Source organism: Ictalurus punctatus, chromosome 7, assembly GCF_001660625.3.
Source record: "Ictalurus punctatus breed USDA103 chromosome 7, Coco_2.0, whole genome shotgun sequence".
In the NCBI taxonomy this organism is placed as follows: Eukaryota; Metazoa; Chordata; class Actinopteri; order Siluriformes; family Ictaluridae; genus Ictalurus; species Ictalurus punctatus.
This window is the reverse complement of record NC_030422.2, coordinates 16963225-17107403: the sequence shown is the minus strand read 5'-3', so window position 1 is coordinate 17107403 and position 144179 is coordinate 16963225. Positions and strand designations below refer to the sequence as shown.

Here is a 144179-nt window from a genome sequence, read left to right as displayed (position 1 = left end):
GAACGTCACAAGTGAAGGGTGTTTGAAGCTGCTGGTTTTGCCATCAGTACATAGTGACTCTTTGGAAGTGCTCTCAGCTCTAATTAAAGCGTGGGTAAACACAAACCAGTTAATAAACACATCTCTTCTCTTAACAAACTATGTACTTTTTCATAAGAATGAAATGAAATCAATTGTTTTACTAAATGGTTGTGCTTAACACTTCAGTCTTGTGTGTTTCAGTGTGGGTGCTGGCCTGGTGCAGTATTGTAACGTGTTGTCCAGGCTTTTCTCTCAGGCACTCTGTGCATGGACGTCCTTGCCAGAGGCTAGCCTTGGTCAACAAAGAGCATACAGGTAACAGATACAGTGAAGTGCCTGAAACTGTAACATGAAAAAATACATTTTGTTTGTCTTTCCTGCTTGTCTGTTTCACACATATGCATAAATCATGTCAAAGTTTGGGAGTATTATAAATTCTTGTCTTTGTCCTTACTATAGTCTCTTATCCTATCCATAGTGCTGTACGAGTGGCCCTATATCGCACACTGGAATTGTGGGTGCGTGTAGGCAGGGCCTCTTCCTCAGTACTGCAGGGAAGCTCCTCCCACTCAGAGCTGCTCTTTGCTCATCTCATTGGGGACATTACACCAGGAACCGAGGCTGTAAAGGTGAGTCAAATGCGCATTGTTGTTACTTCTCCATATAATGCCAAGATCACACACAGACAGCTCCAGAATTATTGCCATTCCTGATAAACATAGGTTAAAAAAAAGGTTTCTTTTGTTAGAAGAAAGCCTTTTCTTTTAAATCTATCCTCATATGTAATCACCTGGACTTTGCTAGATGTCACTATAGTCATAAATATCTGGGCATTGTCAAAGTTATTGGTTTCTTTTAACCGTCTTCCACAGTATATGTTGGTTGAAATTAAATAATGAATATTGAGCATACTATAACTTAAGGGTTTTTACATACAAATTTGGCTAAAGGTGTGTGAAAGATAGTAATTTATATATGTAGTCCCCCTACCCTTTTTAAGGGTCCAAAATCATAACTTGTCATTTTTAACTGGTTGCAAATCATTTGCAGTGATGCCTGATGTCTGGAACCCATAGACATCCCCAGACTCTCTGGGTTTCTTTGCCTGGTGATCCTCTGCCAGGCTTTTACTACAGCTGTCTTCAGTTCTTGCTTGTTCTTGGGGCGTATTGCCAAAAATAGCAAAACACAGATTTTGTGTTTCTTTAACACAACCCACAATCCCAAATTGTGAAATGGTATTAGGAAGGTCTTTCATGCAACTTCCAAACAGCTTGTTCTGAATCAGACACAAAACCTGACAACAACCTGAATTAACCAAAATACAATTTTAAAATTCATCTTTGGAGTCTTTGTCCCCCTCCTTCAGCATCTTCCTCACTGTGTATTCTTCGGTCCAATTCCTGGCAAATTTGTTTCGGACATGTGAAATTTGTTGTTATGGCTCCAATTGTGTTTAATGTCATTTTTAACTTCTTATGTATTTTTGTGACCATTACCTGATTTGTGCAGGTTTACCCCATGGTAATGGATAACGACATAGATTTTCTGTAGACTGAGAACAAAATAAAAATATAGTTTTTTGGTTTTTCTTAAAAGAATGACAATTAGTTTTTATTTAAAATAATCCTTATGGGTGTAAGGGTGTTTTTAGCAGTTATATTTTTGAAATAAAATACTATTATAAAAAAACTATTATTTAATGAAAATGTTTTTTTTTATTAGAACAAAGATAAGTATATTCTCCTGTTTAATATATTGTAATATTTTAATAATTTTTTTGTAAAGTTTATTTTAAACAATACTTTTTACTTATGTTTATAACCATTCTGGAGGGCAGCTTAAGATCCAGATCTAAAATGAAGGCGACATAGACTATGGCATTGCCTTAAGTCTGCTTGCTCCTGCTTAACTTGGTCTGCGTTGCTCCTCTCGTGTAGCTTCGTGCGGGACAGACAGCAATGTCTGATCTGGTTGCTGCAGCTGGTAAGACAGGACCTCGGCGGACAAAAGGAATGGGTATAGGAGATCCAGGTGGAGTCTCACTGCAAAGAAAGGGTGATGCATTAGCCAATCAGGATACATGTTTTGCAGCTCTACGAGGTGAGGTGTGAGAAACCTGGGGAATTTTTAATTACTTTAGATTGAAAGTGTTAATGCTTGTTCTTGTTTAATTGCAGTCCTTAAACAGATCGTTTTGACAAGCGGCACACTCTTGAAAGAGGATCTACATAAGGTAAATTAGTTCTTGTGTAATTGTGATCTAGCCACAGTCATTAGATTTCCATTTCCAGAGGTTTGGCTTGTTTTACTGATATGGCCTATCCACCTGTTTTCATGCAAATTTTGACAAATCCTGATTGAAAACACCAATGATTTGAAATACTGTGTATCAGTGAGATATAAAAGTATAAAACCTGTGTCTAGATGTAAACCATTTTTTTCATTCTATTAGTACTGTAGTGTGCAGGTTTGCATGTAGCCACAGCTAGTGGTCAGGCATCAGCATATTTAGGAAAGCTGTTTTTCACTGATAAATGCTTAGGAAGCTAACAAGCACTACTTAAATTAAGTCGCCCATGGTGGTACTGGTAAAATACTTGGATGAAAACTTATAATTAAAACAGTGACATTATTGGCCATGTGTGTGCTCATGTCCCTGTAAGGCCATGTCTCTCCCTGTCTCTCTCAGAAACTGCAGGAGCTGGTGGTGCCGCTGTGTGTGAAGCTCCAGCAGCAGGCTCAGTACAGTAACTGGGATGTGGGCAGTATTGGTGGTCAGTATGGCAGTGCTTCCCCACGCTGTGAGCTCTATGCCCTGCTGCTGGCTTTGGTGCTGGTCCCGTCTCCACGCTGGCCTGCTCCACTCTCCTGCGCTGTGTGTGTGTTCAGCCAAGGACGCAGAGACCGTAACATCACTGTGAGCACTTCAAATCTGCCATTTATTGTGTTATTTGTTGTTATATATAGTATTCAATGCAGTAGAGTTGCATTTCTCAGGCTTAGATTTTCAGCATTATTCATGAATAATCACACTGATATTCCTCAGTGTTTGTGAGAGTTCTTTTGAATACAACACCCATGAGTATAAACTAGAAAATTAGCCAAATTATTATTATTATTATTATTATTATTATTATTATTATTATTATTATTGCTATATTGTGCTGGAACTCTGTTATTCTTCTTGGTTTTTCTTAGCACAGGCCTTCATGCAGGAACTGTGTCTTGTTATGAAATAGTATAAAATGACCATTTGTAAGTTATGCGTGATTATGAGTTTATCAGTTTCTCCATGTCAGTGTGGACCACATAGTGGGCATTTATATGACTTTTTTTAGGTGCCGATGGATTTGCTTTTTTCCCTCCCTCATTACTTTACATTTTAGCTCTGTCATTATTGTTGCGTCTTGCCCTCATTAGGTTTCTTCATTCTGTGCTGAGGCATTGACTATATGCAATGCTCTGCTTCACCCACGTACACCGTCCATCTCCCTCCCTCTACCTCCACTGACTCTGAAGCCGACCCCAGCTGCTTCTGTCCTCGCCCCTACTCAAAATCCCTCTCTCTCCCTCCCTACACTCATGGGGGCACCTGCCCCAGGGCCTTCCTTTGCTCCCAGACATCCTCTGAGCTTAGGCCCTGCTTCACTCCTGGGCTCCTTGGAGAACCATCTTCCCCTGGGTCCTCCTGTTCTTCCCACATCAGTGGGTGCCACTGGAGCCCAAGGTGATTTGCTACTCTCATCCCCTGCCCAGGCAGCTGAGCTGGCAGGATTGGCAGCACCCCCTGAAACCCAGAGGCAGGTGTTTTTGCGCTATGACAAAGAGGAACCTGAAGACGTGGAAATCTCCTTGGAAAGCGATTCGGATGACAGCGTGGTTATCATGCCCCAGGGCATGATGCTGGAGATGCAGGAAGGAGCTGCTAACACGCAGAGTCTCCCTCCACCATCAGGCAGTGCCATAACTGTGCCAAATGCTGGGCTGGGAAGTGAAGCAGGCCCTGTTGAAAGCTCGCTCTCTAGCGATCTCCCCACATCCATCGGGCATCAGATGCTGCCAGCTGATGCCAACAACATTAACTCCTTCCCAGGATCTAGTCAAACAGAGCAGCTGGTCTCTCTGGTGCCACCTCTGAATTCAAATTCTGTGCCACTTGCAGTGTCCTCTGCTGCACTGGGTAATTCATTGCCTGCTGGTGCGCAGCTTCAGCAGATGTTGATGCAGCCTTCACCAGGTGGCCAGCCAAGTCAGCTTGGACTGTCCTTACACATGCAACTCCAGAACCAACTAGTACAGTCCAGCCGTCAGCCTGCCGCCAGTGAGCAGGACCAGAACGTCATCAACATCAACAGCACGGATGATGAAGAGGAGGAAGAGGACGAGGAGATGGAAGATGAAGATGAATTGGGTGAGGAGGAGGAAGAGGAAGAAGGCCTGGATGAGGACGAAGAGGAAGAGGAAGGCAGCGATTTTCATGATGTGTACTACCAAGGAGCGGATTTTGAGGCCTATGATGATGATGATGAAGGGGAGGAGATGGAGGAAGAAGAAGATGAGGAGGATGACGAGGAAGATATCCAGCAGTTGGATGCAGACAACCGGAGGGATGTGATTGGTGCAGAGGAGCGGGAAGTAATGATTGAAGGGCAAGAAGAGAGGGGGGTAGGCACGTTCCCCATGGAGGGTGAAAGACCGGTAGAAGGAGGAATTGAGGAAATGAAGGCAGTGCAGAGCATCTATGAGGAGGAGGATATAAAGGACAAAGGGAGCATAGAAGAGATCGAGAACATTGGTGCTGTAGAGAGGAACGAAAGTGTGGTAGGAGAGCAGCAAATAGAGACTCTCGTGATTGGTGCAGAGGGAGAGCAAAGCGAAGAAAATGCCTCTGTCGATGCAGCCGATCAGGAAGTGCAGCCACAAGAACAGGAAGGATCTCGATCAGAGTCCGTGGTGACCCCAGAGGATTCTGGGATATCTCCAGGGGGACAGGAGCAGGAGGTGGCTGTAGAGGTCCGAGATAATGAGCCAAGTGCAAAGGCAGAACAAGAGGAGATACCCAATCCAAGCACAGCAACCACGTCAGAGGACACTGCACCACAAGTAGTAGTGGAGACAGCAGAGAAAGAGGTGGTTGAAGGCACAAAGGTGGAGGAGGAAGAGGCACGAGGGACAAAGAGGAAACTGGAGGACCAAGAAGAAGGAGAGGTGTCTGAACAGAACAGTGAGAAGAAAAAGGTAAATCTCTTTAATTTCAGCAAAGCATCATTACTGAACAGAAGGCACGATCATCTGGAGTCATTAAGACTTATAGTATGTTTAAGAAAAAACAACAACATTAAGTTCAAGTAAAGCAAAAAAGCAGAAGTTCTGTGGGCGTAAAATAAGATGAATAAATGTTTATCCATGGATTGAGTGTTGATGCTCTGTGCAAAATATGTAAACACTGGCTACAGGCTCAGGCAGTTCGGGCACTATTAGTTTTGTAACATGCTGTTGCTTTAAGGCTAATTCATCTTGCTGTTTTGTTTAGTAAAACTCTCTCGCTCTATCTCCTGCTCTGTCTCCCAGCTGGATGATGAGGCCATGGCTTCCATGTTGGCTGACTTTGTGGACTGCCCCCCAGATGATGAGGACCGCAGTGCCTCTCACTCGCATTCTTAAAGTAAAACCATCTCCTAGAGCCATAATTCATTTGTTGATGTCATGGACGCCAGACCTTTCCCTCCTAAGGTTCATGAATCATTAATTACGTACAGATATAATTCAATTAAACTTGAAATCTTTTATCAACTGTAATTATCAAGTTAACGGTTTCTATCTGTGATACAGCCATGATCCCCCTGTGATATAATTTAAGATACACTCGTTAATGGTATTATAAGTGTTTTTCTGACTTAAATGTTAGAGCTGTTTGTTTTACCATCCAAACAGCTGGTCAGTGTTTTGCTTAAATTACTTCTCACAGAGCAACCAGCAATGTGCCCTGTTTGAGGGAAGATGTACAGACAGATCTTTGTGTTCTGAACATGGGTTGCATGCCTTCAGCCTTCTTACTTAACCTTACGATTGGAGTACTTTCCTTCTCTGTAATATTTACACTAAAGAACTTGGGATCTCCATGTGGAAGATGATATGGTTATTGTAGTTTGTATGGGTTTTTTTCCTCATATTTCAATTTTTTTTGTACCATCATCTGTTACACGTGCTTATTTTCTGTTAATTGGTCGCAAAAGACAATTAAAAGCAAAAAAAATTCCAAATGCCTTGTCGCCCTTTATACAAGTAAATAGTGTTATGGTCAGTTGTGAAGCTTGTAGGACACATAACCTGGGAGGGTATTGGCTTGTTCATGCATGCATATAAAGGAGGCATAGAGAAACCCTCTTTCTGTCCAAAGATATTTATTGAATAATAAATAGAGTCTATGTGTAGTCATTATGGACATTTAAAATCACAAAAGAGAGTCAAAAGGCTTTCATGATGTATTCAACATGGTTTCCCTATTGTTTTCCACTCCTCTTATTTGTTCAAACACTATATTACCAAAAGTACATGGACACCTGACCATCACCCCCATATGTGCTTGGTGAACATCTCATTCCAAAACCATGGAGAGTAATATAAGGTTGGTCCCCTTTTTAAGTTTTCTAATATTAAACTTGAAGTAGTTCATTGTCTTGATTTGTAAAACATAACTTTTTGAGTTGAAACAAAGATCATCATGTTGAGTTTACTCAGGTTTTAAGGCATCAGGTGAACTTTTGTTTCTAAATTTAACCACCGGAAATGTTTTACAGTGTGGATTTTGTACGCTGATATTTTTGAAATGTTACTTGGAGTCACATTGGACAAGATTGGCAGCTGTCTTGAAGGCTCTCCATTTGTAAACAGTCCTCACTATAGAATGGTGAATTTCAAATTGTTTGGAGATGACCTTATACCTCTCCCCATATTGATGAGCAGCAATAGTTGCTTCTATGTTGTTTTCTTTTTGGCATGATGTAGACACACCAAACTGCCACTTACCAAACTGCCAAAAGTTCTGCTTTTATGGATGTGGTCACACTTCTTGATGATAGATTAATCTTGTGCATTTCATTAGTAACACTTGGCTGCTAATTACTCTGTTAATGACTGGGGAAGTAGGAAGGGTGTACCTGGTTTCTGAATGTAGGTTTCATTTTGGGGGGAAATATTGCAACATACTGAAATATTTTTTTGTTGTTGTCACCTGAGGTTATTTGTTTGTAGACATTGGTGAGACCACAGACTTATTTAAGCTCTGATAAATAAAAACATAGAATTGAAGGAGTATGTGCTTTCTTTTCCCCCATGACTGTACAATGCAAGTGATTTTTGTGTGAAAGAGTTGTGCTGTGAAGTGAAAATTTCTTTTTATTTTTTAAACTTAGTAGTTTTTAAATAAAACTATTGGATGGGTATCCGCTGAGGCTCACTATATAGGTTTCACTATTTGGTTCAGAAAAAGGAAAAAGTGGTATTGTGCCATCTATAGTAGAAATGACACATAGGCATGTTCCATAAATTCTGTTGGATAGTTCCTCAATCTTCGCTACATCACTCGATTTCACAATCGGGTGTTTCACCATGCGGTTTACCAGTCCCAGTGCATACCTCTAACAAGCTTAAAAACACTATAAGCATTATCTGTTCATTAAGAATAATGTATTCCTATTCAGTTACACACTTAATTTATACAGGTTGTATAACTTTATACATCCTTAATTTCACACTTTAATGGGCATTGTGCAGCAAAATACATTAAAAAGGCAATTTATGACTGCATTATCACAAGTTTTACGCAAGAACAGAGTATCACAAATGATCAGAACAGATATACAGCACATGAGATTACCAGTCTATGTTCATGACCTTTATAAGAAACTAATTATTAATTACAAGAACAACATTCTTTCCTACTTTCTTGCATTAACAGTACAAGTCAGGAATGCAACATCAATATAAAACCAAAAAGCAGTCACAATGCAAATCAAGAGTATGATAACATTACAGGGTTATTCCCCTACCAATTCCCTCAATCCCACCCAAAACCATATGTCTCCCCAGTGTAACTGCACTCTGTCCTTAATAAGTTTGGCTCCTGATGACCAGGGCCATAGGGTTTTCACTGGCACTGTGGAGTCTTGCAACAGACTACTCTGTATGAATAATACTAAGAAATTAATTGGGCCAGTGTGATCAAGCCAATGAGTGAGGAGGTTGGCACTGCACAGCCGAAATCCTTTTAGTCACATTATGAACAGCCCACAGGTCTAAAACAGCGTCATTATTTAGAAGTAATACAACTGGAGAAAGTGAGATACTAGTGCCTCACTTTCTCCAATTCCAACATTTCTAAATACGGTTGAAATGAATTCATTGATGATTGAGATTTTTGGGTGAACACCCCACAATCTCACTCACTGTGTTTCAACATATTCCCAACATCAGAGGTGTCTTTATGCCAGACCTCCTCCACTCACAGTCGTTTGTGAGAATGTTTCTAAGATCAATATGTAAAATTTTGATACCATCCCTCTGTTTGTCCCTCTGAGGATAATGTGACATGTAAAGGATAGCTATGGAGCTCTGAACCCCATGGGACTCCAAATGCCCATATAGCACATCTACCGTGAGGGAAAAAAGTATTTGATCCCCTGCTGATTTTGTATGTTTGCCCACTGACAAAGAAATGATCAGTCTATAATTTTAATGGTAGGTTTATTTGAACAGTGAGAGACAGAATAACAACAAGAAAATCCAGAAAAACGCATGTCAAAAATGCTATAAATTGATTTGCATTTTAATGAAAATAAGTATTTGACCCCCTCTCAATCAGAAAGATTTCTGGCTCCCAGGTGTCTTTTATACAGGTAACGAGCTGAGATTAGGAGCACACTCTTAAAGGGAGTGCTTCTAATCTCAGCTTGTTACATGTATAAAAGACACCTGTTCACAGAAGCAATCAATCAATCAGATTCCAAACTCTCCACCATGGCCAAGACCAAAGAGCTCTCCAAGGATGTCAGGGACAAGATTGTAGACCTACACAAGTCTGGAATGGGCTACAAGACCATTGCCAAGCAGCTTGGTGAGAAGGGGACAACAGTTGGTACGATTATTCGCAAATGGAAGAAACACAAAAGAACTGTCAATCTCCCTCGGCCTGGGGCTCATGCAAGATCTCACCTCGTGGAGTTGCAATGATCATGAGAACAGTGAGGAATCAGCCCAGAACTACACGGGAGGATCTTGTCAATGATCTCAAGGCAGCTGGGACCATAGTCACCAAGAAAACAATTGGTAACACACTACGCCGTGAAGGACTGAAATCCTGCAGCGCCCGCAAGGTCCCCCTGTTCAAGAAAGCACATATACATGCCCGTCTGAAGTTTGCCAATGAACATCTGAATGATTCAGAGGACAACTGGGTGAAAGTGTTGTGGTCAGATGAGACCAAAATGGAGCTCTTTGCCATCAACTCAACTCGCCGTGTTTGGAGGAGTTGAGTTGAATGCTGCCTATGACCCCAAGAACACCATCCCCACCGTCAAACACGGAGGTGGAAACATTATGCTTTGGGGGTGTTTTTCTGCTAAGGGGACAGGACAACTTCACCGCATCAAAGGGACGATGGACGGGGCCATGTACCTTCAAATCTTGGGTGAGAACCTCCTTCCCTCAGCCAGGGCATTGAAAATGGGTCGTGGATGGGTATTCCAGCATGACAATGACCCAAAACACACGGCCAAGGCAACAAAGGAGTGGCTCAAGAAGAAGCACATTAAGGTCCTGGAGTGGCCTAGCCAGTCTCTAGACCTTAATCCCATAGAAAATCTGTGGAGTGAGCTGAAGGTTCGAGTTGCCAAACGTCAGCCTCGAAACCTTAATGACTTGGAGAAGATCTGCAAAGAGGAGTGGGACAAAATCCCTCCTGAGATGTGTGCAAACCTGGTGGCCAACTACAAGAAACGTCTGACCTCTGTGATTGCCAACAAGGGTTTTGCCACCAAGTACTAAGTCATGTTTTGCAAATACTTATTTCCCTCAATAAAATGCAAATCAGTTTATAACATTTTTGACATGCGTTTTTGTGGATTTTCTTGTTGTTATTCTGTCTCTCACTGTTCAAATAAATCTACCATTAAAATTATAGACTGATCATTTCTTTGTCAGTGGGCAAACGTACAAAATCAGCAGGGGATCAAATACTTTTTTCCCTCACTGTAAGTTAAATACAAGAACAGCTTATCCAGCAAGTAGGTCAGTGCTAGCAAATAATTTATTCTGTAGATCATATCAGTGGGATACATCCTGGCAGCCTCCAGACTAAAATCAAATCAAGCAGTGACCACGGGATTTGAACTCAGAACTGTTTGATCAGGGCCTTAACGGCTAAGCCAGGGAGATAAGTTCATGTGCTGCTTGATTTACGCTCAGGGACTTCCCTTTGGTGTTTTCTAGTGACAGTGAGATACTCTGTAACCTAAACTCTCATTGATGCTAATCTGACAAGATACATTTGTGGTCTTCTGTGCCATTTTTTTCAATAACAGACATCAAACACATAAAAGTCTTTTCAGCAGTGTAACAAGTGATGTATGAAATCTTTAACCAAAGTTATTTGTTTAAATAAATAAACAAACACTGTTAAATCCAACCTGATGGCAATATTTTAACAAACATTGGATTGCTTACAAAATGACAAATGTGACATTTGGAATTTTGAGGTTTCTTTAAAGTAATTGGCCATCTTCATTGTCTCCTTGTATTCCTCTTAATCTCAGTTTGCCCAAAGTTCTACAAAAACACTAATGTGTAAAGGAGAAAGGGTTTGGCCTTGCTCATCTTACAACCATTGTGAGATTTCAGTATGAAGTGTTTCTACCTATTGTGTGTACCTATTCAATAACAGAATTTTTGTTCACATCCAGTCTCTGTTTTGTCTAGTCTTAAGCATTGATATCAGTAACTTTATATGAGGTGAAATGCAAAGCAAATGGTTTCGCCTTGTATTTCAGATCTGGTACTTTCTCTTTATAAATAGATGATATTTTGTTTAATTATTTAATCCCATTAATGGATTACAAAAACATGTGGTGTATGATTCACAGCAGTGAGACTTATTGTATTTATGTATGTTTGACCACATGGTAATAAATCTAATTTGGTTGTTCTACTCATCTACTCATTTGGTTGTGTTTCAGTTTTGGCAGCTCTTTTTTTGCAAGCATGCCTAAGTGTGTATTTTGGGTTACACTAAACAGACAGTTTTGTTTTATTGTGACGTGAAATGGTTTTGATCTGCACTGAAAGGTTTGCTTCAGCGTCACAGTAGTGAAAGAACACCGCGTGGATCTTACTATAAACCAGAAGGACTCCACTGTGTGACAACAAAGGCTATGTTTGTACAGTGAAAGATCTTGAACCTGTAGCTCATCTTACCCATCATTCATGTATTCATTCATTCATTCAACGTCAGTAACAAGCAAACAGTGATATGACCGAGCTGGGCGTTTGTAACAATATGTTGCTTTTCAGAACACTCCCTGTGAACAGGCATATTAACTATTAACAATGATCTCATGGTTCAGTCAGCTCAAACAGGAAGCTCAAACAAATGCATAAAGTATGACACACTGCAAAAATAAACTTTCCTTTCAAGGACAAAAACATTATGCAAGAACAAGAACAAAAGTTTGTTCATATGCCAAAAAATATCACATGATATGTATGACAATATTTTGCTTTGTTAATTTTATATTTTTGTTTATATTTTATTATGTACCCATCGCAGGGTACATAATCACATACACATTCACACACCCATTCATACACTATGGACACACCAATCAGCCTACCATGCATGTCTTCAGACTGGGGGAGGAAACCCCCGCAGCACGGGGAGAACGTGCAAACTCCACACACACACAGAGCCACGGGAATCGAACCCCGGGAATCGAACCCCAACCCTGGTGATGTGAGGCGAACATGCTAACCGCTATGTCACCATGTGCCCCGGCTTCAATTATATTTCTTTTTAAAACTATAAATTGTTTAAAAGTACTGGTGATAGTACTCTCAGACAAGTGTATTGTTGCACAAATCTACAAAAATATGGATATAATTTGCTGCAATGTTCAGACCACATGATCTGTGCCATATTTTACTGAATTGTTGATACAATATTATGAGAGAAATACAGAAATAATTATTGCAATAAAATATAATCAGCTCGTATCTCAGCATGTCTGCTGCTCTTGTCATCACACTATTAGATAATGCGCAAAAGCTTGGTGTGGTTCTGGACAAACTTTTGGACAGTCATTGTCTGCTCATGTTGCTGGCCTTACTTGGTCATGTAAGTACCACTCTGGTGTGCTTGTTCAGTCCCCTGTCATCGCAAGACTGGACTACTACAACTTTGTCCTGGCAGGTCTTCACTTGCACACCATTAGATCCCAGCAACGGATCCAGAATTCCTCCAACATCACTTAAATTGTTAACTGACAACAAAGCCAAAAACTGGTCAGCCCCCACCTACCTGAAGGCACTTGTCACACTGAAGATGAAAAACCTAATGGCCCACTACTTACGCAACTTAAATTAAACAAGCACTAAACTACTACTAGAATAAGGATATTGTTTTGATGGAGATCACAAAGCACTTTGGTAATCTGCACTGGATAAGGGTGTCTTCTAAATGTAAATACTGAATTGATAACATGCTTTCATTGTCTAAAATGTCTTTGTATGCTGTAGCATTAATATTTCCTTTCACTGCTACTAAGGGGCCCAAACCTGTTCCAGCATGACAGGCCTCGTCTGACATCAGTACCTGACCTCACTAATGATCTTGTGTCTGAATGAGCACAAATCCCTACTGCCACACTCCAAAAGCTAGTAGAAAGCCTTCACAGAAGAGTGGAGGTTATTACAGCAGCAAAGTGGGGCCTAAATCTAGAATATTCAAAAACACACAAGAATATGATGGTTAGGTGTCCACATAATTTTCCCCATATACCTTATTTATTTATTTATTTATTTATAATTGCACTATTCGTTGTCACCCAGATGAGGATGGGTTCCCTTTGAGTCTGGTTCCTCTCAAGGTTTCTTCCTCATATCGTCTCAGGGAGTTTTTTTCTTGCCACAGTCGCCTCTGGCTTGTTCATTAGGGACAAATTCATTCATTTAAAATCTATATTCTGAATTTAAATATTTCTATAAAGCTGCTTTGGCCCAATGTCCACTGTTAAAAGCGCCATACAAATAACACTGAATTGAACTGAATATTTAAGTCTGTAAGATACTGGAAGCTATGTCTCTGCATTTAAAAAAAATAATAATAATAATACTGCTTTGCATAGGCCTGGTCAAATTTGCACAGTTGAACTTGTTACAGTTTTCTTCCTTCAACTAGAAAGCAAAGCTAAAAAAAGAATGTCATTTACATAAAGGAGTACGTGTGGGGGGGTTGGGGGGTGGGGGAGGCCAGTAGATTTTATGATAACATACATGTGAATGTGTTGACCTAGTGTTGGGCGTAGCCATGCAGTGAGAACAGGGAGGGTTGAGAAGAGCAACAACTTGAGAGAAGAGAGTGAGAGAGTGGGGAAAAACTCAGTTTGTAGAAGTCAGCTATTAAATAGCAGTGCACTGAGACAGACACCAGAACGGAAGAGGAAGGAAGAGAAAGAAACAGAGGCGAAGACAGGCTAAAAGTAAACCACAAGGCTTACTAGGTAAATATTGATTACAACCTTTTCCAATGCTTTGATTTATTAATCTGCTATTGCAATATAAGTTGCAAATAACCGTTCATTCAGACTCTCTTTGTATAATGCAGTGGCTATAACTTAATCCACTTAAGCTATAGTTTGACTTAAGGCACATAACCAATTATAAGGATGTTACAAAACTGTACAGAGCACAGAGATATTTTGCATGTGTAGATCATTGTAGATAATATAAGTTAAATGGAAATGTAGTAGTAAGGTAACAGCACATGACAGAACAGAACAATATTCACACCTCATCAGCTGAATTCTTTCCTATTCTCCTTTCCCTTGTTAATTGTGTGTGATTACTAGCAATAGTCAGTATCTGTGTGTGCGTGTGTGTGCGTGCATGTGTGTGTGACTATTTGTGTTCTTCCTTCAGCTTGGCTTAACTGTGAGCTGATTTCTTTTTGAACTATTTCAAGTGGGAACCAATAAACATACAAATAAATAATAATAATAAATACAAAATCACATATGTATTTAACACCCATTTGTTCCTGACTTTTTGTACAACCCTCTATATAATTATTTCCAAAATGTAAAAATGACCACAGCTACAAATGCAAATTTAGCACTGAGTATTTATTAAAGTATTTATTAAATATTTTTGTATCTGATGCTGATGTGGTGATGTTTCCAAATGCCTCAAAGAGGAAATGATGGTTTAAAGAGGAAAGGTGTTTAAGAGTGTTTTTTTCTTTTTTAAATACAAAATAATAAATTTTCAGTTGCAAAATTTTAGTTTATTAGTTTATTTTAATTATCTATCAAAAATATTTGGTGTATTTCTGCCCATTCATGAGTCTAACATTCATAAACATTCTCCAATAATATGCTCTCGAGCATTTTATCATTTCTCCCTAAAACTGTGTAAGGATGTAGCCAAGCATGTATGTGCCAGATGTGCAAATGGCTCCTTTAAGGTTTCTGAGGGAGACGAAACATACATGTGAAATTCTGACATTGATCATTTAAAATTGAAATAAATTTAAAATCAGCAGCTGTGAGAAATTGTAATATATCGGTCATTTTCATGAGCAAGAGTTGATGTGAATTGTGTGTGCAGATGGAATACAAAGTGATCGTGGCCACAGGGGCTTTAGAGTACTCAGGTACTAATAACTATGTGTATGTAACCCTGGTGGGGGAAAACGGAGAGAGTGAGAGGACGCTGCTGGACAATCCAGGCCTGGATCTGTGTAGAGGCGCAGTAAGTAAGAGTGTAGAGGGCTGAATGTACTGAATATGTAGCAAAATTATTCTTTTTTTTTGTCCATATGCTTTTATTAAAAGTAACTTGCAAATGATGAAACAACCCAAGCATCTAAATGAGCAATCAACACTTTCTCAAAGGCCCAACAGTGGCAGAGTCCTAAGATTTGAACTTGTATCTTTTCGGACACTATATGCAATAGGTATTGCTATTCATTAGTACACACAAATTGTATTTCCACTTAAATCTCATTCTTCTACAGGTTGATGAATACATAGTCCGGAGCTCAGCTCCTCTGGGTCGTGTGCTCCTGGTACGCTTGGAGAAGCAGAAGTACATTGTGGAAGATAACTGGTTTTGCAATTATGTAAAAGTCACAGCACCAGGAGAGGAAAACACCCAAACCTTCCCCTGCTACTGCTGGTTAGTGGGGGATATTAAAGTAGAAGTCCGTGATGGTACAGGTCAGTGCTAGAAACTGCCCCAGGGAGGGGACTTTATCTGATCCTAATTCAAGCTCAGGATTTCTAAGGGTGGCTTTTTTTCACTCTTCTTGTTTCACAGCTAAAAAACTATGTGATGAGATCCTGCCTCAGGAGCTGGCTCACAGAAAGGCACAGCTGCAGGAGAGACAGAAAACTTTCCGGTGTGTATATTCTAGGAGTCTGGTGGAATTACACATAGTTTTACCACTTGTCACATATATGTCCAACTGGGCACAAATGAACATTGAAACAGTTAAATCAACCCTCTGGGTTGTGATGTGATGATTACAAGTCTAGATAATTTGAAATATTACAAACTGCATCTTTCAAATGACTTTTGACCCCCGCCACTGCCAAGCTGCCACTGTTGGGCCCTTGAGCAAGGCCCTTAACCCTGTCTGCTCTAGGGGTGCCATATTATGGCTGACCCTGTGCTCTGACCCCAACTTCCTGACATCCAGGGGTATGTGAAGAAAACAACTTCACATATGTGACCAGTAAAGACTCATCATGGTGGTTAGGGAGTGGAACTGCCTGTCAGGACAGCTCAAAACTTGCATTCTTGCAGTGCATGGATGTTGAGTTTGCTTGGGGTTAGAGAGAGGTGGAGGGATATTGATTGCCTGTAGAGTAGATAGCTAATGCTGTTCTTGGGCTTGGATTTCTACACTGTTGGAAACCAGTCGGGGCAGGTTGGGGGCAGGGTATCAGCCAGAGCGCAGTGCAGTATAAAATTGCTTCCTTTTTTTTGCACCTCCATTTTTCTTTGCAGAAAAATCATTATTGCCCATATTTCCCTAACCAATATTTCCTCCACATTTTCCCTTATTTGTCTTTTTCTGTTTCCATACAAAAAAGTCACAAGGTCAGCTGTTTTGTTTATTTATTTATTTATTTTTTTTATCAGAAAGTAGGAATTGTGGATCAGGCACACCTTGGTTGGTATCTCTCCAAGTGAAAGAACATGACATTCTAAGAGTGTATAACTTTTTAAGGGTGTGTAACACTCACACCCCTACAACATCACCCAAGTGATTGCTGTGATTAAGTTGATTAAACAGCACAATAACAGGAGCGCTGATGCAAAACACAAGGTGCCTTGAGTGGACCTGTCAAGTCACTGTTCCAGACAATTTGTATGATGTATATGCCAGTGGACTCTATGGTTTAAATGAAGAGAATCACAAACAAGCCAGTTTTTCTAGTGCACATTCTTTGGTTTGACATTTCCACCTGCTCCAGCAGCTTTTGAAAGTTAATACTTCCTTGTCTGCTCTGGTTGCATGTAGGATGTGCTTGCTCTTTTCATTTTCTTTCTGAGTTTATGCTGAAAGTCTGTCTAGTAGCCCTTTTGGTGTGGATTTCAGTGGAGCATTACCCAGGGGTATGACTGAGCACTCAAGGCTCCTATGTGGAGGGCCAAGGCAAAAAGAAAGTTGGCAAGACTGAAACTGTATTTGCATAGGGCTCAGAATGTTGTGTAATGTCTCTGATATAACCAGAGTCTTGCCCAGAGACAAGACTTACTGTGTACATAAAATGAAAGCCAGTTGTCTGAAGACCTTCAGCAATATTCTTATACAGGGGGATGTGCAACTGAGAACATCTGTTACTACATTATGTTCTCTGTATTTGAACTGCTGTAGAAAAGTGGGTACTTGAAAGTATTGCTTGCCATTATGACTCAGAAATCTGTGAAAAAATGTCGATATTCAGTTGACTTCTCTGGAATTAACTTTAGACAGAATTGTGAGTTGGAATCTTTAGTAGAAATGTTGTTAAATTCTTGGGTCTTAATGACGTACATGAAATCGTATACTTACTTAACTGTAACTTACATATTGTCCCCCTTGAGGCCAACTTGTATTCAAATACAAAGACAAACAAATACACAAACTCAAATGTGTATATATGTGTATATATACAAACTTCCATGAAAACTTAGTTATTCATATTTTGATCTACTATACCTGATTAATTCTAATTTATTCTATACTTCAAATTGTGCTCGTTCATTCGGATTCCGTGTCGAGTCTTGCGCCAGTCGTGTGCACGGATCTCATGGCCACAAACTCGCCAGTCTTGGTCAGAATATAACTTCGGAATATACCGATTCTCAAATTGACTGCGACACTTGTCTTTGTAAAGGAAGTAGAGGAGAGGAGAAAGAACACACCCCTGTGGAGAGCCAGTTGATGCAATTATCGAACCTGACAGACTGTTGTTAACCCTAACTCTTTGAGACCTATTAGTAAGAAAGTCTAATATCCAATCAGTCATACTTACACCCACAACAAAACCCTCTCTGAGCTTGTGCAACAGACTTGGTACAGCTTTTGTTCGTTGTTTATATAACTGGTGTTTATTTGTGTTATGTTATGTTAGATGGCAAGCCTGGGCTCCAGGAATTCCCAAATGTGTAGACGCCAAATCAGAGGCAGATCTGCCCCAGGATGTTCGCTTTGCCAATGAAAAACGCTGTGACTTTGAAAGATCACTTCAATACGCGTAAGCAGCACATTACTTTATATAAAGTTTATCTATGAAAACAATATGAACAAATTATAATTTAAAAGTAATATACAGTGCTGTGAAAAATTATTTGTGAAACTGATTTCTTCTGGTTTTGTGTTTATTTCATAAGAAATTGTTTCAGAAGCTAAAATCTAAGATTAAACAAAGGCAACCCGAGTAAACACATAATACAGTTTTGAAATGATAATGCTATTTATGGAAGCAAAACCGTTATCCAATATCAACTGGGCCTGTGTGAAAATGTATTTGCCCCCGTAGTTACTAATTCCCCAAATCTATGAAACTGCATTCATAATGGGGTTCAGCTGGACTAGACACAACCAGGCCTGACTACTGAAAACCTTGTTCAAACAAATCAACACTTAAATAGAACTTTTTCAACAGCATGAAGTTGGTTAAAAGGTCGTGCACAGTAACACATTATGTCAAAATTGAAAGAAATTCCAGAAATGATGAGGAAGAAGGTGATTGAAATACATCAGTCTGAACACTGGAAGTTCAACATGGCACCTCATGGCAAATAACTCTCTGAGGATCTGAAAAAAAGAATTGTTGCTCTACATAAAGTTGGTCTAGGCTATAAGAAAATTGCCAAGTCCCTGACACTGAGCTGTAGCACGGTGGACCATAAAAGACCATACAGTGGTTTAACAGGACAGGTTCCACTCAGAACAAGCCTCGCCATGGTCGACCAAAGAAGTTGAGGATACTCCCCTCCCTTCGGAGACTGGGTCGCAGGGCAGTATTCAGGATGATAAAGACCACTGCCTTGCTAGAGAAGCTGAGGGTGAAGGTGATGGACTGGCCAAGCATGTCTCCAGACCTAAACCCTATTGAGCATCTGTGGGGCATCCTCAAACAGAAGGTGGAGGAGCACAAGGTCTCTAACATCCACCAGCTCTGTGATGTCGTCATGGAGGAGTGGAAGAGGACTCCAGTGGCAACCTGTGAAGCTCTGGTGAACTCCACGCCCAAGAGGGTTAAGTGCTGGGAAATAATGTTGGCCACACAAAATATTGACACTTTGGGCCCAATTTGGACCTTTTCACTTAGGGGTGTACTCACTTTTGTTGTCAGCGGTTTAGACATTAATGTCTGTGTGTTGAGTTATTTTGAGGGGACGGCAAATTTACACTGTTATACAAGCTGTACACTCACTACTTTACATTGTAGCAAAGTGTCATTTCTTCAGTGTTGTCACATTAAAAGATATAATCAAATATTTACAAAAATGTGAGGGTGTACTCACTTTTGTGAGATACTGTACCTACGGTCACGTATGGTGGTGGAAATGTGATGGTGTGGGGATACTTTGCTGCTTCAGGGCCTGGGCAACTTGCAATAATTGAGGGAAACATGAATTCTGCTCTCTACCAGAAAATCCTAAAGGAGAATGTCTGGTCTTCAGTCCATAAGTTGAAACTCAAGCATAACTGGATTATGCAGCAAGACAATGATCCAAAGCATTGGAGTAAATCCTAGTCCTAGAAGTAAGTGAAAGACTGATCTCCAGCTATCAGAAGTGTTTGGTTGTAGTTATTGCTGCTAAAGCTGGCACAACCAGATTTTAAATGCAAGGGGGCAATTAGTTTTTCACATTGGTGATAGGTGTTTGATAACTTTTTATGCTTCAATAAAAAAATTAATAAAAACTGTATTGTGTGTTTACTCAGGTTGCCTTTGTTTTATGTTGTATTTTGTTTGAAGCTCTAAAACTATTATTAGAAGAAATCAGGATGTGAGCAAATACTTTTTCACAGCACTGTATCTACAGTGAAGCAGAGAAAAAAGAATGTGGGACATAAACATCTGTACATATAATGTTTAATTAAATCCCCCTCAGGCTTTTGGAGCTGTCTCTAAAAAAGCTGGTCATCTGGTTTGGGAGGTCATGGAAGGATCTGGATGATTTTAAACAAATATTTTGGAAATTACGGAGTCCCATTGCTGGTTAAGTAGCTGTGGCCCTTTTTACCCTGTTACAAACAAATGATTTCTAATCAACTTTACTCTAGCAAAAAATAAAAAATTAAAATACAAAGCATTTGTATAATCAAACGATGAGTATTATTAGTGTAACTTTTCAATTGTGGCCAAATACCATTTTTATGCCAAATAGCAGCATTCTTTTTAACTTGCAGTATAAATAATATATATCGACTTTGAATAGAAACATTTATTTAAAATCTCCTGCTTGAACTGTCTACAGCACATAATAATACTAACTAATTGAATGTAAATGTGTTATGAATGTTATTAGAATACACTATGGAACACTGGAAAGAGGACTGGTTTTTCGGCCATCAGTTCCTGAATGGGTCAAATCCACGGATGATCCAGAGGTGCAGGAAACTGCCCTCCAACTTCCCTGTCGTTGGAGACATGGTGCAGGCCTTCTTAAGCCCCAACACCACCCTGGATAAAGAGCTCAAGGTGAGGTGTAGTGTATAATGTCTGCAATGGTGCCATGCACCCTTCATATTCATCTTCATTAACCACTTTATCCTGGTAGTCCTGAATCCGCCAGTTCATCACAGGGCACTATACACTCACATATTCACACCTAGGGGTGTTTAGCAATCTGATAATATGGATTAATTCATTGATTTCAAAGGCAATGATTGAAGTGAATCAAAGCAACAGTCGTTTTGCTGTTGGTACCCTAAGCTCAGGGAACCCTGGAGCTGTGAGGAATCAACTACCTGTAGTGCGAGCAGGTCAGGATTGGCCATCAGGAGATTTGGCAGAAATACAATCCTGATTTTGGTCTGCCTTTTTTTTTTTCCTGCGATGATGCCAAGTGGCTGGAAAATCCTGCACTTCTGAGAGATCTTGCTCCATACAGACTGGTTAACAAATCATAAACCTGCTAGCTTTGCAATGCTATTAGTCACCACTTGTTCACCACTTGCCTTATCTTTGTCATAATAAAAGAATGTAAATAAAAACCAATGTAAAGAACGATATATAGATGTCCTGAAGAACGGACAAGAAGAGGCCAAGTGTAGCAGCGAGGGAAAGGGTGAGAAAAATAAATTCCCTCCATGAAGATAATACAAAATGTAACAAAACAGCAGACATTTTAAAAATAACTTTAATTACAGGTCAGTCTGATCTGCAAACATGTAGTTAACATTGTCTAATTAGGCCCTATTAACCACAATATCAAACAAATATCTAAGTCAGTGGATATTTAATTTATATATCTATATATATATATATATATATATTTTATTATGTAATTTTTAAAAATGTTATTAAAAAAAAAAAACAGTATAAAATGAAGCCCACTCATAAGCAGTAAGCTCACTCATACATTTGGAGTGAAATTACAGGTAGAGTGGGAAAAATGTATTTGTCACAAGGGGCAATCTCAATATTTCAACACTAAAATGTACTGAATAAATGCCATTATTTGATTTAGCATTATAACTACGTGTGCCATTTAGAAAAACTATTAATATGCCTACCAATTTGTGAGACTGAAGGCATCACTTTTACATTTGTTTTATTGTTGTTCAAATTAATGCAACTAATGTTTTTAATTACACACCAACCAAATTATTAGGAGCCACATTCTAAAACTGGGTAAAACTGTGCATGCTAAGATTGTTCTGAGATGCTTTTCTGCTCATAATTGTTGTAAAGAGTGGTTATTTTAGTTGCCATAGTCGTCCCTTTAGCTCAAACTAGTATGGCAATTCTCCTCTGACCTCTCTAAGCAACAAGAGGTTTCCACTCACAGGACTGCCGCTCACTGGGTGTTTTCCCCCCACAATGTTCTGTGTAAACTCTAGAGTCTGTTGTGTGTGAAAATCCCAGGAGATTTCTAAACAACTCATGTCTGAAACCAACAATCATGCCACGGTCAAAGTCATTGAGATCCCTTTTATCCCCATTTTCATGTATGGTGTGAACATTAACGGAAGATCTTGACAAGGATTTTACATGATTTTATTCATTGTGCTGCTGCCACATGATTGGCTGATTAGATACTTGCATGAATGTGCAGATGTACAGGGGTTCCTCATAAATTGATTGGTGAGTGTGCATTACAGTAGGTGGTAGCTGGTGTCTGAATTTGTTTTGGGTGTATGCGGTGGCCTGGGTGATTGTGAGTTTGAATTCTTTTCGCCCAGAAAACCACCACCATGCTGCCCTGAGCAGGACAAAATTGTTACTGATTAAGAATGAATAATGATTGGAACCTATATATAAAAAAAAAGGTTTCTTAAGGGTTGGATCATTCTACCCCGGAAACTTTTCTTAAAGGGAAACTTTTGTAAAGTTTTATATAAAATCTCTGAAGAACTGTTTCATGGAAGTTTAAGCCTGTGCAATATTTTAATTGGGTTTGTTGGGTTGGGTTTAATGCATAACAGGGGAATTATTATTATATGGTGTTCAGACCTGAAATTTTCACATTTCCTATTTTACATTTTTCCCCCCAAAGCTGCCTGGGTGCTGAAACGTTGGTATATAGTTCTTATCTGAATTATTTTTGTCTACAGACAAAATAAAAAAGAAAACAATTTCTGACACCATTATCGGAAAAACGTTTGTATCCAATGAGAGCTTATATCTCACTAATGTGAACCTGTATAGGCTTCAAGTCGTACAATTGGCATGAGTTACTATATATTGATTATAGTGTTTGTATAGCTTATTTAATTCAATTATACACACGCCAGTTGAGTGACAATTTTGTTAAATAAATTGTGCCCTATACAGTGAGGGAAAAAAGTATTTGATCCCCTGCTGATTTTGTACGTTTGCCCACTGACAAAGAAATGATCAGTCTATAATTTTAATGGTAGTTGTATTTGAACAGTGAGAGACAGAATAACAACAAAAAAATCCAGAAAAACGCGTGTCAAAAATTTTATAAATTAATTTGCATTTTAATGATGGAAAAAAGTATTTGACCCCCTCTCAATCAGAAAGATTTCTGGCTCCCAGGTGTCTTTTATACAGGTAACGAGCTGAGATTAGGAGCACACTCTTAAAGGGAGTGCTCCTAATCTCAGCTTGTTACATGTATAAAAGACACCTGTTCACAGAAGCAATCAATCAATCAGATTCCAAACTCTCCACCATGGCCAAGACCAAAGAGCTCTCCAAGGATGTCAGGGACAAGATTGTAGACCTACACAAGTCTGGAATGGGCTACAAGACCATTGTCAAGCAGCTTGGTGAGAAGGTGACAACAGTTGGTGCAATTATTCGCAAGTGGAAGAAACACAAAAGAACTGTCAATCTCCCTCGGCCTGGGGCTCCATGCAAGATCTCACCTCGTGGAGTTGGATTGATCATGAGAACAGTGAGGAATCAGCCCAGAACTACACGGGAGGATCTTGTCAATGATCTCAAGGCAGCTGGGACCATAGTCACCAAGAAAACAATTGGTAACACACTACGCCGTGAAGGACTGAAATCCTGCAGCGCGCGCAAGGTCCGCTGCTCAAGAAAGCACATATACATGCCCGTCTGAAGTTTGCCAGTGAACATCTGAATGATTCAGAGGACAACTGGGTGAAAGTGTTGAGGTCAGATGAGACCAAAATGGAGCTCTTTGGCATCAACTCAACTCGCCGTGTTTGGAGGAGGAGGAATGCTGCCTATGACCCCTGGAACACCATCCTCACCGTCAAACATGGAGGTGGAAACATTATGCTTTGGGGGTGTTTCTCTGCTAAGGGGACAGGACAACTTCACCGCATCAAAGGGACGATGGACGGGGCCATGTACCCTCAAATCTTGGGTGAAAACCTCCTTCCCTCAGACAGGGCATTGAAAATGGGTCGTGGATGGATATTCCAGCATGACAATGACCCGAAACACACGGCCAAGGCAACAAAGGAGTGGCTCAAGAAGAAGCACATTAAGGTCCTGGAGTGGCCTAGCCAGTCTCCAGACCTTAATCCCATAGAAAATCTGTGGAGTGAGCTGAAGGTTCGAGTTGCCAAACGTCAGCCTCGAAACCTTAATGATTTGGAGAAGATCTGCAAAGAGGAGTGGGACAAAATCCCTCCTGAGATGTGTGCAAACCTGGTGGCCAACTACAAGAAACGTCTGACCTCTGTGATTGCCAACAAGGGTTTTGCCACCAAGTACTAAGTCATGTTTTGCAGAGGGGTCAAATACTTATTTCCCTCATTAAAATGCAAATTAATTTATAAAATTTTTGACATGCGTTTTTCTGGATTTTTTTGTTGTTATTCTGTCTCTCACTGTTCAAATACAACTACCATTAAAATTATAGACTGATCATTTCTTTGTCAGTGGGCAAACGTACAAAATCAGCAGGGGATCAAATACTTTTTTCCCTCACTGTACAAAGGAAGAGTTAGTTGGTATTTACACTGACCAATGTGCTGTAATGGCTGAGCTGCATTAACCAAATTAACCGAGTTTTCTTCTGCTTTTTAGTCTGTTCGCTGGGTGTTTTATGGTTGTCAGTGTTTGCATTGCAAATTTAGCAAAACAAGGATCAGTGATGGAAAAGGCTAGTCTGTGTGTGTGTGTGTGTGTGTGTGTGTCAGGAGACACAATATAATAGGAGATAGACAAGGCACTAATTAACATATGGTATCTCGCAACTACACATTATTTGTTAATGTGCTTTGTTAATAAGAATTCATCTAGGTTAATTTAGGTAATCACAAATCATCTTAAAAATGCTTGAAATGGTACATGGGAGGAATATCATTAAAAGCCCCAGATGTGTCATATCTTGGACACACCCCTGCTTGCATATCATTATGTAATGATTTCATCACTGGGTTGAGTTTAGCGCAAAGCCCGCTGTTATGTGATGACTATGTAATGACCATAATCCATCTATGTCCTAGTACAGAGATTCTCAACCTTTTGTAACTAAAGTCCCCACAAGCCTCCCCTATTATGTGGCATGCCCCCCTCCCTCCCGCCCTTATTGGAGGAGACCAGGTATAATGATATATATATATATATATATATATATATATATATATATATATATATATATATATATATATATATATATATATACACCTAATCTATAATATACCTAATCTATAAGTTTTTGATAGATAGATAGACACTTTTTTTTTGCTTTTGTGTTTTTGTACTTTTTTTTTTATTACTTTTCATAACTATGATTCTTTAAATAGCTTTTATGACTTTTATAAAATATAACAGACAGGTATGTATATATAATGGACAGGTATGGAGCATGAATGATAAGAAATGTTTCTGAACACTATAACTACTTTGAACAAGAGAACTAGGCTGTAATAATGTGTACTATTTTACATGTAAAACATATTGCATTACATTTGTCTTGCATTCTAAAATCATTCACATATGAATTATGTAAATTGTTCTGCACTGAACAGAGCAGACGCAGAGAGGTGAGAGTGCAGCGGGAAAGCAAGACCTCACGCTTGCAGGACAGTACTGGCGACATTTGGAAAGTCGCTAAGGTTTGTCCAAGAAGTCGCTAGATTTGTCGCTAAAGTCGCTAAATTGGCACCACTGGTCTGCACTGACAACTAGATAAAAGGCAGTCAAAGCTCCGCCTCTCCCCAGAAAAAAGAAAATACAGAGGGAAAGGGAACGCAGGGTTTTTCATTTATGCACATTCTATTTGAAAAGCAATAAAATACACTGAGCACCCAAATGATGCCCTGTCTGTGTTTTTTTTTTCTTGAAAACAATTGGCGCCCCCATCCGATCTGTCTGCGCTCCCCTGGTTGAGAACCACTGTCCTAGTACAACAGTCAGTACACCTGTCCTGGTATCTTAAAGACTCTAATAATCTCTCTTTCTCACTGAAGGCTGGGAATGTATACCTTGTTGACTATGCTATAATAGATGGCATCCCTGAGAATGTGATCAGAGGGAAGAAGCAGCATATAGCAGCTCCTTTGTGTTTACTATATGAACATCCAGACAACGGCCTCATTCCCATCGCCATACAGGTAATGTTTTCACCAAGTCTGTTCACCAGAGGCAACATATGGCTAATGAAAAGGTTCATTACTTAATTTTTTCCTTTTTCTCAGCTTGAACAGAATCCTAGTAAGGACACACCCATCTTCCGCCCTAATGATCCGCCTCTGGCCTGGTTATTGGCTAAAATGTGGGTCCGTCACGCTGAATTTCAGGTCTTCCAGGTCTTGTCACACCTTCTGCGAACTCACCTTATAGTGGAGGTGTTCTGTGTGGCCACACTGCGTCACCTCCCTGCAGTCCACCCTATAAACAAGGTTAGTGAGGAAGTATAGATGAGCTTTCTTTAAAGCTGAAAAATATCAGGTATAGCAATAAGTCTCTCTCTCTCCCCCTCTCTGTGATAGCTGCTCACTCCTCATCTGAAGTACACTCTGGAGATAAACTGCCGTGCACGCACACAGCTTATCTCTCATGATGGCATCTTCAAGAGGGTGAGCTTCAGCTACAGAAAATATATTGCTTGTATTATATACATATATGGAAAATATTTGACAATTTTGATGTATTTAAATGCCAGATTTTACCTAATACTGAATACACAGTCAAGGAATGAGCTATGAAAGTACAGTATGTCCAAAAAGTCAGGGCAGACAAACCACAGGTTTATAAAAAAATATCTTTGTTAAATATAGGTGTGCACCAATTATTGGCACCCTTTAAGTTGATACTTTGTGCTACCTCCTTTGACAAGATAACAGACAAGCGTCTTCTCCTATAATGCCTAATGAGGTTGGAGAATACATGGCAAGGGATCTGAGACCGTTCCTCAATGAGAGTAAAACTATATATAATTAACTGTGTATAGTAACAACTATATACAGTATGCTCTACATGTTCACCCTTATTCAATTCAATTCAATTCAATTCAATTTTATTTGTATAGCGCTTTTTACAATAGACATTGTCTCAAAGCAGCTTTACAGAAATATCAACACGGTATACAGATATTAAAGGTGCGAATTTATCCCAACTGAGCAAGCCACTGAGTGGCGACGGTGGCAAGGAAAAACTCCCTAAGATGTTTTAAGAGGAAGAAACCATGAGAGGAACCCGACTCAGAAGGGAACCCATCCTCATCTGGGTAACAACAGATATTGTGAAAAAGTTCATTATGGATTTATATGAAGTCTGTATGGTGTTAAGAGCAGCCGTAGTCCCAGCAGTCTGGAATTAAAGAAGATTTGAGCTCCATCCAGAGGCAGAAAGGATCTGGATCTCTATGTTCTACACATTTTCTCTGTATCATGTTTTTGTGGATTGTGCTCAACATATTTGGATCGACATATTTGTTCAACATAATCCCACTGGTTCCTGACTTTTTCGGACACCCTGCAGATCAGCAGTATATAAGCAAACATGCTTCCCTGCAGGTGGTGTCCACGGGTGGTGAAGGGATGCTGGTGCTGTCTCAAAGGGAGTATAAGGTCCTGACATTCCGCTCTCTCCAACCCCATTACGACTTCCTTGACCGTGGTGTTACTAAACTCAATAAATACTTCTACAGAGAGCACAGCCTGATGCTCTGGGACGCCACTGAGAAGTAAGAGTCCAGACATGATGCAGTGCTCTAGAGCTACTATTTACTGTCATTATTAGGCACTGAAATTGATCAAAATTGATATTTATCAATTTATTCATTTTTTTATTTGCTTTATCTTGGAGACACAACAAGTATTTACAGCTTCTCTTTTCTTCTCATTTACAGGTTTGTCTCCAGCATTGTGTCTCTGTATTATGGAAGTGACAGTGAAGTAGTGCAGGATTCAGAACTGCAGGCATGGATTAAGGATGTTGTTGAGGAAGGCTTTGCAAACATCCCTCACTTTGGTTAGTTGCCTGAACAAAAAAACAGTATAATACTGATGTCATGGCAATAACTGTGGTGCAGCAGTGGCTCAGTGCTTAAGGGCCTGGGCTAATTATGAAAAACAATGATCACAGTGATCAATTATTGCATAATCAATCTAAATGATCTCAAATGTAACATTGTACTACGTGCAACAGTTGTGATTACATTAACATAGATGTTATTCTTATAATTCATGTGTGACAGGGCTGCCTAATGAACTAAAGAATAAACAGGAGCTGATCACACTTTTGAGTGTGATCATCTTCACCAGCACAACACAACATGCAGCAACCAACAATGGACAGGTAAGTGATGTGCCTTTTTTTCTTTTATGAAATTAGATTTAAGCCAAGTATCCCTGTGTAATAAACCATTAAGGGAAGTTCCAACATAAATATTTTTTGTTTGTGTTTTAACACCTTGCCAGGTTCTATGACTATTTTCATGCAGAGAAATGTCTAAGGGACTCTATATAAGATTTTTAAAATCTATTTTTCTTAAAAACTCTAAAATTGCATTAGGTTGGACTAGGGTGGTGGTGTGGCTATTTATGTGAACTGCAAATTTCTTGTTAGTGTTGTTATATCTGAATACATCTGTTACCCGTTATAATTTCTAGCTTTGAATCTTGAAGTTTCTAAAGGATTCTCTATAATGGTGATCGGCTGTTAGAGACTCCCCTCAGTCCTCAGTGATGCACTTTCTTCTTTCATGCACTTGATGTCTAAACTTATCTACACTGAAATTATTTTGATTGGGGATCTTAACCGGTATTGGTTAAAACCAGCCTCTGAGAATTTAAATGTATTGTGATTCTATGAATCTTATCCAGCTCATTAATTCACCCACCCATCCAAATATTATATGCCCAGAGAAATCTACTCTAATTGATTTGATATTGACTAATGTGCCGTACAGGTTCTCTGCTCTTGGTGTATTCTGTAATGATTTAAGTGACCATTGTGCTGTTGTTGCTGTTAGAAATGCTCTTGATAAAAAAACTGCAGTGTTTCACTTTTTATTGATCTGTCAAAGGCCTTTGATACATTTGACCATGCGATCCTGAAGCAGAGACTGTTGAGTATAGGTCTTTCTGAACATGTAGGTGCTTGGTTTGTAAACTATCCATCTGATAGAACACAGTACACTCAATTTGAGGGGCTTTTATCTGAGAAAATGTTGTCTGTAATGGCTCTGTACTCAGTCTCCTCTTATTTACATAACTTATATAAACAATCTTGATAAAAATTTGCAAAATGCAAACATTCATTTTATGCTGATGCTCTCTGGTAAAAGCTTTTGAGGAATTGCAAACTGCTTTTAATTTTGGTCAAACTTCCCTGTCTCAGCTGAAGCTTGTACTTAACACTGACAAAACCAAACTAATGGTATTTTCTAAAGTAAAAAAAAGTCCCCTGGTGCTAGCCACCTTTGTGCCTATGCTGGACTATGGTGATATTTTATATATGAATGCTTCTGCCCAGTGTTTTAAATCAACTGACACCCTTTAGCATGGAGCATTGAGATTTATTCTAAACTGCAAAACTGTTACTCATCATTGCACTTTATATGAAAGGGTTGGCTGGCCTTCTCTAGGCATCCGTAAGCTCAATCATTGGCATATGTTTTTTATCTTTAAAGCCATTCTAGTGATTCTCTCATCTTATTTATGCATTTTTATTATTTTTAAATGTAGCAGGTATTCACTTAAGTCACAGGACCTTATTTTACTAACTGTTCCTAATGCTAGAACTAATCTTGGCAAAGGGGCTTCTATGTACTCTGCTGCATCGGCTTGCGATGCCTTACATGGTAGCCTAAAAATGGAAAAACTTGTCCCACTAAGTGTTTTTAAGTCATTGATAAAAGCTTTTGAGGCTGATTCCTTGTCCTGTCAATGTTTTTAACTAGTGTTGTTAGGTTTTTGAGTTTTTATTTGATTTATGTTGTCTGTTTGCAAATGTGAAATGACTTGCTGCTGCCTATCTTGACACTCTTGAAAAAGAGATTTGTAATCTCAAGAGCCTTTCCTGGTTAAATAAGTTTAAATAAATAAAAGCCAGTCATTGTACAGGAGGCAGTTAGGGGAAAAATAAAATCAAACCAGCCTGCAAACAAGTCACCATCCTAAGCAGTAGAAGTGTCTCAGAAAGAGGGTTTTCTAGTGTTTAAAGTTAGAAAGCTCTAGTTCTTATAGTATACCGCTATAAGGGGCAAGTATTATTGTACCGATCATTACATTTTACTTTTTGTCCAGTGGGTCACTTTTAACAACATGCTCTTCCGTGTTTTAATCTTGTTCAGATTGACCCTGTGCTTTTTCCCCTCTGTACTCTAGTTTGACTTCTGTGCGTGGGTGCCCAACACGCCTTGCACCATGCGCCAGCCTCCACCCACAGACAAGGACAGTGTCACTATGGAGTTGATCATGGACACACTCCCAGATATCAGCCAGTCATGTGTGGAGATGGCAATCACATGGCATTTGGGAAGAGCCCAGCCAGACGCAGTGAGTCAACACTTCCATGAAACACTTCAAGTGGCCTGTTACATCTATTTAAACATGTCACTGCAAAGCAGGCTCAAAATAAAATGCAGACTTAAAGCACAGGATGTTGGCTGTAGGTTTAAAGTAAACTGGATGGAATGATGGAATCCAGTACTAAATATTTCATTAGTTACTTACTTAATCTGTTTCAATTCCATAAGTTATCTGTACAGCTAAGTATTTTAGAATGTCTAGGTTTTTATTTTATCTGCTTTCTGCTCTCTTTATCATGCGCAGATACCTCTGGCTCAGTACGAGGAACAGTACTTCACTGAACTGGCAGCCAAAAAGATGATAGACAACTTCAGGCAGGATCTGAAGGCCATCGAGGAGAACATTCTGAAGCAGAATAAGGGTCTCGAGCCACCATATCTCTATCTGTGTCCTAGCCGAATAGAGAACAGCATTACCATATAGATCAGTGGTCAACAACCCTGTTCCTGGAGATGTACCTTCCTGAATACTTTATCTCCAACCACAATGCCCACATGACCATCTAATCATTGCCTTAAGAAGTTCCTGATCAAATAAAACAGGTGTGTTAGATTTTGGTTGGAGATGAAACCTGCAGGAAAGTAGATCTCAAGGAAGAGTATTGGTGACCGCTGATATATAGAGAGACTTGAGGGAAAATTCTGCAATTTTTGATTAAGACAAGTATAGAAAGCTGCCTTAAATATATAGACATTTTGTTTGAAACGAGAATATACATTGTTGTAAATCTGTGTGCTTCAGACATGTTGTTCTTATCTTGCACTGATTTTACAATTAGAATCAATAAACTGGAAACTGTAATGCATGTAACGACCAAGAAAAGATAGAGATTAGAAACTACAGAAACTACATATTTATTTCTGTAATTAACAAAGTGTTACAAATAAGATAACAGACTGTTGAGTTTATACAAAATGAAATTCACATGGACAATGGTAATTTCTACTTTGTATTTATGTATAAATAAATATTATTCAAATGTGATAGTATCGTATGCAATTTTAAATTCAATTCACCATCAACCAAACAGTGGCACATTTTTTATTCCTAAAAATTTTAAAGCATTTGGACTAAAGTAAACATGGCGAGAAAATGTGTAGAGGGCAGTAAGGCACAATATTAAGTAAATACAACAATCCTCCTTCCATAAATATCAATCCCACACTGAGACATTTTTTTGTTAAAGATCTAAACCTGAGAATGCTTTACAAGAAAAAAGGCACAGTGAAAGCGCAACATTTCGGGTCTGATTACAACGTAAATACCAAAAGCAATTTCCTTTTGTAATACCAAAACATCTGTAGATGAAACCAAGATAGGAAATACAGTAAGATCACTTTCAAGGAGTCAGATTTTTCCACCCACCAGATGGTGCTAACGCACAAGATAATCGTTGCGTTTATTCAGTCGGACCTGAACGAAAGACACTAATCCAATCACCACATAGATTCCTGCAGCGATGAAGCAGTTGTAGCCAACTTGGTTGTAGACAGCATAAACGTTCTGAAGTGGGTTCTGACTGTAAAGAAAAGACCAAAGCACTTGTTTAGTACTATTCAGGACTGATTCAAGTCATTTATAAATTAAAGAAATATTACTTTTACAAATAACATCCAGCCAATAAATCATTGTTACATGATATTCTCTTGAAGCAGTGAAATGAAAAGATACGTCATAGAATCATATGCGGATGCAAGGACACAAAAGGACAGCAACACACAAAGTGGGGCCCAGGGAACGTGAGAGGTACGTTTCTGTAGAAATCTACATGTTAATGCTGTGTATTGGCTTCTGTGGGTGGAATATTAAGGAATAATAATTAAAATAAATAAATAAATAAAACCTCTTATGGCTCTAATAAATAAATATGATGGTACATCTAATATACTTAATATTTGAATACTTGGATGACATTACATTAGAAGAATTCATAAAATGTAACCCTTTTAAAATGAAACTATAGCAAATATTATTATCTAATAATTTAAGACATATTTTTAATCAAGATTACATAAGACAAAAAGATAAAGCGTGCCATGTAGAAATGACAAAGCCCAGTAAATGTCCTCACTGAGTTGTATAGGTGAGATTATTCATTTGGCACCAAAGTGAGGAGCAAAACAATCTCTACAGACTGAGCACTGCTCTTATCCAATGCCAATGTTCTGTACTGCAAATTTCACATTTACTATCGAATAACTAACAGCACCTCCTCTCTATAAGCAAAAGGATGCCTCTGAAGAATGCCTTTTCTGTATCTGATGAGTGACACATTTATTATAACTTCTTTCCGAACACGTGAGATGAACTCACGAGTCTTGATGGTCTTCCTCCTTTAAAGGCACATCCTCGATCAGCACAGCCGAATGAACACTGAAGAAAATCCCCAGCATTGCCTAAAAGAGGAACCCAGAGGGAAGAGTAACTCAGGAAACACTGCTGGCTACATTTCACATTGACATTCCTCCAAACTATTTTGACGAACACATTTGGTTATGGGTTTGGGGGGCAATTCTTATCTAATATCTTCATCCTATAGCGTATTTACACTGTGTATTTAAGTGTTGCTTTACAGTTTAGAGCCCAATTAAACCACAATACATCACGTTAACTTTAATAATGGCTATAACCAGAAGTAGTAAATTGTAATGCTTTAAAATGTCAAAATGAATACTTAACCTACTCATAAGCTGAGGATGTTTTTAAGAGGTCTTTTATCATTTTACACAGAAACATGTCAAAACAGTCTGAAAAGTTATATTTCATTAAAAAGAAGATCACTTTCTTACCAGCATTATGACTCCCCACATGCTCAGCACCAGCATACATACTGCCATTTTCGGCCCACAGAGGATAAAAGAAGGCATTTTCGAACTTATTCTCAGTACAGTACGACCAAAAGCAACTGTATGTTATTTACAGAGTTAAAACTTAATTTCCCCAAACTTCTTCCTACGTTTGAGACTGTCAGTAGTCTGCACGGGTCAGCTGACTTACAAAGACTTCCGGTCGGAGTAAACGAAATATTTCACAATAAAAGTTCGCATCTTGTTGTAGTAAGTAAATTAAAGTAAATAAATATATATATAAATGAATTAACGAGAAATAAAGAAATAAAGAAAGAAAAAAAAGAAAAATGAAAGATAACTAATATCTATAAAGATATGGCAAAAATAGCATAAAGACTGTTCCTATGGCTACTGAAAAAAAAGAAAAAAAAAAAAAAAGAGTCGAACCACCCTAACACAGAAGTAAAATATACAAAAGGAAACGAGTAGCAAGAAGAACAACAACCTGGCCTACCTCACAAGGGGAGTTGTGAAATGAAGATGTAAAATAAATTTAAGGAGATTGTTTTTAATTTTTTTCATTTCATGTTTATAACTTATGCTTGCATTATAAAGTCTGAGCAACAAAGCTAAAGAAAAGGTCAGTGGCATGCTTGCAGGACATGGTACTTTAGAATGTAATCAAAGAAAAGTTTAATTATATGGAAGTAGATGCAAAAAATGAGGGTACTTGTTGTCCCGCTAATTACTAGGGCATCTGTAGAATAAATACACTGAGCTCAGGTTTCTGTATGGGGGAAGTTTTGCATGTTCTCTGATTTCCTTCCACTGTCCAAATTGGTAGGCCTACACTATCTTGCCCATAGATGTGAATGTGTGTGTGCAGTGTGTCATTTCCATTGACTCTTTTGAACTGGTCACTTGCTCTCGGCATAATACGACTTCTACCAACTGGGGAGAATGAAGGCTGACACATGCTTGTGAAGCATGTGAAACAGGGACTACCCTTCGTAAACATTCTGACCCAATAAGTATGCTGTATAATTATATTTTAACACAATAATTTTCAATCATTAAAATGTTTTTCTAAACAACAGATTTTTTCCCCCCGCAAAAGTTTTTTTTTTAAATTATTATTATTAAAATTAATTAATTAATTAATTTTTATTGTGTGAAGGCTTCTCTGGATAGTGTAACAGCATTGAGTCTCTTCCAGTAATGTCTTACAATGTTGGAGTCATTTGTAGTGGATCTTGGACACTCAACCTTGTGGAACACTTCAAACTCCTTTATATTTTTAGGTTCGTACATGCAGATGTTCTCTTCAATTCAGACCACATGTTTTACAGTAGACTGTGATAACCACTGGAACAATGATTTTGTGTTTCCAGATCCATGTATGTGTTTGAATTTGGATGCATGGTTAAGGTTATGACCAAGTCTTCACCTACTGCCAAAGGCAACCTGGTTTTGGATTAACATACTTCTACAGAGACTATAATGTTAGCGATTTTCACAAGTCATTAAAAATCCCATTAAAAATTGGACACTAAAATCCAAAGATCTAAAAACATTAAAATTATTATTTAATAAGTGAATTATTATTCAATTATATTGTAAATGGTGAACACTCCTTCAGTGTATAGGCCTACTCTGTCACTTCTCACTCTGTCCTCTCGGTGCCTTTCCTGACTCCTTTGGATTCGGTACCATTTGTCTATGAAAAGTCATAAACTTATTTTATTTTTTATTTTTTAAATTAGGCTAAATCTATCTGCCACAAGATTCCACACAATACCTGAATAATGTTAAACCAGAATACATAAAACATAATATGAATTTATAACTATTTTATGACATGGTTCATGACATGCCAGCTCAGAATAGTTTAATAATCAATAATCATAATCCATAATATTAGCTTTAAAAAGTGTCTCACTTTACCTTGAAGCTACTGTCCCACTTTATCTGGTTTTTAAAACATACATTCACAAAGAATTAAATACAACAAATATTTTGTTTCTTCTTCAGGATAATGTGAGAATGTCTGTGTGTCAGCTGAAACTGTGTAGAAGTTGGGTGATGCAACAGGACAATGATCCAAAACCAGTTATTAATTCTAAGGGTTCATTTACTTTTTCCACTGCCATTTTGAATGTTGAACGAGTGTGTTCAATAAAGACATAAGGGATCAGAATTTATTTTGTATTATTTTAGGCACATTATATTTGTCAATACCCTTGACCCAGATGAAGATCAAATCACATTTTATGACAAATTTATGCAGAAAACCATGAAATTCCAAAAGGTTCACATACTTTTTCTTGCCATTGTATGAAACGCACAGCATGATGCACTTCTGTGTACTGATAAGAAGCAGTTTGAGGCAGTTTAAACAGGCTTTGTTTCAGGGTCTTAGAAGATGTACAGACGAACCTTGAACAGAAAAAAAACATGTTTGTGTCTCTGCATGCAGATAAACATTCTGTACTCATCTAAGTGACATGACATGGCCTTCTTAGGCATTATCCTCTGATGAGAATGAACAGAACAAGAACAAAACTATTACAAAGTAAAAATTTATAATTTCTCTCACAAGTTGCATACCATTAGATCTCAGCAACTGATCCAGAATTCCTCCAACATCACTCAATTGTTAAGTTCTCTCCACTGACAACAAAGCCAAAAACTGGTCAGCCCCCACCTACCTGAAGGCACTTGTCACACTGAAGATGAAAAACCTAATGGCCCACTACTTACGCAACTTAAATTAAACAAGCACTAAACTACTACTAGAATAAGGATATTGTTTTGATGGAGATCACAAAGCACTTTGGTAATCTGCACTGGATAAGGATACTGAATTGATAACATGCTTTCATTGTCTAAAATGTCTTTGTATGCTGTAGCATTAATATTTCCTTTCACTGCTACTAAGGGGCCCAAACCTGTTCCAGCATGACAGGCCTCGTCTGACATCAGTACCTGACCTCACTAATGATCTTGTGGCTGAATGAGCACAAATCCCTACCGCCACACTCCAAAAGCTAGTAGAAAGCCTTCACAGAAGAGTGGGGCCTAAATCTGGAATATTCAACAAACACACATGATTATGATAGTCAGGTGTCCACATAATTTTGTCCATATAGCTTATTTATTTATTTATTTATTTTATAATTGTACTATTTGTTATCACCCTGATGACGATGGGTTCTCTTTTAAGTCTGGTTCCTCTCAAGGTTTCTTCCTCATATTGTGTCAGGGAGTTTTTTTTCTTGCCACAGTCGCCTCTGGCTTGCTCATTAGGGACAAATTCATTCATTTAAAATCTATATTCTGATTTTAAATATTTCTATAAAGCTGCTTTGGGCCAATGTCCACTGTTAAAAGCACCATACAAATAACACTGAATTGAATTGAATATTTAAGTTTGTAAGATAATGGAAGCTATGTCTCTGCATTTTTTAAAAATATTGCTTTGCATAGCCCTGGTCAAATTTGCACAGCATTGAACTTGTTACAGTCTTGTTCCTTCAACTAGAAAGCAAAGCTAAAAAAAGAATTCCATTTACATAAAGGAGTACGTGTGTGTGTGTGTGTGTGTGTGGGGGGGGGGGGTGGGTCATTATATTTTATGATAACACACATGTGTATGTGTTGACCCATGTCATGTCACAGCAAACCAGTGAATACATTTCCCATCCTGCACTGCGGCCTACAAACATGGCCGCCATGGGCTACACTTCCCACACACACACACATGTTCACCTTTTCCGGAACACTAGTCAGACACACCTATTCCCAATCACACTCACAATCACACCGCATTATAAAAGAGACTGCTCATTCACTATGTCTTTGCGAAGTAATATGCACAGTTTCCATTGTCTCTGTAATTTACCAAGCGGTTACCTTGTTCCTCGTGTTTATTCATGGTTTTTGATCTTGTTTCTGATTACTCATTTTTTATTCTTGCCTTGCATCGTTTATGCTTGTATGTTGATCGCCTGACCCCTGCCTGTTATTTCGACCACGCTTTTGTCTTACGATTTGGATTTATCTGCATGCCTCTCTTCAATAAAGCTCTTAACTGCGATTGCATCCATCCTAAACCTCATTTCGTGACAGTTTACTTCACCTAACATGGATACAGCAGGAAGACTGAGGAGACGTCACCCAAAGAAAACCAAGCAAACCATCACAGCTGTGAATTCGATCCAGTTTACGCACTGTACTAGAACTGCTCTCCGGAGCTGTTTGATGGGTGTCAGGTGATCCTGAATTTTTTCTTGTGGACTGCCAGATATACTTTTCGAGCCTAACGGACCCCAAGCCCAGCAAGAAGCAATGGCTAGGGTTCTTGTTGTCCCGGTTTTGTGGCCCAGCAGGCCAGTGGGCACAGCGTTTAGCAGCCATGGGATCCTGGGGACTGGAGAGTGTCAAGCTGTTTGTAGGACTTCTCATGAGGGTGTACGGTGGCTCAGAATCCTGGGTAATCTTTGAGGATCTTGTGGGGGAGCCATGCCTCAGAGATGACGTGCCGTTTACAACATATTATCAGCAGATCAACGTGGCAACCTCTGAGCTCCAGCTTGAGACCCACGAGGAGGTCTCACCTGCTGAGCTCCAACCAGAGGTCAACATGGTGACCTCGGCACCAGAGATCGAATCTGAGACCCATGAGGTGGTCTCACCTGCCGAGCTCTAGCCGGAGGTCAATGTGGCGACCTCAGCACCAGAGTTTCAGCCTGAGACCCAAGAGGCGGTCTCTGCTCCAGAGCTCCAGCATAAAGTCAAGGTCCTGCAAGAGGTCAACGAGGTGACCTCCCAAGCCATGTTCATGTCTGAGGTCGAAGAGGCGACCTCTGAAGCTAAGCTCATGTCTGAGGTCGAAGGGACGACCTTTCAAGCCAAGTTCCTGTTCCAGGTCGAAGAGACGGCCAATCCAAGCTCTGCTCACACCAAGTTCCTGTCCCAGGTCGAAACCGATGTCACGACCAACCACGTTCTGCTCCTGCCGAAGCCGACATCATGACCAACCAGGTTCTGCTCATGTCTAAAGTCGATGTCACAGCCAACCAAGTTATGCTCACGCCAGAGTTTGTTGATACGACCAACCAAGATCTCTTCATGCCTGAAACCGATGTCACTACCAACCAAGTTATGCTCACACCAGAGTCTGTTGACATGACCAACCAGGTTCTGCTCATGCCTGAAGCCGACATCACGACCAACCAGGTTCTGCTCATGCCTGAAGCCAATGTCATGACCAACCAGGTTCTGCTCATACCTGAAGCCGATGTCACGACCAGCCAGGTTCTGCTCATGCCTGAAACCGATGTCATGAACAACCGAGTTATGCTCCCGCCACAGTCTGTTGATACGAACAACCAAGATCTCCTGAGGCCTGAAAACAACATCATGACCAACCAGGCTCTGCTCACGCTTGAAACCGACGTCACGACCAACCAAGTTCTGATCACATCCAAGTCTGCTGATCCAGACAACCAATCTCTGCTTTCGTCTGAAACCAACGTCATGACCAACCAGGCTCTGCTCACGCCTGAAACCGGTGCCACTACCAAACAAGTTATGCTTACACCAGAGTCTGTTGACATGAACAACCAAGTTCTCCTTATGCCTGAAACCAACATCATAACCAACCAAGTTATGCGCATGCCCGAGTCTGCTGACAAGGACGACCAAGTTCTGCTCACGCCCGAATCTGCCTATACGGACGACCAAGTTCTGATCAAGCTTGAATCTGCTGACAAGGACAACCAAGTTCTGATCATGCCTGAGTCTACTGACATGGACAACCAAGTTCTGATCAAGCTCGGGTCTGCTCACATGGACAACCAAGTTTTGCTCATGCCAGAGTCTGCTGACACGGGTGACCAAGTTCTGATCACCCCCGAGTCTGCTGACAAGTACAACCAAGTTCTACTCATGCCTGAAGTAGACTTCATGACTAATCAAGTTCTCCTCATGTCTGAGACTGATGACGCAGCCAACCAAGTCCAGGCTGCAAAGTAGTTGGAGAACGATGCTCAGACTCTCTGCATGACTGAGGATGCCACTCAGCCACCCTGTTCTACTGAGGAGGTTTCTCCACCTCCCACTGCAGAAAAAAGCTCCGTTTTGCTTCCCTATGCTGCCATGGAAGCCACTACGGCAAGATTCGCTGAGGATGTCGCTCTGCTTTCCTTCTCCACTGAGGACGTCGCTCTGCCTTCCTGCTCTGCTGAGGACGTCGCTCTGCCTTCCTGCTCCGCTGAGGACGTCGCTCAGCCTTCCTGATCCACTGAGGATGTCGCTCTGCCCTCCTGCTCCACTGAAGATTCCACTCCGTCTCCTGGTTCATGTGAAGACATTTTGCCAAGCGGGCCAGGACCGCCGGGGGAGGGAGTGTAATGCTACCCTTGGGGGGGGGCTTCTGCCATGTCACAGCAAACGAGTCACTACATTTCCCATCCTGCACTGCGGCCTACAAACATGGCCGCCATGGACTACACTTCCCACATACACACATGTTCACCTTCTCCGGAACGCTAGTCAGACACACCTGTTCCCAATCACACTCACAATCACACCGCACTATAAAAGAGACTGCTCATTCACTATATCTTTGCAAAGTAATATGCACAGTTGCCATTGTCTCTGTCATTTACCAAGCAGTTATCTCGTTCCTCATGTTTATTCATAGGTTTTCATCTTGGTTTTGATTCTTGCCTTTCCTCGTTTATGCCTGTATGTTGATCACCTGACCCCTGTCTATTATTTTGTTTTTGTCTTATGATTTGGATTTATCTGCATGCCTCTCTTCAATAAAGCTCTTAACTGCGATTGTGTGTGTCCTAAAGCTCATTTTGGGACAACCCAGTGTTGAGCGTAGACATGCTGTGAGAACGGGGAGGGCTGAAAAGAGCAACAACTTGAGAGAAGAGAGTGAGAGAGTGGGGAAAATCTCAGTTTGTAGAAGTCAGCTGTTAAATAGCAGTGCACTGAGACAGACGCCAGAACGGAAGAGGAAGGAAGAGAAAGAAATAGAGGCGTAGACAGGGAAATGTTGATTACAACCTTTTCCTATGCTTTGATTTATTAAAGTATCTGCTATTGCAATATAAGTTGCAGTGGCTATAACTTAATCCACTTAAGCTATAGTTTGACTTAAGGCATATAACCAATTATAAGGATGTTACAAAACTGTACAGAGCACAGAGATATTTTGCATGTGTAGATCATTGTAGATAATATAAGTTAAATGGAAATGTAGTAGTAAGGTAACAGCACATGACAGAACAGAACAATATTCACACCTCATCAGCTGAATTCTTTCCTATTCTCCTTTCCCTTGTTAATTGTGTGTGATTACTAGCAATAGTCAGTATCTGTGTGTGCGTGTGTGTGTGTGTGCGTGCATGCGTGTGTCCGTGCATGTGTGTGTGACTATTTGTGTTCTTCCTTCAGCTTGGCTTAACTGTGAGCTGATTTCTTTTTAAACTATTTCAAGTGGGAACCAATAAACAAACAAACATACAAATAAATAATAATAATAAATACAAAATCACATATGTATTTAACACCCATTTGTTCCTGACTTTTTGTACAACCCTCTATATAATTATTTCCAAAATGTAAAAATGACCACAGCTACAAATGCAAATTTAGCACTGAGTATTTATTAAAGTATTTATTAAATATTTTTGTATCTGATGCTGATGTGGTGATGTTTCCAAATGCCTCAAAGAGGAAATGATGGTTTAAAGAGGAAAGGTGTTTAAAAGTCCATCCTCCATCCATCTTCTACCGCTTACTCCTTCTTCAGGGTCCTGAACCTGGAGCCTATCCCAGGGAACACCATGTGTGGGGTACACCCTGGACAGGGTGCCAGTCCATCACAGGACACAATCACATACACACTCACACCCCTATTCATACACTACAGACACGCCAATCAGCCTACCATGCATGTCTTTGGACTGGGCGAGGAAACCGGAGTACCCAGAGGAAACCCTCGCAGCACGGGGAGAACATGCAAACTCCACACACACGGCCCCAGCAGGAATCAAACCCCAGACCCTGGAGGTGTGAGGCAAACATGCTAACCACTAAGCCACCGTGCACCCTGTGTTTAATAAATTTTCAGTTGCAAAATTTTAGTTTATTAGTTTATTTTAATTATCTATCAAAAATATTTGGTGTATTTTTGCCCATTCATGAGTCTAACATTGTCTAATAGTCTAAATATTTCCCAGTAATATGCTCTTGAGCATTTTAACATTTCTCCTTAAACCTGTGTAAGGATGTAACCAAGCATGTATGTGCCAGATGTGCATACATACATACATCTGAAATTCTGAAATCAATCATTTAAAATTGAAATCAGCAGCTGTGAGAAATTGTAATATATTGGTCATTTTCATGAGCAAGAGTTGATGTGAATTGTGTGTGCAGATGGAATACAAAGTGATCGTGGCCACAGGCACTTTAGAGTACTCAGGTACTAATAACTATGTGTATGTAACCCTGGTGGGGGAAAACGGAGAGAGTGAGAGGACGCTGCTGGACAATCCAGGCCTGGATCTGTGTAGAGGCGCAGTAAGTAAGAGTGTAGAAGACTGAATGTACTGAATATGTAGCAAACTTCCTTTTTTTGTTCATATGCTTTTATTAAAAGTAACTTGCAAATGATGAAACAACCCAAGCATCTAAATGAGCAATCAAAACTTTCTCAAAGGCCCAACAGTGGCAGAGTCCTAAGATTTGAACTTGTATCTTTTCGGACACTATATGCAATAGGTATTGCTATTCATTAGTACACACAAATTGTATTTGCACTTTAATCTCATTCTTCTACAGGTTGATGAATACATAGTCCGGAGCTCAGCTCCTCTGGGTCGTGTGCTCCTGGTAAGCTGGGAGAAGCAAAAGTACTTTTTGGAAGATAACTGGTTTTGCAATTATGTAAAAGTCACAGCACCAGGAGAGGAAAACACCCAAACCTTCCCCTGCTACCGCTGGTTAGTGGGGGATATTAAAGTAGAAGTCCGTGATGGCACAGGTCAGTGCTAGAAACTGCCCCAGGGAGGGGACTTTATCTGATCCTAATTCAAGCTCAGGATTTCTAAGGGTGGCTTTTTTTCACTCTTCTTCTTTCACAGCTAAAAAACTATGTGATGAGATCCTGCCTCAGGAGCTGGCTCACAGAAAGGCACAGCTGCAGGAGAGACAGAAAACTTTCCGGTGTGTATATTCTAGGAGTCTGGTGGAATTACACATAGTTTTACCACTTGTATACATATATATACACATATATATTAAAATATTCCATAGAAAAAAAACACAAATATATATATATATATATATATATATATATATATATATATATATATATATATACACACTACATTATTATATTGTGTTTATATTGTTTTTTTTCTATGGAATATTTTTGGTACATTGCATGGTGGGTAGTTGTAGTGGACTGAGAGCCAGTGCTGTATCGGTTGATGTCTGTAAGGATTTGATGAGGCATCAGAGGTAGCAGCTCTGGAACAGTATGAAGGTAACTATGAGGGCACTGCTAATTGCACATCCCCGAAATATCCAGTCCCACCATGTATAGACATATAATGCTGATCATGTAGATGAACTGGAGAGGATTTGTGTAGGCTTTTTTGGCCAGATTTGTCTCTATCTGTGCATGGGAAAGGTGATATTCCACTTGCAAAACCATTCTTTGTGCCAAGTCCATTGTGTCCACTACAGCTTATGCGCTCTGCTCGTAAAAAAAGTGTCATCCCACCTAGGGGAAATTTCAGTGTCCAATGCTATCCTTCCTAGAATGCTGATCTGACCTATAGAAAAATCCTCTGTTACCTCCAAGCAAAAGGAGTGATTGGCAGGACAGGCCAGTCCTCCATAGGTGAAGGAATTCATTTCACTGACGACACACCACTGGGTATGTGACACCTGGATTGCATCAGAATGGGCATGCAATGACTGAAAATTTATGAGTTTAGTGTCATTGGGAGAAAAGGGTTGTAATGTGTTACACACTGAAACAGTTAAATCAACACTCTGGGTTGTGATGTGATTATTACAAGTCTAAAAGGAATTTAACTATTACAAACTGTACCTTTCAAACGATTTTTGGCCTATTTTCTGGTGGTTAGGGAGTGGAACTGCCTGTCAGGACTGCTCAAGACTTTCATTCTTGCAGTGGATGGATGTCGAGTTTGCTTGGGGTTAGAGAGAGGTGGAGGGATATTGATTGCCTGTAGATAGCTAATGCTGTTTTTGGGCTTGGATTTCTACACTGTTGGAAACCAGTTGGGGCAGGGTATCAGCCAGCGCAGTGCAGTATAAAACCTACCTTTTTTTTTTTCCACCACCAGTTTTCTTTGCAGAACAATCTTTATTGCCCATATTTCCCTAACCAATATTTCCTCCACATTTTCCCTTATTTGTCTTTTTTTCTTGTTTCCATACAAAAAAAGTCACAAGGACAGCTGTTTTGTTTATTTTTTATCAGAAAGTAGGACTTGTCGATCAGGCACATCTTGGTTGGCATCTCTCCAAGTGAAAGAACATAACGTTCTAAGAGTGTGTAACCTTTTAAGGGTGTGTAACACTCTTCTGTGTGGACACCCCTACAACACCACACAACTGATTGCTGTGATTACGTTGATTAAGCTGAAGTTGTGTAGTGACAAAAGGTCGGCTTAAGCAGGAGAACTAGTGCACAAACAAACACAATATCCGATCTAGTATATCAATCAGAACTATCAGATCACTATATCAGAACTAGTGCAGAATATCAGGAGCGCTGATGCAAAACACATTGTGCCAAGAGCGGACCTGTCAAGACAATTTGTATGATGTATATGCCAGTGGACAGGTTTAAATGAAGAGTATCACAAACAAGTCAGTTTATCATCTGCACATTCTTTGTTTTGACATTTCTACCTGCTCCAGCAGCTTTTGAAAGTTAATTCTTATATTATTTCATTTGGTTGCATGTAGGATGTGTTCTGGAAAATCTGGAATGTCATGAAAGGGATGAGATTTGTCATATATAATGTAGTGTGCTTTCCTAAGTGCCTGCTTAGTAAATGCACCTGCCAACATATGCAGTTTCTCAGGGGCTTTAGAGTACTCAGGTACTAATAACTATGTGTATGTAACCCTGGTGGGGGAAAACGGAGAGAGTGAGAGGACGCTGCTGGACAATCCAGGCCTGGATCTGTGTAGAGGCGCAGTAAGTAAGAGTGTAGAAGACTGAATGTACTGAATATGTAGCAAACTTCCTTTTTTTGTTCATATGCTTTTATTAAAAGTAACTTGCAAATGATGAAACAACCCAAGCATCTAAATGAGCAATCAAAACTTTCTCAAAGGCCCAACAGTGGCAGAGTCCTAAGATTTGAACTTGTATCTTTTCGGACACTATATGCAATAGGTATTGCTATTCATTAGTACACACAAATTGTATTTGCACTTTAATCTCATTCTTCTACAGGTTGATGAATACATAGTCCGGAGCTCGGCTCCTCTGGGTCGTGTGCTCCTGGTAAGCTGGGAGAAGCAAAAGTACTTTTTGGAAGATAACTGGTTTTGCAATTATGTAAAAGTCACAGCACCAGGAGAGGAAAACACCCAAACCTTCCCCTGCTACCGCTGGTTAGTGGGGGATATTAAAGTAGAAGTCCGTGATGGCACAGGTCAGTGCTAGCAACTGCCCCAGGGAGGGGACTTTATCTGATCCTAATTCAAGCTCAGGATTTCTAAGGGTGGCTTTTTTTCACTCTACTTCTTTCACAGCTAAAAAACTATGTGATGAGATCCTGCCTCAGGAGCTGGCTCACAGAAAGGCACAGCTGCAGGAGAGACAGAAAACTTTCCGGTGTGTATATTCTAGGAGTCTGGTGGAATTGTGCATAGTTTTACCACTTGTCATATATATATATATATATATTAAAATATTCCATAGAAAAAAAACCAAATATATATATATATATATATATATATATATATATATATATATATATATATATATATATATATATACATATATATATATATATATATATATATATATATATATATATATATATATATATATATATATATATATATATATATATATATATATATACTACATTATTATATTGTGTTTATATTGTTTTTTTTCTATGGAATATTTTTGGTACATTGCATGGTGGGTAGTTGTAGTGGACTGAGAGCCAGTGCTGTATCGGTTGATGTCTGTAAGGATTTGATGAGGCATCAGAGGTAGCAGCTCTGGAACAGTATGAAGGTAACTATGAGGGCACTGCTAATTGCACATCCCCGAAATATCCAGTCCCACCATGTATAGACATATAATGCTGATCATGTAGATGAACTGGAGAGGATTTGTGTAGGCTTTTTTGGCCAGATTTGTCTCTATCTGTGCATGGGAAAGGTGATATTCCACTTGCAAAACCATTCTTTGTGCCAAGTCCATTGTGTCCACTACAGCTTATGCGCTCTGCTCGTAAAAAAAGTGTCATCCCACCTAGGGGAAATTTCAGTGTCCAATGCTATCCTTCCTAGAATGCTGATCTGACCTATAGAAAAATCCTCTGTTACCTCCAAGCAAAAGGAGTGATTGGCAGGACAGGTCAGTCCTCCATAGGTGAAGGAATTCATTTCACTGACGACACACCACTGGGTATGTGACACCTGGATTGCATCAGAATGGGCATGCAATGACTGAAAATTTATGAGTTTAGTGTCATTGGGAGAAAAGGGTTGTAATGTGTTACACACTGAAACAGTTAAATCAACACTCTGGGTTGTGATGTGATTATTACAAGTCTAAAAGGAATTTAACTATTACAAACTGTACCTTTCAAACGATTTTTGGCCTATTTTCTGGTGGTTAGGGAGTGGAACTGCCTGTCAGGACTGCTCAAGACTTTCATTCTTGCAGTGGATGGATGTCGAGTTTGCTTGGGGTTAGAGAGAGGTGGAGGGATATTGATTGCCTGTAGATAGCTAATGCTGTTTTTGGGCTTGGATTTCTACACTGTTGGAAACCAGTTGGGGCAGGGTATCAGCCAGCGCAGTGCAGTATAAAACCTACCTTTTTTTTTTTCCACCACCAGTTTTCTTTGCAGAACAATCTTTATTGCCCATATTTCCCTAACCAATATTTCCTCCACATTTTCCCTTATTTGTCTTTTTTTCTTGTTTCCATACAAAAAAAGTCACAAGGACAGCTGTTTTGTTTATTTTTTATCAGAAAGTAGGACTTGTCGATCAGGCACATCTTGGTTGGCATCTCTCCAAGTGAAAGAACATAACGTTCTAAGAGTGTGTAACCTTTTAAGGGTGTGTAACACTCTTCTGTGTGGACACCCCTACAACACCACACAACTGATTGCTGTGATTACGTTGATTAAGCTGAAGTTGTGTAGTGACAAAAGGTCGGCTTAAGCAGGAGAACTAGTGCACAAACAAACACAATTACCACATGCAATTTTGCACTCAGGTCTCCTTCAGTGAACAGTCGATTAGTTCAACAAACAGACTTCATGTTAAAACCATAATGAACTTTCCTTTACTTTCACACTATCCGTTGTTAACCAGATGAGGATGGGTTCCCTTCTGAGTCTGGTTCCTTTCAAGGTTTCTTCCTCATTTCATCTTAGGGAGTTTTTCCTTGCCACCATCGCCACCAGCTTGCTCAATAGGAATAAATTCACACATTTAAAATCTGTATCCTGTGTTTTCCGTAAAGCTGCTTTGAGACAATGTCCATTGTTAAACGTGCTATACAAGTAAAATTGAATTGAATTTAATTGAATTGGGGGGTGTGTGTGTGTGTGTGTGAATATTTTAAAAATAGGCCTAGCAACGTCCCTGTAATAAACCCTTCATATTTTAGCCCTACACAATATACATGCATTTATGTTCTCCACGCCTCCTGGAAATCCTGGAAAATTTATGACCAATTTTCCAGTCCTGGAAATCACATGGAAACATAAACTGTCCTGGAAAATTATTATTATCGTTAAATGTTCTTGTTTACATCTCAACGGAACAATTAAGGTTAGTAACAGAAAGCGCTCTTTTCAGGACCGCCAGGTTTTGACAGGTGAGCAAAGTATTTTGAGTTACACTGTTTTAATCTCGCTGTGACGTAGTGACGCTGTCTCGTGCTGGCGGTTTCAGGTGCTAGGGATTATTTAAGTGCTCGAATGTTTGCAGCAAATGTTGACTCGTAAGCAGGTAATATTAATCATCTTGTTAATATTAATTATTGCCAAGTTATTGTTTTGATATGGCACGTGCAAGGGGTCTGCAAACTATAGCATGCATGACGGCCTGAGAATAGCCTATGTGAAGTCTTTTTATTAGAGAAATGTTGAAACTTCTTTCATCTCCATGACAAGTTGTCTTTCAGATTAATCATTCCACCCAGTCCCCAAACCTGTTTTATGAGCGATATGGGAAGTCAAAATGAGATCATACATTCAGCTAATAATTGCATGCTCTTAGTGCAGCACAGACTACTGTTGTGAACACGAGGCCGGTAATATACAGTGTAGTAGTAGTTCTTATAAAAACTTAATAAAAGCACGTTGGCAAATGTTATATTGATTTTCTGCAACAGTTCATTAAACAAGAAGTTAATATAAATGACTTCCTTTTTAGACAAACTATATTCTGTTTGCTCTGTTTCACCAACCAAAGTAGTTCCAAACAAAGCCGGAGCAGAACGTTTTTATATAGTGGCGTTTCTTTGCCGAATGAATCTGCGTTTTTGAACGAATCATCTGAGAAAGTGAGCCAAAGACCCATTCATGATCTACATTCCTTTAGGAATGAAGACGCGTTTTGAATGAATCGTTTGAAAAAGTGATTCCAATGACTCACTCATTAAGACCGCCACCTGGTGGGGGATTCAATTTAATATTTAAAGCAACTTTCCTTTTCTCTTAGTATTCAAAATGTCATTTATCTTATACAATTGTGATATACTGTTTGTTGATATTATATTGATAAACTAGATTATTAATAGTGATTGTTGGTATCATTTTATTAAATAGTTTAATATAATATGAATATATAACAATTTCAAATAAAGATAGAATGTGTGCTTTCCAAAAATGAAAAGACAATGAACTACAAAGACTGAATACTGTCAATAATATAAAATTAGAACAAGGAGGGATGTACAAAGAGATGGTAATAAAAAATATATATAAAAAGATACTAGAACATGTAAAGGCTATTCCTACCCTTCAGTGTATCTGTAACACTTCTGATCTTAAATTACAGAAATAAATAACACAAATGTCAGGGAGGCAGTGCAAGTTTAAGAAGGAATGGAAAGAAGATCCCCAGTTCAGGAGCTGGCTAGGAGAAGAAACGGGAGATGTACAAAGGGCATATTGCAAGATTTGCAGGAAATACTTTGATGTCTGTAACATGAGTCTCTCAGCACTCAAGAGTCCTGAACGAAAAGTAAAGATGGGATGGAATGTGGAGGAAGCATATGTTCCTCTAAAACCTGTATATACCTTTCAGCATTGATGGTGCCTTTCCAGATGTGCAAGCTACCCATTCCATAGGCACTAATGCACTCCCATGCCAACAGAGATGCAGGCTTTTGAACTAAGCGCTGATAAAAAGACGGATGGTCCCTCCCCTCTTTAGTCCTCTAGTTTAGATTTGATTTCCAAAAAGAATTTAAAAATCTATTCATCTGACCACAGAACAGTTTTCCACATTGCCTCAGTCAATTTTAAATGAGCTTTAGCCTAGAGAAAACGCTGGCGTTTCTGGATCATATTCACACGTCTTGTTCTTTGCATATTAGAGCTTTAACCAGCATTTGTGGATGGTGCGGCTAACTGTGTTCACAGACAATGAGTTTTTGAGGTGTTTCTGAGCCCCTGAAGTGATTTCCATCACAGAATTCTGCCTGTTTTTAATGCAGTCCCACCTGAGGGCCTGAAGATCACCAGCATGCAACATTGATTTTCACCCTTGTCCCCTGCGCATAGAGATTTCTCCAGATTCTCCAGATTCTTCAACCAGCCCAAGAGAACCAACATCACCCCTCTTCATCTCAATCCACTGGCTTCCTGTAGCCGCCCATATCAAATTCAAGGCCTTGATGCTCACATACAAGACCTTGTCTGGAACAGCACCCTCCTCCCTCATCACTCTCCTGAAGGCTTACATTCCCTGGCGCAATCTGCGATCGATCAATGACCGTCGCTTAGTAGTGCCTACTCAGCGTGGCTCAAGGTCCCTTTCTAGAACCTTCACACTATCTGTCCCTCAGTGGTGGAATGAACTTCCAACTTCAATCGGGACAGCAGAATATGTCACTATCTTCAAAAAACAGCTAAAGACCCACCCACACGTGAACACATAACCAACCCCCCCAACAAAAAACACCTTACTCTGGGACTTACACCTCTACTCTGGCACTTACACCTCTACTCTGCGCACTTTGCTTCTTCTAGAACTCAATTAATAGCTGTTGTATTGTAGCACTACTTGTATTGGTCTTTGCTTGATATATCGCTTTGCTTGTATTTTCTCATTTGTAAGTCACTTTGGATAAAAGTGTCTACTAAATGAATAAATGTAAATGCATCTTTTGATGAAATTATGTACTGTAAGATAATGAGATAGTCATAGGCTTCGCAATTTTACGTTGAAGAACATTATTCTGAAATTGTTCCAAAAAATTGTAGACGTTATTTTTCGCAGATTGGTGAACCTCTGCCCATCTTTACTTATGAAAGATTCTGCATCTCTAAGATCTTGTTATACCCAATCATGTTTCTGGCCTGTTGCCATTTAACCTCCAGCTGTTTCTTTTTAGTAACACTTACTTTTCCAGCCTTTTGTTGTCCCCGTCCCAACTTTTTTTGAGACATGTTGCTGCCTTCAAATTAAAAATTATTAAAATGGTACATTTACTCACTTTAGACATTTGATATGTTTTCTGTGTTCTCTTGTGAATAAAATATGGGTTTATGAGATTTGCAAATCATTGCATTCTGTTTTTATTTACATTTCACAGTGTCCCAACTTTTTTTCAATTGGGGTTGTATATTAAGGTCAGGACTTTGACTTAGCCATTCCAAAACATTAACTTTATCTGGTTTATCGTTAACCATTCTTTGGTAGAACGACTTGTATGCTTAGGGTTGCTGTCTTGCTGCGTGACCCACTTTCTCTTGAGATTCAGTTCACGGACAGATGTACTGAAATTTTCCTTTAGAACTCAATGGTATACGTCAGAATTCATTGTTCCATCAATGATGGCAAGCTGTCCTCGCCCAGATGCAGCAAAACAGGCCCCACCATGATGCTACCACCACCATGTTTCACAGATGGGATAAGGTGCTTATGCTGAAATGAAGTGTTTTCCTTTCTTCAAACATAATGCATCTCATTTAAACCAAAAATTAGATTTTGGTCTTATCTATCCACAAGATATTTTTTCAGTAGCCTTCTGGCTTGTCCATGTGATTGTTAGAAAACTGCAGAAGGGCAGAATGTTATTTTTTGGAGAGAACTGACTTTCTCCTTGCAGCCCTGCCATGCACACCATTGTTGTTCAATGTACTCCTGATGGTGGACTCATGAACATTAACATTAACCAATGTGAGAGAGACCTTTAGTTGCTTAGAAGTTACCCTGGGTTCGTTTGTGAACTTGCAGTCTACTACACAGCTTTCTTTTGGAGTGATTTTGTTGGTCGACCCCTGCTAGAGAGGGTAACAATGATTTTGAATTTCCTCCATTTTTCCTCCATTATCTGTCTGACTGTGGATTGATGGAGTGGCATTCACTCACACCAGATTACTAATTTCTCACACTAATTTCACTTTCAAATTAACTGCTAATCCTAGAGGTTCACATACTTTTGCCACTCACAGATATGTAATATTAGATCATTGTCCTTAATAAATAAATACAACAAGCACTGCAGATTTGGATTTCCTAAACCAGCCATGAACAGGATCATAATAACCCAGCCCAGGCCTCCTCATATTAATGAACCTGATAAGGAGATGGATGAATCAGCAGAGAACATACATTATGCCAGTGTCACTCAAGCAAAAGCGCAGCTTCAAAAGGTGTGGGATCTACTGAATAACTCAGAGTTTTGAAACCACCACACAGCTGCTTCATAAACATGACTTAGGAAGACTATAAAAATTACAGTCTCCTCTGAAACTATTGGAATGTCAAGACATGGAAAGATATGGTTGGAAAGAGATGGTTAGCATGTTTGCCTCACATCTCCAATGATGGGTATACAGTCTGCCTCCGCCATGTGTGTGCAGTTTGCATGATCTCCCCATGCTTTAGGGGTTTCCTCTGGGTACTCTGGTTTCCTCCCTCAGTACAATGACATGTGTTGTAGGCTGATTGGCATTTCCCAAATTCTCCATAGTTTGTGAATGGATGTGTGAGTGTGTATGCGATTGTGCCAGTATTGTGTCTGTATGTTGATAAACCACAAAAATTTGGTACACTGTTGCTCTCCAATATATATGCATTTTAGCTATGACTATAAGAATTACAGTCCCCTCTGAAACTATTGGAATGTCAAAGCCAGTTCATTTGATTGTGCTATATACCAAAGACATTTGGGTTTGAGATCAAAAGATGAATATGAAACAATAGAATTTCAGAATTCATTTCCTGATATTTACAACTAGATGTGCTAAACAACTTAGAACATGGCACCTTTTGTACCAGACCACACAATTTTTAGGTAAGGAAAAGTAATGGAACAGATAGTCTTAAAGTAAATTACAGTAATAAAAAAAAAACCACTTAATATTCGGTTGCATACCCCTTGCTTGCAATAACTGCATCAAGCAAGTGACCCACTGACATCACCAAACTCTTGCATTTTCTTTTGTTTTGCTTTTCTAGGCATTTACTGCAGCTTCTTTCACTTGTTGTTTGTTTGTTTTTGTATTTGGGGGGGGTGTGTGTTTTTTTCTACAGTCTCTTCTTCAGGGGGTGAAATGCATGCTTAACTGGGTGATTGACTTGGCCAGTATAAAACATTCCATTTTTTCTCAATGATGAAGTCCTTTGTTTTTTGGAAGTGCTTTTTGGGTCACTGTTTTGCTGTGTTATGAAGTTCCTCCCAATTGGATTGGATGCATTTTTTTTTTATAACTTGGAAGACTCTTTCTGCTGCTACCATCATGAGTTACATCATCAATAAGGATTAGTGATCCCTTTCCAGAAGCAGCCATGCAAGCCCAAGCCATGACACTACCTCCACCATGCTTGACTGAAGAGCTTCTATGTTTTGGATTATATCCATTATTTCTCCATACTTTGGCCTTTCCATCACTTTGGTAGAGGTTCGGCTTGGTTCTGGAACTTTTGTGGCTCATCTCTGTATTTCTTTGCAAATTCTAATGTAGTCTTCTGATTCTTATTGCTCATGAGTGGTTTGCATCTTGTGGTATGGCTTCTATATTTGTGCACTTGAAGTATTCTTCAAATAGTGGATTGTGATACCTTCACCCCTGCATTGTGAAGGTTGTTGCTCATGTCACTAATTGTTGTTTTTGGGTTTTGCTTCAGAGCTCTCACAATGTTTGTCATCTACTGCTGTTGTTTTCCTTGGCCAACCTGCTTCATGTCTGATTGTTAGTACACCATTGATTTCTTTCTTTTTCACAACATTCCAAATTGTTGTATTGGCTATGTCCAGTGCTTGTACAATGGCTCTGGTAGATTTTCCCTCTTTTCTCAGCTTCAGAATAGCTTGCTTTTTCCCCCTAGACATATCTCTGGTCTTCATATTGGTTTATCCTTTTTAGCAACAAATGCAGTCTTCACAAGTGAAACATAGGGCTCAAACCAAGAGTAGACATTCGGAGCTATTAATTCTTTAAATGGTCAATTTAACAGGGCATAAATGGGCAGCAAGAAATATGTACCAGTCACATGTTCCAATATTTCTGATCACTTAAAAAAAAGGGTGGGTTCGAATAATTAAATAATGCACATAATTAAACAGAAAGGCCATCCAGTAATACTATGTAATCAGGAAGCTTACTTCTAGCTGCATGCGGTCCTAGTACAAGTACATCTGTCTTCTCAGAATTAAGTAGAAGGAAGAGGATATGCACCCAGTGTCTAATGTCCTTTACACGTTCCTCAATTTTATTAAGCTGGCTTTACTGAAACATACAATTGTGTGTCATCGGCATAACAGTGGAAGCTAATACCGTGATTACGAATAATTTTACCCAGAAGTAGCATATATACAGAAAAAAGTAGTGGGCCTAAAACAAAACCTTGCAGAACACAAAACTTTACTTTAGTATGCATAGAGAAGTCACCATTTACATGTACAAACTGATAATGATCAGTCAAATAAGACCTGAGGGCTTTTCCCAACACTTTCTAATCAATCAAGGAGAATAGTACGATCAGTGGTATAAAAAGCTGCACTAAGGTCAAGCAACACAAGCAAGGAAACACAACGCTAATCAGAGGCCAGTAGTAGGTAATTTACCACTTTAACCAGGGCTGTCTCTGTGCTATGATGAGGTCTAAATCCTGACTGATACATTTCATGAATGTTATTCCTATGTAGGCATGAACATAACTGTTCTGCTGCAGCATTTTCTAGGATCTTGGAGATAAAGGGGAGGTTTGATACTGGCCTATAGTTAGACAACTGACAGGGGTCAAGGTCAGGTTTTTTAATCAGGGGTTTGATAACTGCTAGTTTAAAAGACTTAGGTACATAGCCAGTGCTAAGGGAAGAACTGATCATTTTTACAGGTTCAATTGTTTCTGGAATTATCTATTTGAACAAACATGTAGGTAAGGGACCAAGAACGCAAGTTGATCATTTTGATGAGGAAATTTGTTAAGTTAGTTCGGTCTCTCGAAGGGGAGTAAAACATTCTAATCACTGATTTGATATGGTTATATTATCTACAGGGTTAGTTATAAAATTGTCTGGATTTAAAGCTGCAGTACTGAAATTTTGCCTCTCTGTCTCCATCTCTGGTGATTCATAGCTAGCTGAATCAAGCTAACAAGTGTGCTAATGTTAGGTAGCTACCTACTGAGCCACTGAAATGTCTTACCTGTTGAGCAAAAAAAAAAAAAAGAAGCCATCTCTGCATCAGTCTTTAATCCCATCATATCTCAGAGTTCTTGCCACCTCTTAAAAGACATGGCGATATTTATTCTTGTTTAGCACGGGCTCTGTAACTTTCCCTTTTTGACTGCAGGCTCTCCGCAGTTCAAGGAGTCTTGGGTTTGACAACAGCTGATTTCCCAGATGTCCAGATTAAAAGCAGCCATCTAGATGACAAGTTTAAACTCTAAGCAGCTCTTGTAAAGCTGTACAAGCTGTAAACACCAGCATCCTCAGTCCCCACATACATTCTGTTTACAGATTTGACATCACCATACAAAGGCATGGTGATGTCAAAGGCCATGGAAATGAAGTCAACCTGACGATTCCCGCGAAATAGGACCCAACAGCTCAAAATATAAATCATTATTATAAGATTACCGTTGCGAATCAGGGTAAGGAGACAGTTTTCAACACTGATTTATTACACACTTGCTCAATAATTGATTTTTGTTCATTTTTAATCATAAAATGTTCCATACTGCAGCTTTAAATTAATTGTCTGAATTTTTTGTCTGATATTTTAAATTTTGCCCTTGAAAAAATTCATTTATTGTTGCTACATGTTGATCGTGTGCGTGTCTCTGTGGTGGTCTACAATTTTGCTACAATTTTACTAATTTGCTTTCTATAGTTCAGGAGGCTCTCCTTCCATGCTGATTGAAACACTACCAATTTAGTTTGAAGCCATTTAAGTTCTAATTTTCGAGTGGTCTATTTTAAGGTGCTTGTCTGATCGTTATACCAGGGTGTTTGTTTTTTTTCTACCTAATTATTTTTCTTTTAAGCGGAGCTTCAGTATCTAACATGTAGCGATAGATAGAATTACTACAAGCCAATCGTGGTGCAGGAATCAGTTAGGGGGACAAAAATCTAACCAGTCATCCTAAGCAGTAGAAGTATCTCACAAAGGGGGTCTTCTAGTATTTAAACAAAGAAAGCTCTAGCTGCGACTGTATAACTCAATGCACCAATTGTTACATTTTACATTTTGAGTAGTGGGTCACTTTTAACATCATGATCTTCCGTGTTTTAATCTTGTTCAGATTGACCTTGTGTATTTTTTCTCTGTACTCTAGTTTGACTTTTGTTCATAGGTGCCTGAGATGCCTTGCACCATGCGCCAGCCTCCAACCAAGGACAGTGTCACTGTGGAGTTGATCATGAACACACTCCTGGATGTCAGACAGTTATGTGTGGAGATGGCTTTCAGGAAGAGCTCGCCCAGACAGAATGAGGCAACACATTTCACAGAACACTTGTCATTGCAAAGCAGGCTAAAAAAATGCAGAAATAAAGCGCAAGATGTTGGCTGGAGTTTAATTGTAAACTGGATGGAATGATGGGGTCCAGCACAAAATCTTTCCATTAGTTACTTACTTAATCTGTTTCAGTTCCATAAGTTATCTGTATAGCTAAGTATTTTTTGTCTCTTTTTATAATTTCTAGATTTTTATTGGATCTCCCCTCTGACCTATCAATCATGCCCAGATACCGCTGGCACAGTATGAGGAACAATATTTCACTGAGTCGGCAGCCCAAAAGATGATTGACAACTTCAGGCAGGATCTGAAGAACATTGAAGTGGACATGAAGGTGGACATCGAGGTGGATTGAAGCAGAAAAAATGTCTCAAACCACCATAAGTGCCTCTATTTGGCTGTGCCCTAGCCAAGTAGAGAACAGCATTACCATATAGAGAGGCTTGAGAAAAATTCTGCAATTTTTGATGTTGTACGTCTTAAGACAGGCATAGAAAATAAATATTGCCTTAAATATATTGACATTTCGAAAGGGACATTTTGAGAAGTTTATTTGAAACAAGATACTTATAAGTACAAGAAATATATTGGTGATTGTTGTAAATCTACACTCTTCATCCACTTTATTGGGAACACCTGTGCATTCATGCAGTAATAAATAATTTGTATAATCAGGTGGCAGTAGCACAATGCAAAAACTTCAGTTAATGTTCACATCAAACATGAGAATGAGGAAAACGTGTGATCCTAGTGACTTGAACATGGCATGGTTAAAAACATCTGTGTGCTGTGGGTCTGCAGGCTGAAACACCATGATGAAGAGAGAGATAAGAGGAGAATGACCAGACTGGTCTGAACTGACAGGAAGTCTATAGTAACTCAAATAATCACTTTTTACAACTTTGGTGAGCAGAAAAGCAACTCAGAAAACACAACACATCAAATCTTGAGGTGGATGGGCTACAACAGTGACAACCCAATGAGGTCTTCTGCTAGTGTAGCCCATACACTTCAAGGTTAGATGTGTTGTGCATGCTGAGATGCTTTTCTGCTCACCATGGTTGTAAAGAGTGATTATTTGAGTTACTATATCCTTCTTGGCAGCTCAAACCAGTCTGGTCATTCTCCTCTGATCTCTCTTATCAACAAGGCATTTCCACCCACAAAACTGTCACTCACTCAATAATTTTTTTGTTTTTCGTATTGTTATTCTGTGTAAACATTGTTGTGAACATTAATTGAAGTCCTTATCAAAATTATTTCATTTCCTACCTTTATTAATATGTCATTTATCTATTAGTTATTTCTTTATAATCAATTAGAGGCATTGCACAAACATTGGGCATAGACAATACCACAATTTGGAATGTCCTGAAAAAGAAAGAAACCACCGGTGTACAGAACAACAGACACCGACTAGGTCGGCCAAGGAAATCAACAGCAGCTAATGAAAGAGACATTGTGAGAGCTGTGAAAAAAAACAAAAAACACAGTCAGTGAAACAGGTAGGTACTAGCCACTGGATACCAGGAACACCCAAACAAGACCTGCTGTTTTGGAGATGCTCTGACCCAGTTATCTAGCCATCACAATTTGACCCTTTTCAAAGTCGCTTAGATCCTTACACTTACCCATATTTCCTACTACCAACACATCAACTTTGAGAACTGACTGTTTACTTGCATCCATTTCTCAAATGTTTGTGGAACTTTCTGGAGTAATTTAATTGTAATGTTCTTCTTGGCAACTGCCAAGAGTATTTGTAAAAGATAAATTCTCTTTCCACCCTCCACTAATACTGGCTTACCTCCCAAAAGGGGTCCAATTACACTCAATTTAACAAGACTCTGTCTTATTTGGTATGTGTGTGTTCATTAAATAATTTCCTGAATGATGAGAGCAAGGAAATGTAGGTACAATGTCATTTTATGCATGTTTAAATATTTGGGACCAATGTTTGATCCACACGTCATGAAAAAGTGCTAAATCACATGACTACAGAGACATTAGACTGATTATTGTCATAGGTAGAGAATGCAGTTTACACCCTGCCCTAAGACCATGCTAATTGGAGCAAACACTTTGGGGTCAGCCCAACTAGAAAGAGTTAAAACCCCCTGATACAAAGGACACTGGGAGTTCTCATAAATCAACAGCTTCATGAGACTTTGTCATCCATTGACATCAAGAGCGATTTCAGCCTTCAAGACCAAGAAGTGTTCTCTCTCTCTTCTGCTTGTTCTGAGCCTCATCCAAGTCTATAACGACCAGTTCCTGCAAGGCTTCTTGACTCCAGTCATGACAGTGCCAAGAACCACCTCCAAGCTCATCTAGCACTCCCCTCATCTAGCATTCCCCTGTCTACGAGACTCAGCTGGTGTGACGACAAATCAACAACGACGCAATGAAGGAATCCCCATTTAAAGTGACGCAAATGCAAGTACAGTACCTCCAGATTCTAGTCAAAGCTGGTGCATTTAATAGAGCCCTTATAAAATGAAACAAAGGTTAAATTAATTGTTCATGCTGGAACTAGGGAGCTATTCATTCTCTGTCAAAACCATTCTCACTAATGTTTGTGTGTATCCATGTGCATGTGTTTGTGTTAGATTAGATTTGTGTATTAGTGTAGATAAAGTCTCATTGATTTTGAAGAGAAGTATTTCATGTCTCTATGCTTTAAATTTTCTGCCTTAAACTGTCAAATCATGTTACTGGGCTCAAAATTTGTATTTAATAACATCAGAATATTATTGCCGGGGGCCATTAAGGTAATATCCCAGTCAGACTTAATAAGATACATTAAGTTCAACTTATCGGCGGACAAATAGTTGATCAGCTACTCAAATATCAAGGTTGCAAAATTTCCCCCTCTGAGCTGATCTACTCGTTATAGCTTGACTTAAGGCACAAAACCATATATGGGTTTTACAACCCTGTGTAATAGCACAGAGATATTTTGCATGTGTAGATCATTGTAGATTATATAAGCTAAATGTTAATGTAGTGTGAGGTAACAGCACATGATATAACAAAACAATATTCACACCTCATCAGTTGAATCATTTCCTATTTTCTTTCTATTCCTTTTTTCACCATCCTGATTGGTGTCCCGAGACGCAACTCAAAAGCCAACCAGACGGACAACGAATAACTGTGAGCTGATTTCAATTTAAACTATTCCAACTGAACCAAGATTCTCGCTATATATTATTAATTGTAATTAAATAAGTAAATAAATAATAAATATAAAATCACATATGTAATATAGAATTGATATATTTAGCAGAATTTCTCATCAACCAAAGTGGCACTATTGATTGAATAATGTGCATACAAAATTCATTCATGTTGTTTAAAAAAAGATATTTGTGGTTTATTTTTATCATTTATCAAAAAATATTTTATGTATTTTTGCCCATTCATGAGTCTACAATTGATAAGTCTCCATAACGTTTCCAATATTTGCTCCAATAATATGCTCTTGAGCATTTTAACATTTTCCCCTTAAACCTGTGTAAGGATATAGGCAGGTATGTATAGACATGCTATTGCTAAAGAGCCAGATGTGCATATGGCATTTTTAGGTTTTCTGAGTGAGACAAAACCTATATCTGAAATTCTGACATTGATCATATAAAATTGAAATCAGCAGCTGTGAGAAGATGTAATATATTAGTAATTTTCATGTGCAAGAGTTGATGTGAATTGTGTGTGCAGATGGAATACAAAGTGATCGTGGCCACAGGGGCTTTAGAGTACTCAGGTACTAATAACTATGTGTATGTAACCCTGGTGGGGGAAAACGGAGAGAGTGAGAGGACGCTGCTGGACAATCCAGGCCTGGATCTGTGTAGAGGCGCAGTAAGTAAGAGTGTAGAGGACTGAATATACTGAATATGTAGCAAAATTATTCTTTTTTTGTTCATATGCTTTTATTAAGAGTAACGTGCAAATGAGGAAACAACCCAAGCCTCTAACTGAGCAATCAAAACTTTCTCAATGGCCCAACAGTGGCAGAGTCCTGGGATTTGAACTTGTATCTTTTCGGACACTATATGCAATAGGTATTGCTATTCATTAGTATACACAAATTGTATTTCCACTTTAATCTCATTCTTCTACAGGTTGATGAATACATAGTCCGGAGCGCGGCACCTCTTGGTCGTGTGCTCCTGGTACGCTTGGAGAAGCAGAAGTACATTGTGGAAGATATATGGTTTTGCAATTATGTGAAAGTCACAGCACCAGGAGAGGAAAACACCCAAACCTTCCCCTGCTACCGCAGGTTAGTGGGGGATATTAAAGTAGAAGTCCGCGATGGCACAGGTCAGTCCTAGCAACTGCCCCAGGGAGGGAAGTTTTACTTGTCCTTTTGCATTTACATGATTGGACGCACTATGCTCTAGGAAAAATGTCCATTTTTAACAGTATACTACACAGCTAATAGTTCACAGCTAGCCTACAGTGACAAAAAATACCTTCTATGTAGCTACCTGCTCTTCACAATTTAAAGAACACATAATCTAGATGCTTACTCCCAGACAACCATGCAAGCACATATTTTTGTCTTTTAATTTATTTGAGATGAATGGATAGCAAAAAATATTTACAGGCACACAAATAATTATAAATTCACAAAGAATGCAAAGTGAGCATATTCAACAATCCATATATAATGGATTGTAATTGTAATCTAACTAAATGCATTATTGCCTTTTCTGTATGGTCTTTGGATCTGCTCTTTTTCCTGCAGTTCATTATGCTTTCCTTATTCCCACATTACTTATATATAATTATAATCTCATAATTTTATACTGTGCATTGTCTTTTTTAAAAATGTAATACTATTAGTATTATGTGATGATTACAGGTTTAAAAGAGCTTTTAAATATTGGGATCGGGTTCCACTTCTGTCAACCAAGAACAGAAAGCTGAGGCTGCAGTGGGCATGGGCTCACCACAACTGGACAGTTAATCTCTAGGGTCATCGTCTGTGTTGTGTCAAAAGACCAGGTTGGTGGAGGTGGTATAATTGTGTGGGGAATGTTTTCTTGGCACACTTTACTGACCATGTGCATCCCTTCATTGCCATAATTTATCCATCTTCTAATGGCTACTTTTAGCATTATACTGCACCATGTCACAAAACAAAGTGTTCCTAATAACATGTTTGTTGACTGTAACTTTATGTAAGCCTTGGTTAATGCTCATCAATGTTAAAGATGCTGTCTGCAAAGGTGGATCCTGTGAATGGAAAGATGGATGTACTTTCTACAACTCACCAGAGTGAAATGGAGGAAATACACAAAAAATTCAAGCAACTGACTCTTCCAGCCCCCTACTGTTAAAAAACCCTTCAGGAGTAGAGCTCCCTGTATCCAGTCGTACTTAAATTTCCAAAAGTGATCACATCAAACTAACTTTTCCTACATATGGAAGGCCTGGAGAGGATCCTGACCCCTTATTTTATTTATGCAAATGTGAGGATTTCCTTGTCTTACATCCCTTATCCGACAATGACATTCTTGCTACCTTCAGAACAGTTTTTCATGGCACTGCTCGAGACTGGTGAGAGATAACACGTTCCAAAGTTACATCTTGGGAGGAATTCAAGACCGCTTTTGTGTCTGCCTTTTTGGCTGAAGACTATGAAGACAAGGTAGCTGAACGTGTCCAAACTAATAACCAAGGCAACAATGAATCCATCCGAGATTTTTCCTACTGATATAGAGCTCTATGCACACAATGGAATCCTAAACTGACTGAATTAGACATTGTAAAACACATAAAACCTTACCTCTCCAGTCAGCTCCGTGGAAGAGTTAACAATGTGGACGATTTTGTACGGCTTGGTTATCAATTTGAGACCATGACCAACACCTGGCATATGAACGTAACCTCCAGGGAAGAAAAGTGAACCAAATGCAGAAAGGATTGCATCCGGGTAGTCAACAAGGAGAAAAATTGCCTCTGTGTTGGCGCTGAAAAGGTGCCCATTCCTCTGGATCCTGACCTCAGTATACATCTACATCCTCTTCTCATTTTCCTTCCCAAAATAAGCAAAAACCTTATCACTCAAAAAACAGTGGACCCTCCAGCAACTCTTCTGCATCAACAGTAACCTCCAAACAACCTCAGATAAAAAATACTTTGATTTCTTCACCAACTTCTCCTTTTGATTCAGTGGTTATTCCATCACAATTGGTGGTACCCATACAGATTAAGTCGTGGTATGAAAAAGCTATCGTTGACACAGGGGCCAGCTATACTCTCCTACATGAACATCTCTGGGTTGAACTGAATAGTTCAAATGAAAACCTAAGACTGTGGACCCATGGTCCTTTGTATTTAGCCAATGGGGAAGAAGAGTCACCTTTGGGTTGGGTTGTTTTGGACATTGAGTTGCATGGAAAGGTCATTAACATTCCTGCAGTGGTGCTTCCAGCCAAAGCCCTTGCATATGGAATTGTCCTTGGCCTTGACATCATTTCCTGCAGCCAACTACAAATAAATGTAGCAGATCGGGTATATGTGTTTAAACTTATACCTTCTGTTGTATATTCCTTCCAATCTGGCAGTGCTTGCATGTCTGGATGGAAAGGTCCAGAAACCAAGAAAAGCATAGGAAGGTATGAACAGAAACATCAGCTTGGGCTCTTCAGCTCCACTCCCCCACCTATGTGTTCTTCGGAAGTGATTCAACTGAATGTGGAAGATTACATTGATCAGGCAGTATCATCTGCTCAGTTGAATGAGGCTGAAAAGCAGCAACTGAAGAACATTCTTCAATCAAATCCTCAGGTGTGTACACATAAACCAGGTAGAACCAATGTACTACAGCATCATATATATTCCACAGCTATCATTCCCATTAAACAAAAACCCTATTGAATGTCTTCAGAGGAGCAGACCATTGTCAAGGAAAGCCTCAAGGAGATGTTATCATCTGGTATTATCAAACCATCACGTTCTGGTTGGTCTTCTCCGGTAGTACTAGTTCCAAAAAAAAAAAATGGCGGACATAGATTCTGTGTGTATTACCGGAAGCTTCACTCACTCACAGAAAGTGATGCCTATCCACTCCCTTCCATTGCAGAGATTCTAGAGTCCCTTGCTGGGTCTGTAATTTTTTCTACCGTTGACTTAAACAGTGGATACTGGCAAATAGCAATGTCTTCAGAGAGCAAATTCAAAACTGCCTTTATCACCTCTTCATGCCTCTATCATTTTAATGTGATGCCATTTGGACTTAAAAATGCCCCAGCCACATTCCAGAGGCTAATGGAGATGGTCTTAGGAAGTCTACGTGGTCAGTGCTGTCTGGTTTATTTGGATGATATCATCTATTCGTCATCGGTGTCTCAACATTTCTTGGCCCTTCAAAAGGTATTTGATGAACTGCATTGAGCAGGTCTCACTATCAATTTGAAGAAAAGTATATTCTGCTTGCTGGAAATCAAGTTTTTGGGACACATTGTGAGTACCAAAGGGGTTATAGCTGATCCAGAAAAGGTGCGGTCCATACAGTCCTATCGAGTCCCTAAAAATCTCAAGTAAGTGCAAAGATTCCTCAGCCTGTCTGGCTGGTACCACCGCTTTGTATCTGGATTCTCCAAGATCACAGAACCCTTGAATGATTTGAAGAAGAAGGGGCGTCCTTTCCTCTGGACTCTTAAGTGCCAGCAGGCTTTTGATCAGCTTAAAGCATGTTTAACTTAACCTCCAGTTCTAGGCCATCCCAACCAATATCTTCCATTCACGGTCTACACTGATGTGAGTGAGACCGGCCTTGGAGCTGTTCCATCTATCCATCCATCCATCCATCTTCTACCGCTTACTCCTTCTTCAGGGTCCTTGGAGCTGTTCTTGCACAGAAAATGGGACCAGACTCTGAACAGGTAATAGCCTATGCAAGCCGAACACTAAATAAAGCTGAGGTGAACTATTCTACAACAGAAAAGGAGTGCCTTGCTGTTGTATGGGCACTAGAAAAATGGCAATATTACCTAGAACAAAAACGGTTCACTGTGGTCACTGATCACTCAGCCTTACAGTGGGTCCTGACTTCCACCAAAACCAGTGGTCGTCTTTTAAGATGGGCCCTAAGGCTACAGAAATTTGATTTCGTAGTACCGTAAGGGTAAGCTTAACGTAGTCCCGGATGCCCTTTCTCACCTTCCTACCACTGCTGGGTGTGTTCTAGTTTCTTCACAAAAGGAAATTGATGACCTCCCGTTTACTGTCGATCTCATTTGGGAAGAACAACACAAAGACCCTGAGATTGAAAAAGTGATTAAAGCAATAGCAGAAGGAGATAAAGAGGCTATGGAGAAATACACGGTTCTGGAAGATAAGTTATATCTAACAACCCAGCTGACTGATCAACAAACTCACTATCGTATTTACATTCCAGCTTCACTTACTTTGCAGATGTTCCAGGCTTATTACCAGAGTCCTCTCAGTGGCCATCTAGGAATTATCAAGACCTTTAAAAGGCTTCATGATGTTGCATTCTGGCCCGGGATGTGGCCAGATGTCAAAAAGCTCATCAAAGGTTGTGAGAAATGCCAAGTATTGAAGGCTGACAACAAGAAACCAGCCGGGAAAATGCAGCAAACCATTGTTAACAGTCCTAATGAGATGTTAGGAGTTGACATCATGGGCCCCTTTCCTCGTAGCTCTCAACAACATGAGTATGTGATTGTAATTGTGGACTACCATACCCAATGGGTAGAGATTTTCCCCATGCGAAACGCAACTGCTCTGACTATTGCACATCTACTCAGATCAGAAATCTTTACAAGATGGGGAGTTCCAACATACATCCTTTCAGATTCATTCCTTTCAGAGGTTCTCAGTTCGTTTCCACAGTGTTTCAGGAACTCTGTGAGCAATGGACAGTTTCACCAAAGCTTACCACCGCATACCACCCTCAGACCAACATGACCGAACGCATTAATCGTACCCCAAAATGTATGATTGCGTCTTATGTGGAGGATAATCACCGAAAATGGGATATGTATCTTCCAGAATTCAGGTTTGCGTTAAACTCTGCAGTACAGGAAACTACCGGACTGACCCCTGCAGAACTACATTTGGGAAGGAAACTTCGGAGTCCTATGGACAAACTCCTTCAGGCAGATATTCCGGTGTCTCCAGATGCTCTCCCCTATGAGACTGTCCACCGAATGAAACAGTTTCAAGCCAGTGCAGAAATCAGTTCTAAGAAAGCACGTCTTTGGCAACTTAGGAATTACAACAAGAACCGAAGGGAAGTTTCTTTCAAATTTCAAGACCGAGGCTGGGTAAAAAGTTTTCTCCAGTCAAGTGCATCACTTTACTGCCAAGCTGGCTAAAAAATGGAAGGGTCCTTACAGAGTAGTAAGAAAACTGGGACCTGTGAACTATAAAGTTGTCTTGGAAAGAACTGGGGAAGGTGTTTGGAATGTTCATGTGTGCAATTTAAAACTTTGCTACCCTACAGCTGAAGAAATAGACAGATGACGACGATTTCCTTGGCTACCAAGGCGATGTCAACCAAGGGTTGACTTCCCAAGGGGGGGGTAGTATAACAGATAGCTGCACAGTGACGCAGAAGCAGAGTCCGTTCCATTCCGTATTGTTTTAATTAACGGAAGAAAAAGAAGAGAGAAGAAGAGAAGGGTGTGGTCTTCGGAAGCAATAAAAAGAACAGGTGACTAGAGGAGGAGGAGATGAGCAGGAGGTGGAAATGAGCGATACGCAGAACTGAGAGCCAGGTGGGAATTGGCGGAACTGATGGTGTGCGTTTGCCAGGGACCATGCTAATGTTTTACTGTGGATTATAACCTTGGGGATATTGATTCAGGAGGCTGGCAAACACTTCGGGAATATCCTGTCAAGGTGAATCAACGAGCGAGCGGAGCTTGGAGGGTTCGGAGGCATATCACGGGTTTGAGATCCTTTCTTAAATACTTTTGTGGAGAACCAGTATACTTAAATCATTGGATGTGATTGTAAAGAACTCAGAATGTTAAGCGGAATCTGACTGCCGGTTTCCCCATCCTTTCAAGTTCACAAACACCAGTATGCCTAAATCACCACCATTGAAGTGCTATTTCTAAAGTGAAAAACTTTTTTGTTTTGGTTAAGAATTATTTGGGAGTTAAAAGTTTTTTCCCCTTCTGCTTTTTGTGTGTGCAAATTTTCTTGCATGAATAGAGGCTTGTTTCCTTAGGGGTTTGTCCATTAATTTGGTTTTCATGACTGAAACGACCTGTATTTTCTTACATTTATTGAATAAATGATCTTGTTTTGTGTTTGAATGATGTCCAAATTATGTTATGGGGGGGGGGGGGGGGGGGGTGTCTGTCATGTCACAGCAAACCAGTCACTACACTTCCCATCCTGCACTGCAGCCTAGAAACATGGCCACCATGGACTACACTTCCCACACATTCACCTTCTCCAAAACACTAGTCAGACATACCTGTTCCCAATCACACTGCACTATAAAAGAGTCTGCTCATTCACTATGTCTTTGCCAAGTAATACGCACAGTTTTTATTGTCTCATTCCTCATGTTTGATCTTGTTTTTGGATTCTTGCCTTTCCTGGTTTATACCTGTGTGGCAATATTCCCTCGAGTGGAGGTAAAATGTCTAGCTGGCTGACCGCACCAGAATGTGGCAATATTCCCAACTGGATGGAGACATTTATCCCAAATTCAGTAAATCCAACTACACCACCCTGGGGGAGAACTAGGGAAATACTCCCAAACAAAAGGCACACATGTTTCACCAATCAGGGCAAGAAACATGAGTGGGACATGGGCACAAATAAATTTATTATGACACTTCAGCATCATTTAAAACTTGCCATGAAAATATAAAATCACTTTCCCATGGAGCACAATGAGGGTTTTAAAACTAAGGACTTTTCGAGGCCCAGGCTTGGCAGGGACAAGGCAGGCCAGCTACAACTCATCATCCAAACCCACTGCAAGTCACACCAAAAATCACACTACTTGCACCATAAGGAAGTTGTGTTGGCACACTGAAGCACGCCACCGAATAAATGCAGGTAGCCTCCCCATCCCACCAAGACTCACTGGCTCCTGGAGAGAAAGAAGACACCAGTTAACCCAAAGTTATACAAAACACTAACAAGACACAGAAAGACAAATATTACAGACACTGTGGTATGGCAGCTATAACACCCAGGCCCACTGCCACCACCACAAGAAATGGAGGCAGTTGACAACACCCAAGCAGAACCAGAATTATGGTAAACAGTACAAATAACAATTATGGCCACTATAGCATGGAGACAGTAAGGCTTAACATACACCCTCTCAGTAGTAAAATGGTTATGTGGAACAAACCTGAAACAGGTTTGAAGATAAGAAACACTAATTTTACCACTCCCAGACTGCCCACTGTTTCTATGGTTACCAAACAAGCCAGACACACATCCAGAACTAAAGAAAGAGAAATTACATAAAGCAAGAAGTCATTAAAGCAAAACAGTTGTTGGGAAAAAAAAAAACAATAAATCAAACGAAGAAAATAACTGTTCAACAAAAAACAGGTAAAGCAAAACAGCAGCGGCGTCACATGTAGTGTCTTCGACTAGGAGTTCGTCTTAGAGAAGACGGCTCAACTCCCAACTCTCACCATTGGGTTGAACAAACACCAGACCCGAAGTTGTATAATTACTCACAGGCACCGCGGCTCGACATACATACTCATCATTCAGCCACCGGCTAAATGTTGCGATCGCTTTACGCGATCTCTGGCGCCAATTCGCCACAATGCACGCGTCACCAGCGCCGCTCTAAAACTACAAAAACAAACAAATTAGCCTTGAGGTATTCACCTCATTACGCCGTGACAAAGCCTGAACGTACCTCACCGGAAGCGGGAACCCGGAAATGCCGGGGCGCGAGGGTCTCGGAATCACCAAGACACCTATCTGCTCACCAAAATAAGGGTCCTTAAATAATCGGGTAGCTCTCATCCTATTGGTCTGCCGAAACCATATCCCAAGCAGAACCAATAGGATAGCCAAATCACTTACCCTGCCACACCTGTATGTTGATCGCCTGACCCCTGCCTATTATTTCATGTTTGTCTTATTATTTGGATTTATCTGCATGCATTTCTTCAATAAGGCTCTTAACTGCGATTGTGTCCATCCTAAACCTAATTTCGGGATAACCCGGTGTTGGGCGTAGCCATGCAGTGAGTACGGGGAGGGCTGAAAAGAGCAACAACTTGAGAGAAGAGAGTGAGAGAGTGGGGAAAAACTCAGTTTGTAGAAGTCAGATGTTAAATAGCAGTGCACTGAGACAGACACCAGAACGCAAGATCAAGGAAGAAAAAGAAACAGAGGCGAAGACAGGCTAAAAGTAAACCACAAGGCTTACTAGGTAAATAGTGATTACAACATTTTGATATGCTTTGATTTATTAAAGTATCTGCTATTGAAATATAAGTTGCAATAACCGTTCATTCAGACTCTCTTTGTACAATGCATGGTTATAACTTAATTTACTTAAGCTATAGTTTGACTTAAGGCACATAACCAGCTATCTAGATGTTACAAAAGTGTTTAATACCACAGAGATATTTTGCATGTTTAGATCATTGTAGATAAAATAAGTAAATATAAATGTAGTAGTGAGGTAACAGAACAATATTCACACCTCATCAGCTGAATCCTTTCCTATTCTCCTTTCCCTTGTTAATTGTGTGTTATTACTAGCAAAAGTCAGTGTGTGTGTCTGTATGACTATTTGTGTTCTTCCTTCAGCTTGGCTTAACTGTGAGTTGATTTCTTTTTAACTATTTCATGTGGGAACCAATAAACAAACAAATAAATAATAATAAATACAAAATCACATATGTATTTAACTCACATTGGTTCCTGACTTTTTGTACAACCCTGTATATAATTATTTCCAAGGTATAACAATGACCACAGGTAGAAATGCAAATTTAGCACTACGTATTTATCAAAGGCACCAACTATTTGATGCTATTTGATTGGTGATGATGCTTCCAAAGGCCTCCAAAGAGGAAATGGTGGTTAAGTGTTTAAAAGTGTTTTTTTTTTCTTTTTGAAATACAAAATAATAATTTTTCAGTTGCAAAATTTTAGTTTATTAGTAGTTTATTAGTTTATTTTAATTATCTATCAAAAATATTTGGTGTATTTTTGCCCATTCATGAGTCTAACATTGATAAATATTTTCCAATAATATGCTCTCGAGCATTTTAACATTTCTCCTTAAACCTGTGTAAGGATGTGGCCAAGCATCTGAAATTCCGAAATCAATCATTTAAAATTGAAATCAGCAGCTGTGAGAAATTGTAATATATCGGTCATTTTCATGTGCAAGAGTTGATGTGAATTGTGTGTGCAGATGGAATACAAAGTGATCGTGGCCACAGGCACTTTAGAGTACTCAGGTACTAATAACTATGTGTATGTAACCCTGGTGGGGGAAAACGGAGAGAGTGAGAGGACGCTACTGGACAAATCAGGCCAGGATCTGTGTAGAGGCGCAGTAACTTAGAGTGTAGAGGGCTGAATGTACTGAATATGTAGCAAAATTATTCTTTTTTTTGTCCATATGCTTTTATTAAAAGTAACTTGCAAATGATGAAACAACCCAAGCATCTAAATGAGCAATCAACACTTTCTCAATGGCCCAACAGTGGCAGAGTCCTGGGATTTGAACTTGCAATATGTATTAATGCATATGTAATATGCAATAGGTATTGCTATACATTAGTACACACTAATTGTATTTGCACTTAAATCTCATTCTTCTACAGGTTGATGAATACATAGTCCGGAGCTCGGCTCCTCTGGGTCGTGTGCTCCTGGTACGATTGGAGAAGCAAAAGTACTTTTTGGAAGATAACTGGTTTTGCAATTATGTAAAAGTCACAGCACCAGGAGAGGAAAACAACCAAACCTTCCCCTGCTACTGCTGGTTAGTGGGGGATATTAAAGTAGAAGTCCGTGATGGTACAGGTCAGTGCTAGCAATTGCCCCAGGGAGGGGACTTTATCTGATCCTAATTCATGCTCAAGATTTCTAAGGGTGGCTTTTTTCACTCTTCTTCTTTCACAGCTAAAAAACTATGTGATGAGATCCTTCCTCAGGAGCTGGTTCACAGAAAGGTACAACTGCAGGAGAGACAGAAAACTTTCCGGTGTGTATATTCTAGGAGTCTGGTGGAATTGTGCATAGTTTTACCACTTGTCATATATATATAAAAATATTCCATAAAAAAAGACAATATATACACAATATAAAAATTTAGTGTGTGTATATATATGTATGTATGTATGTATGTATGTATGTATGTATATATATATATATATATATATATATATATATATATATATATATATATATATATATATATATGTATATATACACTAAATTTTTATATTGTGTTTATATTGTCTTTTTTCTATGGAATATTTTTGGTACATTGCAAGGTGGGTAGTTGTAGTGGGTTGAGAGCCAGTGCTGTATCGGTCGATGTCCATAAGGATCTGATGAGGCATCGGAGGTAGCAGCTCTGGAACAGTATGAAGACAAATATGAGGGCACTGCCAATTGCACATCCCCGAAATATCCAGTCCCACCATGTATAGACATATAATGCTGAGCGTGTAGATTAACTGGAGAGGATTTGTGTAGTCCTCTTGGCCAGATTTGTCTCTATGTGTGCATGGGAAAGGTGATATTCCATCTGCAAAACCATTCTTTGTGCCAAGTCCATTGTGTCCACTACAGCTTATGCGCTCTGCTCATAAAAAAATGTCATCCCACCAAGGGGAAATTTCAGTGTCCAGTGGTATCCTTCCTAGAATGCTGATCTGACCTATAGAAAAATCCTTTGTTACCTCCAAGCAAAAGGAGTGATTGGCAGGACAGGCCAGTCCTCCATAGGTGAAGGAGTTCATTTCACTGACAACACACCCTGGGTATGTGACACCTGGATTGCATCAGAATGGGCATGCAATGACTGAAAATTTATGAGTTTAGTGTCATTGGGAGAAAAGGGTTGTAATGTGTTACACACTGAAACAGTTAAATCAACACTCTGGGTTGTGATGTGATTATTACAAGTCTAAAAGGAATTTAACTATTACAAACTGTACCTTTCAAACGATTTTTGGCCTATTTTGTGGTGGTTAGGGAGTGGAACTGCCTGTCAGGACTGCTCAAGACTTTCATTCTTGCAGTGGATGGATGTCGAGTTTGCTTGGGGTTAGAGAGAGGCGGAGGGATATTGATTGCCTGTAGATAGCTAATGCTGTTTTTGGGCTTGGATTTCTACACTGTTGGAAACCAGTTGGGGCAGGGTATCAGCCAGCGCAGTGCAGTATAAAACCTACCTTTTTTTTTTTTCCACCACCAGTTTTCTTTGCAGAACAATCTTTATTGCCCATATTTCCCTAACCAATATTTCCTCCACATTTTCCCTTATTTGTCTTTTTTTCTTGTTTCCATACAAAAAAAAGTCACAAAGACAGCTGTTTTATTTATTTTTTTATCAGAAAGTAGGATTTGTGGATCAGGCACACCTTGGTTGACATCTCTCCAAGTGAAAGAACATGACATTCTAAGAGTGTGTAACTTTTTAAGGGTGTGTAACACTCCCAGCCCTACAACATCACACAACTGACTGTTGTGATTGAGTTGATTAAGCTGAAGTTGTGTAGTGACAAAAGGTCAGCTTAAGCAGGAGAATTAGTGCACAAACAAATTGCACAATATCAGGAGTGCTGATGCAAAACACAATGTGCCTAGAGCGGACCTGTCAAGACAATTTGTATGATGTATATGCCAGTGGACTCTATAGTTTAAATGAAGAGAATCACAAACAATTCAGTTTTTCATCTGCACATTCTTTGTTTTGACATTTCTACCTGCTCCAGCAGCTTTTGAAAGTTAATGCTTGTATTACTTCCCTGTCTGCTCTGGTTGCATGTAGTATGTGTTCTGGAAAATCTGCAATGCCTCATGAAAGGGATGAGATGTGTCAGATATAATGTAGTGTGCTTTCCTAAGTGCCTGCTTAGTAAATGCACCTGCCAACACATGCAGTTTCACTCCTAACACTTTACTACAAATATGTACAACTCTGACCAGTGCTTTTGTTCTTTAACATTTTAAATAGGCAAACCAGCAAATCGATGTTAAAAAACAATGTTCAAAAGATTTAATATAATCCCTATAAAAACAGTGACTAGTGCCCTCTCAATATGGAATTTAGTTAATTTCCTCAGACAAAAGAGTCTTTGCGACTTATTTTGCAGTCTATCTGTGTTCATTGCAAATTTTATTCAATCAATTATAGTGCCTATATACTTTAACTTTTTGAATAACTTTCAATAGGTTGGTCTTCAATAATGGTAATAATGGCTTCAATGAGGTAGCTGTATAGTTATGCTGAAAATCCATGCACATATCTTTAGTTTTACCAACATTCAGATGTAAACTAGCCTCCTAACACCACTTAACAGTCAACGACAGGGTTGTGGTCCATCTCCTCACCAGCCTACAGACTCACCACCACTGTGTCGTCAGCAAACTTCAGAATATACCGATTCTTAAATTGACTGCGACACTCATCTTTGTAAAGGAAGTAGAGGAGAGGAGAAACAACACACCCTTTGGAGAGCCAGCTGATGCAATTATCAAACCTGACAGACTGTTGTTAACCCTAACTCTTTGAGACTTATTAATAAGAAAGTCTAATATCTAATCAGTCATACTTACACCCACAACAAAACGCTCTCTGAGCTTGTGCAACTTACTTGGTACAGCTTTTGTTTGTTGTTTATATAACTGGTGTTTATTTGTTTATTTTATGTTAGATGGCAAGCCTGGGCTCCAGGAATTCCCAAATGTGTAGACGCCAAATCAGAGGCAGATCTGCCCCAGGATGTTCGGTTTGCCAATGAGAAGCGCAGTGACTTTGAAAGATCACTTCAATACGCGTAAGCAGCACATTACTTTATATAAAGTTTATCTATAAAAACAGTATTAACAAATTATCATTTAAAAGTAACATACAGTGTTGTGAAAAATTATTTGTGAAACTGATTTCTTCTGCTTTTGTATATATCTCATACCAAATTGTTTCAGAAATTAAAATCTAAGATAAAACAAAGACAACCTCGTTGTTACGTTATGGTACCTAAAACAGAAGCAAGCACAAGTGAGAATGACTCCAAAATGCGAGGATCAGGCAGAAGGCGTAGTCACAAGGCAGGCAGTGGTCAGACGATCAGGCAGACAGGCAGTACTAGGCTTAGACAGAAGATCATAATCAACAACCAAAACACAATAACCAAAACCGGGTTAACGAATACGAGCACTAAGGCTTGGTTCATGACAGAGACAAGACTGCTGAGCATTTACTTCGCGAGCTAGTAATGCTCTAATCGTCACCTAAATACTTGTGAGTGTGTCTGTGTGCGTGTGATTGTGTGCAGGTATCCATGATCAGAACTTGGGAGAATGTGCGTGTATGGGAAGTGTAGTCTTTGTTGGCCATGTTTGTCGTTTGCATTGCACTCTGAGAATTGTAGTCGCTGGTTCGCTGCGACGTGACACTGGGTAAACACAACAGGCAATTTTGAAAATGATAATATTAATTATTGAAGCAAAAAAAGGACTAACTGGACCTGTGTGAAAATGTATTTGCCCCTGTAGTTCTAATTCCTCAAATCTATGAAACTGCATTCATAATGTTCAGCTGGACTTGACACAACCAGGCCTGATTACTGCAAACCCTGTTCAGTCAAATCAACACTTAAATAGAACTTCTTCAACAGCATGAATTTGGTTAAAAGGTCTTACACATTAACACACTATGCCAAAGTTGAAAGAAATTCTAGAAATTATGAAGAAGAACGTGATTGAAATACATCAGTCTGGAAAGAGTTACAAAGTTATTTGAAGGCTCTGGGACTCCAAAGGACCACAGTGTGCATTATCTCCTAATGCAAAATTAGAAATTTTTTTGCAAAAATTGCAAAAGTTTTTGCATTATCTCCTAATGCAAAAACTCAGCACAGTAGTGAACCTTCCCAGAAGTGGCCGACCTTCCAAAATTCCTCCAAGGGCACAGCAACTACTCATCCAGCAAGTCACAAAAGAGCCAAGGACAATATCACAGGACCTACAGGCCTTTCTGGCATCAATAAAGGTCACTGTTCATGATTAAACCATCAGAAAGACACTGGGCAAAAATGGCATCCATGGAAGAGTGGTGAGGTGAAAACCACAGCTAACCCAGAAGAAAATTAAGGCTTGTCTGAATTATGCCAAAACACACCTTGATGATCCTCAAACCTTTTGGGAGAATGTTCTGTGGACCAATGAGTCGAAAGTGGAACTGTTTGGAAGACAGGGGTCCCGTTACATCTACAAAAGAACATCATACCTACAGTCAAGCATGGTGGTGGAAATGTGGTGGTGTGGGGATGCTTTTCTGCTTCAGGGCTTGGGCAACTTGCAATAATTGAGGGAAACATGAATTCTGCTCTCTACCAGAAAATCCTAAAAAAAAAGAATGTCCGGTCTTCAGTCTGTAAGTTGAAACTCAAGCGCAACTGGATTTTGCAGCAAGACAATGATTTAAAGCATAGGAGTAAGTCCTAGTCCTAGAAGTAATTGAAAGACTGAGCTCCAGTTATCAGAAGCGTTTGGTTGCAGTTATTCCTGCTAAAGCTGGCACAATTTTAAGTGCAAGGGGCAATTAGTTTTTCACATTGGTGATTGGTGTTTGATAACTTTTTATGCTTCAATAAAAAATTTTTTATAAATAAAAACTGTATTGTGTGTTTACTCAGGTTGTCTTTGTTTTATGCTGTATTTTGTTTGAAGCTCTAAAACTATTATTAGAAGAAATCAGGATGTGGGCAAATACTTTTTCACAGCACTGTATCTACAGTGAAGCAGAGATAAAAGCATATGGGAGATAAACATTTGTACATATAATGTTTAATTAAATCCCCCTCAGGCTTTTGGAGCTGTCTCTAAAAAAGCTGGCCATCTGGTTTGGGAGGTCATGGAAGGATCTGGATGATTTTAAACAAATATTTTGGAAATTACGGAGTCCCATTGCTGGTTAAGTAGCTGTGACCCTTTTTACCCTGTTACAAACAAATGATTTCTAATCAACTTTACTCTAGCAAAAAATAAAAAATTAAAATACAAAGCATTTGTATAATCAAACGATGAGTATTATTAGTGTAACTTTTCAATTGTGGCCAAATACCATTTTTATGCCAAATAGCAGCATTCTTTTTAACTTGCAGTATAAATAATATATATCGACTTTGAATGGAAACATTTATTTAAAATCTCCTTCTTGAACTGTCTACAGCACATAATAATACTAACTAATTGAATGCAAATGTGTTATGAATGTTATTAGAATACACTATGGAACACTGGAAAGAGGACTGGTTTTTCGGCCATCAGTTCCTGAATGGGTCAAATCCACGGATGATCCAGAGGTGCAGGAAACTGCCCTCCAACTTCCCTGTCGTTGGAGACACAGTGCAGGCCTTCTTAAGCCCCAACACCACCCTGGATAAAGAGCTCAAGGTGAGGTATAGTGTATAATGTCTGCAATGATGCCATGCACCCTTCAAAAAATTCATATTCATCTTCATTAACCACTTTATCCTGGTAGTCCTGAATCCGCCAGTTCATCAAAGGGCACTATACACTCACATATTCACACCTAGGGGTGTTTAGCGATCAGATGATATGGATTAATTCATTGATTTTAAAGCCAATGATTGAAGGGAATCTAAGCAAAGCAAAGTTTTGTTGTTGGTACCCTAAGATCAGGGAACCCTGGAGCTGTAAGTAGTCAACTACCTGCAGCGCCAGCAGGTCAGGATTGGCCATCAGGAGATTTGGCAGAAATACAATCCTGATTTTGGCCTGCCTTTTTTTTTTCTTGCGATGATGCCAAGTGGCTTGCAAATCCTGCACTTCTGAGAGATCTTGCTCTATACAGGTTGGTTAACAAATCATAAACCTGCTAGTTTTGCAATGCTATTGGTCACCAATTGTTCACCACATTTTAAAGTAGAAATTTTAAAAATAACTTTAATTACAGGTCAATCTGATCTGCAAACATGTAGTTAACATTGTCTAATTAGGCCCTATTAACCACACTATCAAACAAATATCTAATAACCACAACCAGCTACATAAATGACATTATTAAGCTGTACAACTGAACATATATATATATATTTTTACAATTTGTTCAGAAAGTCAGTGGATATTTTTTATTATTGTTGTTGTTGTTATTGTTGTTGCTGTTGTTATTATTATTATTATTATTATTATTATTATTATTAATTTATTTATTTATTTATATTTATTTATTTTTATTATAAATCAGTGACTATTTGTTTTACTATGTAATATTTATAAAGAAAAACCAGTATAAAACGAAGCACGCTCAAAACCAGTAAGCTCACTAGTACATTTGGAGTGAAATTACAGGTACAGCGGGAAAAATCTATTTGTCACAAGGGGCAATCTCACTATTTAAAACATTTGTGACAAGGGGCAATCTCAATCTCAATCTCAAACTCACTGGGTGTTTCCCCTCCACAATGTTCTGTGTAAACTCTAGAGTCTGTTGTGTGTGAAAATCCCAGGAGATTTCTAAAGAACTCATGTCTGAAACCAACAATCATGCCACGGTCAAAGTCATTGAGATCACATTTTCCCCCATTTTCATGTATGATGTGAACATTAACTGAAGATCTTGACCAGGATTTTACAATAGCCAGGACAAATGGTTACTGCTTAAGAATGAATAATGATTAAAACCTATATATATATATATATATATATATATATATATATATATATATATATATATATATATATATATATAAAAGGTTTCCTTAATGGCTACATCATTCTACCATGGAAACTAGTTGATATTTAGACTGACCAGTGTGCTGTAATGGCTGAGCTGCATTAACAAAAGATTTACTGTTTGTTAATAAGAATTCATCTAGGTTAATGTAGGTAATCACAAAGCATCTTAAAAATGCTTGAAATGGTGCATGGGAGGGACATCATTAAAAGCCCCAGATTTGTCATGTCTTAGACACACTCCTGTTTGCATACCATTATGTAATGATTTCATTATTGGGTTTAGCACAAAGCCCACTGTTATGTAATGACTTTTTCTGTAATGTAATGACAGCGAAATTATCCATCTGTGTCCTAGTACAACAGTCAGTACACCTGTCCTGGTATCTTAAAGACTCTAATAATCTCTCTTTCTCGCTGAAGACTGGGAATGTATACCTTGTTGACTATGCTATAATAGATGGCATCCCTGAGAATGTGATGAGCGGGAAGAAGCAGCATATAGCAGCTCCTTTGTGTTTACTATATGAACATCCAGACAACGGCCTCATTCCCATCGCCATACAGGTAATGTTTTCACCAAGTCTGTTCACCAGAGGCAACATATGGCTAATGAAAAGGATCATTCTATCATCCTTTCCTTTTTCTCAGCTTGAACAGAATCCTAGTAAGGACACACCCATCTTCCGCCCTAATGATCCGCCTCTGCCCTGGTTATTGGCTAAAATGTGGGTCCGTCACGCTGAATTTCAGGTCTTCCAGGTCTTGTCACACCTTCTGCGAACTCACCTTATAGTGGAGGTGTTCTGTGTGGCCACACTGCGTCACCTCCCTGCAGTCCACCCGATATACAAGGTTAGTGGGGAAGTATGGATGAGCTTTCTTTAAAGCTAAAAATATCAGGTATAGCAATAAGTCTCTCTCTCTCCCCCTCTCTGTCTCTGCGATAGCTGCTCACTCCCCATCTGAAGTACACTCTGGAGATAAACTGCAGAGGACGTACACAGCTTATCTCTCAGGATGGCATCTTCAAGAGGGTGAGCTTCAGCTACAGAAAATATATAGATTGAAGTGACTTGAAGATAAATGTTTGACAATTTTGATGCATTTAAATGCCAGATTTTACCTAATACTGAATACACAGTCAAGGAATGAGCTATGAATGTGTCCGAAAAGTGAGGAACCAATGAAAGTATAAATATATATAATTAACTGTGTATTTATTTTTACAACATTTACATTTATTTACATTTATTCACTTAGCAGACGCTTTTATCCAAAGCGACTTACAAATGAGAAAGATACAAGCAGAACGATATATCAAGCAGAGAACAATACAAGTAGTGCTACCATACAAGATCCATTAATTGAATTCCAGAAGAAGCAAAGTGCACAGTAGAGGTGTAAGTGCAAATTTATATATTTTTTTAATGATTTTTTTTATTATTATTTATTTATTTTTTTAAATTATGAGTTGGTTAGGTGTTCATGGAAGAGGTGGGTCTTTAGCTGTTTTTTGAAGATGGTGAGAGATTCTGCGGTCCAGATTGAGATTGGAAGTTCATTCCACCACTGAGGAACAGTTAGTGTGAAGGTTCTGGAAAGGGACCTTGCGCCACGCTGAGTTGGAACTGCTAAATGTCGGTCGCTAATCGATCGCAGATTGCAAGAGGGAACGTAGGCCTTCAGGAGAGAGTTGAGGTAGGAGGGTGCTGGTCCTGACAAGGTCTTGTAGGTGAGCATCAAGGCCTTGAACCGGATGCGGGCAGCTACAGGAAGCCAGTGGAGGGAAATGAAGTCGGGTGTGACATGGGTTCTCTTGGGCTGGTTGAAGATGAGGCGTGCTGCAGCATTCTGAATCATCTCAAGGGGTTTGATGGAGCTGGCTGGGAGGCCTGAAAGCAGTGAGTTGCAGTAGTCCAATTTAGAGATAACAAGAGCCTGGACTAGTATCTGTGTAGTCTGTTCGGTGACGTAGGGTCGGATTTTCTTGATGTTGTAAAGGATGAACCTACAGCACCTTGCAGTTGCTGAGATATGGTCTGTAAAGGTCAAGCCGTCATCAAGAATCACCCCAAGGTTCCTGGCCGTCCTGGTGGGCATGAGTGCGAGTGAGCCGAGCTGTACAGTGAGGTTGTGGTTGATTGAGGGACAGGCTGGGATCACGAGAAGCTCAGATTTTGCCAGGTTAAGCTTAACATGGTTTTCCTTCATCTAGACTGAGATGTCCAAAAGGCAAGCAGAGATGCGTGCAGAGACAGGTGGATCGTCAGGCTGGAAGGACAAATGGAGCTGGGTGTCATCAGCGTAGCAATGATATGTGAAGCCATGAGGCTCAATCACCTGCCCTAGAGATGTAGTGTAGATAGAAAAGACGAGTGTACCCAGAACTGACCCCTGTGGAACACCAGTTGTGAGTTTCAGAAATACCTCCCCTCCATGATACCTTGAAGGATCATACAGTATGCTCTACATGTTCACCCTTATGTTCTACACATTTTCAGTGTATCATGTTTTTGTGGATTGTTCTCAACATATTTGGATCAACATATTTGTTCAACAAAATCCCACTGGTTCCTGACTTTTTCGGACACCCTGCAGATCAGCAGTATATAAGCAAGCATGCTTCCTTGCAGATGGCGTCCACGGGTGGTGAAGGGATACTGGTGCTGTCTCAAAGGGAGTTTAAGGCCCTGACCTACCGTTCTCTCCAACCCCGTTGCGACTTTGTAGACCGTGGTGTTACTAAACTCAATAAATACTTCTATAGAGAGCATAGCCTGATGCTCTGGAGCGCCATTGAGAAGTAAGAGTCCAGACATGATGCAGTGCTCTAGAGCTACTATTACTGTCATTATTAGTTGCTGAAATGAAGTTTAGCCATATTCAGCTATTTATTTGTTTTATTTTGGAAACACAACAAGTATTTGCAGCTCCTCTTCTCACTTACAGGTTTGTCTCCAGCATTGTGTCTCTGTATTATGGAAGTGACGGTGAAGTAGTGCAGGATTCAGAACTGCAGGCGTGGATTAAGGATGTTGTTGAGGAAGGCTTTGCAAACATCCCTCACTTTGGTTAGTTGCCTGAACAAAAAAAATGTATAATACTGAATTCATGGCAATAACTGTGGAGCAGCAGTGGCTCGGGGCTTAAGCGTCTGGGCTAATTATGAAAAACAACTAATTACTGCATAATCTATTATTTATAAAAATAGACATGAGGTAATCTAAATAATCTCAAATGTGTGTTGCATTGTACTACATGCAACAGCTATGATTACATTTATCCTTACACAGAGTAATTAATGTTATTTTTATAGTAAGTAAATAAGTAAATTTTAATTCAGCTTACACTGACCAAAGTGCTGTACAGAAACAACTATAAAATACAACAAAATTTACAATGAAATAAAATGTAAATAAATATAGTTACTAATCAAAAAGTTAATAGGTAGGGAAGGCCAAAGAGTAAAAATGTGTCTTAAGTCTAGATTTAAAAATAGAGATTGAGGGAGTACTCTTAATGTCAAGTGGCAATTGATTCCATAAACATGGAGCAGCAACTGCAAATATTCTGTCACTTTTTAATTTAAGACGTGAACGTGGGACATGTAGGAGAGCTTTATTGGCTGACCTGAGATACTTGGGAGCTGAATGCAAATAAATATGGTCAGACATATAAGATGGGGCTTGTTAGTTAAGAGCTTTAGAAACAATCAGCAAAATCTTGAATTGAATTCTAAAAAAGACCAATGAAGAGAAGCTAGAATTTTTTTTGCATTCATTAACATTTGTTAACAGTCGAGCAAAGTATTAGAGCGGATAGGAATGAAGAAGGATCGAATGCCATCAATCTTTTCAATAAAGAACCTCAAAAATCTGTCTCAAATATCAGGAGATTGTTCTACTTCATAAGAGATGTGAGGATTAATTATTGAATTAATAGTGTTAAACAGGATTTTAGGGGTATGACAGTATTTACTAATAATACCAGAGAAGTATTTAGCTCTAGGTTTTTTGGCTGCTTTCTGAAAATTCACCAGGCAGTTTCTAAAGATACCAAATGAAACAGTAAGATGATCTTTTTTCCATCTCCACTCTGCTTTCTGACAACTCAGTCTAAGCAGATGAGTATAGTCATCCAACCATGGTTTTGATTTAAATTTAGGACATTTGTATTTAAAAGGTGCTATAGCGTCCAAGATATCTAAGCAGGAAGAATTAAAGAGAGAAATTGGATCATTCGGGCTTGAAGTCGAGACATCATTTCTTTGATACATGTCTGAAAACTGATTTGCAGTAAGAGAATTGATACAACGAGAATAAAAGCCAGTAGTTTTATCAGTGCACACAGAGCTGGATAGTAGGACACTGAATACAATAGGCTTATAATCTGAAAAACATGAATCTTCAATGTTTATATTGTCAATAGAAAACCTAAAAAACATGTTCAAGATGTGCCCGAGTACATGTGTAGCCTTTTCTATATGCTGAATGCTGAATATAATTATAATGCATGTGTGACAGGGCTGCCTAATAAACTAAAGAATAAACAGGAACTGATCACACTTTTGAGTGTGGTCATCTTCACCAGCACTGCACAACACGCAGCAATCAATAACGGACAGGTATGTGATGTCATTGTTGTATTCTTTTACGAATTAGATCTAAACCATGTATCCCTGTGTAATGAACTATAATGGGAAGTTCCAACAAACTAACACAGCAAAATCACCAGTGTTGATTTAACACACACAGTCTTGAATTCACACCCTACAGTGTTTATATAAGTCCATTGGACTCTCATAAACACTCTGGGTGTTAAGTGAACACCAGGGATTTTACTATGAACATTTAATGCAGTATGCTATTTGTCATTAATACGCAGTATTGCATTTTTCAGCCTGAGTGATTTGAGAAAATTCACAGTTTTGCATAATTTTTGTATTCATATTTATTCATACATCAGTGTTCTGTTACTATAATATTCAGTACCACAGCAAGCAACTAATTCATAGTGTTATAGCGTAATTACTACAAGCAAATCATGGTGCAGGAGGCAGTTAGTGGGAAAAAAATCAAACCAGCCTGCAAATAAGTCGCCATCCTAAGCAGAGGAAGTGTCTCACAAAGGGGGTCTTCCAGTATTTCAGCTAAGAAAGCTCTAGCTGTGACTGTGTAGTAGGCATGATGGCAAGAATCAATGTACTTTTGTCTAGTGGGTCACTTTTAACAACATGCTCTTCCGTGTTTTAATCTTGTTCAGATTGACCTTGTGTATATTTTTCCTCTATACTTTAGTTTGACTTCTGTGCGTGGGTGCCCAACACGCCTTGCACCATGCGCCAGCCTCCATCCACAGACAAGGACAGTGTCACTATGGAGTTGATCATGAACACACTCCCGGATGTCAGCCAGTCATGTGTGGTGATGGCAATCACATGGCTTTTATCAAGCGCTCAGCCAGATAAAGTGAGGCAACACATTCACAGAACACTCGTCGTTGCAAAACAGGCTCAAAATAAAATGCAGAAATAAAGCACAGAATGTTGGTTGTAGGTTTATAGTAAACTGGATGTAATGATGGAATCCAGCACCAAATCTTCCCATTAGTTACTTACAGCTAAGAATTTTTTGTCTCTCTTTTTTCTTTTTTTTTTTTTTTAAATTCCTATATTTTAATTTTATTTCCTTTCTGCCCTCCACCCTGTCCATCATGCTCAGATACCTCTGGCACACTACAAGGAAGAGTACTTCACTGAGTCAGCAGCCCAAAAGATGATCGACAACTTCAGGCAGGATTTGAAATACATCGAGATGAAAATTCTGAAGCAGAATAAGGGTCTCAAACTACCATATCTCTATCTGTGCCCTAGCCAAATAGAGAACAGCATTACCATATAGAGAGGCTTGATAAACATTCTGCAAGCTATAAACCTATTGGTGATTGTTGTAAATCTACACGCACCGTCCACATTACTAGGAACACCTGTACATTCATGCAGTTATCTAATCAGTCAATCAGGTGGCAGTAGCACAATGCAAAAAGCTTTAGTTAATGTTCACACCAAACATGAGAATGGGGGGAAAAAGTGTGATCTCAGTGGCATGGTTACCATGATGAGCTGGTTCGAGTATTTCAAAAACTACTGATCTCCTGGGATTTTCACACACAAGAGTCTCTAGAGGTTACACAGATTGGTGCGAAAAACAAAAAAACATCCAGTTGCAGACTGGAAAAAGACCAGGTGATTTTTTTTTTTTTTTTTATAATCCTCAACTGTCTATTTTCTGTTCCTGCCCATGATAACCTCAGATTTCTGTTCTTGGCTGACTGGAGTGGAACTCAATATGGTGTTCTGCTGGTGCAGGCCATCCACCTCAAGGTTCGATGATTTGTGCATGCATTTGAGTTACTATATCCTTTCTGGCAGCTCAAACTGGTCATTCTCCTCTGATCTCTCTTATCAACAAGGCGTTTCCACCCACAGAACTCTCGCTCACTCAATGTTTTTGTTTTTTGCATCCATTCTCTGTAAACTCTAGGGAATGTTGTGTGTGAAATTCCCAGGAGATCAGCAGTTTCTAAAATACTCAAACCTGCCCTTCTGGCACCAACAACCATTGCACAGTTAAAGTCACAGAGATCAGTTTTCCCCATTCTAATGTTTGATTTGAACATTACCTGATGCTCTTATGGAAAATTATTTAATCTGATACCTTTATTAATGCATTAATCATTTATCTATTAGTTATTTCTCCATTATCCACAGTTAATCCTTCATTATACTCCGTAGTCACAACATTTATGTGGGAAATCAGAAGCGTAGTTTATCTGCTTCTAGTCATTTAGACTTGTGTGAGAAAGCAAGAAGATGTCCTTGAAGGATTTATTAAAACTCCTAGAGGGAGGTCTACTCAATCGGGACTGATTTAAGACTCCTGCGGGAAGAGAAGCTACCGTCATGGTCATGTCTCGTTGTGTGTCTTGAATAAGATAGGCTTGTGACCCGAGGTTGAGATGAAGTAATTCTCACAAGTAATTCTTGCAGTCCTAGTATTTAGATTTTCACTATATATGTATTTCCTTTCCTGTTAATCATTTAATCATTTGTGATAATTCATGTTAATGTTATCTTTATCTGATCAATAAGCATGAAGTTATTTGTTTACCTATAGCCAATGATGAAACACTAACCCTGTGCAGTAAACTATATAATTGCATGTAACACTTTAGTCGTTGGAGTTCTTCTCCCCGGCCATGATGAGAATAAACATGTTACTCTGGAGCCAACTGTGTCTCTGTGAGTTTGACTTTTATTTGTCTTCAGAAGGTAATATTTTCTACCACACTCTTAACCTGTAGCTGCATGATTTTATGCATTACGCTGCTGCCACATGATTGGCTGATTAAATAACTGCATGAATGTGCATGTGTACAGGTGTTCCTAATAAAGTGGATGGCGAGTGTATATGGTTCAGATATGTTGTTCTTATGTTGTACAGATTTTACAGTCAGGCTCAATAAATTGGAAACTCTGTAATGCATGTAACCACCAGGAAAAGATAGACATAGATATTAGGAACTACAGAGTATTTATTCCTGCAAACAACTAAATGTTACAAATAAGATACGAGATTGTTAGTTTATACAAAATTAAATTCACACAGACAACGGTCATTTCTACTTTGTATTTTTTGACTATATATTTATGGATATATAGTCCCCTCTGAAACTATTGGAATGGCAAGGTCAATTAATTTGTTTTTGGTGTAGACTCAAGACATTTGGGTTTGAAAAATGAATATGAGAAGAGAGTTGTGAATTTCAGCTTCTATTTCGTGGTATTTATATGTTGAGCCACACACAAAATGTGCTAAGTTCATGTTCTATCAGACCACCCATTCGTAGGCGAGCAAAAATATTGCAACATGTCAGTGCAGTGACAGGTGTTTCTTGTTGCCCAGGTGTGTCCTGTTAGATTTACTGTTTAAACAATAAATAGCTCTGAACATCTACTCATGGTTTTAGCTTTCAATTTTACCTGTGAAGACTGTATTTTTTGTTAAGAAAGATTACCCAACATGAAGATCAGAGAGTTGTATATGGGAGAAAAGTGAGTCATTTTGAAGTTGAGAAAAGAGGTTAAATCAATGAGGCATTGCACAAACAATGGGCATAGCCTATACAACAATTGGGAATGTCTTGAAAAAGAAAGAAACCACTGGTGTACTGAGCAAGTCCGGTCAACCAAGGAAAACAACAACAGCTGATGACAGAAACTTTGTGAGACCTGTGAAGAAAAACCCCAAAACAGTTAGTGACATCACCAACAACCTCCACAGAGCAGGGGTGAATGTATCACAATCCACTGTCTAAAGAAGACTTCAAGAGCAGAAATACAGAGGCCATGCCATAAGATGTAAACCACTCAATGCAGTAAGAATTGGAAAGCCAGATTGGAATTCACAAAAAAATACCGAGATGAGCCACAAAAGTTATGGAACAAAGATTAACTTCTACCAAAGAGATGGAAATGCCAAAGTGTGGAGAAAGAAAGGATCTGTTCATGATCATCAAGATCATCTGTCAAACATAGTGGAGGTAGTGTCATGGCTTGTACTTACATGACTACTTCTGGAACAGGATCACTAATCTTTATTTATGAAGTAACTCATGGCGGTAGCAACAAAATGAATTCAGAAGTTTCCAGGAATATTTTATCTGCTAATCTATAAAGAAATGCATCCGAATTAATCGGAAGGAGTATATTCCGAACAACTCAGATCAGGAGGTGAGGTGAACTAACAGACTGCATAGCTTGAAGACCCAGCTAAGCTATAATTAATCATTTCTGTTTCTCAATATTCGGCCTTGGCTACATTAGCCTATAGTTTATTTTATACTCTAAATGTGAGCAACGTTTGCGTAAGTACTAGATGTGTTGGGGAATTTAACATGTAACATTTTAATTATATTCTGCTGAAATGAACGAAATGAGATCCGTTCATTTTGCTGAAAAAGATTCAAAGATCCGAGTCAGTAAAATGATCCGGACTTCCCATCAGTCTCTTTCGGTCATGTGTGACATTCGGAGAACTGGCGGTGCTGCTGAAACTGAGCATGCGTGTACCGAGGCTTTCATTCAGGGGGACGAAATTAATGTTTTTCAAGTATTTTGCCGAACAGCAGAAAGTATAACAAATAAAACATACTGGAAATTTGTTTATGACTTAATTACTGTCTTATCGCTGTATGAGGATCCGATTCACAGTAGTTTTGACCTGAACAGTACATTGAGTCGGGACAGCACGGCACACTGAACCGAGAACAGATTCGGACTGCTGATACTACACTGAGTATCCATGACCCAAGAGGCAAAATGTAAATTTCTTTAATAACAAATAAAACGTACTGCATATGTATAGTACAACTAATTATAGCAAACAACTTATTTTAAATTAAAACATTTAGAAACGGTTTAGTTAAACCACGTAAATGAATTTTACTATTGTGTATGTAGATTATATTTTAGGATTTTATGAGCTGGATCATGGTTTCTGTTTAAAAAAAAAAAAAAAAAGGAAATAAAAAAAATATGCTTTAGACATGTAAAACATCCACGTCTACACATTGCCTGTATTGGGTGCTTTAGCTGCTTTAATGTAGGTAACTTATCCAAGCTTACTGTTGTTATTATTATTTAATTGACTAAAATGTAAATAAGCTACATTCGCTTACACATGGCTTTATATATATATATATATATATATATATATATATATATATATATATATATATATATATATATATATATAGTGTGTGTGTATGTATGTATACACACACAAAACATATAAATAATAACTATTTTAAATTCCGGAGCACAAAGATTAACAAAGACAATTAACATTTAACAGAAGGCAGATTCTGTGTTTTAACAGCTAACAAACAGAATGATAAATACATTACATGCCAGGGAGCAAAAAATGATTTTGCCTATTGAAAAGATTCACTGATTTCACAGCTTATTTGTAGAATAATCAGAAATTCAATGCATGTAAAAAATTTAAGTCCACAAGAAAAGGGTTAAACAGAGGCTTACTCTTAGTAAAATTACACTTGTGTAAGTACAAATCACTTAACCAAAAACAAAATAAGATTGATTAAGTAAAAAACACCAGACACTTCTTTCTTATGTGTGTCACGAATCGTGACGGAGCAGAGATAGGACGGATGCAAGTGCAGGATGAACAGCTGTTTATTTGAAAGAGAGACAGGCAGACAAATCCAAAACGTGATCCAAAACGTAATCCATAAACATGCAAGAGGTCAGGCGATTGGCAAACAGGCATACACGGGGCAAGGCAGGAATCTAGGTCGTGGTCACGGAAAACAGGGTCGATAAACAAAACAAGAAACGAGCTATGACGAGGGACTGGAAGCGGATAATCCAGCGCGAACTAACGCTAAACATGGACCGTGACTATGACTACGATACAAACTAAACTAAACTAAACTAACTCGCGACTGCGACTGCGACTGCGACTGCGACTGCGACTGCGACTGCGACTGCGACTAACTCTATGGTATTACTCTTCCGCGTTGTGTGCGGGAAGGCGCGCGGTATGTATGCGGACATGATCAGCGTCTAAACTGCTAGCAGCTGAGAGCAATACAGACCCACGTGAAATCCCAGCCAATGAGAGAACAGGGAGGAGACATGACAGAAACATAAACAAAACACACGTGTCCAGATGTCATTACGGTCAACAACGGAAAAGCAGGTGCTCGCGCATTCGCGCTTAGAGCACGCTGCTTCAAGGGGGAATCATGACAATGTGTAAAACCGAGAATGACATTTTTATATTTCCAAAGAGATATCAGGAATCATTCCAAAATGTTTCTCCAGATATTCTTAGTATACTCACATTACCAAAGCAAATGAAACAATTCCTCATCTTGGAGATCACAGAAGGAGCAACTTACATCATAGTCATCAGAAAAAAAACTCTGTGAAATGTTTTGTAGGGTAGCACCGATGTATCATTTTAAGAGCCATTTCTTTCCTTTTAGTTTGAGCGTGAATTTTCATTCGCCGGGATGATATACGTAATTATACGGGATGAAGAACGCAATTACGTGATGACGTAAAAGAACTGGTGTATCGTTTTTTTTAACTGGTTCGTTGAAACGAACTGTCCGAAAAAACCGGTTCGCGGAAAAGAATCACGCTGTGTCCGAAACCGCTCCCTATCTCCTGTATAGTGCACTATATAGAGTGTCGGCCATTTTGTAGTGGTGTCCGAATTCTGAGTGAACAACTTAATACCCTACATTCGTTCACTCGTTTATACCCACAATGCACTCTGATTTTGAGTGTCCATCCGATGTACACTTGCCAATGCCCTATTTCCCATACTCCAACGCGAGATAGTCAGAGAACGCGAAAGAAAATTAAACATGGCGGACGGGAACATCGGAGGCGGCATTCAATAAGGCTGCATCCGAAAAACTTATGCAGGTGACTTGTTGCCTAGCTGCCCTATCACGCAATGACTTCCAAAGGCAGCGTTTGCGCACGAAGGCACATCCGGAAACAGTTCCGGACAGGCTTCTGGAGGCAGTGTAACGTAATGTCGTTGCTAGGTTACCAGCTGCTCATTACCGCCACCTGGTGTATTTAGTGTAGGATTTCGGTGTATGATTTCGTCTATTACAAATGGGGGGAAACGAGTTTATACAGTTATGTATTAACTGTATGATGATACTCGAAGACCTTTTTGATGACCCTTTTAAAATTATATTTGAAATATAAATAGAGAGCGCTTTGGCGATAACCAAGCAAATATTTATCAACTACAACACTAATTTCTCGCAATCAAAAGTTGTCGAAAGTGAAAATAAAACTTAAGCTGTGTCTGAAACGGTTCACTCGTTCACTATTCCCTATATAGCGAATGACATTTGAGTCCACTATATGGGGAAGAATTGAAGGGAAATGAGTGATAGAGTTCGGACGCTGATATACAGTAAATAGACCATAAATAGAAATAATTCAGTGAGCACTGTGTCGAGGACACAGTGGTAAACATGGAATTTATCGTAAAACAGTAAAGTTCATTTTCTCACTGTGTTCATCTGTCACGTTTATTATATTAGTTGATAAAGAAAACAAAAACAATTGCTTGTCATGTTTATTTACTATTAGGATTATTTATTACATTTAATAAATAGATTTATTATATTTACAATTAAAAAGGCATAACAATACATTCGGTAATGGTGCCCAGGAAACATTTAGCATGGTACTGTAGACACACAGTAAAACAAGTTCTAACCTTAGCGTGATTAAAAAAAAATAATAATAAAAAATAATAATTAAAAAAAAACAATAATAAAAAAGGTCTTAGTCCTATATTTTACTTCAACTGGTAAGGCTTAAAAAATTGTTTTCTAACTGCCATACAGCATAAACAACATTGACTTTTATGTGATCATTGACTTTTATGTGACTTTTATGACTTTTATGTGATCAATCATACAGTTTTACGGACGGTTATAATTTAACCACCTAAGAATATTTACCTAGTTCAAGAAAGCATTGAAAAAATAAATAATTGTCCACGTTTATGTACTTCAGAAACGTTTCATAAGGAGTCTACGTTTTAGGAAGGTCAGATTTGGAGTTTTGTGGACAGGACAATTTAAGAAAATAAATAAATAAAAATGACGATTGTATTATTTTGGATTGGCCATTGAGGCTTTGTCATGCAGAATGGGCCCTTGGCTGCAAAACCCCTTCTAGGAGACTGGTGAAGATGCTTAGATGGTTCTCGATATACTGTATGTTTATCCTACGATTCACTTTACTGAGTCGATTCCTCAGACCTACTCGTTCAGATGAACCGAACTGCGTCTTTGGGTTCGTTTGATTCTCAAATCGCGGGGTGCAGAAAAGCTGTGTAGACAGCTAGCACATATACTACAGTAGATTAACTGTGATTTTAACATGGCTGCTAGGATTCACTTCAATAAGTCGCCCACAAACAAAGAACCAGGAACCTCCCATGGCAATTTTGTCGTAAATAAAGCATGTCCAGGCTCGTTGGTTTCGCCTGTGTATGAGCTTTACTTTCCATTAGTTTTCCTGGAAGCAATGTCTTAACAAGTGAATTTGAATATGGTCATGGGTCTAAATGTGGTATTCAGTATCCAGAAATTCAGTTTTTTAAATTCAGTTTTACTGCAATAAAAGTTTAATTGTGTCGGAATGAATGAAACCGGACACCTGGTGATTCTGCTCGGTTGTTTCTCCTCCCCTCAGTGAAACAAAACGTTGTGAAATTCCTCAAGTTTTGAGGCGGTTCTGAGCAACCACTTTCCTGGGATTATTAAAGTCGCGGGCTTCTGACTGATTTCTTTTACGTAGACGCGTTGGTTTTGTTAAATAGGCTGTCTAACATACAAAGGAGCATCGAAGAAACCAAACACGGGCTGAAAGAAGTGTGAAGATAGCGAATGAAGACGTGAGGGGACTAAAACGAGACTAACGGGACTAAAAGGAGGAGACAGCTAACTTCGGGAAAGCTATGGGAACTTAGACCTTTTTATCGACCAGTTTGAAAGCACAAATATTCTTAACTTCTGCGTTAAAGTTTCACACAGCTACATAGGTAGGCGAGCTGACTTTTAAGGTTGTTTTAAATACTCACAGAGCATTAAATCATAACTTAGTTCTTCAGCAGCCGACGTGGCCGAACATGAACTACATTAGGCTGGGCCTGTTTAGCGTTACTATAATAAAAACTCGAAAATTACTTACAGATTTAAATTGTTAATTTGAATATTGTCGTCTGTGGAAGATTAGGCTGTTTCCTATCATGAATGCAAGTGTTGATTTTGTCTTCCTCTCATGTATTTTGCCTCTTTTTAATCCTAATACTGACTTTGTTTTCTCTTATAAGCATTGTTTGTTAAACCATTATTACTAACCAAGATCTAAAGGTAGTCGCACGTTTCCATGGAGTCTATGTTTCTGGAAAACATCCGAAACACTGAATGTTTTTAAATGTGTCTGAAGTGTTCCAGGCATGATGGAAGGAGAGAAGGAGAGAGAGAGGGAAAGGGGAGAGGAAAAGGAGAGTGATGAGACTGAGGAGGATGCTGAAGGAGCAGCCTTGCTGTGGCAAGAAGGCTCTTCTGATGATGACCTAGGACTACCCATCATGCACTGGGAGGCCCTAAGCCTGCGTATTGCCCAACTTGAGAAACAAGAGGAAGAACGAAGAGAGAAGAATAAGGTCAGAGTTAGAAAAAGCATGCAAAATTGAAAGGCGTACAGCATACCGGAAGGTATACCCATATGTATAAACTGTGTGAAATGACTACTAAATTTGGTGGTTGGAAGAATGGTTAAAAAGATCATATTGATACTTTTCATGATACACAGTTACAATATCTAGTTTTACTATCAAAGTACCTGCTAAAAAGATGAGTGGAGAGATTTTAGCATTTAAACAAAATAGCATTTGAAAAACATGTATGAAATAAAATATTTTACAAGGAAAAGGCATAAAAATAAAACAGAGAGAGAGAGAGAGAGAGAGATTTTATTATCCAAGCTATAACAACATAATTGACTAGTCTTATAGAAGTACTGACAATATCCACAACACTCTTGTGACATACAGTCCCCTCTGAAGGACAATTCATTTGTTTTTGCTGTAGAATGAAGACATTTGGAATTGATATCAAAAGATATGTGAAGAGAATTTCGAATTTGAGCTTTTATCTCCTGATATTTATATGTAGATGTGTTAAATGACATTGAACCTGATATATTTTGTATCAGACCACCCAATTTGTAGGTGAGGAAAAATACTGGAACATGTAACTGAGAAGTGCTTCTTGTTACCCAGGTGTTACCTGTTAGATTGATTGTTTAAATAATAAATAGCTCTGAACAACTCTTGGCTTTATGCTTCAGTTTCACCTGTGAAGATTGCATTTGTTGTTAAAAAAGGATAAGCTAACATGAAGATCAGAGAGCTGTCTATAGCTGCGTTTACATGAACAACAATAATCCACTCTTAACCCAATTAAGACCATATTTTGATTAAGAAACTACCATGTAAACAGCAATTTTTACTTACCTTAATCTAATTAACGTCATACTCTAATCGAATTAAGACAGGTGGAGTACTCCTGTTTTAGTCACATTATGGACGTGTATTACAGACATGTAAACACCTTAATCACATTATGAACGTCATGTGAGAGTTTTCACCGCATTTTGCGACAGGACAAGATCGAGAGAGTTCGGCTGCGTCCCAAACCGCATACTTACCTATCATAGGCTTGTAGTTGGGAAAAATACATGTATCTCGGCTACTATATAGACAGTAAGTACGCGGTTTGGGACACAGCCCACTACTGCAAGCAGTTGTCTATTAGCATGTATAGCATGACAAATAATTAACTGCACTTAAAGCGTTCGTAAAAAAAAATTAATAAAACACCCAAAACTATATACGGTACCATAACGAAGACGAACTGTATGTTGATACATGAAATTCTGGAGGGATGTCGGACGGCGTGGTGCGGTGATGTAATGACGTGGGCTTTTAATCTAATTATGTTCTATAACATGTAAAACGGGAACGTGACAGGAGTATTCTAAAAGTGACTCATGTAAACACTTTAATCACATTATTATCAGAGTAAGGCCAATAATTAGATTACTTCTGTTCATGTAAACGTAGTCTATGGGAGAAAAGCAATCCATTCTGAAGGTGAGAAAAGAGGGAAAATCAATGAGAGGCATTTCACAAACAATGGGCATAACCAACACATCAATTTGGAATGTATTGAAAAAGAAATAAACCACTGGTTTACTGAGCAGCAGACACCAAATGGGTTGGGCAATGAAAACAACAACAACAGCTGATGACAGATACATTGTGAGAGCTAAAACCCAAAACAACAGTCAGTGTCACCACCAACAACCTCCACAGGACAGGGGAGCATTCTTGCATGGCTGCCTCTGGAACAGGATCACTAATCTTTATTGATGATGTAAATCATGACGGTAGCAGCAGAATGAGTTCAGAAATTTACAGGAACATTTTTAGCTACCAATTTACAGAGAAATGCATCAAAATTAATTGGGATCATGCGGCAAGACAGTGATCCAAAACACACTGGAAATTCAACAGAGGACCTTATCGGGGGGAAAAAAGTGGAAGGTTTTAGACTGGCCAAGTCAATCACCACACCTTAACCCAATTGAGCAGCATTTCTCCTCCTGAAGAGGACACTGAAGGGAGAAATCCATTGAAACAAACAACAACTGAAATAGACTGCAGTAAAAGCCTGGAAATGTATCACAAAAGAAGAAACCAACAATTTGACGAGTTACAGGCTTGATGCAGTTATTGAAAGCAAGGGATATGCAGCCAAATATTAAGTGTTGTTCACTTTCATTTACACCAAGACTTATCTGTTCCTATACTTTTGCGTGCCTAAAAATTGGGTGGTCTGATAAAAAAGGTTCTATGTTTTATGTTGTGTAACACATGTAAATACCAGGAAATAAAAGCTGAAATCCTAAACTCTCCTGCCATATTCATCTTATGATCTCAAACCCAAATGTCTTTGGTGTATAGCATAAACAAAAGGAATTGGCCTTGCTGTTACAATAGTTTCAGAGGGTATGGTAAATTGACATCATATCGCCAAACCATGATTTTTGTACTTACTCATTTGGCTTTTTTTTTCTTCTTCTTTAATTTGTCTTTTGCCACCATTAGCTAGCTCTTCCATCACACAACAGCTTTCAACCTGGAGGGTGATGGCTATCATGGGCTACCTTGGAGACATGTGAAGCCAGCCACCACATCTTTTCGAACTGTTGCTCATGCTACATCACAGGGCAGTTGAACATACCAGATGGAAAGCACTAACTTCCCTCTTCTGCATACATGAGCTCACCAAAGCCCACGATTGGCTAGTGTAGCTCTGATTGACAAGGGAGATTGTAATGTCATTCCTCCCACCCAGACAACTTTGCACTTTTAGATTCCTGCCACAGATGGCTGTTGGATTGTCAGGATTCAGACCTGCAATATTATGACAATAGGTGAATGGAAAGACATTTTCATCCAAAAGTGACAAAAATTGAGTATGAGTGGTTTAGGGTTGAGTGGTTTAGGCTTGATGAGTGATGTTGGGTTAAGGGCCTTGCTCAACAGCCTAACAGTGGCAGAATTTGGATTATTACCCCACAACCTTCTGGTCAGAACTTTAACACCCAAGAGAAGTGGTACCTCAGATTTGAATGAATATTATATATGAATATTAAAAATAATTCTACATTATGGCATTATACAGAGATTGCTTATATTTAAACTTATATGTGAAGCAACTAAAGTGGTCCCTACAGTTGTGTTGTTGTTTTTTTTCTGACATATTAACAGCAGACATGTTCTGCATGCAACTGAAAGAATATTGCATGTTAGAGTGAACAATTATGCAAAAGATGTTATTTTTGCCTAAGCGGGCAATACTAGCCTCTGAGGCCAAGGGTGTACTTACATTTTCCACAGAAGAATATCACATCTATTGATATTTCTGTTGAATAAATGATTGAAAATGCTAATTTTCTTTGTGTTTTTTTTCTCAAGTATATCAACTTAATTAATAGGCACTGTTTCAAAGAGGATCAAATGTTTACTTGTCCAAATATGTCAAAAAAGCCACCAGTTTCCATGGGGTGTACTTATTTCACATGACTGTATATGTTTTCTGCATATTTCAAGGATGTTGCGCAGTGGACAGACAGTTGGCCAGAGTTATATAACCTTACCAGACATCAAGACACCTGTGAGGATGTGGACGATAGCCGCCTGACAGCCCTAACGTCACGGTACTCACCAGATTTATTATTTTCTCCTCCATTCCTTACTTTGCTGTAATATCTGACTATGAGTGGATTTTCCTGGTTATTTTAGACTCCAGAGTCATATGAACCTGCAACTCTGTTTCATCAACAACAGTGAGAGTGAAGATGAGGAGGAGGAAGACAAGGAGAAGAAAGAGGTTTCTAATGACTTTTCATTTTTATTTTTATTTTTTTATTTTTAACTGGTACACTGCAGATTTGGGAATGTAACATAAATATATCTAATATTCTCCTTATATATATATATAAAAGCAAAGTGTTTTGTGGCATGGTATATCGCTATTTACATTACAGTTGAACAAACACTCTGGGAAACAGATGCAACAGCCACAGCAGCATTCCAGCACTGCATCCAGCAGCAAAGCCAAATCTGGTGGGTTTAAGAAAGAGGTCAAGGCTGCTCTCAGCATGCTAAGACACAAGTTAAGGTTGGAGCAAAAACAGGTAACCATGCATCAAGATCTCTTTCAATTCTGATTCCCCAAGTCCAAGATCACTTTACACAGTCATTTAAACCTGTATGTGTACATGCTTTTGGAAAAATATTAATCTGCTTGACTGTTCTCTTATAGACCAAACCCCCCAGTGATGCAGTTAAAGAGAGAACTCATTATAATCGCAGCGACTTGATGAATTTCAGCTTAAAGGAGTTGAATGCACTGAAGACCACACTAAGTAAAGACATTCATAGTAAGATTTCTTCCATCTGTTACAGTATTAAATCTTTATTCTCCAAAATTAAAAGACCTCTATTATTGTTACACAGCATTTCATAGTTGGTTTTTGCTAACTCCGACATCACAAATTTTAAATGGAGTGCCCTCCACTAATATTTTTGCCCTTGGTAAATATGAGCAAAGAAGTCTTTGAAAATTGTCTTTATTGTTTAACCTTTTGATATTTTGTTTAAAAAATTCACAAAAATACTCTGCTTTCATGGATATCAAACAATTGCAAACACTACACAGGTTTATCCAAAAAAATATATTTGTTAAATATAGGTGTGCAACAATTATTGGCACCCTTTTAGTCAATACTTTGTGCTACCACCTATATATAACAAAGATTTTTTTGGATAACTCTGTGTTTTGTTTGCTATCCATGAGAGCAGAGTATTTTGTGAATTTTTTAAACAAAAGATCAAAAGGTTTTGTGAAATTTTGAATAAAATGTTAAACAATATAGACAATTTTTCACAGCCTTCTTTGCTCATATTTACAAACGGTGCCAAAATTTGTGAAAAGTGCCATTCACTTCTTTTTAGATAACACAACAACTTTTCAAATGTCATATATATTATCCTTCTGCACTGTATATATCAAGTTAAACATTCTGGTTTAAACATTTTCATAAAGACATAAAGAAATAGTTGATATAAGAAGGTGATGTGAAACAGGTGAGGCATTCATCTAATCATAGTATATAAGGAGCCTCCAAAAAAGGCCTAGTCCTTCAACACTTTGAGAACAACATTCCCCAAAGACAAATTGGTAGGATTTTGGGCATTTTCCAATGCACAATATAATTAAAAGATTCAAGGAATCCGGTCAAATCTTTAAAAGCATCAAAGCGTAAAGGGCAAGGCCGAAAACCACTTCTGAATGTGCGTGATCTCCAATCCCTCAGACATCACTGTCCTAAAAACCACCATGAGTCTGTAATGGATATCTTGACATGGGCTCGGGAATACTTTGGTAAACCTTTGTCAGCCAACACCATCCACAGATGCAAGTTAAGGCTTTACTGTGCAAATCAGAAGCCATACATAAACACTGTCAAGAAGCACCGCCGACTCCAAGTGAGAATGTGTGGTGCATTATGAAGTTTAAGTAAGGCAATGAAGGCCCCGTAAAGTTGCACAGCTGAAGAAATGCATAATGGATGAATGAGGGAAAATTCCGCTTGCTAAACTTAACCAGCTAGTGTCTTCAGTGCCCAAACGCTTAAGTGTTAATAAAAAAAAAAGAGGTGATGTTACACAGTGGTAAACAGTTGACTGTCCCAACTTTTTTGGAGTGAGTTGCAGTCATCAGATTTGAATTGAGTGTATATTTTCAAAAATCTATTTAAGTCACAAACTAAAACATCAAATGTGTTAATAATGTGTTTTCAATGTAGTACAGAGTTAATTGAATTTTCAAATGACTCCTTTTTTTGTTTTTTTGCATTTTCCATAATGTCACAACTTTTCAGAATTGGGGTTGTACTTGTAGTTTACTGCTCTTTCTAGTTGATTTACATATAAATGTTTAGTTTCATTATTTTTAAAGAAACTTTTACTTTACAGCATTTGTTTATATGTACTTAAGACTTTAGCATAGTATTGTACATGTATACATAGGAGGAGAAAAATTCAACATAAAGCTCTACATCAGACTTAAATGATTTGTTAGTGTTAATGTCTTCTTCTTCGTGTGTGTGTGTGTGTGTGTGCGCGCGTATGTGTGTCTGTGTAGACCTCAGCTCCGAGTTAGTGGGCCGACTTCTCACAAGAGACCAGCTAAGAACTGAGCAGGATGCCATGTTACTGGAGATACAGGATATGACATCACTCTGACAGAAGAGGTCACTTCCATTAAAGGGACAAAACCGATGCCTCAATGACTTGAGAACGTACATACCTGGGAGATCCGCCTGGAAGAATGAACTGTACTGTGAAAAGTTTCTCCACACCAAAGGACTGTTTAGGGAATTTAAAGGCTTAAATTGCACAGATTTGTTTCCAAGTTTTCCTTTATTTTAGCTGCTTGGTAAGGTTTCTATTAATATGTTGATATAAAGATGTTGTAAGCTGTTATTGCTGTCTAGGACCAACCTCTTTCCAGAATCAAATTGTTTTTGACAAATCATTCTTTTTATTGTTCCAGCCCCTTCACATTTGTGTCATATTTACATTTTAGTGATGTACAGCTTCTATAATATCAAGTCAATAGTTTATAGTTACATGCAAACACTTGCATAGCTAATGGATAAAGCAGTATCGTTTGACATTTTACAGTATGTTTCACACCTGTGCTCACAAATGTAAATTAACAGTTAGAGAATCAAAGCTGTCTAAAACATGGTCATTAAAGTCTACCTGGAATAATTAAATTGTGTTTGTATGTACATATCTCAGGTAGCACTTGAGTGGATTGATGCTGCTTGTGGAATTTTTGAAGAATAAAGGTACAGTTTATTCTAATAACTAATATGTTACATAGAGCTGGTGATCAGTACACTTTAGGTGTTTTAGACCTCCTTACTGCTTTTCAAGTAAACTCAAACCTAATACATATCCAGAATAAGCATTTCTCTGTCCTGCCTACTCAGAGTTTGTATCTTAAAAAGGATAGGTCAGCAGAAATAGAGGAAAGAAGACAGACAGGGGGAGGGACAGATGAAGAGGTGAGGGGAGAACATGAAAAAGGGAGGGATGCATAGAATGGTCCACAATAGGTACGACAAACAGTCGAGGTGAAGTAGTGCACAGCTTATGGTTCCGAAGTGAGCTAGAGAAGAACAAACATTTTAGTACTTTTTCTTATCTATTTATCTGTGCCTTCTTGTTCACACTGATGACGGATGGACAATAAACTAGGAGTGTTTTGGTATCAATTTTCACTTTGACACTTGGGATTCTGTTGTTCTAGAAGTTCTCTTCTGTTGAATCGGTAAGTTTTCCAGTTTGTAATAACACAAAACCAGTTAGAGGTAATTATGTACCACTCTGATACCAGACAGATGTCTCTTAGACTTTTATGAACTGTAATTTATGGAGCTTTTTAATATTTGGACAATGAGGACATTAAACTTTGTTTTTCCATGGAATTGTCTTTGTCCCCATTAAGGAACAAATGGATGATTTATCATAACATGGTTGAGTGAACATATCTCTCTGTTGACACAATGCTTTATATGTTTCTCAAGTCCTGAACAGTATAGCATTTTGCCCTGTGGCTTCTCCGTTTAATGCTCAGTCTACAAGAAGAGAAGATAACCATTGTATGGCATGTGGATAAAGTTCAAAACAATGTCTGATGTTTAAATATATCCGCTGAAGCATATAGAATGGTGTAGTGCAGAAACAGCTAAAAATTTTCTTGTAAACTTTTGGGGGTCAAAAGGAGGAAATTCTGAATGGGGTAACAACTGAGAGTAAGAAAAGGGAGATGTATGATGGAACACAGAGGGGAAGTGTGGTTACTGATTGATTAGTTACTGAAGTGAAAAGAGTCTGAATCAGCAGCATATACTCATCTAGCAACTGTAGCAGGGCAAACAGCTTCACAGATTGTGAAAGAAAAGCTCTGGAAAGGTTGGGGTCGGCAAAAGAGGCTGCCTGGTAGACCAGTAAATTTAAGAGCCATCTTGGAATCTGGAATGACTCCAAAATCAAACCAGTTCATCAATATTATGTATAATTTGAGGGATTTTGTACAACATATTGTTAATACTGTTATTATTTTTTACAGAAACTCAAATTGGAGCACCAGACTGGAAAAACTGGAAATTTAAACACATTCCAGCACTGGAATCAGGAGCTGTTTTTATGGATACTTACTGTGACGATGACACAGAATCACTTCCTTAATAAGAGATTCAGAAGCAATCAGATATGGTGACGGACACTCCTACAGGCCTGTCCGAAACAGGACAAGGAGGTGACACCTTTTTCCTCTTTTCATCTAATTCCTCTAGTGCTGCCTCCTGCAACATTGATGAGTCCTACAAGTACATCTTCCTTCCTATCTGTTATTCCTTCACATTTGTCTTTAGTATCAGCCTCAATTCGGTGGTGCTCTATCGCTCTTTTCGCCGTACCAAGCACTGGAATGTGTCCCTAATTTATATGGTGAACTTGGCTACTACTGACTTTATGTATGGCCTCTCCCTGCCATTCCTAGTAGCCAGTTATATCATGCATGACAACTGGGTCTTTGGAGATTTCATGTGTCGATTGGTGCGCTTCCTGTTCTACTTCAACCTGTACTGTAGCATTTTTTTCCTCACCTGCATCTCTGTGCATCGCTACCTGGGCATCTGTCATCCCATGAGGACCATCACTCTAGAGACCAAGCGGGCTGTAAAAGGCACTTGCATTTTGGTGTGGCTTGCTGTCTTTGCGCTCACATGCCCAATTTTTCGATTTGCGCAAACAGAGCTTCTTTCCCGTCGAAAAGACAGTGGAGCAATAGAGGTACTTGAAGTGGATGGTGACACACAGAAGTCCAACATAAGTCCAAATGCTGAGATGTTCCATAACTGCTGGGATGATGCTATTGATAAAGAGTTCCAGGACTACGTTCCTTATGGAATAACCCTCCATCTCTTGGGGTTCTTTGTGCCATTTAGCATCATTGCCTGGTGCTACTCACGTGTGGTTATGACTATATTTCGAACACTGCACTCCCAAACTCCTGCTAATGAACCAAGGACAAGACAAGGAAGCAAGGCAGGGGCAAGAGGAGAAGGCATGTCCATTATTCTCGGGGCTCATTCACCTTATGTAAACAGGCGTCGCAAGTCCATCAAAACCATCATAACCATTACTCTCCTCTTTGCCCTTTGCTTCTTCCCCTTTCACGTTACCCGTACTATTTTTTTGGTGTTGAAAGTAACCAGCAGGGTGCAGTGCCATACGATGCAGATGGTCTCCATTTGTTACAAAATTACTCGGCCACTAGCATCCTTCAACGCCTGGCTTAATGCTTTGCTCTATTTCCTCACCAAGGAAAAAAGTGGACCTTGTTGTAACAAACCACCACCTTCCCGACACGGGCTCCTTTGGCCTTTACGGATGCTGGGAAAAGGAGGGAACCAGGAGGAGGAAGCTGAAGAGGCAGTGAACCATAAAAATAATGAACTCAAGGCAGAAAACAACATATTCACAGACTTACCTTGAGACAAAATATAAGAAATATGTCAAATGTGTTTGGATATGAATTGGATATACAGTCATATGTATTGGGGAAATCTCTTAAAATTGATGTATTCATTTATTTCCTTGTGAACTAATATAAAAAGTAGGGGGAAAAGAAATTTGTCAATTGATTATCTAATAGTGATTATCAGAGAGCAATGATAAAATTTGATTCATGTGATTCAGTAATCTTATATTAAATATGGTCTGTCTTTTGACCTTTTTGCCCATATTCCTTGACATGATATTACTGACTGCTGGGACACAAAATAAAACTATAGGAGGATCTGTTTAGCTCAATACTGCCATTGGGTATTTTGGTCAATATCAGTGAGTGCTGTGACACGTAAATGATTAAAATGTAAATAAATTATATTTCCGTGTACTCTTCAGCTAAAAGAAATGAAAAGATTAATGTCTCTGCTGTTCCTCTGTAAATAGACAATATAATAGAACATACACACACACACACACACACACACACACACACACACACACACACACACACATATATATATACATATATACATATATATATATATATATATATATATATATATATATATATATATATATATACACACACACACACACACATACATACATTATATATATATATATATATGAATACACACACATTTAAAAAAAGGTTAGGTCACTGTCCACCAAATATCCATCAAAGTCCATTTTAAACGTCTCATGCGAGAGGGAGAGAGATTATATATCTGGCTGTTAATTATTTTGCTCAGTGGCCAACAATTAAGGACAAGTTGTACACATATTTAACTGTTATAATTTAAAAGGCTTAAGATTTACATTTGTGAAATAGTTTGCTTTTGTCAGAGATTATTTTTCATGCATATTCCAGTTTCCCACTGTTTTCAAACTGTCGAGGGGAGCCTAAGTGGACCTGAAGGGTTAGAGTCCAGTACAGATTGGTGATTTACCTACTCTAACACTCCCAACCTACTAATGAGCTAATGAGTTGAAGCTGCTGTAATACAGCAGGGAAATAACTAAACTGTGCTGGACTCTGATCATACAGGTCCACAGCTGGGTTCCTGCTCTGAAAACAGACATGCCATTGCCTCCCACCATCACTGTTTCCCTGCTGGTCACTTTATCACTGGCTCCATAAAACTGGAGCAGATCTGGAGTAGACCTCTACTACTGCTCCCAAGTTAATAAAACGTTTGTCATTCAGAGTGAAAACCTTGTGTGCTGCTTTATTTGTCCTGGGATAAAAGAAAAGATCCTGGCCCTTAGTGCTTGATCAAAGATTAAGCGTCATATTAACAGAAATTATGTATAAATGGAAATACCAGCCAATGGAGTTTCTAAGGTTGATAACATTAATACTCCATGTTTCTCTGAAAATCATTTTATATCGTGTTATAGCTGATCACTGATAAGTTAAAACCTTGTTAAAATATTCAATACGTGGTCAAAAAAATAAGACATAATCCTGACCACTGAGAAACTCTGATATCCGGAAAGTGGTGGTTTAAACCATTTAGTAATTTAGCTAACACGACCCCAGTGAGCACAATCCTGATATCCCGTTGCTTGAATATAATGAAAGCTCGCCTGCAGGACGCCATGTTGACCAACAGGGGGCGGCATGTGGAACATCCGTTATTTCCAGTTTGGAAATTCAAAACAAAACCAGCCAGGCCAGTTCCCGACCTGCACCGCGGCAAAAATAAGCGCTGACCTTTTAAAAAAATAACAAAAAAAAATATTTAAAATTTAATAAAGCGAATATTTGCCTACAAGATGCCTGATTTCGTAAAAACTATTTAAAATACAGGTCAGCGAGGCGTCGAAACTAAAAAAATTGTAGAGGAAAAATTTTATTTATTTTTTTTCCCCTCTGTGCCTCGTGTCATCACAGTGTAGAGGTGCTGCGGTGAAGGCTTGGCGCCATTTTCAAACTTCAGAGCCCTAGTGAATGGAACTCTTGTTATGAACAAAATTAATATTATTTTGCGCTTTTAAAATTTTCTTCTAATCCTTCATCATTTTGCACTTTGAAGTGATTATACTCCGAGGACAAGATTTTTTATTTTAAAAAAGGTAAATGAATATATATATTTTTCTATGCTTGTAAGCTCCCCCCCTCAAATACTTTTAATTATTTCGTCTGTTTGTTTCTTCTATAGCTAACAGGTTACTGGGGTTAGTTTCTGAGTAATGCTGACATAGCAGCCTTCAGGTCACTTGGTAATTTCTAGCTAATTGTTGGCGACAGCTGTAAAATTAATCATGTCGATTTTTTTTTCTTTCTTCAAAATATTGCTTGTTGACACACATTAGTTGGGCTAAAGGGTAGAATTAGACATATGTCTAAGTAGAATAGCCTTTGGTTTCTGGTTAAGCTAATGAGTAACCTGTTAGGGAGCTGTGTGTGTGTGTGTGTGTGTGTGACACGGTGCTGGTAGTTTTTCACTGTAGGAGTTTCCTTCACCAGCGCTGTCCAGTTACTCCACTAGTATAACAATAGCACCTGTGTGTCCAGATGTTTTCTAAACGTTATAGTAGGTGTCTGTTGTGATGAACAGAAATCCACAGCTAATCATTGGTGTTGTGTATTCCTATGACGTTATGATAAATAATTGCATTAGTCGATTTCTCTTTTCCTCATGAGACACTCCCTGTTCAGAATTGTTTTTCTCTGACTAGCCATAATAACTATTACAACTGAACACAATATATTTTTTTGGACAACGACAGCATGATTTTAAGCCCCTCCAGTGTCCAGTGACAGTTTGTTCGTTTTGTACACAATTATTCTCTAGTGAATTCCCTCGCCTTTAAACGGGTTTGGTGTGTGTTAGGTTCTTCGTGCACCCGGAGTTCAAACTCCTCCATAAATGTCGTTTTCGTTGTGTCTGTGTCTGCGTTTTCACATTGCAATCTTTTTATTTTATTTATTGATTTTTTTTTAAACAAACAACAAACTGCTTGTGCAAAGACTGGATCACTCTAAGCTAGACTACATGGCTCTGAGCCACTTACTCAGCATTTTTTTCTTTTTGCGACTAACTAAAAAATATATTTCTGTATTATAAAGACTAATAGAGCTCGGCACGTGCGTGGTTTTACAGCCCCACCCACCATCTCAATACCAGATTATGTGCTAATGTATAGTTATATAAACTGTATTTAGGTCCTGTGCTTTTATTTATAATATATAAAAAAAAAATTATTATAATGTTACATTTATTGTTAATCATTTGCTTACATCAGTGCATGGAAGGTATAATTAGTGTTGACATTTCGTGGTGCCTCATAAGGGATCATATAGGTTATGAGCAGAAGAGGCATTAAAGCAAACAACATGCATTAAGGTGATAAAATCGGTCATTTGAAAAAACATAGTTTGTAAAGTGTGATGAGCAGTGTGTGGTGTCTTGCTGTGTGTGTGTGTGAGTGCGTGCAGGAGTATAGGACTCTGATGGTAGACTTTCAGCAGGTTGTTGACTTTGGGAGGGGGACCAGGAGAACACGTAGTGAGTATGCTTGGTTGCTAGTTTGTCAGTAATCTGGCATTCTGGTGCTGGTTTTGGAGAACTGCTCTTTACATTACTGATTAATTCCTTGTCTAGTGAGAATATCACCCAGGAGTTTAATATCTTTGGACTGAGTGGACTTCTACAAATTGCTCCGTTTTATGAATTTTTGTTCTAAGGACTTTCAATATTTGCTTCCCTATTTTTTTTCTTTTCCAAAACTATTCTGTTAAATTCAAATGTCATACACATTTGATGCCCTTTAATTGTTTTTGATGTTAATCTTTATTTTTTCTGTAATTATATTGGCATTATATTAAAATATTGTTAAATATAAACTATTGTGCTGTGAAAAGGAAGTTGGGTGCTATATGAAATTTAGGTTCCTGCTCTTTCATAACCAGAATTTACAGAATTTTTAATTTGGAGTAATTAATTAGCATATTTGGATCACACGTGATGAAACAGTGACACATGTTTTGATTCTCTCTCTCTCTCTCTCTCTCTCTCTCTCTCTCTCTCTCTCTCTCTCTCTTTTTTGTTTGTTTGTTCTTGTCCTGTGTACAACATTTAACCCTCACATTTGGTCATTTTATAGCCCATGAAAATTCACCTGGGGTTTCAGGGTCATTATTTTCCTCTTCATAATGTACTTCATTTTGCTTCAATTTATCACGTTTAATTTTTAACCATGTCTCTCATGTTAGGCCCTGGGCCTGATGCTGTTCTTTCTATGGACTGTTTTTAGTCTTCCTGTTTTTGTATGTGGTTACTGAGGCTTAGTGAGGACATGTTTTGAGCAGAATGAGATGATGCATGAAATGTAAGAAAGTAGATTACTTATTTATATCATTGATTTAAAATTTTAATCAGCACTGCAGCATATTCATAATTTGGTTTTTAATATACATTCATATTTTCATAAAGACTGTTGTCTCTCTCTTTTTTTTTTAATAACATGTAGCTTTCAATCAAAATTACTAATGGGGGGAAAAACCTAAAGTCATTTTTAAACCAACATGGTGTGTGTGGGTAATTATTTTGAATTGCTGAATCTGTTGTGTGCTGATCTTATAAATAGTGATTTAAATCTTATACGCCTGTTTTGGGCACTCTTTCACCAAGTGAGATTGTGACTTTGATTTCTTATGGCTTTTGCTTTTTGGGCATGTATCATTCGCAGAGGTCTTTGTCTTGTCTGGCTGTGTGTGTGTGTGCGCGCGTGTGTGTGCGCATGCAACTGTTCAAGCCCAGTTGTCTTTCTCAGTAAAGCTATCTGTGGAACCAGATCAACATTTTCTCCACTTTTTGTACCTAGTCTCTCGGTCTGTGCATAGCCCACAGTGTCGGGACACACAGCCAAGCTCCATGTTGCGATGAAACTATGAAAAACAATATTAAAAGAAAAAAAATGAAAAAGTTTGGTATCTTCAGGTTATTTTTAGTATTTATTTTATTGTCTTCCCCTGGTTGCACTTGTATTTTTATTTTATTTCATAATTTAGACTTGCATGAATCAAGGCCAGGATTGAACATGTTTTCCTAATACACTCGTGAGAGTTTGGAGATTGTAGTAAAAGTTTTCCTGCATCATGGCAAAAAAATCGCCACAAACACAACACTTTTCTTGTTTCGTTTCCCTCTTTCCCTGTGTTTCTGCAGTCGAGCCTGCTCTCTCTTTTGTTCCCCCCTCCCTCCTTTTCTCTCTGCTGGCTGTGTGAATGCTTTGGCAAGGGTACAAGAAATCAAGCAAGCGAGAGCTGCTAGCACTGGCGCGCTCCACATACGAAGTCCCACAAATTAATTTTTTGCTTGGAAACGGTTAAATCAACACTCCCCAAATTTTACACCCTTTGAAAGAGACCCCAGGGTGACGTACTGATTTTTTTTGGGATTTTTTCAGTCCCCCAAAAATGTTCATTTTAATTGTAGAATGTGATGCCCCGGGAAAAAGGCTACAACCCCTGCTTTTTATGCCTACCAAGTTCCTCAGGCAGCCTCACTAGCTACAGCTAAGCAGAGGCTGCACACTGCATGGACTGCTGGTCTGGAAGGGAATAGGGAGAGAAAAAGGGTTTAGGGGCTGAAAATAGGTGGTGGGGGACAAAAGATTTAGGCACTTATTTTACTCCTGGAACCCCCAGCCTGGAATGGGAGTCCCAATCTTAGACGAGTGGGTGTATTTTTGATCTCAAATTAAGACTTGGAATGCCAATTGATAAGTGTATGTGAGGATTTCTTTCCTTTTTAAAATCTTTTGCCACAAATTTGTTTTAATGGATTTAGCTCTTTTAGTTTATGTTTTTCTTGTTTATATTTAAAGAATTTACATATTTGCATGTTGGAGCCCTTCACTGGTGTCTTTTACCTAGTTTTAAGAAAGATGGTTCTAACTGTCTTAAAATATTTTTTTTGCCTTTTTCAAAACTAAAAGAAGTTAAACCTATTTTAAAGTAATTAATTTAAAGTATTTTTCCCCCTCCAGGTGGAGAATTGACTTCAGAGGACAATTGGTGTTCAGTGAGTTCCTTTTGGGATTATCAGCCACCTTCACCTCTCCTCTGTTGCTCAAGAGGGTGAAGGAAAAAAGGCAGAGGGTAAGTTAGTTTCTTTTCTGTGTCTGCTTCAAAGCTTAACCAAAATGGCCCCTGGTTTGAATGGGTAAGAAAAAGTTAGGCCAGGGTGTGTGAGTGTGGGCTTGCGCTCCCCGTGCTTGCTCGCTCGCTCGCTCTCTCTCTCTCTCTCTCTCTCTCTCTCTCTCTCTCTTTCTTTCTTTCTTTCTTTCTTTCTTTCTTTCTCTCACTCTCTCTCACACTCTCACTCCCCACCTTTTTGCAAACTCTCTATTTTTCTCCCTCTCTCTCTCTCTCTCTCTCTCTCTCTCTCTCTCTCTCTCTCTCTCTCTCTCTCGCATCCTGATCTCCCATTTCTTGTGCTTTATTTGTTGTTTGCTCTTTCTCGGTGAACAGCTGGCAGGAGTAGACAAAAATGAATGCCTTCTTCAGCTGTGCTGACGTGATCATTTGATTGAGACTGCAAATAGTCAGCTCTTTTATCAGATATAACTTAGGCTTCAATCTACAGTCTTTTAGCAATGCTGTAACATTGTTGTGTAGTTATTTTTTATTTATTTTTTTTAAATATTGTTCCTATTTGATCCCTCAAATATATATATATATATATATATATATATATATATATATATATATATATATATATATATATATATATATATATATATATATATATATAAAAAATCCAGCAAAGGCTAGGTTACACTAGATTGTGACAATATGTTTAAGCTTTTTTTTTTTTTTTTTTTTTTTTTACACACTGCACATGTAACACCAAGTGTAATTTCAGTTGTATTTCATTTGATCCTTAGTCATGAGTTTAGAATAGGTTAAAATTAATATTGTGTTATGTGAGAATTATGATTTTCCCTTTTAATTAAGCAGCTGCACAGTGTGTGTGTGTGTGTGTGTGTGTGTGTGTGTGTGTGCTAGTTATTTGTGGTAGGGCCACTTTTTTATGCTAACATTTAGTTTTAATTTTATTAAAGTACAGACATTCAAATTTATTTCAGTAATTATTTCTGATTATCCAGTCACTCAGTAACACTTATTATTCAGAAGATGAATGTCTGTTAGGTTTGTCTCTGTTGATTCACTGTCAAGGTCACACTTTTTAGGATTTTCTTCTATAAATATTCTTTGCTCTGTTCATCTTTTTGAACTTGTTCTTTATACATCACTCTCTGAAGCACTTTCAAGATGTGAAAAAACCCAACTTAATAACAGCTAATTACTTTTCTTTTCCACATTTCACTACGTCCTGGTAAATGTCTTAATTTCTGTATTCCCCCAACCCCCCCCCCCCCCCCCCCCCTTCCAACATGGATTTAAATCTTAGAACTTTTCCCCTCTTTAGTGTTTTTGTATTTTGTATTACTTTATACTTTTGATGTTTCTTTCTTTAGTGAAGTCTATTAATTAAATAAAATTATATATTTTAAAAAATTCCTCTTCACCCTTCTTTATGAGGTGACAGGATCAGATATAATTTAATAAAGTAACAGTGTGAATGGCACAAGAGGAATAAATTATGATTAAAATCAGCGGTAGGCATTATAACAAAAATTCATGATACTCGAAGTCATTTCTGCGATACACAATATGTATCTTGATAATTAGGTTTGCTAATTGCCAGAAAAAGAGTGGTATTCCATTTACTTATCAATGCTTAAAACCCCAAGTTTGATGATACTTGTTTAAGGCCTACAAAAATAAATGAATCTGAAATGGAGATACATTCTACAATTTACATTTACAATTGTAAAGATTCAGTACAAAATTTTTACATTAAATCAGCTGCTCAGATTGTAATTATTTAATTAACAGCTCCAATTAACACTGCATTTAAAAACATTAGATTTGAAAACATTTCAGAGATTTGCTATTCTGTTCTTATTTTTCCTTTTATAGACACAATTTTGTGGTCTAACCTTTTAATAAACATTGTTTTCTTCTTGTTCATGTCCACCATTTTGTTTTGTTTTTTATTTTCATCGTCCTCTCTGACTACATTTTTTAAGACACTTGTACAGTTTAAAAGGCTGTTATTAGTATGGCATGAAAATATTCAGCCTTTTATATGGTCTTTTTTTTTAAATATATAATCTAGGGCATGATTTCCTATTAAATGCTAAATATTAAATCTAGTGCCCATTTCATATAAAATGCTTATTTTTTTCTTTAGTAAAGCAGATATGTTTAAAACCCAGAATTTTTTCTGTGTACCTCATAATACATTACTCTACAGTGGAGCTGATATTGTAACGCTTCAGATAAAGAAACAAAAATAAACAGCGATGCTGATTAATATAGGCTGCTCTTTCTTGAAATAAGGTCTGCTTTTTTCCGGATGTTTTAAAGGAGTGTCCTCATCTCCCTCGACCCTCACAAACAAGCCAGAGAGCTCTGTAGCAGCACATCATGGTTTGTAGGTTCCTAGGTTGATTTCCAGATCATTGTGTGCTGTTACTGGGAACACTGGTGATTCGGCAACTAACAACATTTGCATATTCTCCACTGCCTGCACGGATGCGTAACTGTGTGACTTCTTTTTAAATATTAGCCACATCACAGTGGCTTGATATTCTAGGTAGTGCAGGGCATTATAGAGATAAGATTATCACATCGATCCTAATTTGCACTGGCTTCTTGACCAGAGCAAATTGTATTTTGCTAAATAACACAGGATGATTTAATGATTATGTAACTGTTCACGTTTCATCTTTCTCTAAAGGAAATATCTATATTCTATATACTCCTAGTATTCTAGGAAATTTGTGATAAGATGACTAGATTTATACCAGTGTGCATTTCCGCTTACACCTTTTTACTAGAGTGGTACAAGGAACGAATCCTTTGTGCATCTCTCTTGTTCTGTTGCTTCTCCAGACCACACACTCATGACGGCAGCTTTGTTTCTGTGTGCCTGACATTAGCAGCACATCAATATTGGCAGCTGCCCTCTCCCTGGGTTGCCAGTATGTTTTGTGCTGCTCCTGTCAGACAGACACACCCTTCATCTCTAGAATGCAGATCGACAGAACAAATGTCCTTGAAGGCTGATGCGTGGTGTATTTTATTCACCTGTATGTAGTCTCAATATTATAAATCATTTAGATACTATCAATTAATAATGAAACAGACTTAACAACTTCTGTTTACATTTGCACTTGTAATAAAACAACTCATTGCATAAATAGCAAGAAATAAAATGTATATTAAAACTTTGAAGTTTAATTTGATTTACACACAATGTGAATTCCATGGTTATGTAATGGTCACTTAGATAATTACACTATGTAGTAGATATGTAAATTGGATTTTCATGGCAAATTACGAGAGATTTTGAAATGATGTCCATTTCCTTGTATGTATAAGCCATGGATCTGTGTGGACATTCAATAATTAATCACTGATGTTTCTGTATAACTGACATTTTAAAGCCAGAAAGTGTTTAGAGCACTTTGTTGTCTGTCATTCAACATTTGTCATACAGCTGCATTTAGCAAGGACTGCGGTTGCTGGTTTATTGTATTGGGTTATCAGGGGCACTCATAGCTGGAATACTTAGAGCTCAGTGGGCTAGGATAAATTGAGTTTATGTATATGTGACAGCAACGATTTGTGTGAAGAGACAGTTTTACACTGCACATGATCTGGATCTACACTTGAATTCATAATTTGGTCCCCAAAATTGAGAATTTTCTCTCACTTTTCTTTTTAATAAGGAACATTTCTTTGGATATAAAGGTGGTTAAAAGGATATCAAAGTCCTTTGTAAATATTGTTTTGCATTTGGGCTTACCAAATCAAGTATAATTTAGAACACACTGTGACACAAGCCACAAAAATACTTAAGTAGGAAGTTTATTAAAGTTCCCCACTGGCTTCTCTGAAGAAGGTATAGATACCCTTTTTTTTTTTTTTTTTTTTAACACAATCAATTCATGTACATTACTTGATGTTTTACACCAGACCAGTGTTTAAAAGTGCTGTCACAGAATATCTATTCAGGAATAAATAGGCTTGTAGTTATGTTAAATTGCTCATGTATAATTTATCAGAAACAAAATTACTGACAGGGTCCCCTGTGAATAAAGGTTAGACCGATCGAACAAAAAGTGAATAACATTTTAAAACTAACAAAAATGTAAAACTTTTTCACAAATAGTTATTTCAGTTTGTATTAGTCCTTTGAAACATGCAGTGGTGACCTTAGGCAAACAAATAATCAAGCAAAAAGTAAACAAGTGTTGTGTTGCACTCAGTCATGTGTAGAATGCATGCAGATTTCTGACAATCTGACAAAACGGACTAACTCCAATTAGCACTTACATAAGCGGACACCAGGACAAACGGTACAGGAAAATAGCATTATCATGTATTCACACACTTCACATATCTTCACAGGGGAACAGATTCCCAATATAACAAAAATTAATGCATTAAAGTGGTATCTTTATTTACATGAGACCAACGTATAAAATTATTTTAAATGAATTTATAAGACAATTATCTTAAGCATCGATGTCATATGACAAATTGTTTGTAAGGCATTGCTGACCTGTTTTAGACCATTTTCAAACAGACCAAAAGAATGACTACAAAACAAAACAAGCTGCCTTACAAATTTGACTTTGCACGAAAACTGTTTTAGAATCCATCTATATAGTAGAAACCAACAAGACCGGGTCCTGGACTGGGCTGTTTTTTTGTTTTTGTTTTTTTTGCAAAGGTTCAGCCCAGTCTGATGTAATGTTCATTTTTTTTTTTCTTTACAGTTTATGGTTGTGAGCAGCAAGCCAGGTTCAGCGGGACAGGAGAGGCAGGTCACTGGAGTTCATGATGAGACTTGAGTCAAGATTCAGACTTTCTGTAAGACAAATAAATGTGGAAAAAAATATAACACTATATATATATGATTTGAAAATGTTCATGAAACATAAATTTCTCCAATTCTGAGAGGTACATGGAATTTATTTTACAGTTAAAGGGGTCACTGGCTAGAAAATGTTTGAGAACCACTAAACTTAGAAGACCACAGTCTGGGTGCAAGACTCACCAAAGTATTTCAGTGGATCAAATCAAGAACTCAAAAAAATACTGTAGCAAAACTGATCAACGAGTAAATGAGGGGGGGAAATGGGCACAGACTTTCATTGATTTTCTTATTTTTAGTTTATTTTTTACCTCCATGGTCTAAGAGAGGAGATGAAAACAGAAAAGAGGAATGAAAAGACAGTGAAGTATGTGTTTATTCTCTCAGCACAAATTCAAAACTGAGGTCTCATCTGTTTAGAGTCTGTAGCATTAGTTAAAGTGCACCTATTATGCTTTTTCAGATATTACCTTTCATGTAGTGTGTTATATAGCTGTTTGTAGGGCTGCAACTAACGATTATTTTGATAATCAATTAATCTGTTGATTGTTTCTTCGATGGATTAAACTGCCACTTTTTATTTTCTGTATTTTTTCGGAATTTTTTCACATTCTGGCCAATCTTGTCCTTCAAACATTGTGCAAATTAAAGGCTATGAAAAAGGTATTCAATGTATCCATGTGGGCTATGCTATACATTGTGCAAAGGATTAAAAAAAAGTATTACATTTTATATTTTGAAAACAACAACAAAAAAAACCCAAATGATTGTCCACAAGCTTTAAAGCAGTTAAAATCACTATATTAAAAATTCTAAAAATTTGAAACAAAAGCACAAAGTGTTCATTGGTAAGAGTTTGAATGTTCTGCAGTAACACACACACTCATTTGTAACACTGTAACATGTTACTTTATTCTGTAAATGTATGACACTTCTTACAATTACATGTTATAACCCCATTACAATTACTGCTGTTATAAAAAACAATTAGTTTTGTTTATAAATATAGCATCAAACAACATTTGATCAAAATGAATAATATATAGTTATTGTGCTTCCTTTCTATTGTGCGCTGTTTGACATGCATGTGTGGACTCGTGCTCATTCAGTGAAGTTTAATGGAGACTCCCTTGCTGTCAGGACGAGGCTTTATGTAAAATGGAAATACTGGCATGAATTTCTAACATTTACAGATAAGGATATAAAGGTAAAAATGTATTTTCTGCATTGAAGAAAACCTGTCTGGAACACATTAAACAGCACATGCATCTGTCGCAGCATCTGACACTACATGCCTCGTTAATACACTTACGAGTTTGTTTGAAGCACTTAATATAAAACATGTGTTTTGGACAACCTGGATAGTGCACTTTTCCTGCAGCAGCTCACTCTGTGACCTCCGCTGTTTTTCAGATGTGGTTTCTTCATAGAAATGCTTTTTCACCAATGTGAAGTGACATCACTAATGAAATTCACAAAAATTCAGCAAAGTTTCAAAAATCAAAATGCACAACAAATTGAGTTATTGACTCCCAAAAGAAAGAACCGATTCTGAACAGCTGAAACAAGACTTACTTCCTGTACAAAACTACGTTGGTTTGTAACAAAAACCCCGCCTCTGGTCTTCATTGGCTGCTTGTGAACAAGGTGTACTCTGACCCGCCCTCAAACACTACAGTTCCTGTTGTCGCCATGTCTAGAAGACGTTTTCTGTGCTGCCAAATCAAAATCACTTTGCATAAATTACCAAGGGATGAGGATGTAAAGCATCAGTGGTTAGAGTTCATTTTTAAAACAATACCACAGCAGTTCAACTCCGACTTTTGTTTGTGTTCCCGTCGTTTCACTGGACAACTGATTCTCCAATCTAGCTGAAGTCAACGCGAGATTTACAAAACAATTATTCATTAAAGATGGGGCTGTACCCACTTTATTCAGACCTTCTTGCGCCTCTGGATCACAATCTGTAAGTATGATCAATTATATATGTATAGATGTTTTCTATCGAGTGTTCCAAATGTGTAGTTTTGTGTTGTATACTGTACATGTACAGCCAGTGCACAGTTTTAAGCCTGTTAGCTGTTGGCCTCTGCTAAATGTCTCTCTCACGATATTGCCAAACTACATATAAACCCAACAATGAGAAATGTCCTGTTCTTGTCGTGTTTGCAATGGTGGTTCGGGTTGATCTGCCGACATATCGCTATCGGACTCGGGCTCAAATTGATAAGGTAAAACGACAACATTATTACTGAGCTGAAATTCAGATATTATAATTGCCGCTTCCTTTCCGACATGTGCTGTATGCGGTAGACCAATCACAACCGACTGGGACATCGGAGCAGAGTAGGCTCTCTGAAAGAAGGAGTTTAGAGTGTACGGATCCTTGAACGATTCGTTTGTGACACTGTGAAAAAGAGGTGATGCTGCAGTGTCACAATGATGCTGCATAAATTATGAGAAAATTAAAGTGATTTTTGACCTTGGAGGCATGCAAACCTATTGTACGAGACCTCAAACAAAATTAGGCGTTTATCTAGCATAATAGGTGCACTTTATAAGAGGTAAAGTGAAGTGCCATTGCAAACTTCAAAATAATGTTTTTTAATTTTATATATATATATATATATATATATATATATATATATATATATATATATATATATATATATATATATATATATATATATATATATATTAGAGAGAGAGCTATGAACAAATCAGTAATGGTTTAGAATGAAAAGGTAACTGATACTATTCAGTCATGTTAGTGGCTTAGTAAGAAAGGAATTTGTATGTAGCTGGACCTTCACAAATTTTTGTTAAATACTCTTGCTTTAGGAGGTTATAATCCTTACTATAGGAAATCATTGAGCAACTTTGTATTATATTTATGTACCTTGATCAAAGTTGAGCTTTTTTGTCGCAGAGCTGTCACCGAGTCCCTCGATGTCCACAAGATCGCTGTTCACATCTGAATCATTCAGAGCACTGAGAGTGACATCTGTGAGATGTACAAATAATGTAATGAATTTTGATGACATGAATATAATCATAGCACATGTCCTTAATGAGAAGAGATTGAGATTCCCCACATGAAAATCCTGAAATGCCTTAAATGGTGATGCTCACCTGCTGTTTTGGGCTTCTTACAGGCTGAGCCTGTAGAAGGACCCTGTAAGCCTGTCGTAACCATGACCTGAGATGTTGGCACAGCTATGACTGTGGGTGGTGGAGGGGGAGCCATGGCAACTGGGACCTTCTTCGTACTTTTCTTTGGTGACTCAGAAGACAAAGGAACTCCGCTGTCTTCATAAAGCTTCCGTTTGACCGTGGTCTTGATTTGTGCCCTAACCATAGGATGTTCACTTAAAATTAACTTTTACATCTGTTGGCACAAGGCCATCTTGGATTACAAACATAAAGCAAAAGAACAACTGAACAACAAATACAGCCGATCTGCTTTGTTTCTCTTGAATTTTCACAAAGCGTATACAAGTTTCAAGAAAGAGCTCCTCTCACATTTCCATTCAGACCTTGATCATATATTACTACTAAGATAAGCCTACATCCTGATACAAGAGTGGTCAGACCCAGCATAGGAAGTAAGGCAAAGTAGAGAGACCTGATGGCTTACACTGTGCGCTTCTTGATGACAGAGCTGAGCGAGTTCAAGTCGTCACCAAAACTTAACAGCTGATCAGAGCATCTCAATCTCTGTGTCCGTCCATTTAGCTCTGCAAGTAGAGACCGCAACCAGGGAACAGGCCCCATGGTGTGACTATACTTCAGGCTAACTAAAATTGGTCTAGGTCTCAAGTCTAATGAAATGCACACGTTGTTGTTATAATTATTATTATTATTATTATTATTATTATTATTATTGAGTCTGGATTGTCTGTTTGCATGGTCTTTGGAAAAATTCAAGAGAAATTAAAAAAAAAGAAAAGAAAAAAAACTTCAAGTCTAATAAAATAAATTACTGGTAGCTTTTACAAATTCACAGAGAATGTGTAATATAAAACATCCCTGTTCAAGAAATGTATTCGTAGTAAAACAGTGAAGAGCACCACACGTGTTTCTCCAAAGAAACAGGTTTTCTTGTGACGCATCACCAATTCACAACAATAAACAGTCGTCAGGGAGCAGCAGTGCCTCCACCTTCAGCACTACTCACCCTGCTGGACTCGAGTCCGCCACCGGGTGCAGCTGCATGGTGAGCTCCCCTAGTTTAGTAAAAGCAGCGCCTGCTGCAGAGAAGATCTCACCAACCTGTGGATATACACAATAAGGATATAGAAAAGTCAGCTTAGAATAGATCTACGTGTACACGAGTGGGCGATCTATAATTATCATCAGTAGAAATCAGGCTGAACAAAGAATGTATCAGAGGTCTATTAAAAAGATCAATCAGTCTATAATATTATACGGACATTCAGTTACATTGCATTAAACCAGCGCTGATTGGGCTGTAGTAACTACCTTTGTTGATGCCGAGGTCATTGTTCTGTCTGATCTTAACCAGCTGACTTTGTTGCTAACAGATTCAGCGAAACAGCGCTTCCGGGTTAGTTAACTTAAATGCCACTGACGTTTCTGAAACAAACAGTCGGTTTTTACTTTTCTTCTACATTAAATAAAATAATGTTTTGAACTAAATAATGGTATTAGTGCGCCATAAAGGTTCCGCGTTTGTTCGCCGTTGTTCATTGGTCAAAATTATACCGCAGTCTGTGATTGGTCAAGTCTTTTCAGCTGTTCAAAACGATCAACATTGCGCCAAATTTGCGCAGCAGATGAGATTTCTTTCTACCACTTCTTCGGTCAGGCGATAGCCCAGGACGAGGGTTAGAAACCAGCGGTGTGCTTGTTTTTGGGTTGGTGATGTGTGCAGGTCTATTTAATATTACATGCCATTTTCAGTACTACACAATAAAAATAAAAACAAAGTAGTAGTCCCCCGGCATTTAAATAAATCTGGTTTTCTTCAAGAAGCGATCTTTGAAAACAATATTTGAATTTGACATTTTATTTTACTTCCGCGAGTGCAAAGTGCCATCTGCAGGACAAAAGCGGCACTACAACATGCTGTTTCTACACATTTAATCCACAAAGCCGTATATACAATGATGAATCTCATACTAGATTTTAATTATATTATTTTGGAAATTAATTAGTGTCGAAAACACTATATATGGTGTTTATATATTTGAATACATCATACAAAATGTATATTTCTAAATTTTTCATTAAAGCCACAATCAGAACAACATAGTGGCAGCTCTGGCTTCTTCATTTTATTAAAGCAGTTGCCTTTTATTAGGAATAAACCCATTCAATTCAAGTGAACAGTCAAACTGGCTAATAGCTTTAAGCACTTAATCATGAATAGTTTTATTTTAATGGTAGGTAACATGATTTCCACCACTCTAACAAAATGTTTAAATAAATAAATAAATCACCCCAGACACCTGGCACCCCCTGTTAATGGATCCATTCAGGTCTCCGCAACCCCACTATGAGAACCATGTGACTCCAAACCATTTGAGAGAAGCTACTGAAATACCCCGAGTTCCTGAATGCAAGAACCATCAGTTACATGAAATGGCAGTTTCACAAGGACTTTGTAGGTAATAGAGACCTGCATAAGGTTTTATCATTATTTTGTGAACTACTTACTTTAATTGTAATAATAATAATATCAATAATAATAATTATCATTATTAGAATGAGACAGGATTGGCAGTTTGCATGGTTTTGTTCATTTATTTACTTGTGCAAGGGCTGCACAATTTGTGTTGAAATGCAACAAAATGGGTTACACAATCCAGGGTGATTGCACTGTTGGTGAAGATGGATAAAACAGTTTATGAAAAATGTCTTTGTGATTATGTAATGTGACAGACATGGGGACAGTTTCAGTGTATGCTTTTATTAATAATAATGACTGGCAAACACAAACATATCCGAATCACAGTATCAATGGCAAAATCCAGGATCATGCGATCATGGTCAAGTGATGTATAGACAGGTAATCAGAGGACAAGACTAAGATCAGGAAATGAGAAAACAAACAAGGGTCAAAACCAGAAAAAGAAAAGATGAAATAAAGACTTGGTATGTCAGATACGTGAACAGAGTTGATCAAATACGTTGCAAAGTGTCTGTGTTGTGAACGTGTTTATGCAGGGTGGTGGTGATTGCATCCAGTTAGGTATGTGTGATTAGTAATCAGGTGAACTTGATCGTGTGAATTGGGAGTTGGAGTTAATGGTGGCCATGTTTGTAGTTTGAGACAGGGATTCCCAAACTTTTCCAGGGCAAGGCCCCCCAAATGGTATTAATATTTGACTGAGGCCCCGCTTTTGCAAGATGTCTTTAAAACACATTAAAAATACAGACTTCTGAATATACCCCCCCCCCCCTTTAAATTAATAATTACATCTTACATCTTTACATTACATTACATTAGGAATTGATTGTGTGTGTGTGTGTGTGTGTGTGTGTGTGTGTGTGTGTGTGTGTGTGTGTGGTTTTCTGAAAAAAAAAAAGTTAAAAAAAAAAAAATCATGTATTTATTTATTTTTCACACCAAATTGTTGAGGCCCTCCGCGCGCCCCCTGGCGGCCCACAAGGGGGCCGCAGCCCCGACTTTGAAAACCACTGGTTTGAGGTACACTCTGGGAAATGGAGTCAGATGCCAAACTCAGCGTTGATGACAGATTAATTAGCTTGGTTAGGGGGTTTCCTTGAAATCTGAGATAGATCATTAATGGCAATGACATTTTTCCTAACCTTTTTCTTAAAACCCAGTTTTACCACGTGTACCAACAATTCTGGAGCTAACTGAATGTGTTTAGTGAGCACAAATATGAGTTACTTAGCCTTACAGGATCATAGCTTTTGTCAAGTGCAGTATTTATTGTAAGAATTTTTGCTGGTTAAGTATGCATTCATTTGTTTTTGATGATGTAGCAATGACCTTTATTGTAGATGAGATGTGTGTTTGCGGTTGTGTCTTTGCATTTTCTTTTAATGAAATGATTGTAGACTCTTGACAGAGTGGATTTTACAGCTTTCTTTCTGCTTGCATGTGGTGCATGTAAACAGCCCATTTCCTTCCTCTGTGAAATGAGCTCATGATTATTGTGATAATACAGGAATTCACACTAGCTAGGAGAAACACCAGCTGTTTTGTGATCATGTATGATACTGACATAGGTGACACTGGTTTGTAGCACACATTAGCTAAGTTGGTCTAGTGTGGATCCAAGCATTCATTTTAAACCATGAGAAAGCACTTCATACCACCCTTCAATCAACTGAAGCCTTGGTTGATGAAGTTTATCTTCTATGTAAATGTACACATGATTTGTGAATTAGTGTAAGTCCTAACATGCAAATACAATCATATCTTGGAAGTACTCATTTGAATACTGATCTAAATAATACAGCCACAGAGCACAGGGTCATCACTGTACAGTTCATGTGATTCACCTGGCTATTAGCCATTATCTAACATTATAGAAAAAATACATTTATCTTGAATTTGCATTTTAGATTTACATTTATGTTGTCGGATTTAATCTGCAAGCAAGGGACACACACTTTCATTTAGTCAGGCTTTTTAATGAGGTTTTGTTGGAGAACTTCAGATACAATGCCCAAGAGGCAGCAGTAGTACCATGCAGAGTAGTAGCACAATGCTGTCATCACAAAGGTATGGCACAATGGGCAATGTCTGGACCAAAAAGAATAACAATGTGGGTGCAAAATGAAAAAGCTGTCAATTTGAGTATGCACAGATGATACTCTCTAGAACATAATAATCACACGATGCTAAGTGTTCATATTAATTACAGTATATGACTAATTGCAACAGCACATAAATCTTTAAAGCCATCCCCAAAAAGTTGTTACTGAAAAAAAAAAAAAAAAAAAAAACAACACAAATGCCTTTGTCCAGGTATACTGACTTATCAATCACAATATCACAACCATGATTATTACCAATGAAATTATTGTCAATTCAAATATATTCCATTGCTAGTGTAACCCCTTATTGCTAACCTCAATCTCAGGGTTAATAATAATCTTTAATAGATATAGATTTATAATTTAATAATATACATCAACACTGGATTATTGTTACAAGGGTTATCAGTCAAATGAGTCATATGAGTACAGAATCCAGTAAGGGGTAATATTTAGGAAATGCACAAATCTTTTCACTGGACAGAAGAGATGAGGACAAATTGTCATTTAGCAGAAGATACAAGAGCAGCATGTACCCCAGCCACACTGCTGGCACATACATTTATTTAACTTAACTGTTGTATCTCATACCTAAATAATTTAAAAGAGCATTTTATTATTTTATTTTCAAAATTACATCTTTTCAAGGTAAAATGCTCTTCTATGTAACCTCAAAGGTTTACAGGACAATTAAAGATAATCATGACACTTGCTGGAGGGCCTGTTCTTCCACAGTGTGCTGATGTGGAGATAAACAATACTGAAATAACGTGAGTAAATCAGTAGTGTCACTCACAGTAAGCACTCAAACAACCACATTTTAAAATGTACATATACAGTGAGATAGATATGGTCATAATATAAGAGCAAGGGAAATGGTACATTAAATGATAACAAAATAATGTCCAAAAAGTATATAATAAATATAGTACATAATAAAAACCAGATATGAGCAAACTAAAAACACTCTGTGTAATCTTCTACATTTCATAATTAGTGCAAGCATGCAACAAAAATACTTAAAAGAAAATAGGACATACTCTATTCATTCTCATGGTTTAGTGTCCACTCTATTTGGCTCTTGTAAATGTCTCCCCTCTGAGCACTCCCATTTAAACACTCTGCTTTCCTGCAGTATCCACCAAATGCGTAAGTTGCGTGATGGCAGAGTTGGGGTTAAGATGGCTGACACAGCAGGCCATCGTTTCAAATGAGCACTAACTAAATTACACTCCTTCCATTACGGTAATGAAAATTCTTTCCTACTGGGAGGGGAGCCAGTAGTGGAAAAAAAAGTTATTGACTCTTTGGCACACAGCCATGACACAGTAGTTATAGACCTCTCTTTAGGACTTGCACACGTGCACGAAGTGCCTAGGCAAATATAATGAAAATGGAGGTGACTTTCACAAGTTGTGTGCTACATATAGACAGGAGATAATGGATACTGGCCCATGGAGGCACTCTATTCAGATATTCTCTTACACAGTCACTTTTTAGCTAGCAGACTCTCACAAACACATATAAATAGAGGTGGACCATGCTCTGAGCACCAGTATGCATGCGATAGGTGTATCAAACAAGATGAAAATGCTTTACATATTAGTATAATACACAGAAATAGCATACACGTATTTCTAGAAGCCAGAACAAACACATCAGTGCATTATAGAGCCAGCACATGGAGCATGGACTGAGATCGCTCATGATTCCCTTATATATGATATCAAAGAATTGATCTGGACCCACATAGAGACAGCAGACAACTGCATATAACCAGAAGTCACACATAAAACTTAAATATTGGAGAGAACTGTCATGATAGAAGAGGAATATAGACAAATGCACACATGATCAAGCAGCAATTATAGATTAAGCAAATAAAACCCTTATGTAAAAAAGGTAAATATGGGATCCTGAGGACAAAAGTGAATGAGGGCTTCTAAGCATCATTTATACTGATACACAAAGACACAATTATCAGAGGTAATATCACACCTTTAACATTTTCTCTTGTACATCCTCAATGATGACCGTAACTTTTAATAGTCTCTTCCTGCAGATAACATGCAACGTTGTCAAACAACTGCCTATGGCAATAGTAATAGTATTTAAATGCAAAATGATACAATAGTGAACCATGTACAGGTTGCAAATGATACTCTATAGAGCTTATAACTGTAACCTTCCCAAATTAAATCTTCTACCTACTCAGAGGAACCCATCAATAAAGGGCATAATCTACAGTGGCTCAGAGAATGATTGACATTCTATCAGAGGGCTCCTGAGACTATAGAGTAATATAGTCATCACTCTTGTCTAATTTCTATTTTCTTTCATTCTCCCTTTGTCTCATTCTCTGTAGGTCTATCTACAGGTCTGTACAACGCTCCTGCTTGCTGTAGTGATCAAACTGGCTCTTCCAATGCATCATGTAGGAGCTCCAGCGGTGGAACTCTGCCTTCCATTGCCGTTCGGCATCATCAAAGTTATCTGGGTATAAAGAGAGAAGGAAATAGACTGGGAGAAACAAATAACAGTCATCATGTCTAATTTTGCTTAAAGTCTAATTCTCTGTCAAGTCACTAAGTTTTTAGCCACACTCTATAGACGTGAAAGTGTCTATAGAGTATAGTGATGTAGTGTGATGATTTTTATTTATTTTTTTGCAATAAAATATACAGAGAAAAATTAGGTGATCATTATGAATCACAAAATAAGTACAAAAACACACACACAAGGTCAAATAACACAAGAATGGAAAAATCAAGATGAGATGCACGCAGAAGAACAAAGAGTGCAGAGATCTTCCAGACATATACATCAAGTGATCCCATTAAACAAATTACTCAGCAGCGCAACAGCCCACTCAAATGCCACCCTTTTATTAGAGCAAAGACCTTCTCTGTAGGATTTGCAGTTTATGAGTTCAGGTCACTGCAGCCAAATTACCTCACACTCTGAAAAACAGTACAGCTTCAGCTGCTTCATGTTCTGGTTCACTTCCATTAAAAGATGACCAGTTGTTTAGTTTACTTCCAAGATACACATCAAATGACAAGGCATTTCCTTATGGACTGAAATGCTTTATTTACTGTGTGGTCTACACGGTATGTTCTCAGAGACCCTGAAGCTGTTTCAATGCCTGCCATCTATACAGAAAATGTGTATAATTTAGTTTATTTAATTTGAACCTAAACTGAGCCCATTTACATGAGAAAGGAATCTGTCTAAAGCAGGAGCAGCAAAGCAGTAAATCAATTTGTGGTCTTCTTGTCCCATTTATTTTGCTCAGCCTTTCTTGTCTAAGCAGCATTACACATAAGTGAGCCATTTCTGAAACATTACCACATAAGTTGTTTCTCTGTCCACTAGTGCTAACATTCCCAATTTCTCAAGTTCACTGTTCCTGTGTCCATGTGCTGATGGTGAATATCTGCAAGTTAATATGATGACAAGATTTGCAAAGTTACAGTTTCTTATTGGCTGACAGCATGAGGGAGAATGGCCTCTACTGACAAATTGCACATCTAAAATACATTATGTAGAGCTCCGGCTGTGGAAAAGTAAGAATCATATCAATTTACAGTGCCCTCAACTAATATTGACACCCTTGGTAAATATGAGCAAAGAATGATGTGGAAATTGTCTTTATTGTTTAACCTTTTGGTATTTTGTTTAAAAAAACTCACAAAAATACTCTGCTCTCATGGATAGCAAACAATTGCAAACAACACAGGTTTATAACATATATCTTTCTTAAATATAGGTGTGTAACAATTATTGGCACCCCTATGAATTCATATGAGAAAAATATATTTTCAAGCATATTCCCTTATATTTTTTTAGTACATCTGGGTGACTAGGAGCAGGAAATTGTTCAACCATGACTTCCTGTATTACAGGGGTATAAATATGAGGTAACACATAGGCCAAATTCCCTTACTCATTCATAACAATGGGTAAGACCAAGGAATATAGCTGTGATGTGTGGCAAAAGGTTGTTGAGCTTCACAAAACGGGATGTGGCTATAAGAAAATAGCACAAACATTAAAAATGCACATTTCCACCATTAGGGCAATAATTAAGACGTTCCAGTCAAGGGGAAATGTTATGAATCAACCTGGAATTGGGCGTGTGTCTATATTGTCTCACTGCACTGTGAAGAGGATAGTTCGAATGGCCAAAAAATCTCCAAGGATCACAGCTGGAGAGTTGCAGAAGTTAGTTGCGTCTTGGGGTCAGAAAGTCTCCAAAACTTCAATCCAAAGTCACCTACAACACCACAAGTTGTTTGGAAGGGTTTCCAGAAAATAGCCTTTACTCTCATCCAAAAACAAACTCAAGCATCTTTAGTTTGACAGACACTACTGGAACTTCAAATGGTATTGGGTTCTATGGTGTTACGTCGCGGAGAACTCGTGACTACAGTTCCCAGAGTGCAGCGTGGACTACAAACATGGCTGCCATGGACTGCACTTCCCAGACACACACGTGCTCGCATTCTCTGGATGGAAAAATACCTCATGCCCATGGTTAAATATGGTGGTGGCTCTTTAGTGTTTTGGGGTTGTTTTTCTGGACCTGGACATTTTGTTAGGATACATGGTATCATGGAGTCTATCAAATATCAACAGATATTAAATGAAAACCTGACTGCCTCTGCCAGAAAGTTTAAAATGGGCAGTGGTTGGATCTTCCAGCAGGACAATGATCCAAAACAAACATCAAAATCAACACAAAAATGGTTTACTGACTACAAAATCAAGGTCCTGCCATGGCCATCCCAGTCCTCTGAAAACCTGTGGGGTGAACTGAAGAGGAGACTCCACTGGTGTGGACCTCGAAGTTTGAAGGACCCGGAGAGATTCTGTATGGAGGAATGGTCTCAGATTCCTTGCCATGTATTCTCCAAACTCATCAGGCATTATAGAAGAACACTATCTCGGCAAAGGGAAGTGTGGGAATACAAATTTAAAATCATGGTAACTGAAGCTATCACCTTTTGTCTGTGATGTCTCTTGGTGCCCCTGTCCCATTCTTTGTATTGGTGGCCATTGTTCATTTGTCATCAATCCCTGAGTTAAGTGTAAATGGTATGCCCTGGGTGTGGACATTTCTTTATCTCTATGATAATGAAGTTGTCTGAGATGAATAGTTATGCTGATTGGAGTAGGACTGGTGATACTCCAGATCTTGGGGTGGATTCTTATTACTGTTTACTTCCTTTGCATACATTGTTTAAGGTCGTCACTTGAGTTCTTTGTCTCCACCTCTAAGAACTGCCCCCTAAAATGTATATAAAATTATAATGTATAGCTCATTTTTGTAGACTTGATGACTGCAGCGCAAGACAGCACGTTCTGACTGTTGAATGATGCTCCTGATGTTCTACAATAAAGAATCCTGCTGAAGCTTTACCCAAGTCTCCTGGTCTTCACTTCTGAGTTTCCAACAGAAGTATTGACTAAAAGGGTGCCAATAATTTTTGCACACCTATATTTAACAAAGATAGATTTTTTTTGATAAACCACTGTTTTGTTTGCAATTGTTTATATCCATGAGAGCAGAGTATTTTGTTAATTTTTTAAAAAAAAGATCAAAAGGTTAAACAATAAATAATTTTTCACAGCTATCTTTCCTCATATTTACCAAGGTTGTCAATATTAGTTGAGGGCACTGTATATCATATAATCATATAATATAATATCATATAATGTTACATGCAACTGTGAGTTCTGTTAGTTACCAGTAATGTTAAGTAGGCGAGGCAGAAACCGGTTCCACAGGGCACATAGCTGTGTTTTCAGTCCTTTGTGCACCTTCATTGCATCTGTGTTTAGGCCCACATGCTTCTGTTCTGTTGCTGTGAAGAGAGGCCATCTGCGTCGGTTCTCTATGGATCCATCAATGTTGATATTGGGATTGCTAGATAAGAAAATAGAAGAGATAGAAAAGAGAAAAATAAAATTGGCATGTCGTCATTACACTAGAGGGAATGAAAACCTGCACAGTACCATACATCCACACACCAACTTCTTCCAGGCACGAGCAAGCTCAGATACTCACCCAGTACGAGCAAAATTAGCCCAGTATCTCATCATACGTCGACTGAGCTTCTCCTCTTCTGCAGTGTAGTTAAGCCTCTTCTCCAAAGGCAGGCCAAACACAAATTCAATTTCATAGCCATGGATCACACCCATCCACTCAGGCCAGGCCAGGTTAGAGGCTCGATGGTCAAAGAGGTAGAGATACACAGCAACTGTGAACAACACAAAAATGTGTTGGATTAAAAAACTAAAAAAAGATGGCATTTTAGCCATTAATTTTTTTTAACCTTTATGCTTTATGCTATATCTATCTATATTTCAATAAAACATGAATCCAGACCTAAATTGCAAATCAAATGTTCTACCTTACCTTGTGCATGGCCGCTGTTGCTTGCTAGGCCTGAATTGGCCCAACCAAAGTTTCCTTGACCTGTTGTTCCTGGCAGAGCAGGGTTAGAACTGTATTGAGCATAGGATCTTGCAAAGTACTGCAAAGGGCAGATTACATTATGGTCTCCCACAATGTCATCCATTGCCTCGCGGTTTTTCAGAGGGTTGTCTTCATCCATCCAATCTGTGTATTGAAGGATAACTGCCTCCAATCCAATATCATTGGCATGAGGAACACTCATTCTAACACCTTGTAGAAAGTCCTCCCGTGAGATCAGACTATCATTGTCCTTGCTGAAACCTGGTGCACCATAAATCAAGAAATAAGACCCTTCATCCTGGTTTACACCCAAAAGAATTTGAGTATCCTTGAAGTTGCCTGAGCTCAACATGGCCTCAGGGGTATCAGGAAGCACAACACCATCAACCACAGGCACAAACGAAAAACGGAACAGGCTGCTATATGGGAGTGCCTGGAACTCCTGGTCAATAAGCTCCTGTGGTTGCTTGTTCCTAAGGCAGTCAATTAGCTCAGTGTCATCATCATCAGGACAGCCTACCAGTTTGGCCAGCTTGGTGGCCCTCCTTCGTGCCTCATCAAAGCTGACTGTAGCCCAAGGGCTATTTGGCACACCACTTTGCATAATGGCACGAGTGAATTTGGGGCGACTCTCTGGAGACAGAAGATGCATGCCAACCGAGGCTCCACCTGCACTCTCCCCAAAAATGGTCACCTGCTTAGCATTGCCTCCAAAAAACTGAATATTGTCCTGGACCCATTGGAGTGCCATTCTCTGGTCTAGCAGTCCCACATTTCCAGGAGCCTCAGAGGAGCCATTAAGGGCAAGGAAGCCGAAAGCACCCAAACGATAGTTCATAGAGACCACCACCACCTTCTCAGAATGTGCCAGGTAGCGACCATCATACACATCTAGAGAAGAGGAACCACTGTAGAAGCCACCGCCATATATCCATACCATAACAGTGAGGTTGTGTGGCCGAGGGGAAGCAGGAACCCAGATGTTTAAGTATAAGCAATCCTCACTCATATTCCTGTTGGGGTTCCACATTTCGGTGCCAGGAAAGCCAGGATATGAGGTGTCCACATACTGGTAGCAAGCATTGGAATAATTTTTGGCTTCGAACACATCATTCCATGGCTTTTTAGGCTCAGCTGGTTTAAAACGCATTTTTCCTACAGGAGGTTCTGCAAATGGAATACCCAGAAAGGCAACAACATGGCTTCGATCTGGGACGGGCAAGCGTATACCCTGGACACGACCTAACCTAGTTGTTACTGTAAGCTCAGATTCACTTTGTGCAAGGGAATGGTGGATAAAAAAAATAGTGAGAATAATAGGGAGGAGTAAGATTTTCATGGTCTCTTCTGTTTTTTGGTTAATTGGCTAAGGTGCTTGTTTTTTCCGGGCTCAGCTCAGATTACAATCTGTAGAAGACACAAAAAAGGTTTATATTAAATAGACAAGTACTGTAACAATATAAGTACTGAATATAGGTCTTGTATATATATAAATATATATAAAATATAAGAAACATAATTTAGTATTTGTTTACGGTTTGATGTGATATTAGCAATCTTGTTTCAGTATAAGAAACAAGATTGCTAATATGGCCAATCAAATAATAAATAAATACTAAATGATTAATAATATGGGAAAAGTTCAAGAAGTTCTTGAGCTCTACAAAATGGCTGCTCTGTAAACACTATAAAAGTTATCTCTATGTAACTAGTAATCTACCATATAAGAACACTTGTTTGATAGAAATGTCTTCCATGCTAATACTCATACACCTGTGAGATTGTTTATATTTTACGTGTTGTGTGGTTGCCATGATGACTGGATTAGTTTGAGAGGCATTGTTGGGGGGGGGGTTTGGGTACATGACTTTTTCTGGAGCTGTGTGGAGAAGGCACTATTTCTGTTCCTCTGTCCCCTTTGCCTGTCCTGGGTTGTATGAATTATAAAGCACACAATAGAAATAGATATTTGTATGCGAAAGGTTTTGGTTTTCTTGTCAACATTCATGTCATCTGTTTAGACAGATACCACAGTAAACATGAAACATGACATTGGGTAAGCAGCAGCATCCCAATTATTTTCCACTTTATTTTATATGACAGATTACATAGTATAATATGCATATCATTTAAAAGATATTGCTGTTTCATGTTTGCGTTTAGGCCGAGAATATCCACTTCTGAGCATCAGTGGCAAGAATAAAGCATAAACATCTGAACTGATGGATGGCTTTTTCTTTTTTTTCCTTGTAGACATGATTTCATTGTAGATATGTGCATAATGTCTATTTTGCTGAGAGTGTAAATAAAATTTATTTAGCCATTATTTGCACTTGTTAATTACTTTTGTATAATTGCGAAAAAACTTGTGTGTGCAAATACCAAACAGGGTTTTTTTTTTTTTCCCCTTTCCATTTTTATCCAAGTAGATTAAGAAGCATTAGTATATTTTATTTATGTTTTTCTTTGTTAGTTAGTTACCTCTCTCCACCTCAGGTTATTTCTTTTTAATTGTTATATTGGTTTTGGACTAACCTGAAACCATTATTCTTTGGTTGTAGGCATAGAGAATATTAAAATGTAACAATTTCTGCACATAGGTTTCACTCTTTTTTTTTATGTTACAGTCCTACCAGTGCGGATACGTTCCTTTAGCAAATAGACTGTGACAGTATGCATAAAACACTACAACAGCGAATTTTGATGGGCCATGACCATTTCACCCTTTCCCATATGACGGTCTGTAGCAGGCATTTCACATGAGATCAGCTATTTATTTGAATCAAAATCACTTAGGGTTGGAGAATATTGGGGGAAACGTGTCATTGCTCTTTTAATGTAACCCTTACAGAATTTAAACATGCCGTGTGTAGGAGACAAAGGCATTGGATAATAACAAACATGTACCAAGAAAAATTGTGCAGGATTATTATTATTGTTATTATTATTATTATTATTATTATTATTAAACATACTTTTCCTTGTTAATAACATGAATAACATGCGTTAGCAATGTTACTGATATAGCATATAAGTTATTGTTGTAAAAGAAAAAAAAGTAATACATTTCCACAGAAAATTACACTAATAATTTCACCTTTGTGTGGTGTTTGACAGGGTGCGTCTACCGCAGGGCACAACCGCGTACACACACACCCATTCATACACTACGGACACTTTTAGACACGCCAATCAGCCTACCATGCATGTCTTTGGACTGGGGAGGAAACCGGAGTACCTGGAGGAAACCCCCGCATCATGGGGAGAACATGCAAACTCCACACACACGTGGCCCCGGCGGGACTCGAACCCCGGACCCTGGAGGTGTGAGGCGAACGTGTTAACCACTAAATATTAATAGATGTGATATTCGTCTGTAGAAAAAGTAAGTACACCCTTGGCCTCAGAAGATTTGTCCACCAGTCTCTGACATTGACTTGCTGGATTTTTTTTTTTTATCACTCTTCCATGCAATATTCTTTAAGTTTCAAGATGTTTGAGGGTTTTCTTGTATGTACTGCCTGTTTCATGATTCCAAATATGTCAACAACAAAAAAACTATTTCCATGATGTGTACTTAATTTTCACATGACTGTATGTAATATAAATATGAAGTACAAATCAAATCATAAATATGAAGTACAAGTTTTCAAAATGTTATTCAGAGCATATGAGCCAAGGCCAATGTCAAGTTAAAATAACAACTGATTGTAGTATTTTTCTTTTACAAAATATTGAAAATGGGTCCTACAGATCCAAACACCACACAAGGGTTAATGTACATGTCTAGAATCTAATATCATGAGTGGTATCCTTTCAACTGAAAACATCCCATTAGCAACAGCACAAGCTACTTTGCAGTAAATGGTGTGCGCTAACTAGCTAGTTAGTTATCTAGCAAATATAGCTTTGTGGCCCATTGTAGCAAATTTCATTAACTTAATTTCATTAAGAGTTATGTCTACTTAGTTATTGTACATTAGCTGAAAGCAATGACAGGGAAATTATGAAATGATTTTCCAACAGGCACAAAAACAAAAGAATCACTCTGTTTTAACTGGTTGACTCTGTATGTCTGATTTGATACTATATGTAGGATTTTGTGTGCATTTGATTGATGGGCCATTGTTTAGTTTTAGACTTTAAAGCTTTTAATTGTTAAATTCTTTGACTATATGTCTGATTTTGTGTACATTTGATTGAAGGAGCATTTTTGCACAGTTTTGCACATTTTGTACTCTTACTAATTAAATGTAATTTTTTAAAGAAACTTGTTTTTTGAATTTATTTAGGAGGAAAACAGAAGATGCAAAGATGAATCGGTCTCCAATAAAACAAGAGAAACCTATGTAGAAATGTTATTTACCTACTGTTGTTTAATGTAATCATGCCAGGAACTTCTCATATGTGATGTGTGTAGCCTCTCATATATCAGATGAGTCTTTATTGTGAACAATGCCCTATAAAATAATTTTAATAGTAATTCCTGCAGTAGCATGTACTAAGACAGTGACTAATCGCTATTTATTGATGCCCCCCTGGTTTCTCACTGTGACCCTCCTGCCCACTTATAACCCCCTTAAGTTGGTCTAGACAGGCCACTACTTACAGCTAAATAGGCCTGAACATTATTGCCATATTAGAAAAACACTTCTTTGACTACTTTGTACTGGAAATGACAGTAAAACATAGTGATTGTGGGTTGGGAAACAGGGGTGCCTGTCAGTGTGTCTCAATGGACTTATTAATATCCAGAAGAACAGCTGCTAGCCAGAGACAGGGGAAAGGGGGGAATGAGTATGGGGGATAGACACGGGATAGCGGCTCAAATTAGACCCTGGAATCTGTGTATGAAGTTCACAGGGGGATTCACTTTCAGTTTGGGATTATATCTTGTAATATGCACTGTCATATCCTTACATACTCCTTCCCCTCTCCCCCCTACTCTGCCTCTTTTCTTCCAAAATAAACACTTGCACACCACTGGACCAAGTATACGGCTAATCATTGTAGGCTCCTTAGTTTGATGACCAAAAACAGATTAGCAATCTGTAGTCAGTTGGTTTAGGTAAATCAGAGATAAATAACAGGCTACACTGGTTGAGTATTGTCAATTTAGGGACTTATTTTACAAGAAATATTTCACCATGAAGAACGTGCACTTAGTTTTTTCTTTCTGTAGCATTTGTACAGGATTTTTACTTCAGTCAACTTTTAGTAAAATATTATTTCCACCACTTCTGTTTACTGTCACTACAAGATTGATTTATAGTCAGGCTTGGGGAGTAACGGAATACAAGTAATAGCGTTACATAATCAGGATACAAAAAACTGGTAATACTATAATGTAATGGGAATATTATCAGGATTACAACTTTTTTCATGTAAAACAAAATAAATTAATTCTTTGACATAACACAGTATAGACAGCTACTTGATAATAGTTCTGGTTCTCTCTTGGCAGTTTTGACTCACATGAGCAACCTCCTGGTGCTAAGTAACACAAATTGTTCTCTGAAATGCTTTTTTAGGTTGACCATACGTTCTCTTTTTTCCAGACATGTCCTCTTTTTCGGATGTTAAAAAAGTGTCTACATTTGAGAAAATGTCTGGGATTTGGCTCTAATTTCATTATGATACTATGATAATACTGCATCATGTGTATGCATTTTTGCATTGCTTTAACCCCTTTATGTAATTCCCACCTTCTCGCACACCAATCGGGCGATTATAAAAGGCTTTCAGCAACTATTGGCCAAATTACTCTCAGCAAACACACAAATCTGAAGCGCCGTTGTGTACGGCATCAAACAGTTGCTTAACAATAACAGCAAATGACATCTGTCCTGAGTCAAAACAATGCCCATGGCCGTATAAGGTAATTTATCACATTGCTTCGTATTACATGGTCATTCAAATATGTAAATGAAGGCAGAAGGTACACTCGTGGCATCTGGTATTTTTATTTTATTACATGGACATTCAAAAGAATGTAGGAAAAGTGAAAAATGTGGGCAGAGTGAAGTTAAAGTCTGCATTCATAATAATTAATAACCCTAACCCCCATAACCCTAACCTCCATCTTTTATTCATCTTTTATTTATGTACTTATTTTATTAAAATAAATACAAACATTGAACATGATTTTAAGCTCTAAAATAAGCTCTTGCTTTTCTCTTTACTTTATTTACATATGTGGCCTTGAAGTAATCCAAAAGTAAACAGATTACATTACTTTCATATTGTGATACTTGGATTACGTTACTGGTTACATTTTTTATGAAGTAATTTGTAACTGGAATACATTTTTAAAGTAATCCTCCCAACCCTGCTTATAGTGTACTACCACGTGTGGTTGCCATAGGAATTAAAAGGCGATACTGTCCATTGCATCGTCTTCTGCACACAACTGACACTTCCATTAACATAAACCCCATGCTAAAAAGGAGGAATATACTATTGTGACTAATTCTAATAAATAAATAAAACAACCCACACATCTCCAGCACTGTATGTGTAAAAATGTCTTCTATGTCAAAAAAGTAAATACTCTGTAAATTCGAACTTATCTATTTACTAGGTCTACAACTGAGGGTACACAATCTGTAGTAAGCTACTGTAGTATGAAGTTTTAGACATTATTTTTTCCTAGGTTGCCTCCTACTACTGTAACTTCATTTTGCCACTATGTTTATATTTAGTATTTGAGAATTTTGGCAATTCTGCAGCTGATCAATTGATACCAAACATTTCAGTGAGGTCAAGTTGATGCAAGAAATTTGGAAAATGAATTCATATCAGTTCCACTTGTCCACTACGCCGGTTTGGCTGATGGATGAAGTGAGTGTCTCTTTACACTTTTGTGCAGTAATTATAATACTTTACCCATACAATCGCAAATAGGCTATACTCCCTCATATGACTTACAGTTCATTGATCTACTGATCAACGCACAAATCACTAAGATGTTTCCGTTTTTTGCTTTGTCTCACAGATGGCCGGATGGTCATGCCAGCAGTTCAGTGCTATTATTACAGTTATCACAACAATTGCTATGACTGAATAAAATATAAAACAGAATGTAATTCTGACTGAAGCATTTGGGAACTTCTAATGAACACCTTTAAAAACAAGCTGGCTAAAACTGCTGTGTTTATTTTTGAGTATCTCAAAAGCCCTCCATAAGAGTAATGGAAAAAAGAAGAATTACTGTTTCTTAATCTGTTTCCCTAAAAATCTGGGTCTAGACTAAACAAATGATTGTAGAATGGACAATATCAATGTAAAATACCCCAACGCTTTCGTGTGGCCTTGTTGGATTAGAGTTAGCTCATGAAGCATGGCTCTGTGCTCCACATAGGAGAGTCTTTCCAGAAGGCGCTGCATCTTGTGCACTTCTAATTGAGCAGTTCAGGACCAGACGAGCTGGAAAGGATGTGAGACAGGTGCTCGAGGTAAACAAGACTTAATTTTAGAGCGCACAGTCTCCAAGTGCGCGTGCGTTGGGGTGTGTGGGGTGTGTTCACGAGCCGCCTGATTCCTCTCTCCGACTCTGCAGCAAGCTGCATCTGCTTACATCCAGCCAGTCATGCAAAATAATGAAATCACCAAGCACGCACACATCCATCACTGGCCTCGTGCATTATTTCTGAAGCCTTGCTTTCCCTTAGAACAAAACACAGGCTTACAGGTTGCTTTTTAAACGAATGTCAACGTATTACTTGATTTGCTCAACCCAGTTAATCTTGCTAAGTTTATTCATAGTGGTCCACTGGCCTCAAGAAAGACATGTACTTGCAAACGACACACATTGGCCAATGCACATTTAGTGAGCAGAGATTTCAACCAGTGTCTATATTGCTACTACTGTTTTAGTTTTTTGTGTTTGACTACAAATTGCCTTCTACTACTAATACCAACAACACTAATAATAATAATAATAATAACAATAATAATTATGATAATAATAATAATAATAATAGTAGTAGTAGTAGTAGTAGTAGTGGTAGTAAAAGAATAGTGAATTTGTAATAAATATTTAATGACATCTGGAAAAACGACCACTGCAAAAAGCGAGGGCCATCTCGCGAAATATCTCGGATTAGTCCAGATGTTATTTTAAAAAAATAAGAAGAAGAAGGACAACAACTAAGCCATTTTCAAAGGGGAACTACATCGCATCGATCAAATGACAACATCGGAAAATTCACAAACGCAGATCTGCGCAAACCTTAACAAACACACGCAACAGCGCTTGAAGACGCGCCACATGAACGCACACGCACAGCGCTTCCTTCTTATTACTGCGCTTATCATGTCGCTCCGCCGTGTTTACTTTCGATTAAGGAGGTCGATTTCGCGTAACGTAAAAAAGGAATAGAGATCAACCCAAGGGTTAAAGTGGCTGAATGAACTGTACCTGGCGACTCCCGATGGCTCGTTCCTCTTCCACTCCTTTCTCTCTCCTGTCCTTGAGCGGAACAAGCCGGACTGATGGCCGTGCTGATAACAGTGGGTGTAGAGGACAGCAGAGGCAGCGAGGAAGCACAAAACAGAGAATCACTGCCTCGGCCCTTTAAACGCTTGATGCCGCCTCTCTCACAGAGAATACGAGCAGAGGCGATAGGACCAGAGTTGTACTGCACTGTTGTGCCGATAGGGGGAGACACTGCTGATTAAAAAAGTACAGCACTGAATTCTCGCGAGAGAAAACACCCAGTTCTCATATCCGTGTATATCGAAGTAGACGTGCGGTTTCGGCAACGAGTAAATAATGTGCCATTAAAAGCGCAAAGTGCAACCGTTGGGTCAGTTTTTTTTCCTTTAAAACACTCATTAACCTCTTCATGTCGTCTCACGATGAAATAAACAATCAGTTAAACGTATTTAGACACAAAATCCATTTTTAAAGTTGTTTTTACTGCATCTACTTGTAAACTGCCATTTGCATTTAAACTACTATGAAGAAACAATCCAATACACCTTCGTTTATTTATGAAGGCCACATGCCAGTCACGTGGATTATTAAAATGCCCTGAAGCCAAAGGGTTATTAGATTTGTTATGACCTAGAACTTTTACGTCATTACTGTTTTGTTACTGAGATAAGAATAATTCAATACAACAACAGATCAGTCGACCCATAATGATTAACTGAGGTTTGTGGGATGGTCATGTAAAGAGTTAATAAATTATTATTATTATTTTTTAATAAATTCTGCGTGGGGACATGAAGAGAGTTCCTCAGGGGCAGGGGTGCAAATGTCAAAAAGGGCTATATCACCAAGGAGCTAATTTCACTGCTTTACTAACTTTAATTTAACTACATATTCTTATCACGCTGGTAGACATTGTAAACAGACTGTGTGGTTACAATAATGAATATGAGAATGACACTACTAATATAACCTAATGGTATTTTATTTTTTACATTCATGGAAATAATTACAATTAAAAATTCATTTTAAAAGGATAAATTGATATTTTAATGATTTATATAACAATTTTTTCATATTACTTAGGCTACAAGACTAAATTTACCATTTAAGTTAACAAGGGGCAAGTTACTATATGTACAGTATCCCACAAAAGTGAGTACACCCATCACATTTTTGTAAATATTTGATTATACCTTTTAATGTGACAACACTGAAGAAATTACACTTTGCTACAATTCTTTTTTTCAGATCATCAGAGAGTTCTTTGCCATGAGGTGCCATGTTGAACTTCCAGTGACCAGTATGAGGGAGTGTGAGAGCGATGACACCAAATTTAACACACCTTGTAACACTAACAAGTCACATGACACCGGGGAGGGAAAATGGATAATTGGACCCAATTTGGACATTTTCACTTAGGGGTGTACTCACTTTTGTTGTACACTCACTACTTTACATTGTAGCAAAGTGTAATTTCTTCAGTGTTGTCACATTAAAAGGTATGATCAAATATTTACAAAAATGTGAGGAGTGTACTCACTTTTGTGAGATACTGTATATAGTAATACTTAGTGGAGAAGCCTGTGTTTGTAATAACAGCTTCAAGATGCTTCCTGTATGAAGAAATTAAATGGGCCGCAGTATTCAGGTGTGATTTTGGCCCATTCTTGTAAAAATATTGTCTTTAAATCTTGTTCAATTGGATTCAAGTCAGGTGATTGACTGGGCCATTCTAATACCTTGATTTTTTTTTCTCTGAAACCAACTGAGAATTTCCTTTGCTGTATGTTTTGCATCGTTGTCCTGCTGGAAGGTCCACCCACGTCTCATTTGCATCATCCTGGTGGATTAATCTCCCAGTAAAAGGCTCCATTAATCGTTCCTTCAATTATATGAAGTCTGCCAGTACCATACGATGAAAAACAGCCCCACACCATGATGCTTCCACCTCCAAACTTCACTGTTGGTATAGTGTTTATAGGGTGATGTGCAGTGCCATTTCTTCTCCAAACATGGTGTGTAGTATGACAGACAAAAATTAAATTTTGCTCTCATCTGACCAGACTACACTCGAAACACTGGGGTGTTTCATAGGCTCGTACAAATAAGTTGTAGCAAACTTTAAACAAACTTCAACATGCCTTTTCTTTAGTAATGGAGTTTTGCAGGATGAGCGTGAGCAGTGGAGTGCATTCCTTATTGTTTTCTCGGTGACGATGGCACCTGCTGCCTCCAAGTGTTTCTGGAGCTCTTTCTGAGTGGTACTTGGCTCTTGGGCTATAGGGCCCCTTGGTTTAGGGCAAGAGCAATCGGTGTATGGCCAAACAGAACACCATGTAACACTGACTGTCACAGCAACACTAACTTTCTACAAAAATATGATGATATGATAAAAACTCACATTTTTTTCACTCATGTTCATAAGGAAGCTGTCCCTTTCGATGCCTCCTTATTCACTTTTTCTTAAATTTTCGTCCCTCTTTGTCCGTTTGGCATTGTGCCTTTACTGACTATATAACATACATATAATATAACAAGGTTACTTGCATGTGTGGAAATTTAATGAACTTGAGCAGCTAGTACTGACCAACACATTCCCTCTCAATCAATTTGAAAACTACCAGAGATAAGCATATAAAATGCTGCCAATATTACAAAAAGGTTAGCAGAAGTGCTAGTGGTCTCAGCATAACTGTCTGTCTGCCTGTTGACGTGAAGCGTATCGCAATTGCGTCCTAACAACGAGACTATCTGATTTGAATCGGACAAGAAAATAGGAAAATTCTCCAACTTTCTTGTGATTCATTTGCTACTGTTTTCTGCACACTCTCGTGTTAATTTGAATTGAAATGCTTTTTACATAATATAATTGTTTATTAATTAATGTTGAGAGGGGCACTTTTAAATAATTTAGAAAAGGGGCAGTTGCCACCCACCTTCTGCACATCCCTGATTCTGCAGCACTGCCTTAAAAAAAATTAGATATGTTCATCTGCAGAGCTGCAGCAGCAGTTCCAGGCCTGAAGCGCCAAGCAAGCAGTCTCCGGCCGGAAGTTAGGGCGGAGCTAATCACAGCACATCAGTTATGGTGAGCAGCAGTTCCAGACCGGCAGTGAAAGTCATCGCGTTTTCTATCTGAAGTTCTTTGTAAAGTTTTAAATATAGTTAATTTCACCAGTATTTGTTAAAACATATATAACTAAAATAATATATTTTTTATATGATAACAGTTTTAAGTTTTCCATTGAAATATTCGACTCACAAGCAATGTTTTTTTAACAAAAGGTTCCACTCACATTTGTTGAAATGTGTTATAGGTTTAATATAAAATAAACATATTTAAAATATTTTCAATTAAATACAAAGATTGAGTTTGAAGTTTTATATTTTTAATTACATAAAATAAAATGTATTTAAAAAAAAACCTTAATACTCAAATAAAAACAGGTATTCTTTAGCTAACAATTTCAGAGCAAAAGCAATTTGGAATTTAATACATAAATGAAGCTCCAGTCACAGAAATTACTTTTAACAATGAAAATAAATAAAAACACAACAAAGCATCTCATCTGAAATGTAACAAAATATTCTGAAAATAAAATGAAATTAAAATAACAGAAATTAAATATCAGAAACAACATATTTAAAACTCTTCAAACAGGCAGTTAACCCTGAGGTCCTATTTGCCTCTGTCCTGTTTGTCTCATTGAGAAACATTTCCATATCTTGCCTGAAAATAACATGAAACATAAATGGCTCTTTTGCTAGTTGGCTCATTTAAGGGCTGTGAGCTTCAGAAAATTTACAGAGGACGCTCTTCTTCTCTTCATTTTTCATCTTCAGAAAATCTGGTTCCTTCTCCTGTCCTCTGAGAGGATGCTTGTTTTTGTCAAGCCATTGAACAGCAGTTGCAATGTATTTTGTTATCAACGGCTCCTTCATGAGATAAGAGCACAGAAGAATGGGATGAAATATAGAAAATATTTGCAACAATACCTATTTTTATATTTGAGTCAGGAGCAGGAACCATGATAACATTTAGGAATTATTTGTTTTGTCTTTTCTCCCTTTTTGAGTCTTAAAAGGACACTGGCATTATCATTTAATAACATAAAGTATTATAACTGCATGAGGGTGATTAAATGACAGAATAAAAATTTTTGGGTGAACTATCCCTTTAAAAACACACCCATACCCTTTTGCTTCATTGAGTGTCCTGTCCTTGTTTCAGTGACACTTGCACTTCAAATGCATTTGTTCTGTAAAAAACTCATTTTAAGTTTATTTAGATTCAATAAGAAATATGGACATACCTTTGAACAGCAAAATTCTGCAAAAGAATATGACACCTCCATTTACATATGAAGGGAGGATCACACTTGCATGTTAAAATATCAATAAATAATTATAAATTATATATATATATATATATATATATATATATATATATATATATATATATATATATATATATATATATATATATATATAGTGTCATATTCAAATGATCAGGGCTTTTAGAAAATCAAAAGCAAAGTACTTCAGAAGCTGAAGGAGGTGAAAACAGTTGATTTTTCCAAAAATTGGTACATATATTTTATTATTAAGCCTTTCAGCTTTTACAACCTCAGAAGTACTTTGCTTGAAAAGTTGATGAAAGCCTTTTATCTGACACTGGGCACTTGCCACTACATCTTTACTACGTCTACATTTATTACTGAATCAATTTATTAGTTTATTACTGTTACACCCTAGGCTTTAGCAGAACAGAAACTAGACTATGCCCTGTTTTCTCATGAACTGAGTCCATCCCAAAATAGTTTTTGTAAGCACCTATATATATATATATATATATATATATATATATATATATATATATATATATATATATATATATATATATAAGATTTGATATTCCTGCACAAAATTGGCTATAACTATTTCTAAAAAAGCAAAACAGATTGCAGGAGAAAGGCTGAAAGCATATAATATTGTGAATGGAATTTGCAGCTGTGATTTAACCTAACTTTTATGAATACAAACATTATATTATATGAAGCTACCTAATTTACATATTTACACTGTTTCCAGTTTTCAGTTTATGAGTTTACAGAGAACCACTTTATAGATAGTCTCTAAAAAAGCTCTTGAAACCTGAAGGTAATATATCTGTATAATACAATTTTACCAATTGCATCTGTTACTGCTGCCAAGCTGGGCAAGATTTGCAGTGATAGATGTCCAATAGGTATAAATCAGAGAATTTATTTAAAAAATGATTTAATTGAATTAACCAATACCTGTTGAGATCTGTACTAGTTTGTAGTATAACTCATATTATCTTATTTTCAGAGGCTAAAAAAAGTATGTTGTGGCACTACTAAAAAGATGTCAAGATGGATTATAGATATGACCAAAACAGAGAAAATGGGAATGAGCAATAATAAAGACAATGAAATATGGTGATACATAGTTATATATGGTTTGAATAAAGATCTTGATTAAAACAAAATTTAAAGTAATCATGTTAACACTGAAGAAATGACTAGAATATATTGCTATAATGCTGCTGTTTGATGCTGGCTCACTATTATCTTTTGTTGTCAGGACAGTGTTAAAAATTGCTTTTGATTGACATTTGGAATGTTTAAACAAGGTTTCTTGTAAATTCAACATGCTGATAATTAGGACAAAGTTGTCATAACATTGTGACAAGATAAAATGCCTTCTGGGAGTTTTGAATAATGAATAATTTAAAAAGGGAAGAAACCCTGAGAAATATTAGATTAGATCATTAGATGCATTCAATCATACCAAAAGCATTTCTAAACTAAATTAGGCTAATTAAATTCATCTTAATGAGGCATGACAGTTGAAAATAGTTTGCATGAGCATGCAAACATTAAAACGAAACACACCTCAAGCACACTTACTTTGCAGAATATAGAGTTTCTGCAACAATTCGGGATCCCTAGGTTGATTTCAATCACCCTCAAAGTCTAAACAATTAAGACATTGATTATATGCCTCTGCATATTCTGAATTATGGTGCAACCCACTTTACCCAGAATTAATTCTGCCTGATCTAACCACCACCATTACCAATTACATTAGGACAAGTAGAATACTGAGAGCTGAAGAAAAACCCAGAATGTTCTTTCATAAACACAAAAAACAAACAAACAAACAAAAAACTGTAGGGGTGGTAAATCTTTAAAAAGGCATCATGTGGATTTGCTAGATTACTGACAGCAATTAAATGTTTGATTTCAAATTTAATAGATATTTGCAAATTATCTGCAAAAATTAAATATTTTATTATATTTTACAACCTAATCTTTTATTTTTTGTTTATGGACAATGTGCCTATTGCTTGGTAGCCATGGTAGCAGCTCCATAGGCTCAATTGGAAGCTATACAATGTTTACCAGGCCTACTACATGATTACGCATGCTACATGACCTTTTATTTAATAAATTTTTCTTCTGTCCTATATTCATAATGTGAACATCTAATTGTGTCAAATAACAAAATTAACTGGGGAAAGAACAGATCCAGAGGGTTTGCACTTTCTGCTATATTACTGTAGTAAAAGGCATGTGTAGACTGGATTCAGTGCTTTTCAGTGCCTCATGCAATGGAGGAGTTCATCAATCTTATTGCATTTTGTAGTTTCTGCACCATCAGCACCAAGTCAAGTGACTTTACATGCACAAGCCAAGGAGAGAGAGAGAGAGAGAGAGAGAGAGAGAGAGAGAGAGAGAGAGAGAGAGAGAGAGAGAGAATGCATACATATCTGATGACAGAGGAGAGAAAAAGCCTGCTAAGGAGAATCTATAATAGAGTCTGTAAAAGAATTTGGTGGACACATCAGTCTCTCTCTCGTAGTCTCCTTCCAAGTCATAGGAAGTGACCATGGCATAAGACAAATAAGTAATAAGCAAATAAAAATTCTAGTCGAAACAGGAAAATAGTGTTAATTCACGTGTAATTTTAACACAGCAAGCAACACAAAGTTTAATCTTAAATTCATGATACACAAACTCAACACTGCCACCATGTGGTGACCAAGATGTGATCACTATCAGAGTGGATGTTAAATTTGAATTGAATTACAGTGGTTTTAAGCTAAGGTGCTCTTTCCTGAATTTACTTTAGTAATTAGTGCTAGAGCACTAATTTTTAATTAAAATGTTTTTTATTGTTTAATTTTCCCAGCATTTGGGGTTAATCATTGTTCATGTAGCAACCCGTAGCACAAGTAAATATTTCATATGTATTGGTATCATAAATGTATATTGGTCTTTTGGTAGCCTAATAAATCTGGTACTATAACCACATTTTCAAAACATGCCACAAAAATGAGCTTACCTAGATATTAGCATCATAATCATAATGATTTATCTGCCAAGTGCAGAGTGTACAATCAATTATTTTCCGTGTAGTGTCACACATAGTACAAAATAATACAATACAATACAATACAATACAAGTTGTATTGTATTGTATGTATTGTATGCAAGTTACTGCTAGGGTTATTGAAAAATGGTTTGCCATGTATACAGTAAGAACTTTCTAAACAAAGAGTAAATATAATATATAATTATATATCTTTAGTTCATTCTGAGAATTTGCAATTTTGACACTTGGCCTCTGCAATTTTGCCACTGGACCTCATACAGTATTGACAAATTATGTAAGCATCCGATTTAAAAAAAAAAAAAAAAAATTGTCCCTTGTACTTTGTGTGGCCACCTTAACTAACAATTATCTAACACTGGTATCACTGCTGACCAAAGATCACTCTTCACAGTCTTACACTTACAGGCAATTATTTTACAGGCATTTGATTTAACTCATGTCTGACCTACTCCCAGGAAAGTTTATCAGTCTAAAGTCCTTCGTCTTTTAGCATCTAGAAGGCTATGTAGCATTTAGAAGGCTATGTAGCATTTAGCTACATTAAGGCTATGTAGCATCTAGCATTTAGAAGGTCCTTCGTCTATCAGTATCCTGGAAAAAACTGTTGTTAAAAACTGTCCTCTCTGCCTGTATCATGTGATGATAAACCTTCAGTGAGTCATCCAATCTCTTTCTGCAGTCATTCTACACTCATTCTAATGTTTTAGCTATTGTATTGATCCACAACACTGAAAAACACTAATGCTAAGGTCTCAAATGGTACTGTGTGTAATTATTTTATACCATAAGGTTTTGCTCTTTAGTTGACTGTATATTATCCAAGAGAAAAAAGAGTGATATCCCTTTGCCAATTATAAAACAATTGCTGAACTAAAATGACTCAGAAATGCTATATGTTCAAATATGAAACTTACCTTGAAATGAATGGAAATAGAAAGAAATTTTCTGTCAACTTTTCCCCTTATGCGGAGCTTTCTCTTGCTGTTTGGAGAGACCCTTTGGTCCTTCCATTTGATTTGACCTGATCTTAAGATAAATGTTTAGTCATTTTTCAAACAGCCAAGGGCAAGGTTGTTGGGTTTCATTGGATTTTAAAAGTCCTAAGAAAAAGTATAACCACCAGCCCTATAAACATTTAATATTTAATCTTAAATATTGAAACCTTTTAGGAAAATTTAATTGAGTTAATCTTGTGAGAGATGTTAGTGGCAAGGGTGTAACTATTTTGGTTTGATCAGAAAGTTGTTCCCATAATAAAGAAAATTTCATTTATATGAAGATTTTATAATTTATTGGTTTATTAAAGTAGGCCTACATATTCATTTTCGACCCATTCTTCTATGTTATATAGGATTTCCTTCATCTTCAGTGACTGCTTTATCCTGGTCATGGTCACAATGGCTCAAGAGCCTATCTCAAAAACACACAACATAAGGCATGAATAAACCCTGAATGAGATGAATATTAACAACTAGAAGCATGGCGAAAACCCACATGAACCTGGGGAGAAAATGCACACAGAGACCCAAGCTCAAGATCGAGCCAGGGACCCTGTGCCACCATGCCCCTGTGTAGGACTGGAGACTTTTTTTTTTAACATTCATTCATTCCATATGCAGTTACTGTTTATCCTGGTAAGGGTTGCAATGGATCTGGAGTCAATTTCGATAATACTGGGTGCAAAGCAGGAGATATCACCCAGATGGTATGCCAGTTCATCACAGGGCAACACAAACACACACAATCACACACTCATTCACAACTATGAGTAATGTAATTTAGCTGGATGTTTACGAATAGTGGGAGAAAACAACTTGAACACAGAGAGAACATGCAAAAAACATTTGTATGGCTTCCTTGTACAATAATGGCACTGATTTTAGTTATACTATATGTCAAATGTCTATTACAAAATATGAAATTTACTAGCAATATTAAACAATAATGAATAAAAAATATTTTTCTTTGTGTTTTTGCATCTACGTGTTAGATTCCAAGAACAAACACCGGTGAAGTCAACCTTTTAGGTCTTTGTAAACACTGGAGTTAGTTAGTAAGACACAAAGTCCATGGGTGTGTACCTCATATATCTAGAATGTGCGAGATCTCAAAGTTTAAAACTGAGAAGCATATCGACCAGGAACATTTCATCATTGAAACTAACACTATTTGCTTGCTTATAAAATTAATTTGCAAGTATTAACCCCATTTAATGTTTACATATAATAAGTGGTATTCACTGAATAAATTATAGTTATTGCATTATCCATACATTTTTTCCAACACATTTTGTCAATCTAAAAAATTCACTCGTTATAATGAACAACCCTTTTCATATCCATATCTTGGTGTTGCTGAGGGAATCAACAAAACAAACTGTTTTGAGAGTTATCCACAGCAAACAGAGGCAGTTAGTTACTTATAGGATAGATTATTATATAGAGATTAGGTCAGTCTTTGTTATCTTCACTGTACTACACCTGGTATTGCATAAAAAATATGGCCAGTGATGCAGTTTCCCCCCACATCAGCTCATAAATGAACCAGTGACTATGAAGTCAAAGAGCAGAGTGTGAGTGTGTGTGTGTGTGTGTGTGTGTGTGTGTGTGTGT

At 38.2% G+C, this 144179-nt stretch overlaps 8 protein-coding genes and 3 long non-coding RNA genes across 20 annotated transcripts in view; 7 read left to right on the top strand and 4 right to left on the bottom strand.

Moving 5' to 3' along the window:
* Positions 1-6287, top strand: part of pelp1 (proline, glutamate and leucine rich protein 1) — a 15759-nt gene extending 9472 nt beyond the window's left edge. Inside the window, exons 10-17 of the mRNA XM_017472008.3 lie at positions 2-90; positions 223-336; positions 500-650; positions 1962-2124; positions 2202-2257; positions 2714-2941; positions 3445-5262; positions 5596-6287. Coding sequence (XP_017327497.1) covers positions 2-90; positions 223-336; positions 500-650; positions 1962-2124; positions 2202-2257; positions 2714-2941; positions 3445-5262; positions 5596-5688 — 2712 coding nt within the window. The 3' untranslated portion in view covers positions 5689-6287. The remainder of the gene's footprint in view (position 1; positions 91-222; positions 337-499; positions 651-1961; positions 2125-2201; positions 2258-2713; positions 2942-3444; positions 5263-5595) is intronic.
* Positions 6288-13601: 7314 nt separating this feature from the next.
* On the top strand, positions 13602-31435 carry alox12 (arachidonate 12-lipoxygenase). Its single transcript, XM_017472126.3, has 15 exons — positions 13602-13793; positions 14899-15042; positions 15308-15509; positions 15610-15691; positions 17916-18038; positions 19909-20015; positions 20326-20498; positions 25883-26026; positions 26111-26314; positions 26405-26491; positions 27431-27600; positions 27766-27887; positions 28114-28214; positions 30248-30418; positions 30695-31435. The coding sequence occupies exons 2-15, from the start codon at positions 14899-14901 to the stop codon at positions 30872-30874; spliced, it is 2010 nt and encodes a 669-aa protein (XP_017327615.1). The 5' UTR covers positions 13602-13793; the 3' UTR covers positions 30875-31435.
* rnaseka (ribonuclease, RNase K a) lies at positions 30933-33460 on the bottom strand. Its single transcript, XM_017472127.3, has 3 exons — positions 33241-33460; positions 32765-32847; positions 30933-31970 (listed from the first exon to the last, which is right to left on the bottom strand). The coding sequence occupies exons 1-3, from the start codon at positions 33316-33318 to the stop codon at positions 31826-31828; spliced, it is 306 nt and encodes a 101-aa protein (XP_017327616.1). The 5' UTR covers positions 33319-33460; the 3' UTR covers positions 30933-31825.
* A 25897-nt stretch (positions 33461-59357) lies between these two features.
* Positions 59358-84665, top strand: LOC108267744 (polyunsaturated fatty acid 5-lipoxygenase). 4 transcript variants are annotated; one of them, XM_017472119.3, is made up of 16 exons: positions 59358-59577; positions 59841-60001; positions 69122-69265; positions 69537-69738; positions 69838-69919; positions 72603-72725; positions 74756-74862; positions 75173-75345; positions 77071-77214; positions 77299-77502; positions 77598-77684; positions 79284-79453; positions 79600-79721; positions 81174-81274; positions 81948-82118; positions 82371-84665. In XM_017472119.3, exons 2-16 carry the CDS (start codon positions 59930-59932, stop codon positions 82548-82550), a joined length of 2082 nt encoding a protein of 693 aa, XP_017327608.1. In that variant the 5' UTR covers positions 59358-59577; positions 59841-59929; the 3' UTR covers positions 82551-84665. The 4 variants fall into 4 exon arrangements, with proteins under 4 accessions (XP_017327608.1, XP_017327613.1, XP_047012386.1 ...); XM_017472124.3 differs by lacking the exon at positions 59358-59577 and adding an exon at positions 60587-60729 and having other exon boundaries at positions 59904-60001; XM_047156430.2 differs by lacking the exon at positions 59358-59577 and adding an exon at positions 60587-60729 and having other exon boundaries at positions 59981-60042.
* On the bottom strand, positions 66521-67704 carry LOC108267747 (uncharacterized). Of its 2 annotated transcripts, none has more exons than XR_008396675.1 (3): positions 67609-67704; positions 67417-67536; positions 66521-66811 (listed from the first exon to the last, which is right to left on the bottom strand). It is a non-coding gene; the product is annotated as an uncharacterized LOC108267747 (long non-coding RNA). The 2 variants fall into 2 exon arrangements; XR_001813169.2 differs by having other exon boundaries at positions 67604-67674.
* A 3406-nt stretch (positions 84666-88071) lies between the features above and the next one.
* On the top strand, positions 88072-97694 carry si:dkey-6n21.12 (schwannomin-interacting protein 1). Its single transcript, XM_017472130.3, has 7 exons — positions 88072-88168; positions 90728-90947; positions 94464-94570; positions 94656-94743; positions 94901-95050; positions 95179-95296; positions 97063-97694. The coding sequence occupies exons 2-7, from the start codon at positions 90738-90740 to the stop codon at positions 97161-97163; spliced, it is 774 nt and encodes a 257-aa protein (XP_017327619.2). The 5' UTR covers positions 88072-88168; positions 90728-90737; the 3' UTR covers positions 97164-97694.
* On the top strand, positions 97692-100977 carry si:dkey-6n21.13 (P2Y purinoceptor 3). 2 transcript variants are annotated; one of them, XM_017472129.3, is made up of 2 exons: positions 97692-97774; positions 99061-100977. In XM_017472129.3, exon 2 carries the CDS (start codon positions 99204-99206, stop codon positions 100488-100490), a length of 1287 nt encoding a protein of 428 aa, XP_017327618.1. In that variant the 5' UTR covers positions 97692-97774; positions 99061-99203; the 3' UTR covers positions 100491-100977. The 2 variants fall into 2 exon arrangements, with proteins under 2 accessions (XP_017327618.1, XP_017327617.1); XM_017472128.3 differs by lacking the exon at positions 97692-97774 and adding an exon at positions 97904-98259.
* Positions 100978-102227: 1250 nt separating this feature from the next.
* On the top strand, positions 102228-112138 carry LOC108267801 (uncharacterized). 3 transcript variants are annotated; one of them, XR_001813183.3, is made up of 3 exons: positions 102228-102584; positions 106506-106617; positions 111375-112138. It is a non-coding gene; the product is annotated as an uncharacterized LOC108267801 (long non-coding RNA). The 3 variants fall into 3 exon arrangements; XR_001813184.3 differs by lacking the exon at positions 102228-102584 and adding an exon at positions 105785-106244; XR_001813185.3 differs by lacking the exon at positions 102228-102584 and adding an exon at positions 105789-106193.
* Positions 110681-116224, bottom strand: zgc:92664 (uncharacterized protein LOC436695 homolog). Of its 2 annotated transcripts, XR_001813182.3 has the most exons (7): positions 115955-116224; positions 115650-115744; positions 114605-114822; positions 114372-114476; positions 113048-113187; positions 112830-112934; positions 110681-111466 (listed from the first exon to the last, which is right to left on the bottom strand). XR_001813182.3 is itself a non-coding variant. In XM_017472228.3 (5 exons), the coding sequence occupies exons 1-5, from the start codon at positions 115973-115975 to the stop codon at positions 111402-111404; spliced, it is 504 nt and encodes a 167-aa protein (XP_017327717.1). In that variant the 5' UTR covers positions 115976-116217; the 3' UTR covers positions 110681-111401. The 2 variants fall into 2 exon arrangements, 1 of the variants encoding a protein (XP_017327717.1); XM_017472228.3 differs by lacking the exons at positions 112830-112934; positions 113048-113187 and having other exon boundaries at positions 115955-116217.
* A 2861-nt stretch (positions 116225-119085) lies between these two features.
* ache (acetylcholinesterase) lies at positions 119086-134299 on the bottom strand. Of its 2 annotated transcripts, none has more exons than XM_017472225.2 (5): positions 134128-134295; positions 125649-127115; positions 125298-125490; positions 124978-125156; positions 119086-121720 (listed from the first exon to the last, which is right to left on the bottom strand). In XM_017472225.2, exons 2-5 carry the CDS (start codon positions 127045-127047, stop codon positions 121599-121601), a joined length of 1893 nt encoding a protein of 630 aa, XP_017327714.1. In that variant the 5' UTR covers positions 127048-127115; positions 134128-134295; the 3' UTR covers positions 119086-121598. The 2 variants fall into 2 exon arrangements, with proteins under 2 accessions (XP_017327714.1, XP_047012387.1); XM_047156431.2 differs by lacking the exon at positions 119086-121720 and adding an exon at positions 122097-122663 and having other exon boundaries at positions 134128-134299.
* A 42-nt stretch (positions 134300-134341) lies between these two features.
* Positions 134342-136179, top strand: LOC108267802 (uncharacterized). The gene is made up of 3 exons (XR_001813186.3): positions 134342-134515; positions 135229-135297; positions 135394-136179. It is a non-coding gene; the product is annotated as an uncharacterized LOC108267802 (long non-coding RNA).
* The last annotated feature ends 8000 nt before the right edge of the window (positions 136180-144179 follow it).

Excerpts from the sequence above, each read along its gene's own strand:
- alox12 (XM_017472126.3), top strand. The coding sequence starts at position 14,899 with ATGGAATACAAAGTGATCGTGGCCACAGGGGCTTTAGAGTACTCAGGT. Across the intron at positions 15,510-15,609 it reads AGAAGTCCGTGATGGTACAG|CTAAAAAACTATGTGATGAG; the intron begins GTCAGTGCTAGA and ends CTTGTTTCACAG. Across the intron at positions 30,419-30,694 it reads GAAGAGCCCAGCCAGACGCA|ATACCTCTGGCTCAGTACGA; the intron begins GTGAGTCAACAC and ends TATCATGCGCAG.
- rnaseka (XM_017472127.3), bottom strand. The coding sequence starts at position 33,318 with ATGCCTTCTTTTATCCTCTGTGGGCCGAAAATGGCAGTATGTATGCTG. Across the intron at positions 32,848-33,240 it reads TGTGGGGAGTCATAATGCTG|GCAATGCTGGGGATTTTCTT; the intron begins GTAAGAAAGTGA and ends TTCCTCTTTTAG. Across the intron at positions 31,971-32,764 it reads GAGGAAGACCATCAAGACTC|TCAGAACCCACTTCAGAACG; the intron begins GTGAGTTCATCT and ends TTTTCTTTACAG.
- LOC108267744 (XM_017472119.3), top strand. The coding sequence starts at position 59,930 with ATGGTTTTGCAATTATGTGAAAGTCACAGCACCAGGAGAGGAAAACAC. Across the intron at positions 60,002-69,121 it reads ACCTTCCCCTGCTACCGCAG|ATGGAATACAAAGTGATCGT; the intron begins GTTAGTGGGGGA and ends TTGTGTGTGCAG. Across the intron at positions 69,266-69,536 it reads AGGATCTGTGTAGAGGCGCA|GTTGATGAATACATAGTCCG; the intron begins GTAACTTAGAGT and ends ATTCTTCTACAG.
- si:dkey-6n21.12 (XM_017472130.3), top strand. The coding sequence starts at position 90,738 with ATGATGGAAGGAGAGAAGGAGAGAGAGAGGGAAAGGGGAGAGGAAAAG. Across the intron at positions 94,571-94,655 it reads CTGACAGCCCTAACGTCACG|ACTCCAGAGTCATATGAACC; the intron begins GTACTCACCAGA and ends TGGTTATTTTAG. Across the intron at positions 95,051-95,178 it reads TAAGGTTGGAGCAAAAACAG|ACCAAACCCCCCAGTGATGC; the intron begins GTAACCATGCAT and ends GTTCTCTTATAG.
- si:dkey-6n21.13 (XM_017472129.3), top strand. The coding sequence starts at position 99,204 with ATGGTGACGGACACTCCTACAGGCCTGTCCGAAACAGGACAAGGAGGT.
- zgc:92664 (XM_017472228.3), bottom strand. The coding sequence starts at position 115,975 with ATGACCTCGGCATCAACAAAG. Across the intron at positions 114,823-115,649 it reads GCGGACTCGAGTCCAGCAGG|GGCACAAATCAAGACCACGG; the intron begins GTGAGTAGTGCT and ends TCCTATGGTTAG. Across the intron at positions 111,467-114,371 it reads AAAGCTCAACTTTGATCAAG|AAAGTCTGAATCTTGACTCA; the intron begins GTACATAAATAT and ends TTTGTCTTACAG.
- ache (XM_017472225.2), bottom strand. The coding sequence starts at position 127,047 with ATGAAAATCTTACTCCTCCCTATTATTCTCACTATTTTTTTTATCCAC. Across the intron at positions 125,491-125,648 it reads CAACAGCGGCCATGCACAAG|TTGCTGTGTATCTCTACCTC; the intron begins GTAAGGTAGAAC and ends TGTTGTTCACAG. Across the intron at positions 125,157-125,297 it reads GCTAATTTTGCTCGTACTGG|CAATCCCAATATCAACATTG; the intron begins GTGAGTATCTGA and ends TTTCTTATCTAG.